This window comes from Excalfactoria chinensis, chromosome 6 (assembly GCF_039878825.1).
Source record: "Excalfactoria chinensis isolate bCotChi1 chromosome 6, bCotChi1.hap2, whole genome shotgun sequence".
Classification (NCBI taxonomy): domain Eukaryota; kingdom Metazoa; phylum Chordata; class Aves; order Galliformes; family Phasianidae; genus Excalfactoria; species Excalfactoria chinensis.
The window spans coordinates 21063232-21194828 of NC_092830.1; the positions used below are offsets into that span (position 1 = coordinate 21063232).

Here is a 131597-nt window from a genome sequence, read left to right on the forward strand (position 1 = left end):
TCAGGTAGCGACCTTGCCAGCAAAAGGAGATCCTTCAAGAGAGCCTCAACACAAGAAGATGCTATTGTCTCATCTAGGTGCTCGTGGCAGGCAATACATTCTCATCACAGCACATCACATTAACAAACCAGTGCTTATTCCCCATCAATTTATGAAGTTAATGATCAAAAATCATGTTTTCATTCAGAAAAGCAGTGATTTGCTCAGCATGGAGGACACTCTCTCCCTTCAGACCTCCCTTCTGCCCAACTCATAGTGACCAAAGCAGCTGTCCATCCCAGTATGACCCATGTTGCTCCCTACACACTGTGCTGTCCTGCATTTTAGCTAACCCTGTGCACTGAGCAGAAGCACTGCTTGGGCTTCCCCACAGAATCCAGCTATGGTGCTTGATCTGTGGCCTCTCCCTGGGGACCTCCTGCCCTTAGTTCCAAGCACTCAGCTCTGCAAGAAGCACCAGCATACAGGCACCAGGCTCAGATTTTGTACTGTGCCCCATCACAGTCTGTGTTGTGTTTTGCTTTGCCAAACATTTATCTTGATTTTTTTTTTTTTAATTTTTTTTTCCCCCCAACAAAATCACGTTACTTAAACTGTGAATGAATAGAAAGACCCTGAGTCACTATTTTTGTTTGGGAAGGACTGGTTAGAACAGCTTAGGAACTGATTCCGCTTTATTAAAGCACCTGTTCACCCGGGGAACATTTTAGCAGCAATCAATATGTAATTAAATCTTTATTGATGTTTTACAATTGTTTTGTTTCCCAGCAATTACGTTGATAGAATGAGCTTCCCTCAGAAGTTCCTCCTTTCCAGACCTACTCCCGGATCACCTGCAAGCTACCAGGTTCCTCACTCCGAACCCGCCTCCCCCCAGCTGCTGTTAACAAACGGGGACCCCGATGGCACGGAAGCAACTCCCACCCTGGCCCACGAGGGCCGGCCGAATGCTGGCCACCTCCCCCGAGGGCAACTCTCGGAGCGGAGCCAGACCCGAGCAGCAGCGCGGCCGCTCCCCGCCAGGTGGCGATGCAAGCACGACTATCTCCGCAGCCAGCAGAACCTAGGAGGTGCATTTCAGCTGCCTGCAGCTGCCGATCCTGCTCTCCTTAAGGAAGAAGGCTTAAGTGGAAACACAAAGCCCTTTCCTCCAGCATTCCGGTCCCAAGTGCTAGCGGAGGGTGCCCTAAAGCCATATGAGCAGTGCCCTTCTCCTACATAGTGGCCCAAAGACTAAATATTGTCTAGCACCTAAAATTGACCTAGCACCTAAAATCAATCAGCAACAATTAATAGCATCAGAATAGTTAACTGAACTGAGGAAAAAAACAAAAAAACTCCAAAGAAAGAAAGAAAGAAACAAACAAACAAACAAACCTGCAATATAAAACTGCCAGGAAGTTCAGAGATATTCATTGACGGCAATTTTCTCTGTCCCAAACATCTGTAAAAACAGCCCAAAACCTACTTATTCACCAGTAGCAACCAGGATGTTCATGACTCAGCCTAAGTGAATATTTTTCCAAGAAGAAAAAGAAAACAACTTTTTCCCCCTCTTCAATGTATGATATGTATTTGCATAAGACACTCCTGATGTTAGAAGGGAAGAAGAGACTTTAACAGTAAGAACACATCAGCAACCAGGCCACTGAAAATTACACGGTGAAGAAGTTTTGTACTTTGCTTGAAACTATTTATTAGAAGTCATTTTTGTTTAAGCCAAAACATCATATTTACTGAAAATAGTTTTTTCTCCCCAAACCACGAAGATATGCATCATCCCAATTTAAAAGAAAAAGTGATCCCTCTGAACACCTCCTTATTTCTCATAACAAAACTTTCCTCAGCCCAGCTTCTTTATTGACCAGCCCTAGTCAGACACCAGAGCAGCATCACACAAGGCACTGTCAGGGGGGTCATAAAAGAAATCCGTCCCTGTGCCAGAGCTGCTTGTTCAGGCAGAACATGGAGAGTGGATAAAAGATACACAAGACCAAGTGTAGCAAACCAGATATGTGCTACTTGAAAGCTTTGATTCTGCTGTGCCTCAGGATGCCTGGGTGTTACTTGAGGAGCATGCTCAGTAGCTTATGGTTGATAACTGACCTAAAGATTGCTTAAACTTCAACTTGTGTTGAGCATGTTCATCAGATTTGACAGGTGAAGGAGTCCAGGACAAAGCACCTGGAGCAGGATGCTCCTATTTGAGGGGCATTTAATTATGCATTTGACCCTCATACCCCAAAGAATAAATGAGGAAACCCTCCTTGCTATTCACAATACACTTGAAAATTAAAAACACATTTTAGTTCAGGTGAGAAATCAGGATAAATACCAGAAGGAAGCACTTAAAAAGATCCAAAACTTGTTCCCTTCACAGTGTGTTAAAAGAAAAGGGAAGCTGCACAAATTGAAATAGAAGCTGGAAACAAACAAACAAACAAACAAACAAACATAATGGGAAGTGTTTCTAGAACTGTGAGCAAAGCAAACAGATTTTAACATGTACTGAGCAACTGTGCCCTCAGGGAGCTTTGGATATCTTCATTTTGATCATTTTCTCCCTGACTTGTATCAACATAAGGATTTTCTACATGTAAATGAGGAGATGCCTGAAAACGTAATTTTCTCTTTGTATCCACTTCAGTATCTTCTTCCCAGATTTTGTCAGTCACTGCCACAGAGATTCAGCAGGGCTGTCTTGTAATCACCACTGGTGTCATTCTGGCAGGAAGAAAAAAAATAAAAAGGTGAGTATGAAAGTCCCCCTGCACAAGCTGGCTTCTGCATTCATCAGTGGATGGAATATACTCCTGACAAGAAAAACACCTTGGAAAGAGAAAACTGGACTTTCAGCCAGTTGAAACCATCAAAAGAGATCAGAGAAATGAATCCCATGGTTTCTGCCTGGGGAAAAAAAACAAACAAACAAACAAAAAAAAAACCAAAAAAAAAAAAAAAAAAAAAAAAACAGCAAATAATACTACACAATATTTGTCAGGTATCCTATTTGGAATCCTGGTGATTGATGGATGAGGGCTCCATTCCACAGATCAACAGAGATGGTCAGCATGAACAAGAGAAACCAAGACTTGCGTTCAGGGTATTCATGTAGTGTTTCCACCCTTACAGAAAGGGTAAAAGGCAATTGCCCCTGAGAAAAGGCATTTTTAAGAAAGCCACAGATACAGTCTCTTTGCTCTAAAGTACTGCTGAGCACATCCTGAAGTAAAAACTTTTCCCCCTTTGAATATTTTGTGATGACAGGTGTAAAGCCATTTCAGCTTCTCAGAAGGAATGAGTACTCCATACAGACCCTTGAAGACTGATCATTAATCAGTGTGACAGACACTGACAGTGTCAATTAGAAGACAGGACCTTCATTACAGAATGAGACTTCCCATAGGGACTGGTAAGGATAGGGCTCTTGTGCCATTTGTACTAGGGGAAAGAAACTCCCCAGAGTCCTTACCCAGCAAATGATAGAACTCCACATTTCAGCCCTAGTAGAAAACATGACTTTTTGCCAGGGAAGGGTCATTCACAAAGAACCAAACCCCAAAAGATGAGGTAAGCTTTGGCAAAGTTTATAAACCAAACTTCTCACCACAGTGTGGACCAGGTCTGCATGTGGTAGTAAATAGTCTTAAAACAAACAAACAAAAACAAAACAAACAAACAAAAAAACAAAAACAAAACAAAAACCAACCCAAAACCAACAGCCAAAAAACAACTGCTCTGACATGCATCATACTAGCTTAATGTAGCTAAGGACAGCAGAGAGGCAAAAATGGCTCAGCAGCATGGGGAAGGTATAAAGAGGAAAATTAGATGAATTTAGGATTTATTTAAGAGACAATGAAGTACACAAAATCCTAGAATAGTCTCTCCTCAGGTTTGGCTTTGCCTAAGTTACCTACAAAGCACACAGTCTGACTCACCTTTCACATATATAGATAGATATCAATGAGGTGATTTCTAACAGTCCTAATGAAGAAACGTGAACTTAGTAGAAATAATATATATATATATATATTTTTTTTACTGAAAAAACAACCATGGAAGCATCCCACAGCGCTGGGGAGGTTAGGAATGCACACAATGACTAAGAGCCATCATATCAAGATGTTGCTTACCATAATCATGTTGGAAAGAGGTTGTCCTGCAAGCCGCTTGAATTCATCCTTGATAAGATTTAAGTCAACTTCATTTCGAGAAACAATCACCCTTATAAGGGTCCCGTCATCGGTGCCAGCCCCCTGGAATAACAGGTACATCAGTCTGCAGTTAGTAAGTTCAAGGGATAAGTTCTTGCAGACAGTTCTGGAGCTTCTTCCAGCATTTTTCACATGTTACAGAAGGTAAGACTAGGATCCTCACAAACTCCTAAGCCAGAAAAGATTGATTTCCTTGGTATCTCAAGCTTGAAGTATACTTTTCCACCCAAGATACATGAAGGAATTCTGCTATAATCGCAAAGAAAATCTCTCTTAAACTTGCTGGACTCCTCCACAACATTGGCTTTTCTAAATGGCATTGGCAGGAGTCAAGTTGCAGTTGAGTCCAGCATGGAAAAAAAAAAAAAAAAAAAAAAGTTTGTTGCAATAAAAAAGTGTTACCTTTAAAGCGTGGTACAGCCTCTCTGCAAAGTATTGACGGATGTTCCTTGTGCATCTCACTAGGAACGTGAAAAGGCTCAGTAAGAATCAATGCTAACTGCAGTCCAGAGCAGCAGATTCAACACTATTTCCAGTCATTCACTCTGCCCCTAGGACAGGAACTAAGGACCCTTTATTTCCCATTAGAAAGCTTTACAAAGTATATCCATCTAATAGTTGTCAGCTGCTGCAGGAGGAAAGACAACAAACTTGGACTAAAGAAAGGAAAAGGGAGCTCTCTTACCAATAGCCAGCATAGCATCTTCTAGTGAGCCATTAGTTTCACTCTTGATACTGTCTTCTATGTTTTTACCAGCAAGTTTCTGGTATTCTTCAAACACTGAAACACAAAGCACTTTGAAATTCCACCAAACAACTGCTTGGGCATTTTTTTGCCCAATATTCAGATGTAACGCTTGTGTGGTGATATGAAAACAGAAATCCTTCCGAAATGGCCACATTTGAACCAACTTCAGTCAGCATTAGGCAAGCCCAGAAAAAAAAACCAATAGCATTGACAGAATACTCTTTCCCAAAGAAAGCAGTAAGTACTTCTGTGTACACAGAATGACTTAATTAGAGGCTTAATCCCTCGCTTTCATTTGAAAATGCAAGTTCAGTCACTTAATATTTGGAAATCTGATCTTTCATCAGTGCACTTAACCACTCCAATGAAGTAGGCAACAGAATGACAGACACCATCATTTGCCTTATTCTTCTTAATGTCATCAGTTAAAAAAAAATAAATATATATATATATATATATATATATATATATATATCAATCAGATTAAGTCTAGAACTGCACTCTTCATGGACCTGGGCTCTTAAATTACATCAACAGTCCAGAAAAACTTATTTCAACCACAATTTAAAACACTGCTCAGGAAAAACAAACAAACAAACAAAAAAAATCAAACAAAAAAAAAAAAAAACAAAACAGGTTATTATTCCAAGTTACTTAAAAGCCCATGTAAAGTATCAGCAGTGATGTATGTAAGGGAAAGAGCAACTGAATTCAAATTCTAGTTCTTAAGTACAGGCCTCTATTTTGATTCCTGGCTTTTAAGCTACCAAAGAAGGTATAGTGCTGTGTAATACAATGAATATCATACTGAAGTTTGTGTAGTGTTATAACAATGTGACCTCAAATGCTAACATTCAAATACATTGGTGAAAGACAATACTCAGTACTAAAGAACAGATTAATGGATATAAACCTTGTCAACTCAGACCTGTTCTCCATATTAAAAAAATAAGTTTCAACAAGTTCATGAATGTTTTTTAAAATAACTATTATATTCTTAGTACAGAAGAAATTAGGTTCATTTCCTTGATGACTGAATAGTCCTCAAAGATTGGCTGCATATGAACCAACTGATGCAAATCAGTTCTTAAAGGCAAGTACATTCAAAGACCAGAAGCCTATTTCTTTTTCTCAGAGCTGCTGGGAAATTAAGTTTAAAAACACAAGAGGGAGCTGGCCTCCAGGGACTAGAAGGCTGTCTCAGAAGACTTCAGCTTAAGAAAGCTCAGGCACCCTACTTCACCTACAGATGAATTTATCAATTGAGCTCTACTAAATTTAAACAGTAGTTGATATGCTTAGATTCAGCGTACATAATAAGATCCAAGTCAGAGCCTTGGACTGACACAGAAGTCTTGAGATGACAAGACCAAGTCTCTTCTGCTTGAGGCAATGGGGACCTGAGATCCCCCTCAACTGGGGCTGGCTTAGTATCTTTCCTCCTAAGCAACCTCTGATGGTCTCAGAAGAATCCAGGGGAGAGCTGCAAGAAGTGCCCTGTGGTTCTACAGCACTGTACAATAACAGGCCTTATCATTGACTTTTTTTCCCCCCCCAAAGGAACTAAAGTCCAAGCAATCATGAGAGCATGTTCCTACCTGGTGAAAAAGGGACTCTCCTTAGGGGCTTATAAGAATAACTTTATCATCTAGCCATCACTACTGTATCAGGACTCCTATATAAGCAATCTGATTATCAGTGGCACTAAGTCTTTGTAATCTCTCACAGAAGCTGCTGACAGCTTTTGGGCACTAATTAGCCAAGGATTTGTAGACAGATTAAAGTTATTATTTCTGACCACCCAAGCTTTGACATCTATAGCTCTGCCTCTTGTTTTTGGCAGATTTTTTCCTGCTTTAGAAGCTTGGCAGCATGGACTGCTTCATACCTTTCAGCAAGTGTGTAGCACTCCTCTTGCACAGAATGGTGATGAACTGTATCTCATCAGTGCCTTTTATCTTCTCCCCGGCAGAAAAGAGAGTCTGTGATTTAACACATTATCATTACTTTTTCTATGCATGCAGCTGGTAAAGGAATAGTTTGGATTAAAATATTGCTTTGGTAACACAGCTTCAAGTAACCTGAAGTATTAAATAAACTGGATTCTCCTTGAGTAGATGACTGCATACCCTTGGCTGTGTCTTCTAGTGAAGGCAGTTACTGTCCCCACCCTTCCTGCAGCAATTAAATCAGTCAACAATGCTACTGAAATTTCTTTCCTACCCTTCAGCATCCCACTCCACAATGTCCATTTTTCCACATGTCAAAAGCAACCAAGCCTGAGACCATTTCTCATCACTCCTCCTAGGAGCAGAAAGTCTCAGAAGTACAGGCAAATCTGAAGAAACCAAAGCTGCTGCTTCAAGGTAGTCCCTCCCCCAGATATTATTGCTCCAACCACATGCTAATCAGAACTCTGTCACCTCTAAGATTCAAGGCAGGTGAGATGCAAGCATATCACTGATCACTGGCATTTGATGTACCTCTGCATCCTGGCGAGCCAGTGCTGTATCCACATAGAGAGATGCATTGTCCCTCTCACCCTATGGGAAGAAAGCAGATAATTTGTGAGAGCAAGTAGTTTTCTTCCATGCAATGAAGATAGATTAAATTCTAGACAGATTCTTTTTTCTCAGCTGTTTTTGGCAGAACACTCATCCGTTAATGCTTCAGGTAATACGATTGCTAACTTCTTGATTACAAATCAGTAATATTAAGTAAAATCAAGAAGTTGTTACATTACTCCACTGCTGGGCAGGAAAATTTAGTAGGATAAGTGCATCCAAATATGCTGTCAGTATTGAGGAGCAGCCTCTGGAATAGCAATGAATCATAAGGAGAACTGAGAGCTGCTTTTCTGTAGTTGCTTTTTTCCTTTGTTTAATGTATAGATATCTAAAGTGCCTATAAAATATTGTGACTTAATGCATATGTAAAAGTGAGGTGTTTCCCTGCAGCAGGGCTGACTGTTCCATGTTCTTAGCCTTTGCTGCTAAGGGAGAGTTCCCTGCCTCAGTCACACTGAAGTTGAAAACACAGAACCAGTCCAAGTGACATGTATGCGCCCACAGTTTGTGATGGTCATGATTGCATTGTCCATTCTATTGCATGTCTTCCCCAAGAAGGCAGAGAAAAGTGCGAACATCCTTTTTTCTAACATCACCTGAAGAAGGCAAACTAGAATCTGTTTGAAGTAGCCACTTGTTTCCGACGCTATGTCTTGCTCCAGATCAGAACCATATTCTGCACAAGGAAAAGAGAAAGACAATGGAAGTGCTTATTTGTGTGCTACATAAGTACCCACAACAGCCTGACACAAGTCAAGAAAGTTGCTGGTGGAAAATGCAGACTGAGATCAGCATACACCCTCAGCAACACCCAGACATGCATTCCCAGCAGAGTATACCACTAGCTCCAGTGACAAAGACAAACTCATAACTGATGTTAGAAATATACATTAAGAGTTACAAACATGTATTTAATAGATTTCCACCTAGAGCCCATTTAAGGGAGAGAAAAAAACACAAGAGGATAGCTGTACTTTTATTCACATCCTGACAACATTGGGCTTGGCCCCACAGACAAAAATTTGTGATTTGCTCTCCTTTTCCTCTGACTGGAAGAAAGGGATTTCCAGACTCACTCAGCATAGCCACATTCTTTTTAGCAGGCTGAAGGCAGACAGGTTGTACCTTCTTGCTCTTAAAAAAATCCCATATTCCTGCTGACACTGCTAGCTGGTAACACCCCTGATTGCTGTGCAATCAGGCAGCATGTTGCTCTGACCACATAAATCAGAGCCCCAAGCACTTTACCTTCTTTGTATGCCTTGATAATCTCTTTGATCTGTGCCTTTGTTCGTGATGCCAGGATCTCTATGATAACATCTTCGCTTGTTCCCACACCCTTTAGTAGAAAACACAGTGGAGAAAAAGGTGGAGAGAGGTGGTCAAGCGAGGAGTCCGATGGCAGCAAAATGTCAGGCTGTGTACTGAGCTGTTAGAAACTGTCAGCATGAAAGGTGGAGGCACAAAGCTTATTTGGCTTGGATGCAGAACCATTTACTGAGGTGCTCTGTCTGTGAAGGATGATTTCATGCAACCACATACTTTTGTAGTGCATTTATGGATCTGGACCTTTGATGATGAGCTGTATTAGAGGGATACAGGGATACCAATGCTTATCTACTCAGTCCATCCTTACACCACTAAAAGATACTGTGCCAATAGATAGGATGCCAAGAAATCTCATTTCCTTTGAAGAAACCAATTTATTTAATTTCCTAAAGGTTTCTCTCCTCAAATGGGGGTTCCATGGCAGTAGCTTAGGCCCCAAATCATTGAGTCTGTTCACAAGAGTCACACTGCAGAAAGTGGTGAAGACATGTTTAGCTAGAATCTCATCTATGGGATATTCATCTGCTGCCGAGGAAGAATTTGGTTCCTCTGTTGTCTTAACCAGACTCTGAGACAAATATTCTCAGAAACTCACATACATCCCTAAATAAGTTCAGCAATATTTTGAATATACACTGATAGCACAACAAAGTATTTCTCAAAGGGTACTGTTGATAATGAACTTGATCACCTATCAGTTTAATTACTGTCATTTGCATTAATAAACACAGTTACAGGAAGTTAATACTCGATCTATGCTACCAAAGTACCAGAATGCAATTGTCTTACCTTCATGGCATCATACAGCTCCTTGGCTTCATATTTGTATGGGGGGTACATGAGAGCTACAATGAGCCTCTCAAAGTTGCCACACAGTTCAGATCTCAGGTTATCAATCAGATCCTGTTGAACACACTCAAGTTACATGAAGAGCCTCGAAAGGTCTCAACTGCCTAGTGCTGTTTCTCTCCCCATGACCTACATCTGTGAAGCTGAACGATATCAGTGTTGATAGTTTTTAGAGAGAAGATCTTGAGGATGGAAAGGACATCTAGGCAAAATGAATTTTGCCTAGGCCCATCCATATTTCTTGCTGCTCCAGTGCTCTAGCTTCTCCCAAATGTAATTAATTCAGCATCAGAGTAAAAAAGAAAAAGAACTTCCTCTAACCTGTTTTAGATAGTGAGAAGAGGCAACTAAAGGCCTTGAACTGAGCAGGGGACATAGGCAACATCCAAAGCCTGCACATGCACACAGGACATCTGCAGAATCTAGCATGCAGTCTGTTTAAGGACAGACTTCAAATCTTCCTGTCATTATAATATAGGTTTTTAGGGGATGACATGCTGTTTTAGTGGGTACATAGGATGCAAGCATTCTATTTGTTGCCATGTACTCAGCACTGTACATGTTTACTTCCTTCTCTTAGATCACTGCAAGACAGTTCCTTCCCCATCAAGGTCATTGGAGATTTCCATTTCTATACTGACCCAATAGCCTATATTGTTGTTTTCCAATACATTCCTTCCCCCACTCCTTTAGAAGCCTCTCTCACACAATTGGCTCCATAGTGGAAATAGTCCGAAGCACTAACATTTCCCCGAAGAATATTTTATAGCAGATAGAAAGAGCCACATAAAAACCACAGTATGTTTTCATTTTCAGAACTACCAAATAAATGCAATGAAATAAATATTTAAATCAAACTTCCTTCCTCATTTAAAAGAGCCCCAAACCAACACAATATTCTACTCAAAAGGCAATTAGAGAAGTATAAATTTTTGTTATGGGTTCAAAAACAATAAGAATTTATAGTATAAATAAAAATAGCTTGTTGTTGTTGTTTTGTTTTCTTTAAAGAATGCTCTGGTCAAAATACCCTTTACAAGGAAATTATGATCTTTGGGGAGGGGAAAGGTAAACAGTTTATCCCACCAAAAGCAAATTTCACTTATTCACCTCAGGCCTTTTAATTAAACATTAGCCTATTTGAAAAAGATTTATGTGTTGTTTACACCATGCCTGCAAGATGAACTGTACACCCATTTACTGCATCCCACACACAATGAAACAGTGACTGAATATGGCTTTGTTTTGGAAGCACCTTTCCAAACTGCGCTTTGAAGGATTTGGCAATCTCTTGCCGCTGCTTGTTGCTCCTCTTGGTTAGGACTTCAATTATAGCTTGTTCATCAGTCCCTATGGAGATCAACAATAAACCATAAACACAGTGCACAGAATAATAACAATCCCAATTCAAGTAATCACAGAGCCTTCCCTTGCTTATTGCCTTAATGATGCGAAATTTCAATAATTGTCTCATAGACAATGTTTTTAATTAGTTTTGAATTTGCCACATAGAATGTGCCATCTGTCTGCAATTCTCTTAAGAAATAGCATTCATCTAAGAAATCATAAGCCCAACATAGAATTTACACACGTGGCTGGAGTCAACTCACCAAGCCCTTTCATGGCCTTGTAGAGTGTTTGAGCATCAGGTACAGGGTCAAAGTTTGAATAAACCCCTATCACCGACTTGCCCTCCTCTTCACTCTGAAAAATAAGAAAAATAACTTTTTGTTAGTGCTTTTTAGCACCTGAAGAGAAGGTACCCTGGATTGTACACTCAAGTTTCTTGCCTCCACCTGCCTGTATCAGGCTCTGGCACCTGACAGGAAAAATGAGGTCAAGTGCTGTTGCAACCATCATTAGCTGGAGGTAGCCTGGCAGAAAAACAGAGTATCCATGCCTGCTGTAGTGCTATCCGGGACTGTGTTTTCCAGTACTTCAGTACAGAGTGGTTTAACGCATAGCTTTTTGGGCTTAGTGGAATACATATGTTCTCAGAAACCACTTTTCTAGGCAGCAGTTTTTTTCTGCAGCTCCTGCACTCAAATACAACTGGCTTTACATAAGAAAGAACCTCTGGCAGAAGGATTTGGATTAAGAGGCTGCTTTGAAGGTACAGATCTAACCAGAGAAGTGCAGTTAAAAAAAAAATCTCCTCCCCAAGCTGAGAACCAACAACACAGGAAACCTCCAGACAGAACCCTAACCCATTTCCAGGGGCAGAAACACACACTGAGAAAGTAGCGAGGCCATAAACCAGAACTTGGGATTAAGAGCTGCACTTTAACTAAAACCATTAATCAAGGAAATGAGCTTGAATATATTGACACCTCCACCAACAATGTCCTATCAACAGGGAGGCATGTGAATGGTTAGTCATAAGTCATCACCACTTTACTACAGCAATGGATGCCATTTTCTCTTCCTTGGCAGTGGAAGCTGCCCAGGAAACTGCAGTGTGCTCTGAACTTGTATGGATATGATCAATATTGAACTAATTATGTCAGGATGACTTGATGAATTTTTCTATGAGGACAGTCTCACAGACAGGTAAAAACAACACCTTCAGAACAGAACTTACAGACCAGAAGTAATTGAAAAAGTTGTTCCATTTTACTTGCATAACACTGACCTCCAAGTACCGCCTAGCAACCTCTGGCTCTGCTGCAAACCCATCCTACTCCTGATCCCTATGTGACAGAAAGGTTTGCCATTACCCTCCTGGAGTCCTTCCAGGATGTTCAAGTCCTCCCCAGAGCTAATCATCAAGCAGTCCTTGCCAGGTAGAAAAGCTTGCAGAAATTTATCTCAGGACCTGCATTCCTGACTCTGGAAGATTACTAACAGGTGCCCCAGAGCCAACAAATACCATGTACACTGTCATGCCATAGTTAAAGGCATAGCCACACCGCACTGCAAAGATGCTCAGGATAGCTCTGGCAAACCAACTCAGATGTCCTCTTCTCCAGTGCTCTACTGGCAGATATAACTGCTAAGTGTTTTCATGATGAGCTTTGAGGCAAGCAGTATGTTCAGCAGAGAGCAAGATCTGAAAGAACCCTTCAGTTTGCTGAAGTTTGCTTTTCAGGCAGTCCAGGGTCAGCCTCCTATGCCATCACACCCCACTCCTGGCAGAGAGAGCCACTAAGGAAGAGAAAGCATCAACAGGAAACTTCTAACCCAATGCAGTTCTGAGTCCCACTGGTTACTGAGCACCAAGCTTAAGGCAGTAGTGAAGCTGTTACCACAGAAAAAGCCATCGCCAAATATTTAAGCTCAGAATAGGTGGATTGATGGAGCTAGCAAGACCAGTGCAAATTCTCCTTTTCTGCTTCTCTGTGAATTCTGACAGTACCAGCCAGATCTTCCTGGAAAGCAGGTTACGCTCACCTGCTTTTGCTCTGAAAAAGCTGCACAGTCCTCTCTAGCTGCACTCAAAGGCCCATGTAAAAAATGTGCTGGATCTGCGCCTGATGACTCAGGGTGAGAAGCAGTGCAAAGCTCAACTTTCATTTGGAGGCAGCGGAAACAAATCAACAATAGTCCTTTTTTGGTATTAATTCTAAGGAACATTACAGCCCATGCTGGCTCAAGTAGCTTACTCATAACTCACTCACAGGCTGATTGTCCATGTTCCAGCACAGGTACAGTCACAATTGGTTTCCAGAGAAACCCTGTTCAGTTTGGTCTTGTTTTCCAGAAAGATTGATGTTATAATTATCTAACTGAAACTACTCAAAGCATTTGTGCCAGTCATAGATGAATAACTAGCACAAAAGCAATGTAATATGTGTATCCAACAGCTGATGCTTTGAAAAGCTTTTCATCTATAAGTGTAGAGCAGGGGGAATTAAAACTTTCCTGTCAAAATATTTTCAAATCATAGGAACAATTTATCAAAAACCAAAATGTGGATGACAAGTAGGATTACTGTTGTTTTTTTCCAGTGGAAATCTTCTGGGTTTCCTATCTTTCACTGTTTGCTTTTGAATTACATTTTTCACAAAAGACTTTAAGAACCAAAACAATTTCTATCACCCTTTTCACCCTTTCATTTCCATCCCCTCTTCTCCTCATATCTCCACCCACAACATCACAGATAAAAGACTACTAGAGCTCTCAATGGCTCTCCATTTTTCCTCACTATATACTCAAATGATTTCCAGATTGGGGGAAGTGGGGGCACAAGTAAGCAGAAAGGGAAAAACTGAAGCAAGAGAGCTTCTCAAAGCTTAAAATAATAATAATAATAATAATAATAATAATAATAATAATAATAATAATAATAATGTCTTACTAAATTAACTTCCAAAAGGAAACAGGGAAGCAGAGGTAGATCAGCAGGAAGGAAGATTACAGTTTTAAGGCTAAAATTAAACACCAAACAAACACACAACAAAACCAAAAAAGCCCCAACAGCTGAGGTCAGGAGAGCTTTCTATCCGAAGCCTTGGGAAGTAGCTTGGAATGAGCTTGGTGTTCCATGCCCTCAAGGTGTTTTCCCCTCTTCCAGCACCACACCTTTTAACTGCAAAAATATAAGAGTCTGAAAAGCGGTCACATTCATGTGAAGTCATTTCTCCTCTGTACGTTTGCTCCTCTGCACTCCCTGGCACAGGGTCCTGTCAGCCTCACCAGCTAAGGTCCCTTGGAGGCCACCAACACCAGGACTGCAAAGCCTTGGGGAAAAAAGGAGCACACCTGAGCTCTATGTACAGACTGCACCCCATCACACGTCACTCTTCATCAGCTCTCTCCTAGGCCTCAGCTCCAGATATCTGGAGTTAAGTCCCAAGGGAAACCCAGCCTTCCACAGAAGCTAGTGTGATAGCTGCCTTGATAGCTGCAGAGCTGGCACTTCACCCTAGCACTGCCTCCTGGCCTTGGCTGTGCAGGATGAGCACTCACGGGCATCCCCCAACCTACCACACCACTCCCAAAGCCTCAAGAGTTTGGAAAAGAATAAACATGGTATTTCTGGCTCCTAGCAGACTGACAGTGTGTCCAAGTCCACATTGTTGCACCAATATTCAAAAGCCATCAAAGACAGACACAATAGCTTGGCAGACCACATCTCCCTTCATGACCACAGCCTGCCAGAGCAACTGGGGACCAAACGGGGACAAGCCAGTGCCCTGAACTGATTGCAGAGGTGAAGAAGAGGATGAGGAACTCGCAGCTTTCAAACTTCATGTAGACCTCAGCTGCTCCAATCCCTAGTGCCATATTCCTGTAACACGCACATACGCAGCCATAATCCTGCACCACTCAGTTCAATGGCAGAGAGAGCTGGTCTTAAAGGCAGAAGCGTATTAGCACCTTTCTTAACCATGTTTTTGGAAGTGCTAAAGGCTATTTTATAATCAGAAAACTGATAAACAGGTTTGGATTGATTTTTAAAGGGAAACACTTCATTTCCACACAGTGTCTGGTGCAGCTGGTAAGTTACCTTATTATAGTGCCAAAGAAACCAGGGTGTCTTACTTCAGTACTTTCTTTACTTACCCAGGCCTTCCACCAAGCCATCGTGATCTCAGCAGTGATATCGGTGCCTGTTGAAGAAGGAAATCACACACATCACACCCCATGGTTAGGGAAACTGAGATTTGAAAAGGAGTGGAGAAGAGGAAGAAAGAGAAGTTCATTTCAGTAGACTTACCACAAGAAAGTTATTCTAACTGTGCTCCTCAGGAGGCTTATTCCCTCTGGAAGCTGCAGAATATAACTGGCCTCTGTGCCTGGAACTGGCAGGTATAACCTGTCCCTATCTACAAATTCCATGGGGTAACGCCCGCAGACATGGCTCAACCTGTTTTGATGTATGATCTCACAGGGAGAGATCACGTTGCCTAATAAACCAGGCTTCCCCTGTGAGGAGCCCTGCATTCAACCTCAGCTGACTAAAGCTCCCTGTAATACTTCCACCGCTTTCCCCCCACACCCTTCCCTGCCAACACTAGCCCTTGGCACTGACACAACATACAAATTACAGCCAGGTAGTTTCTCAGCATTAAACTCCTCTGAGACCCAGCAGGTTCTGCTGCAATGGAATAAGCCACTCTCATGTTACTCTGGATTCTATTACTACCAACCTGAAACACTGCAAACCAGGACTTTCAAAGTTTAAGCCTTCCCCCATATTACTCCCATCAAAAAAAAGCCTATAAAAAAAAAAAAAAATAAAGAAAAAGAAACCAACAGCCAAACACTCAAACATATCCTACAACTTGCAGTAAAGCTCAGTTAAGTAGTAGGTCATACGTTGAATAGAGAGGTCTGTCTGTGTCACACACTTGGACTTGCAAAGCACGACTAAGTAAGCATCTCTGGGCTGATGCAGGACAAGCACATTTAAGGTTAACTTCTTTCAGCAGCCTCAGCCCCAGCAATGTTACAAGGCTTGCACTAGCTGCTATTACACACTAAGGCTTTGGGGAATTTTAATTTTTTTTTTTTTTTTTTCCATTTGTGTTCTCAATACAGTACTAAGGAGAAGTGTTTTTATAAAATCAGCTGAAATATCTTACAGCCGTAGCAATATTTTCCTGTCTAGACTTTTGTCAGAACCCACAGTGCCAGAATTATTTATTTATTTTTAAATGGAAAGCTGCCCTGATAGCTGGTGGGAATGCGTCTATCTCTTTATCCTTGCTACAGAGGAACTTGGTCCCCTCTCACATGTACAGGCCCACATGGGACCCTGGATAAACATCAAACTACAGCCCTCCCTCCCTTCCTTCCCACACCATTATTTCACTTAACCCAGCTGGATCACCCCTGGTCTGGGAAGCTGCCCTGATTGTTCCCACTGGAACAAGCACTGGCAACTACTCCCTGCTCAAACCCAACCATTGCATGGGGCAGGCGAGCTGTGGAGAAGGCATCACCCTTGGTACTGAAGTATGCAACCAGGATCTGTACGGTCTTGGCTTAAGAGGCAGGGTCATCAGCAGCACACAGCAAGGAGGGCTCACAAGTGCTCCATTTTTCTTCTTTCTGGGTGGAGGGTTGTGAGAGCAGGACATATTTGCTTTTACTGGATCCTAAGGCTGTGCCTAGCTCCTTGCACAGGCCTTTACCATGTGCTGGAAATTAATTAGGTCAGCCTGCCACAGAGGTCAGGTTCTCTTGAGGACTCCAGGGACAAAGAAACCTGTCTAGACAGAAAATCAGAATTAGAGCAAAGAGCAGTAGTCACAGAGGGACCAGAGACCAAACCAGCCAGAAAATGGGAGAAAATCCAAGCAGACATTTTTGCCAGCATAAACTAAAAAAGGCTGCAGAGGAACACCGAAGGAACTTTAGCAGGAGAACTAGAATTTAATGCAAAGAAGTGGCTGCCAGACTTCAAGAAATCAACATGGATAGATGAAGTAAGGTCTGGAGAATCTGAACCACAAGGAACTCCTCTCCAAGCACTGTTCAAAACAGGTTGTTTTAAACAAGTCAGGTTATCAGACCCACCTTTGCTACATATCATGGCTCTCACTTAACACAGATGCTCTGCTAAGCTTGTTTGTGGTTCCAGCACTTTGCTATTACATATCCAAAAGACATGTACTGAAGCAGCAGAATAGCCTCACATAGTTCAGTAATTATCCTTAGGAAAGAAGCATCAGAAAGAGTTGGAATACAACACACAGGTTCCTCCAAACCTCATTATCTCATAGATGCACACAAATAATTTCCACACCTCAGGTAAAGTAAGCTCCAGCTTCACTGACAAGATTGTCAATTGAAACTTTGCCCAATAGTACATTAAGGTGGTTAACATGACTCAGTGATCCTGTTTGCTTGCACTGTGGAGTACTGCGGTACCCCCACAGAATAATTGCTCAGTTATCTGCAAGAGGGTTAACTGAGCAGTGAGTCAATCACATTGTGGGCATAGACATCCCTAGGGTGTCTCCACAATGAAGCTTTCTCAAACCTCAGCCCTTAACATCCTTTCAGAGAGCCCCTGCTCCTGCCGGTGTGTCTAGCTGAATCAGCCCTCAGCCAGTAAAAGTGGTCAGAAACCTTCCACAGCAGCACATGCACCGTAACCAGATTTGGTTTGTGTGTTTTTAGGCCATTTGGTCTAAAACAATTCTCAGCATGACACAACAAAGAAGCTGCTGCATACTTAGCTTCTATTGATTCTGCCCTTGGGACTTTCCACACTCACATCAGGGACATCAGAACTGCCTCTACTATATACTCAATCATAGTAAAGAAAGCTATGAGAATAAATCTGCTTATACCTTCATAATCATGCTAAAAAAAATAAAAAAATAAAAAATTTAGACAAAATATTCAAGCATTGAGAGCCTTCAAAAAGCATATTATAGGCATTACTTCAAGCCTTCACCACCCATTAAGCTCTGACTGCTCATTCTAAGCCAGAAAGAGAAGTTTAAAGGATGTGTCAGTTTAGACAGAGAGTAGCTAAACACTCCTTGAATGTAGAGGCTTCCTCCTACTTCCCTCTCCCATTGGTATATTAGAAAATTCTGGCCTCGTGCCTAGAAATTTCCAGGCCAAGAGCTGACTGCATTGGAACATCAGAGCTTAAGCAAAACAAAACTCTTCAGCAGTTTTACTTATTCCACATCTTTTGACTGGTACAGGAGGGTTTTTTGTTTTTTTGTTTTTTTGTTGTGTTTTTTTTTTTTTTACCAGCAAGAGAACAAGAACTTAGGATATTTTCACCCTAAAGTTTGTATTTCAATTTACTTTTAAGTCAGGAGTTCAATCATTATGCAAGCAAACTGAACACAAAGATATATGATACAAACCAATAGCCTGACAAATCATGATATGATTACCTGAATTTGAGGAAATTAAAGCACACCCCTCAGACCAAACAGGAGAGAAATATCCTGTTGCAACAAAAGAAGATGATGATTTTCTCTAATCCATTTTGTAGGTAACACTGCACAGTGTTACACAGCTCTGATAAAGATACCAGTAAAGATATAATAACAGCAACTTTTTCCTTGATACAATACTAAATTGTCTCACCCAGAACTGTGCTTTCCAGGACCAGGCATTTCCTCCTTCCTTTTGGATCTGACTCATTACTGACAACACTCTATCCTACCTTCCCCCCTACTCCCAGCTGGCTCTTGCCCCAGCAGCTGCTGTGTTTGCAGACAGCTTACATTCCCTCACTGCACAAACTCCATCAGTCTCATCCTGCAGACATTAAGCAAACATGCAAACAGCTCCACAACACAAACACTGCCTTCCACCTCCCTTCTTCCTTCCCTCACCTTATTGCTACTTACATAGATACCAGCAGCTGACTCCCATCAGATTTTTTTTTAAAAGCAAGTGTTCTAACACCAACTAATCAACTCACCAACACCTGAAATCAGATCATTATATGGCAAGACTGTGTAAATACACCAGCAGGCTAAACCAAATAAAATTTAGTGTCCCTTTATGAGAGGTGTGAGCTGGGGAAAATGAACTGATGGAGGCAGTAGTTTTTACACAGAGACAGGCAACAAAAAAATAAAATCACTGAAGCCTAAAAAAATGCACTTGCATACCTGGCAGTTCACTGCTCACCCTGCCCTTTCCTCTTGTGCCTTTGAACCATCTTTCAAAGTGAAAATGATCCCAAAATAGAATTATTTCCATTTGAAAATCACTAGCTCAGCTCATTTTCCAAGTTTCCTTTATTACCGCAAGCAGCTTTGTGCCAAATACCATAAGAGAAAATCTGTGCAAATATGTTTTGAGGGATGTTCAAGCAGCAACAGTGAAATTTCAGGGCCTGATTCCTCTTTGCAGCTCCATAGCTCAGGAGATGAACCCTGGGGCCAAGGGGGACAGCCAGTGTCAACGGGCTGCAAGGAGCCATGCAGATGCTTGCACAGGGTGTGCTGGCTTCACCTGCGCTGCACGGGGGCCCCTCGGCTGTGGGTGGGACGGGGTGAGGCACAGACACAAACAAAGCAGAGCACGTCCCCTTGGCTCAGTTCTGACTCCGGCAGAGCATTTCTCTGCTCATTCCTTTCTTGCACTAGTGCTGGCGCCAAGGAATTCTTCCCAGTCGCCCTAACAACCACTCCCCACACAAAGCAGGCAACTGTTGCTCTTGTTTAACCCCAAAGGCTAACAAAGAAAGCACCCTCCGTGTCAAAGCAAGCAACAGCAGATCAGTGGGGTCTGATGGGGACACGGCTGATGCCAGCCGTTCAGATGCCAGCAGCGGGTATGAGGCAGCATTCAGGGACCCTTTGGATGCCTGTGCAGAAATATTTTTAGCCACATCTATGGGTGTTTTTTGTTGTTTAGTCCATGTCAGAACAAGTGTAGGTGTCTGTGCACAATTAAAGACAGCCCTGCTGCTTGAATTGGCTCTGCAATGGAGAAGGATGTACACCGAGCAGCCTGAGGGTGACTGCCTAATGCCACAGTATAGGCCCTGCTGACTTGCTTCAGAGCCAAAAAGCAATCTATGGTTTAAAGAGCTCAGATTATAGGGCACTGTATTTCCATGGCATTTCTTGGTTACTTTGGTCCCCCTCCCTCTGTGCAGAATTATGGCAACTTTACTGCAGTCAGCATAGCCATGTTACACTGGTGACTGTTTTTGGTACCAGTCTTCTGTTTGTGTACATTCCAGTATCTTCATGGAAGTAGCAAAGGCATTTGTGTCCTAAAATCTTGACAAAGGAGAAGCAGGGAAACAGCAAGTATTGCTTTCCTCTCCCTTTCTTGTGATCATGGACAGGCTCAAGGCTTTGATAAATGTGACTGCCTGTGCTAATGTATAGGAAGGTTGCTGAGTTAGATCTTGGTGTGAACACTTGCCCATCCTCTCCCTCACCCAGACACCAGTTTCTGGGACCCAACAAAGAATGCACAGCAACTTGAAATGTTTTCAGCTGGGGATTGTTTTTGCATTTTATTGTGTGCTTATGCAAAGGCTGTTGCTTTCTAAGGGAAAACCAACATATTGCACAAATTGTGTTTGTTGTAACAAGAACCTAAAACAGGGTAAATGAGTTCATAATAGAGAAGATTTTTGTTTCAAGTGCACTAAAAATAGCAATGGAGCTGCTAAAACAGCCAGCTCTCCTCAAGCTGTGGGCTGTGGCCTAGCTGTACCAGTTGAACTTCTTCCAAATGTTGTATTGTTTCTTTGCAGATCTCTGCCAGATATGGGAGGGACATCCTTTGTGTGGAGTGGGGAGAATAAGACCAGCCCCTCTGTAATACAGAGGTGATCAGAGGCTGTGGGGTCAAACCAGAGCAGATGTGCTTGGGATCATGGAGAGATGAAGAAATCAAGATAAGTTTACCTGAGATGCAGAGTACCACAGCATCTCTGTTGTGACATGGTGAGAAGTATCCATTTGTGCCCCAACAGAATACTTTTGTGCCCAAACTGTGAGCTATTTTCAGCGCTAATTTTTGTCACAGATGTGATAAACGAGAGCTGGATGTTTCAGACATGGAATTGTCATTAGTTCATAGACCAGCTCAGTTAGATGCAAGAATAGAAGTAGACTGATAGTGCTTTCCCGTCTGGAGGATTTTACTCAGCACATGCTTCAGGGTTGATTTTCATCTCTTTGACAGTGATAGAGTAACCAGGTCACAGAACACCAGTGAATGTGCCTGTACAAAATGTGTAGTGCAGAAAACACAGCATGGTCTCATGTGCTGCTGCTTTACCTGCCCAGATCTGCAGGCTGCAAAAGACAAAAGCATGGCTGAGAAAGGAATGCTGAGGAAGGCAAAGAAGATGGCCAGGAAAGAGAGACTAAACCTGGCAAGGGCTCAGGAAGGAGATGAGGAATAACACAGGTCTGTGAGTGCCAGAGGGAGGTAAGGAGGCAGCCTGAGGTCTTCCACAAGTTATCTCCATGTCTCAGCCTGCAGTGAAACAGCACTGAGTAGTGGCATTACCAGGCAACAGTCACCTACCTGCAGTTCTGCTACGAAATGCCCTAGAGATGCTATACCCTTCCAGGTCCCAGTACTGAACTTCAGTGGAGCTCTTAGCCATCAGACCACTCTTATTGCAGAGATCTAGTTTGGTGAAAGCTGTGTAAAAGTTGATGCTATTGGCTTTTAGGCTTAGACTGTCATCTTCATCACTGGGCACTAGGGAAAGCACTGCACTGCTGCAGAAACTGTGAGATGTCTGGAGAATTGCTTTGGACACATCAGCCATGTCCAGCTCTGGTCATAGCTTTTGGAATGTCAGCAGAAAGCTTGAGCAATTCCTATATAGGCAACAAAAATCCTGCATTGCATCACAGGTCAATGGTAACCAGGGAACAAAGTGACAATCTTATCCCATGAGACTTTTACAACTCTTTTTTGAGTAGGTAGTCTCTCTCATGCTGTGTGCATGACCCAACCTACCTTTTAGCAACAAGCTTCTCCCTGCTTCATGTCCGCTCATGGCAGCCAGGATGGCTCAGGGCACCCAGTGCTGTTTGAGGGTAAGGAGTACTGGAGGATGACGTGGCCACCAGTTTTACAGCCTGGGAGTTGCTTCCTGGCGGGTCAGGTGCAAAGTGAGCACCTTCATTTTGTGGGTGGTGCAGGAAGTTGTTGCAGGAGCCGCTGGTTTAACCAGGACTTCCACAGGAAAACCAGCTTAACTAACATGTTTTTCTTTAAAAGCCATGCTCTGAGGATTCCCAGTAAGGCTGCTTCACTGTGGATGTGAGCTGTGGGGCCCTGCCCTCCAGCAGCAGCCTGGCCATGTCATTGCTCTCCTGGCACTGCCAAGAGCTGTGGCCTGGTGCACATTGGCTGACCTGGTGCAGTGGCAGGAGCTCCTGTGTAGAGCAGGAAGCGGGGGAAGGAGCAACCCTCAGCAGAGGGGTAGGGGAGGTGTGGGGCCAGCTAGAGGCTTCAGTGAGACTTGCAAGGACACAAAGCTGTGGTGGCATGGGTACAGCAAGCCCTGAATTGCTTGTGGTCCTTTCTCCACCTTGAGGCTTGGAATGGCTCTGCTCAGAACACGGCATCCAGAGATGTTCAACTGCCTTCCTCTTCATTTCTGAAAGATGGACAGAAACAGAGCATCTTGGGGCTCACAAGCAGCCCTACAACAACAGTCCAACACATTTCCAGGGCTGACATTTGCCCTCATCACACTGGCTGGGCAGCAGGAAACTTGCAATGGGCAGGAGCTTCTCCATAGCTTGTGCAGAAAAATCATCCTTCACATAGACCTTCCAGAGTCACTGCCTAAAGCTATTCAGTTCACATCCTGACTGCTCTTCCTGCAGTGATTCTGGGACCAGATGGGCTGGAGGCAGATTTGTTCTTACTCCTGTGTGTGCTAGGAAGGAAAATGAGCTATTTCCTATTTTGACCTGTGAGTCACTTCAGGGATGCAGAAACCATTAGAGTTGGCAAAAATAGACAGCAGGCTGGGAAGCTCCAGAGCCTGCAGGGCTGCTGTTTCTCCCTAGAAGATGAGTGCTGCAAGGCACCTACTAGATGGGGTGGGACAGACCCAACTCCCTGTGACTGTCCTGGTGGATATCCTGGAATCCAGGGTTTCTCAGACACAGGCTGTATGCATTCCTGGAGAAGGTGTCACCTGATGATACACAGTAGACCTCAGTCTTCTATCATGATGAGAATGGCTTGTAAGATTTGTTAACTATCTTCTGAAGGCATCTGTCTGCTGACGACATTACATCATTTCAAAGGTTCATTTTTACCTAAGCTACTTCTGATGTACAAGGAAATAGAGACGAAAGCAGTCACAGTTGTGTTTTTTAAGAGGGTGAGCTGTCACAGATGCTCACCACATTTTCTCATTGGTTTTGGTTAGCCAGAAATGTCTTTGATGGAAAACTCAGGATGCATGTTTTCATCTCAAAACATCTTCTTTTGTCCTGAAAAAAGGCAGACTAGAAAACACTTGAGTGCACTTAGTATTTTACTTGCACAGTGTGTGAGACATCAGCAAAGGGTAGCTCTGTTTGGTAGTCTGTCGAAATGTGTTATTACACATGCGTGTCTTGAAAGCTCTGTTCCCTCGGAGAAGATGCAGGCTGTAAATCAAAACCCTTTTGCCATCAGAGGGAAAAACACTGCTGAATGTTCAGGGTCACAAGTACAACTCCTGCATGTCTGTACCCAAAAATCACATTCTTGAGGCTCTGCAGGACACAGAGGGACACCAGCATAGATAAAGGGCTACTCAGCTGTTACACAGCAGTGATGGGCTGGCATGAGGAGAGCAAACTTTGGTGAACTTGGTGTCAGAGACACAGATGGGTTTCTCTAAATATCTTTAATGAAGTATTTATCCATGCATGCCAACACTACATCTCAGAAAGCTTAACAAAAAACATTTCTCAACCAATAGCACAGGCAAAACCTTTCAACAGAGTGTCTCTTTGTTACCTCTTGTTTCAGGGCTTATAGCTGTTTTGTCTTTGGGGTCTCCAGTTCTGAGCTGCACTCAGAAATCCGAATAGCTCTTGGCTAGGAGACTTCTAGCATACATCCCCTTAAAATAGGATGGGTGTAAGGGGGGTCCTCAGTATTGCAGGGAAGGGGAAATTTAGTTGCAGAAGCTGATGGAGCACTGAGTAAGTCCTCATCTAAAGACCAAGAGACATTTATGCAGTAAAGATCAGAAAACTTCTAGCATGGGCAGCATAGGTTGCCTGTGGTTTCTTTAGGAATGGGAGCACAAGGGGAAAGGGCAGTTTTCAGTAACCGGCGTAGTGCTGAAGCCAGTAACGTTTTTGCTGCTGACTTCCATGCAACCAGATAGGGTGTGTTGGTGTATGTTCACATGTAAATGCCACTCCTGAGACTGTGAAGTATGTTTGATGAAAGGTGCTAAATCAGCATTGGGAGCTATTTATAGACAAGCCTGTAACCAAAGCCCTGGGTCTGCACATTCCCTGTCTCTGGGGAAGCTCAGATCAAATCTGAGTTCTGTTGTCTCAGGCATGCATTAAACCTCACCAGCCACAGCTGCAGCCAGTGTTGGGTTTTGTTAATGCAGAACAAAAATGCCCAGAACCTTTGGCTCCAGGACAGCTTTTGTTTATCTGATCTCTTTCAAGAGCTCAAGCTTGCCTTTCCCGTAAGGACCAGATGGGGGAACAAAAAGGAGCGAAGGCCACAGAACTGTTCTGGGTGAGTATTGTCCTGCCTGCTTGGGGAGCACAGTGGGAGTGAGGTTTTATCAGAGCCCCCAACACCATGAGAAGGAACACAGCTCCAGGTAGAGGGTTTGAGCTTCCATTAGAGCTGTCACAGGGGGGAGGCACTTGTCTTGGCCACACACAGCTCCCACCTGGCTTTGTCACAATGGCTTCATGTGGCAACCAGGCCCCTCAAAATCAATGTCCACATTTTCTGCAGATGGCACTCCACCAGTAAATGAACTTTAGCTTGATTGACCATCCCCATTACAGCTTCTTAGTAAGGATAGGGATAACAGGCCATCCTGGTCCAGAGAGTATCACATCCCCAGCTGGCTGAAGCCGCACGCTGCTTTCACAGGATGTCAGAAGTCAGAGGTGTCTTGCTGTGTGCCCCTCTCAGCAAGGTAGAGATCACATGGGCTCAGGGGCTGCGTGTATGCAAGGACAAACTCCCTTTCCCATTGCACACAAGGCTGTGGCTGCCATGCTTTGCAAAGCTCAGCAGCTTTGCAGCATCCTTGCTTGCCCATAATTGCAGCCTACTTGGGTTGGAGATTTTTGTGGCTTACCCCTCCTGACCTCCTTGCCTGCATCATGTTTCCACCAGCCCCTCACCCCTGAAATCCTCAGTGGGGCTTGGAGAGATACAGAGGAAGCCTTACCAACAGGGAGGGAAGAAAATAAACTAGCTTCAGAGACAGTGAGGGAAAAGGGAATTTAGGATCAGATCCTGCATACTTAGGCAAGGCTCCTAAAAATCAGCAGTTGTGCTTGAGACACCCAACCCTGGTTGGAGGCGGGTGTCTACAGAGTTTTCTTGGGTGTAGGATTTGCCATAGAATTCATTGTTTGCTGAGAATTTGAGCTCCAGCATCTTACCTTGCTTTAAATCTTGTTTCTATGCACTAGATTTCTTTTTTTTGAGATAGCCCTTTCCATTGTGTCAATCACTGTTTGAGCACCAGCTTCAGTGGAATTCTTATCAGCATTTTTACCCTTCAACCTGAGATCAAGAAGAGCTTAAAAAAAAGGAATGACATATTTTTGAATTAGGCAAGGATTGCAGTTCTCAGGCTAGAAACAGGAAACTGAAACACAGAACATACCCTTGTCTCTAGTCACATAATGAATTGAGAGCAACCAGGCACAGACAAGATTAGTCCCTCTCAAAATGACCCTTACAATGAAATTCTCTGTAGTGTTTAACCAGTAAGCACTTTTATTGTTCATTTTGAATTCATTAAGACTACATTATGTTGGATTACAAGACTTTGGCTACATCTCCCACATTTGCATGCAGGCATTACATTTGCAAGGTTTTCTCAGAAAAAAAAAAATGGAGCAGGAGCATAAAATGCATAAAGGTTAAATGATTATAACATGGAAGCAGCATGTCAGTTACAGAAATTTGTACCACATGTATCAATAACAAACCCACATCCCCATTTAAAACCTCTTTGTCCATCAGAAATCCATCTGGTTCCTCTGTCCCTCATCTCCATGCCCCGGCTGTCTGTCAGCCAGCATTCCCACTGTTTCTGAAAACACACAACTTTGCTTTTTTGTTTTAGAAAAAGGTTTAGTACAGTACATTGTTTTTCCTGTAAAAGCAAAAACATTCTTCCTCCACTACCCCCGCCCCCCTTAAAAAAAGAAAAATCTATGATAATCTCTTCAAGCACTGTTAAATGTTAGGAATCTCTATTGCATTATCGAAAGTATCAGATCACTAACAAACTTCTAAACATACTATGATGACCCTAAAATTCCCCCTTCCCCAAAACTACCGAGAACTGAAAATGCTATACTGCATTATCACACTTGCATGCATGTATCCTGAGCCACCTGTATTTATTCACCTTTAGCCCCTTTAATAAATAACTGTCCAGCAGTAACATCCAGAAGTGTGCTGTCTCCTCCAAATTAAACTCTATATTTACAGAAGTAGGGCTGTCTTCTCAGTGAAATGTTGTTTTTTATAAAACAAAACAAAATAATAGCAATAAAAACAGCTAACAATTAAAGAGAGAAAGCATATTACTGATCATGTTGTCTAAAGACCAACAGAAGTAAAAAGCTTTAGGAGCACCAGGTGCACATGCATTTGAACTGGTACAGTTCATGAAATAATGTCATTCATTGTTATGCTCACTCATTCAGATGAGGAGCTGATTCTTTTTCTTTCTTTTTCTTTCTTACATTTAGGACCGTCTGCTCTGCAGGCTACTTCCACAGATGGCAATACAAGCACTAGGGTTGAAAGATGGCCATAAATATGCTTTGATCAATGTGGTTCTGTATCAGCGTTAAACATGTGGATTTTCCCTCCCCACATCTTTGCACCTTGTGTCATTTAACATCTGTGCTAAAGGCTCCCCAAATCCTCAGTTTTTCTCTTGGATGAGGGGAAGCAATAGATATTTACTTTTTGTAAGTTTCTAATGATGCAGTGAGCTGGAACACACAGGGGAATCATCCCACATGAGAACATTTCTTAGCACTGCAAATACAACTGATATATACACATACCAAAATAAACATAGTCAAATATTAAGACAATTGGAAAGATTCTGTCCCTTCCTTCATTTTAATCCAGTTCCCAGCTGGTAGACACCAATATTACTTTCTTGACTTCAGTTGGCCTACGTAGATTTACACCAGGTAAGGATCAAGCTCAACAGAATGTAAAATGGCAACCAGTCTCTCCTACTGCACTGTTATAGTGCATGAAATCACTGCTGATGGATATTTTTCTCCAAAGATAAAAGGCCTTTCCATAGCCAGTGCAGTATATTTACTGCCTCACCACTGCAAAGGCAGGTTCACTTTCTTCTTCCCAAGTTACCAGCGAACTATCACCTAAACCTGCACTGCTCCAATCAAAGAAGCTTAATTTTATATAGTGAAGATGGTGGGAACTCCATTTATGCTGAATTAAATTTTCATGGTGCTTTCTGTTTTATCGTGTACAGATCACCTAGAATACCAGATCATTCTTATTCTTCATGCACTTGCATATTATGTGAAAAAAAGCATCTTGTTTCTGCAAAACTGGCTATTGTAGCAAAGGAAGATGTTTTCCTCAACCAGAAGAGACAGACATACTGGAAGTTTGATTCTGTAGAGTCAACACTCCTGTTCTCACTGAAACTGTCAAGTTCTGCAGTAAAATTAATGCAAATCAGTAATGACTCTACTGACTTCTCTTCAAGATTTACAGAGAAGCAAGACAATAAAGAATCTGTCTTGGGGTTTTTCACATCTGACCCATTAGTCACTAGTGTGAAGAGATACAAAATCTGTAAGCAAATTTTTCCTTTCAATATTACATCATTTGTGGAATCCACTGTCATTACAATCCAGTCACCACATGCTGATAAGAGACTTGGGTCTGCCCCAATCCCACATTCAGATAAGCTTCAGAGGCCATGTTTTGCCATGGTAGGGTTGTATTATTATTATTACTATTATTATTATTATGTGCAATTTCAATTCCTAACAGCATTTGTTGACTTGTGATTCTTAAATGGACAATATGAGATGCTGTTAAGTTCAACTCAGTGTTCACATTACAACAAGATCCAGATCTAGCAAACCTGTTTCACATAGGATTCCATAGGTAAAAAGAAAAAAAAAAAAAAAAAAAAAAGAAAAAAAAAAAGTAAACTAATAATTTCTGCTTTTAAGGCATCTTCCCCACTTCCAGGTCCCCAAACCCTCACTGGAGTCATCCAGTTCCTTCCACTGGTGTCAAAAGCAGAGTTTCACCAGAAAAGCAGCAGAAAATTGGCATATCTTACTTCCACCTTTCAAGTGAAAGAAATGGAGGTAAGTGATGACTGTGTTGCCTTTCCATTCATGGGAGTGCTACTCAGAACAATTTTTGCAAAGGAATAGAAACCAAACATAAAAACCTACACAGTTCCCACACACACAGACACATACACACTTACACACACTTCTCCTCCAAAAAGAAATCCATTCTTATGGACCGCATTTTGCAAACCCTATTCAAGTGACCACAAAGAATGAGAAGAGGATTGAGTGCATCCCAATTCTCTTTTCTGATCACAATGTAGTCACAGGTCAGCAAAGTAGTGGGCATAAGAATGTTCCTCTTGACCTGCAGGACATTTTAACGCATGCAGAAGTGCTTTGCTGGCTCAGGCCTAAATGCGGAACAGCTCCAAGGCCAGCTGACAACCATGAATGTAATTCCACTACCTGCACCAATATACATGAGGTAAGGGCATAACTCAAGAGAGCAGAGCAGTGCAAGAAGAGAAAGAGGCTCTGTGGTTCTTCTGAGTTTGACAGCCTCAGCTGCATACACACGGCACGTCACAGTGATCAGCACAGACCCATGAGAGCTTGGTATGTTGTTCTGCAAGTGGGACTTCCACTGGCAATAGTAAGCCTGATTCCTGTTCGCAACAGGACAAATTTATATGCCTGTAAAATCTGCATAACAAGGCCTTAAATCTGGAGCAGCCGCATGATACAGTTAGTGCTTTAGCGTGGATTTATATGCCAATAACCAGTGTGATGTGCTACACACCCCCACCTACACACAGATAAAGAGATAGATATATGCAGAGTCATAATGCAACCTAAGCATTATTTCTACAAATATCCTAACAACATAGCCAGTGACTAAGCTAACCAGCATAGGGATCTGCAGCCACCCTTTCCAATACCATGTGATAGTTGATGGTAGAGAAAAGCAAGCTCAGGAGTTACATTGATTCACTAGGGAATGATCTGGGATCAACCCACACAGTTATAGCTGTTCATGGGCTGTCCCACAGTCCCGCGTCAAACTCCTACCTCTGTGTAGGTGCCCACATCACTTTCTGATGACACGCAGAATAGAGGTCAAGAACAAGCAGTTATTGGTTGGAAATCCTCCAGACAGACATTATAGAAGGTGGGGGGATGGAGGTGGAAAGCTAACATTAACACTTCCCACCATGCTTCTCTTGATCACAGATAGACTGCAAGGTTAGTTTATTGGGATCCAGGCCATCTAAAGAAAGCCACTTTGAAGGATTCATCTTTGAATCACAAGGACCCAGTAAGACCAAAAGGAAACTTCTCTGTGATTAAACAGCAATGGAATCAGTCCATCAATGCTCCTGATTTATGTAACATACAGTTTGCATATGGCAGCATTCATGCTCAAATTACACATTTTTGTTCAATTTTGAAGTGTTTTCTATGAATGAAAACAAAATATCTAGCCAAAAAGTTCCTTGGAATTCCTCTGAACTTTAGACAATGTTGAACCTAGGTCTTGTTCAGGGTTTGGATTTCTGGAACCAAAATCTGGCCTTCAGTAACTAACCTGAACAACCAAATCTAAACACATTCAGACATGGCAGGTTCAAAACAGATTTTGTCACGAGAAGGACACCCCTCTTCCACGCTAAATTGTCTCATTTTACCTTATTGTTGTTATAGCCTCCTTATAAAATTCCATGGAAATTCCACCAGCAGAACTAAAGGCAGAAATTATCTTTGTAATCATTGTTCCATGTTAACATCTGGATGCAGTACTGTTGGGGGAAAGAATGCAAACGCTTCAATGAACTATGTTTAACCAACTTGCAGGTGGCAGCTATCAAAACAACAGATGCACGTGTATCCAGCTAAAGTTACTAATGTATGATCTGACATACCAAGTCAGACAAATGTCGCATGTAAATAGATCTTGAAACATATACAAACAAAAGCTGCTACTGCTACTGTATTTAGCTGATCATTTTGGTTTGTTTGTGTACCCCATAGCTCTGAATCTATCCACTGAATGTTTACTCAGCACGTGTGGTATAAATATATTCATACACTAAAACTGACACTTGGTAATTTCTTTTTTTCCTTTTTTTTTTTTTTTTTTTTTTTTTTTGCTGACCAGCAACAAATTCTGTTATCTTTAATTGTAAACCAATACTCAATAAATATGCCGTGTTCAGCAAAGAGACGTGTTTTGCTACTCAGGATTTTGCTGTGCACTAAGCCATGGGCTGCGGGGGTGGCCGTGAAGGGGGAGGTCCAGGAGGGGCTCGGGACGGGGGTGGCCCAGGAGGTGGCTGCCTTGAGGGGGGCTGCAGAGACACAGGAGGAGAAGGACTCCTTGGAGCATGGTTAACATTGTCCCGTCGTGGCAGCTTTGGTGGTGGGCTGTAAGGCGCAGAGGTCCCATCTGACTTTACCCGAGTGAAGTTTATGCATCTCCCCTGGAAGTAAAGAGAAATAAATTATTCATAAGAAGCATTTGTTTTGACTAAGCAGCAGCTAGACAAAAGGGCTGTAAGCAGAGGGGCAGGATGCACTTCTTCATCCAGTGCCATTCACTGGATCCTAGACATGACATTTAGGGCATGATGTACTAAAGATCAGTACTACAGACAAATGCCTTCCTTATGTTTCGGAGTTACTGCCTATGGAAAATAGCCTGGGACTGGTTTAAATCATAAAAGAGCCCAGTGTGATTTTGCACACATGCACTCTCTTTGATAGTTCAGCCATGTAGAACATGGCTACTGTCACAGCTCCCCCACAGAGTCCTGCCTGCCTGCCGAGTTCCCTTATGATAAAACTATGCTGGAAAAAGCTCTCAGGAGAAACAGGATTATACCTGTGGAATAACATTAGCAAAGGCACCACTTGCCACCTGTAGCCCTCCTTTTCATAGAGATGCTAGCCAAGATGGTGGCCATGCTTCCAGTACTACAATGAGATAGTACACGAACTCCTGAGCTCCAAATGTAGATGTGGCTTCCCCATTGTCCTCATAAAAGCCTACTAGGTGTGGGACTCATGCAAGGGAAGCTCCGACGCTTATATAGATTTCCACCAAACAAGTTCCAGGCAAGAAGAGAGACAAGACCCCAAAGAAAACCTCACCTTTCCTGTGGGGAGAAGCCAGAACAATCTCAATCAGACACCAAGACCTCACCTGTCTGCTCTACTTGCTCCTCCCCACAGCCACCATGTTTTGTTACGAAACAGCCCACTGTCATTGTGGAAGCCTCATGAAATCCTGCAGATGCAAACTTGTGTGCAGAGATGCAATGTTTGGCATCTCCATACCCATCTCCTCACCTGGAGAGGTGGGAGGAGATGCTTACACAACAACGCCGCTGCCACAAGCTTGGCAGAAGCCTGGAATTTAGAAAGGCCTTTCATCATCACACACAAGGGCTGGAGGTGAAGGTAGTCTTAAAATGAAGGGGTGACACTGCCAACAGCCTACTTACAGGAGCCTTCCAATGCCCAATGTGATGAACTGGCTAATCCCATTACATTCAACCCCCATAATTTCAGGAGAGTAGCTCTTCATGAACAGCCCTTCAGATACTGAACAGAGGTCATTCACAGCTTCCATACAATTGTCAGAAGCACACAGAGGCTATGTTTTTTTTTCCACTCATCTTTACTGAGATGTGGTTTCCATACACATAACTGTGGGCTGGACAGTACCCAGCCATTACTGATGAACTCCATTTGCCAGCACTTTTTCTTTTGTTCAGTATGCCTGTTTTGTTCCATGAAGCAACCATCCTCATGCTAATGTCCTCTACAATTAATCACTGCCTATTTTTCTCTTTCCAGGACAAGCACTGCATGGGGAAAAGCAAAAAAGTAGTTTGATATGTCAGGAAGCATCTGTTCCAGAAGGCATCTTCCCTTCATAATTTTCAAAGACATGCAAAGCCATGGCACTGGGCAGAGGTTTAGGTTGTATGTTGGGTTCAACAGAGAACATTCAGCTTGAAGGCATACAAATACTCTTTAAATAGAACTCAGGGTTCTTTCAGAGTTAAACAGATATAGATTGTGATCCCTGCAGCTACAGATGATTGTGATAAAAAGGGGATACAAGTGTCCATAAAAGGGATAGATCACTGCTGGCACAAGGAAACACCAAAGGTGTTCAGGGAATGGGCTGATTTTCTACGGCAACTCCACAGATCATGATTTCAACTGGAATCCAGGCAGAGGGAATCACAGTTTATCAATGATCTGTTTTGTTAAGAGATTTACAATGCCTGTATCTTGGTTAGTGAAACTACTCCTTTAAAAAGAAGATAGTCTTTTTAGTATATAACTTCTCTGAATAAAAGGCAAACATCTACTTCTGCTATGCATTAAGAGATGCTTATACAAGCTTCAGGGAGCTCAGAAAATGATTCAATGAATGTACTAACACCCAAATGGTACCACCCTACCACTTACTTGGACTGGATGGCTCAGGGCTTCAGGGCTCATACGCAGCCAAGAGCTAAATGAATGGATGTGTTGTTGCCTGTACACAAGACATACTCAGTCCCAGTTTCCACCATCACAAATTCACCACTGCACTTAAACAACCACCTCAATACATGGGATAAAATCTTCTCTCTAAAAAAGCAGGCCTGTTAGAGCAGACTTTGCTTATGAACCTGGTTCAAGGCAACGCTGTGCTAGGGCCAGATGCATAGAGGCATCAATGGGCAAAAGCCTGCTTCTTGACAACTTCTGCAAAGAGAGACAACTGAATCAAGAAACTCACAAGTCAGTGCTTCACTCTACTGTCACAGAACTGAAGTCCTTCCCAGAGATGCAGCGAATAGCCATCCTTGTTAGCCTATAACTGTCATTTGTCTTCTGCTGTGCTCACTTTGAAAATCAGTAGTATTTACTGCTAGACAATGAACAATACAGATTAATTTAATAGCTGTACTGCTATACATTTAAGAAAATTCAGCCTTGATTTTATGAGTTTATGAATTTCAAACAGCAAAATAATCACTTAAGGAAAAAAACAAAAGAAGTCAGAGATATTCAGATGAGATTCAACGTATGGTAAGGGAAGAAAAATAAAACAGAACAATTTTCCAGAACAAATGCAAAAATGCAAACCCAGCACTAGTGCTTTTGCCTACCAGCCTTTGCTGCCTCTGTTGTCTTTCCCCAAAACATCAATTCCAAATATATTCATAGTCTATAATCAAAGGGGATCCCATAAATCTGTTTGCATTACTTTCACTTCAGTTAAAGTGATAGGCGACGTCAAGCTGCTGCCAGTTTCTGCCACACTCGCTGATTTGTCAGACAGATGGGTAATTTAAAGGCCATGCGCCGCATTGTGTCAGGAAAAATACGGTTGGGTTGGGAGAGTCTGACAGATAGAGGCTTCTCTGATCGATGTATGCATTGTGACACTTCCTCACAAAAGATTATTGGTGTTAGCCTACAATCTCATACATCAAAGACTTCTGGTGAATACTGGAGCAAATCCTCCCGAGCACTTCAAGCAGCCATTGATAAATTGAGGCTGAACTCTGAGCCAGGGTTAGGATTAACAGCCCAAAGGGAAAGGGGGGAACAAATGACCATAAATTGTAATTCAGTTTTAACTTCTCTGGTGTATTTCATCAAAGGACTTCCAGGTTGAAGAATTAAGCCCTGCACTCATCACACTTTCCAAACAACAAAATGCCACAGCAATTCTTCTGCCTCATGGGCACATCTCTCTGGGATTAGCTTCATAAGAAAGAATCATGATGGTTTCTTGAATAAGCAAGCTGCTTCTTAAAGTAGCCACAAAATTCTTAGTACTCTGTGTCTGTAAGGATTCGGTAATCTCCTCTCCAAAAACATTTGAAGGATCTTGAAACACAGAAATCAGGGACAGAAACATTAAGACATCATTCCAAAGGTATCCTGCCACACACTCATCTCTGCTCTCCTTGCATGAGGGATTAACAGAGATCAAAAGCTACTGCATTAGTAGCAATAACAACATTTTTTTTCCAAAAGCATGTTATATACCAAGTGCTTCAGGAAGGGCTCAGAGCTGCATGGCACAGGAATACCATGGTGATCTCTGGCACAACAGCTGTCAGTAGCTGCCTTATTGTTTTCTAGGAAGCAGATGATCTGTGTTAATCCAGTTCTGTCTGGTTTCAGCCCCTCTCCCAGCAGAGCATCCCTCAGATGGTGTGACCTGCACCACGTACTGTCATTCAGGCACCAACTGAAGGTCAGCACAGTGCCATATGGAGTTACGCCCTTGCTTCAGCTCACATCTGCACAGTCTTCCTAATGCACAATTATTTTGCCTCCCCATATGTCCATCCACTTGTTAGGCTCTTGTTATACTGCTTGCCAAACTGGCTTTTCAAAAAGTACAAATACTGAAGCAGCGGGATCCACCCTTGCCCTGACTCCAGCTTTTATCCCAGTGTAACAAACACATGTGCAATTCAGGCACATTGTACTTACAGGCAATGCCTCCTTGACCACCTAGGATGTGCTTTTGTGTGTGGTTTGTGGGGGGAAGGAAGAGAGGAACCTCTTGAAAGCTGCTGCGTCTTGCTTCTGGGCTAGTTTCTTCACAGTGCTCAGTACAACTCTCCCCAGTGCTTGTTGCCCATAAGTCCGTAGTTACTACTGCACAAATTTTCAAGAGACAGGATCCGTGTAATTCTCTGTATCATGGGCACATCTCCTCACTCATGATACAAAGAACACCCCAGAAAAAAGTAAGTCAAAAAATCCAAGCCATCTGCCCATATCTGTTGCTTTTCTCTGTTTCAAGAAAATTTTGGGTATTTATTTAACAAAAAATCAAATCCAGTTCCATCTTTGTGCACACTGGAGCATTTGAGCATGCTAAGGTCAGTCTGTTTCTTCTTTTTGTCCGAGTTAGTTGGCCCAATAGACAATATCGTTCCCATTACAAATTTTACTTGAGCTTTCATTCACCTACATTTTTGCTTATGGAGTTTCTGCACCCCATTTTTAACTGGCAGAGAAGGTACCTGACTGAAGAAGAATTAGCATCAACTAAATATTTATAGAAACTTCTAGGCCTTCAATTGTGGAAAAAACATGAATCTTGCCTTTACATTTTAGCATGAATTGAAAAATCATTCCTTCAAAGTTTAGAGGTTCTCACATTGTTGTCCTGTGAAATATATATAAATACGTATATAGACAGAAATTTGGTTTGTTAACATTTACCATCATTTCCTAAGTGCCTACCAATGCAAAAGCAGAGTTCTGAAACTCAACAGAATAGAGTTTGTATGCTTGCTGAAAATCTAAGTGAGAAAAGCATAGTAAAGCCAAAAGGAATGCTAAAACTTTGAATCTGAGGGAAAAAAAAAAAAAAAAAAGAAAGAAAGAAAAAGCTGAAAAGCTAGCAACCACAGAGAGCCAATCAGTTTAGCTAACTGAATGCTTCGACCCAAAGACTGAGAAACAGACAGACTGTGCACCTTTAAAGCCAATCACTTATGTAGAAGTTGAGTTTTGAAAAAAATTAGAGGACCAGCAACAAGGCCTTTTTACTCCATTTATGAAAGAGGCAGTTTACGGAGAGTCATTTTATAGAGTCAGAGCGCCAATGCAGGGAGATACCAAGCCCCTACTACTTAAGTCCACTGGGCAAGTATCAGGATTAGCAGCTGGTTCCTCAGCAGCCAGGACCTCTGTGAAGCAGCCTTTGCCAAAACCTCCCTTGCACTGCACTGCTTCATGCTGACTGTGCGCTGAACATGTCATGGCTCATTAAAACCTTCATGGATTTCCTGGGAATTGCACTGATTACCCTGCAGCACACAGGCTAGAAATTAGTGAGCCAATGAAACAGTTTGTCACATAAAACCCAAGCCTGCCTGGTCTTCAGGCCCAGACCAGTAACTTTTACTAAATCCTGCTCTTGCATTTGAGACTGAGATACTGTTTTTGTGTTGGAAAATGAAATATTGGAAATGCCTATTGTATTAGCAGTGTGGTGTTTGGTCATGCTTTCAGTTTCATAAATATATAATGTATAATTAATTTCTAATTATAATGGATGGCAATCATTAACATTTAATTGTTACGTAACATCAATTATTGATGTTTAATTTATTAACTTGTAATTATTTATTTTCATATGTAGCCATTTGCAGCTACAAACCAAAACAATATAATTACCATAAAATATTTGTTTGTATGGGAGTCTGGCTCTTTAAACATCTTCCAGTTGGACAGGTCCTCTCCTTTTAGTGACAGTTTTCTTGGGGTATACCTGGCAGTTCAGAATTGTTGTCAATCTACAACTATGAATCAGTCAGAGAAAATGGCATTGGCTGGATGGAAGAGGATTTTAGAAGTAAGATTCAATAGAGCAGGGGTGCCCAACAATGAAAATACAGTTTTCTTCAATATCGCTTTTAAAATAAAAGATTCATTCCCTCCTTTTCTTAATTAAGTGTATTATCTGTCAACCTTATATACGAACTGGTAACACTTCTGGAAGAGAAGAAATCAGCATGCCATGGGTTATAAATCACTCATATTTTAACAGTGAGCTCCCTATAATGGCTGTAAGTACATTCAATAAATTGAGAGTTAGAACAAGATGAATGCAAAAGCACAAAGATGATCCAAGAGGCAGCAGCAAACTGCTTACAGCCCAGCTAGATTAGCAGACACTGTGCCTCAGCTCATAGTCCCACTAGTACACGGCACCTCTTAAAGTCAGAGATGGATCCTCTGGGAACAATCTACTATGTTTAAAATTCAATGCAACGGCACATGGGAGAGAAGTGGGCCACTTCTCTCCTAGAATCAGCCACTTCTAGGAATTGGGTGTAGAAAAAGATCAGCCAGGGAAACTGGCCCTTTTCAGCTAGACTCAGGATCCATCAGCAAAATAAACTTCATGTTGAGCACATCCCTATAACCCAACTGCCATATGCCTACTACCACTTATCCAGCTTAGGCACAAAAGGAAAGGACAGCACAGGAGGTGACATGGAGAATCCATTCCAGTAATGAAGACAGGGCTATTTAAATAATTTTTATCACATCCCATTCAGCAGGGAGCTGCATGTTTTTTCTACCTCTGTCTTAGCAAGAAAATGCAGCAGTGGGCTACAGACACCCCCTGAAAGAAGGGCCAGAGTCACAAGATTTCTTGCAGGAATGCACAAAACATCACATGGCTTAGACCTTGCTGAGGTTGTGGCTGAAATAACACCAAGTGTAGACCATACAGACTGTTAGTTCTGAGGACAGAAATGATTTCTGAGACAGAAGCCGGTGACATTAAGCATAAACAAAGTAATGTGCCATCAGTCATACCTGATGCTCACTACCAGCCTCGAAGTAACGCCACGCCAGACCAAACCCCACCCAAACCTGACAAATCTCCTGCTTAAGTCAAACCTACACCTGCACTCACAATGCACAATTTACTTCTTTGCTACCAGCTTTAATGGATGAAGCAAGGAGACACTGCTAGATTGTGCCACCTACCCAAGGTCAGGCAGCAACTCAGGGAAGGAATTGGGATATACAAGTTCAGTACTCATGACTCACATCCCTTATTTCAACCACAGCACCACACATTTCCACACTTGAATGCTGACAATACAAGTATGTGGTTCAAGGGAAGAAAAAACAGTGGTTGGTTTGCAGAAGATTTTTCTTTCTTTGCTTAGCATTTTCAGGGAAAAGGAGTCTACATTTCTACACCACCAAGAGCAAAGAGGGCTTTGGAACATAGCAACTAGAGCAGCAAACATTCACTGAGTGCAACAGTCTTAAACTTGAGGTATTGGTGGGTTAGTGGGTGGAGGAAAGGAGACCACAAAGGACTATAACTGGTTTTGTTCAAACTGCATTTAAGTGTCATTGTGCTTTCCAGGGTGAATTGTTTGATTGTCTCTGCAGGAGCTAGCAGGGATTGTGGTATGCACAGAAGAAGAACATGAGTCTCTTTACGCGCCTAGTGTATAGAGTAATGCTGGAAGCTCTCAGCTTTCTGGTGAAAATGGCTATTAATTTTCCTTGGTTTAACCAGAAACATAAGATCTTGGCCCACCACAAAGAACAACCGTCTCATATGCTCTCAGGTTGGGTAGTACATTTGTACTACCCACGTATATAATAGCAGTGATTATAGATTTTCTTCTGTTACCACAGAAGGAACCACAGCAGATTATACAAGAACGGAGGCATCCACACTTACAGCTCCTCTGTAGACAGCAGAGATGCAATGTCTTTTCATCTTTAGTTAACATTTTGCACAATAAACATAGTGTGAACAGTAACATTAATATGTTATCTTACAGAGTGCTTACGCTGAGGAAAGTCATGACACTACTCATTCTCAACACGGAGAAATGTATTCCCACACAAAAAACAGAAGTACATAGGCAGAGCATTATGGAAGGCCAGTTAGATAAAGTTTTGGACTATTACCCAAATCAGAAGACAATGAATTGTGTGCATTTCCCTGAAGTCCAAAACAAAGAAGATAATGCAGGATCCGCACTGATCCAAGAGTGCTGCCAAGAAACAACTATATGCATTGGCCATGGGATATCTGTTCATGTGCACATGCCCATCTCTGGCACACTCAAACTGGCAACAGGAACAGAGTCTCACTCTCCTGGAACTTAACCTCTATCAGTGGGAAGCTGAAGTACAACAGACATGAAGTGACCTACATTAGCTACAGCTAGGATCTCTGCAGTTGCAGCTCAGTTTCTTAACCCTAAGGCCAATCCTTCTTCGCTCTGTTGTGCAGCTCATGCCAAGTAGCACCAGCACTTGGCATCTACACCCCTTCTTCAGAAAGGCCTCTTGTGGCTGTTGCTGACTCTGCCTTAGGCTTCTAAAGCCCTGGATACGCTGCTATCCCTCAGGGGACACATGGGCAGTATCTGCCCACAAAACCAATTTGCAAGCTCTTCTTCCATGTCAGAAATAATATGATCCTGGCAAAAGAGAAGTTATGCCAGTATGTGGGCTTCTTGCAGGATAGTAAACTCATTAGTCACTGATTAAGTTTCCAGCTGCAGCACTTGGCACATCCTGGGAACTGAGAATTAGGATACTGGCCAAGGAGACACTTTCCCCCATATCATGCCTGTTACAGTAGGAATAAACCTTACAAATAGTGGTCTCCTTTGCCAAAAGAGAAAGAAATTCACACAATGGCTACATGCATTTCATTTTCATCAAAAATGCCCAAGTGAGAATACCTCCCATGGCAGGCAGTGTCCCCATCTCTTTAATTTTTCTGCAGCTTATGAAGATAATTGGCTCCAGAAAGGTTAAGCAAAGGGAAAAAACTCAGAACAAGACAGAAGCCTGACACACACATTCTGAAGGTGCTCAGTGCTGCTTTTTCAGCACCTCCTACAGCTCTGGGTGATTACAGTGCAGCTCTGAGCTGCAGGTAAGCATGCTAGAGGCCACTGCTTGGTCTTGAAGGGAAGTAATTCCCGTGAGCTCCAACCAGTGCTGGCACAAGGGCAACTCATGCGGAGTGACAGCAGTGTTGCCATCCCAGTATGCTATTTGCAAACCACTGACCACCTATGCGCAGCAGCCAGAAAGTAATGAGAAATCATGAATATAGACAGCATTCTCACGACTTTACAGTTGGGAAAACTAAGTGCATAGACGTCAAGTTCAGCATTGCAAACAGTTGCTCCGTATTTGCCATTAATTGGATATTCTGAGTATCAAACACACCAACTTTAGAACAACTGTTTTAAAAGAGACCCAGAATAAAGAACCCAGAATAAAGAACCCAATTTCAAAGACCAGTGTTTAGAGTTGTAGCTACCGTGATTTATTCAAAGTCATGCAGTGAATCGTTGCAGAGAATCAATGCAGAGAACTCGAAAGGGCACAAGTTCTGTTTTCCAGCACAACCTGCAGCTCACAGTTACTGCAATTTTTGACTTAAGTACTTCCTTTTTATCTTTAGTTCTAGGGGGGGAAAAGAGCTTCAGTTTTCATACCACAGTCTGCTTCAAGTCCCTTTCCCCAAAAAAGGCTTTGCATGTGCTAACCAAAGGTTAGAACTGGTCAAGCACTGCTTTTTCTGGGTAGTCCCATGGGTGTACAAGGATAATGGTGACATCAAAACCCAGTTTATCTTCTCACTCTGCTCTAGGTAATTTTCAGTGACAAAAATGAGATTGCTTTTTAAAGCTTTAAATAAACAAGAGCAATTCTCCTGGGGAGGTTGGGGGGAATGCTATCATTTTTTAGCTGCATTTTTTGGTAAACCAAGCTTCCTGTGACAGCATATGCTGAAATGCAAAACAGAATGGATTTGCTGAAAGCAGCAACTGAAGAAGACATTTGTAAGAAGCATCTCACCTTCCTCTCCACACATCTTTGGGACTTTAATATTTACTTGCTGGCATTGGTAACAGCCTCACCTTTGACTTGTGACTACTGGTGCTCAAAGCCCCAGATTCCTGGGGGAGGAAGGGAAGGGCAGCAGCCTTGGGGTGAACAAGCCCTATGGGATGCCTCTCTGCAGCTGCAGTACAAGTGCCTGTTGGGAACTGCCAAATTCCAGCTGTACACAGGGCAAAAAGGGGGTGTTTGTACCAGGCACAGTGCAGTGGGTACCACACTTGTGTTTCTACAAGTATTTTTCAGGAAGAAGAGCTCTGAAACCTAGCTGTTCCAAAGGATGAAAACTACTTTCCAAAAGCTTTTAGAGAATGCTTTAATGTCAAAACATTCCTCGTCATACCCTGTCCCAAAAAAACACTGTGATTTTTTTCCCCTCCCTCAACTATGGATGTATTCATCATAATATTTAATGAAAACAAAACAACAAGACAATAGTTCAGCCTTACATTTCACCACTACAAAAAACTAATTTGCCCAGCTGAGCTAATACAAGTGGAAAATAATGTTTGTTTTTAATTAGGGGTACACTGAATACAGTTTGGAGAGTATTGACTTTGGTGAGTTATCTTGTTCCAGTGCTAGCTGACATTTCTGGTAATCCTTGAAAATGTAAAGATAATTTAATTGAATTTTGGATATCCAGAAATGTGAATTTTTCACTTTATGAATGCAAATGCCAGTCCCCAAAACATTGTGGTTTTTTGCCTTCTGAATGTTAAGTCTTCCTGAATAGAGAACTATACAATTTCCTTTAAGAAAAAAAAAAAGAAAAAAAAGGAAGAAAAGCACACACCTCCCTGCCACCAGAAAAAAATCCACAATCCAAACAACAAAACAGAAAAACAAACCAGAAAAAAACAAAAAACAAAAAACAAAAACCTGCAAAAGCAAAGCAATGGTGCAATCCTTCTGGCCTCTGGATGGTGTCATTTGGAAGAACACCAAGAAACAAGGCACTGTGCTACCATGGAACTACCAGCAGAAACCCAGCGCTTATTGACTGATGTCAACACATCTGGGCAGCAGTGCTCTGTTCTCTCCTGGGCTGTGAGGGCTGCTCAGCTCCTCCAGCTCCATATAGCCAGAGCTGTCCATGCGGCCAGGTCACCCGTAGCACTGATGTGCTCTAGTCAGGACTTATGCATGCAAGTATACATGAGTATGTTACATACGTTATGATTTTTGAAACGGTTTCAAGGGAAGATTTAGATTGAATGTCAGGAAGAAGTTTTTTTAGTATACGGGTGGTGAGGCACTGGCACAGGTTGCCCAGAGAGGTAACAGATGCCCCATCCCAGTGACATTCAAGAATGGGGCTCTGAGCACCTGCACAAGCTGTAGGTGTCCCTAGTCACTGCAGAGGAGTTTGACCAGATGACCTTCAAGTGTTCCTTTCAACTCAAGCGATTCTATGATTTGTTTATATATTCCTTCCTCACCAAAAGCCAAGCACAAACTCAGTTTTCCACCAACGGATTGCTACTGGAAAAGTCAACAGAACAATACATAATAACCTTGTTCTTCTCTGTGCTAGATCTCTCCATGAAACACAGGCCTGTAATATCCTTTATTTATACAACAGAGTGATGGCCAGTCATTTTCTTGTTTCCCTTTCAATATTCTTCAGCTTTAGTTAATTTCACAGACCAGGGAACAGATTATCTCATTCTTCCACTGAATCTGGCTCAATGGGATTCTTTCCACCCTATTTCCCAGATGTACATTTGATTTTCTAATGTTTGCCCTGATACAATAATCCTTCAGCTTGCTCTGTTTTACACAGCCCCTTTTGAGTTCCTCATCCTCCCCACAGCAGGGCTGAAGGGCAAGTAACTGAGCATCCCTGTTCTTAGACAGCCCCTGCATGTTTCGTGGCTGTGCAGGATAACAGAGGCTCTGTTGTGCTCTGCACCCATAGAAATGTACCCGCCAAGACAGGAAAAGGCAGGGGATAGATATGTAGCATACAATGTTAGTGCTATCAAAATACAGCTGGGACTAAAGAGCCAATTCAGGAGCTCCAGATCGTGCTTAAAAAGTAAATAAGGTGTCTCAAGCACAGCTGCCCTGAAAATGCAGCTTGGTGAAAGGAGTTAAAAGGCCATTTTACAAAGTAGCATGGGAAGCTGAGTTTGTCCCTTAGTGGTCCATACACACCAAAAGAAAAATGGAAGAGACTAAAGTATCAATACTGATAAAATGTAGAGATTCTGGCAGAGAGGGGCTGTGGGGCAGGGGAGAAAGAATCAACCATCTCTACTTGGAACTTGCATGTCAAAGCTCCTACCCAGAAAGACAAATGTGAAGGTGGAACAGACAGAGGCAGCAGCACACAACTCCCTTGAGGTTGCTCATCTAGAGTAACGGAACAGACAACAGGAAGCTCCCAGTACCACAGCGGAGCAAACCTCTGTAGCTCAGAGGCACAAACTCGTTGCTTCCTCCAACAATCAACTCCTGACCTGCATTTGAGTTTATCAAAGCAGGAAAATACCCTATGCCTCCACACAGGTCACAAGGAAGAGACACGTCTCTGCTCAGAACTCTAAAGAAATTCTATTTTTCACTAACTTTGCTAGAGCTTTTTTCTTCAGCACCTGCTAATGTGAGGAACTATGAACAGAACAATCACTTAGTGCTATTATTAAATCTGAGAAACAATTATCTCTCCTACCCAACATCAGAAAAATAAAGTTGCAACATTACTACTATATATTAAATTCAAATCTGCTAGTTTTGAGTTTACAAAGAACTTTTCCTTGGACTCATGCTCCCAAGAAAGCAAGGCTACAAGGGTAAAAGCTTGTATTGCTGAAAAAGACAGAAACACAACTGCAGCTGGCCAGCTTCTACCTCACTCTGCTGAAATAATAACAGTGGAGATGTTGTTAACCTTTTGGGGAGATACTCTTAAATAGATGCCACAGCAAATATTTTAGCTCATTTGAAGTCTCTGGTTCTCATGACAAATTTTTAGCCTCAAGGTAATGTAGAAAGGAGACAGGCTCACAAAAATAAAAAATAAAAAATAAATTAAAAAAAGAAACAAAAAAAGGAGTAAGGCAAGGGGCAGAGCAATGCTGCTGTTAACAGAGAAATAACATGACAGCGTGTTTGTGACACCTTACCTTATCCCCTGGCTGTGGTCTCATAAGAGAGACTTGATCATAGCCTCGCCGAACCAAAGCCCACAATGCATCAAGTTTGCCCTGGAATATAAAAAAAAAACAAACATCTGACGTGACCAAGAAGGCTTAGGAGAACATGACAAAATTAAGCAACAGCTGAGCAGATACAGCCTTTCTGCATCAAAGTGCATGAAAATCGCTCCTGTGCCCTTGTCCTGTTGGACAGCCAGAACAGATCTCAGAGTGGTAACGTGAACCTTATAACCAAGTAGGATAAACTCACTCTGCTCAAAACACAGTGAGAATGACTGTAGCCTAAACAGCTCCACAGAGGCACAATTAGGAGCTGTGTTAACAAAAGGCAGAACAATGAACTGGTTAAGCAGACACAAGACCTAGGCTGGCATCACTCACAGGTACATTCCAGCCAATAAAGTCAAGCACTGTTAAACCCATTTGAGAACCATACACAGCAAGATGGGGAGGGGAGGACTCATTCTGCACACACAAAACACTGGTTTAAGATTTGGCCATGGGTTTCTGGGATGAGTGTGGTATGTTGCTGCCTTCACCAGCACAAGCCCTCCAGCTTCCTTGTCTGTAAGCTGAGATAACAGTTCTGGGGTTGTGTGAGGATACATAGGTTGGAGACAGGCAGACATCAGATACTATAATGATACAGGAGAAATGAGGATGAAAAAGCATGGAGAGACTGAGGGACTAGCCCCAAATCAAACACTATGTCTTGTGGCTGAGCTAGGAGGGAATAGAGTTGAATCCCAAGCCCAAGCCTTAGCCACTCTGTAACCAAAGGAAGGACAAAGCACTTTCTTTATCTGAACTTCTTTGCAGAATGCCTCAGAATGGAGTACAGCTGGGTCCCCCAGCCAGAAGAGATAGGATACTTGCTGTTGCAACCCAAACTGTGCAAAAAGACCAACAAAGAGGTGAGATGTGGGAGGAAAGTTTTCTGCTCTTGCCCTCTAACATCCTCCACTTTCCTCAAAAAACTGAGACAACACAGGGCCTGGGGCAATATAAGTTCCAAAAAAAGGGCAAAATTAAGGGATATTGGCCATTTTTCTAAATAGGTTCCCCCAGATCCACCATAACAAAGACTACACTTAGGAGGCAGGACATAGCATCATGCAGGACAAAACGGACTTCATGAAACTGAGAGATGGGCTCATTACCTTGATTGGAGTGTACCACTTCCGCTGGGAAGGAGGTTTTCTCACATGGGGTTTTTTCGGCTTAGGTTCCCAGGGCTCATACTCCTGCTCTGGCAGCTTAATAATGGCATTTTTGGGTTTTTCCAGTTTTGCTCCTTCTTCTGTTGATCCTTTATCTCCCCATCGCACCTGAAGCCAGGAAAGCACACTAAGTACAGACACTGTGGTGGTCATCACAAGCAGGTATTTACCTAGTTCCATCAGCTAATTCAAATATCCTCAGACAGGAAACCAAATACATGAAGGCACCGTAGTCAGAAATATATATTTAAGAGCCATATATTAACTCTGAAAAGCAGCCTGAACTACCAGTGTGTACACAGCATGATGCATAGTGGGATGTTAAGGCATTCAAGGCAGATTAATCCATTTCCAAATGAAACCCCAAACACTCTGCCCTGTTCCACTAGGACACAGGTGAATTCCTATTGCCTAACCAGGCAATCAAAATTCCTATTGCCTGCCCAAAAAGTGGGCAGTAGCACTAGTTGAAGGTAGGCAGTCTATATCAATAGCTCTATGCTGCTCCAGTAGATTAGTTCCAAAATGAAAATGGGATCAGCAGGAAAGGATCTGATAGGCAGTCCATACTAAAAACAGTTCTTCTAAAGAAGACCATGTACATCCACAAAAGAGGTCAGTAACTTTATCCTTATGCACTGCACACTGCTTGTTTTGAGCTAAAAAACTGCTTTCATAGTTTGACTCAAGCAGAAATGTGAACCTGAGTTCATAAAGAGCATGTGATCCATGAAGCTATTCAGCACCAAGTATGAATATGCTTCAGAGGAAAATGGTTAAGGATATCAAAACACGGTACTTTGACTGCAGACTTTCAGGTCCTTGCTGAGAAGCCACTGCTTTCATTCTGGTTTGGACCAGAATCTCAGATGGCCCACATTAGTCCATTTCCCACAGCTGCCAATTAGATCTTGCAGTAGTGCCTGGTTTGGAATCCCTACAAGTCACCATTAGACCCTCAGCATATATGAATGAGTGATAATTCCCTGCCTTGTGCTTCTATTAGCCTTAGTAAGGTATATTACACTGATTTCACTAACTTTGCAGTAATATACAAGAGTTAACCTCTTATGACAGCATTATCAACTGCCTCTCCATAATATCTAGGCCATAGGATAACACAAAGAAAATATGTTTTACAGCAACAGCTTACATATCAAGACTGTGTCATGTCTGAATCCTGAGGTAAGATTTGATTTATTGACCAATTTCAACAGAGAACCAAGAGTGAAATTTTCCCCTGGCAAACTTTTGTGCATTAGGAGTTAATGTTCAAATGAAAGAGAAAATAATAATAATAATAAAATTACTGTTTTTAATTCCTAAAGCCAACAGCTTCCAGCCACTAAGGCACAGCATAGATGACACTCTCAAATACTCAAAACCAGGGCAACTCTACAGTACACAACCGAATCAGAGCCAACTGCGCTAACTGAAGGGTCTGATTCAGTAAATTAGAACTTTTGGTGCTTATCCCATTCTTAAACCTGAAAATTTTCCCCTACTAACAATGCTATATTCAATTAATTACTCATGCAAATGTGGCAGCTCAATGTCTGATACTTGGATGGCAGGTGCATTCAGGTAGACAAGTCTTAATTAAATCCTGGCCTGTATTCCAACAAAAATAATTGTGGGATTGTTTGTTTGTTTACACAAAAACATTAATAAAGTATATATTTGAGATTATTTGCAAGGGACTATAGAAGAAAAAGACCACAATACCTCCATCCTCTTAATTCCACCAACACCTCGGCCTCCATAATAAGATGCATCAACAGTTGGCCACTTTTTCTTTGGCAATCCATCTTCATCATCTGACTCCTGTGGGAAAGACAGGGAGATGTTACTGCTGTTCACATATAAATGGGGAAAAAAAATGAACATCCTACAGTTCAATCTTAGATATTTGGCTTTGTGCGTTACACTTACTTGCTGACAAAAAACAAAAAAGACTCTTGTCTCTGCAGCTGCAATTTTAACTGGGCAAGCCAAGGAGGACTGCCTATTCCCTTCTCCTCTTCAGGCAGCTTTTATTTAATCAAATATGCATTGAGCTTCAAAATCACATCTGACTTTTAATGGACAGCAAAGTGCAGATGAATTGTACATTATACTGTCTTGTCACTAAGCTGTGCAGAAAATGCTGCGATCAGCTAACCCAAAGGACTCATTTATTAATTGTACCTTTAGAATTTAATGTCACCTAACAGGGAAAAAGCTACCACTGTGAGATTTCTAACATGTGCATCAAGCCCTTTTCTTATGGCAGCTGTAACCAGTTGTTCTGTGCTGCTTGATTCTTTGTAGAGTCTGGCTCATGCTGTACAGTTTGGAGCTGGAACTGAGACTGGAGCATCTCCAAATTTTCAGGAAGCTCAGATCCTGTGTTTCTGACCTATAAAGACCGTGGATTTTTTTTTTCCTCTTCTGAATGTGGGAGAATCTGAATCAGGGTTTTACTTCATGTTCACTGTTCTGTTCTTGCATAACTAAAAGCTGGCAAACATTTCTGGTTCGACAACCCTGGGAACACTTTCCCAGTTCTATCATCCTGAGCTGGGAAAAGTTGCTGGGACTTCTCAGACTCCCTGTCATTACACTGAGTCAAACCAGCTGAAAGTCACACCATAAGTACAGTTCCAGAAGCTCATTTTGGAATTCATTTTTATTAAAAATATAAATAAAACAAAATAAAAAGAAATCAAGTGAAACTCAAACAGTAGAGGACAACTCATTACCAGGTTACTGAATGACATTTTCTTGAAATGGCCTTTACACATCTCTATGAATAGATAAGAGTCTAAAAGCCTGTAGGATAGGATCTCCTAAAAAGCTTGCCTTTATTTTTGTTTATTCTTACTTAACTCTTAGGTCATGCTTTGTAGGGAGCTATTTCCATCATTTGTTCAGTTACAACTGAACTCTCAGCTGTTTCATGCATCAGTTCCTCAAATTCTTTAGTATTGCCAGGCAAGACTAGAGTTGACATTACCATGGCATCTGTGAGATTTTTCAACCCCTAACTCATAGAAATACACAAGGAAATTGTTGTGTGATTGTTTTGTTGATGCTTTGGAAGATAGTAATACACAAACCCATTTTGTGCCACATCAAAGACAGTACATTAGTAGTTTAAATTCATTTGTGTTTCACTTAATGAGGTCTTGAGTTTCATATTAAAAAACCCTGCCTCTTCTCATGGGATCTAACAGATCTGAATTCTTTGCACCTAACAACCTTCAAGTGCTGGCAAACCTGATAGCAGCAGGACTGTTAATGATGGCTTATGCTTTTCAAGTTGATAAAGAATTTTGTATAAATAGCCTGTGCACCAAACACATATAGCAAAGAAACATTAAAAACCACCATGTACATTTTGAGAAGTGTTAGAAATCAAATACCTGTGGTTTCAAATAAGAATTAGATACCTATATTCAGTTTAATAGCATCAGTGCCTGACTACATTAGGTAAAGGGCAGGATGCTGTACATAGGGAAGCTAGTGTTATGTATCCTGAAACGATGATCTACAGAGGGTAGACTCAGGACCAAATAAAGAGAGGGGCAACATCTGTATTTTTTGGTATTTCAGGAAGCTTGAAGATGTGCTCTGGTCCAATCTCTCTTCTGATCAGAATAATCCCAGAGCATCTGGGAAACCTACAGCCAGGGTGCAATGCTCTCTGAAATCTCCCTCAAATGCAGCATGGCTGTGATTATGTGCCTCATGACAACACTGATCACCCCAAAACCAGAATGATTTCTGTGCCTATTCTCAAGTCAAATTGTCACAATGCTGCTGCTCAGGGCAAGCAACAGAATCACAGAGACAGCAGTGATGGCCTCTGGCAACCTCAAAACTGCAGCTGTGGTTGCCTCCTGATATTCATGCCAAGTTACAGCAAGTTAGCAGCAAGATAGATGTAAGCTTCTCTTGTGGGTTAGGTAAATAGTTTCCCACCCTTTAGCTGTCTTTGCCCAGGAAAGGAGTAAATGCAGCCATGAGTTCATTCTGGAGATACTTTTATTTATTGCTAATATTTCTATCAAAATAACAGAGTAAATCCAAAGCTGAAATCAGGGCCTCTGTGAATTACCATCTCAAAGAGAGTTAAGTACAACCCTTCCTCCAGCAGCTCACAACCTAAATACAGAAGGGCCAAGCATCCTGCCAAGGGTCAGGCTGCAGCAAAACCACAGCCAGGACCCGCCTCCTGCTCCCTTCTCCTGTAGGAAAGCCACAGGAATTCAGCCTTCACTGTCTTTTCTTTCAGCTGCCTGACTTTGTTCTGTACTCCCCTCCTGGGAACAGCAGCTCTGCTGGAAGAGGGACAGCTTTCAGCACAGTGATTTTACTTCTGGAGAAGCAAAGATTTTTCTACACACCTATGTGATGGATGCACAGTAGAAGGAACAAAGAACTGCAGGAACTGTGTTCATGAACTTCTGAGCTAGGCATCTATTTTCTCTATGGATGGAAATAACCTTGCTGTATGTACATACAGAGGCCAGAAGGCAGAAATAACTGCCCTGACCCCAGAGACTTCCTCTCTCAGCCTCCAAGGTATCATTAAAGCACCTACGGGGGTGACATTCATGGGCAGTACACTGCACTATAGCAGCTGCAGACAATGTGACAGATCAGAAATAGCATACTTACAGGCTCTGGAGGTGGCGGTGGAGGTGGCTCCTTGATCACCTGGAATATACAAATGGTGGGAGGAACCTAAATTAACAACAGGGTTTCTTCCACATCAGGGCTATGCCCTCCGTGTTTTTTGCTTATCATAGATAGGTTGCCTGGCTCTGTTTCCTCACATTCAAGCACACAGCACATAAACACTAGACTACCATTACTCACACTGATAGCAATATCTGCTCTGCAGCACCAATACCATCACATGTATGTCTCCAGCCCTGCCTGGTACCTACTGGACCCTGTGAAACACCTAAAGTTTTCAGCTCCACACACAGTCACTATGACTTACATGTTTAACAAATTACTTTTAAGCAATACTATTTTACAGATGCTTTAAAACATTTGCAGAGAAATTCATTAATGCATCTCTCAAGGTATCTAATCATCATTTCATTCAGTAAAGTCTCTGATAAAAGTTTCTGACTTTAGGTAAGGTTTAAATCTTGCCTGGGCTACTCAGTGGATCACATTACAGGAACAGTAACACCGTAAAGTCAAGCCATTTGGCTCACTACTACATGAAGAAACAAGGTCCAAATAATCATTATTATATTAGAAAGAAGTGAGTAAGAAATAGAACTTGATATCTAGTGAAAAAAGTAAATAAATCCATACTTACCACGGTGCAACAGAGGGGCCAGAACCACCAAAGAAGAGCCAGAGCCAGCAGCAAAAATAGAATCAGGAGAGCAATGAAAAGGATGGTTCCAGTCAGCTGCAAACAAGATGATTACCTTTAAGTTATCTGCATACATCACAAATGAAGTAGGAGGCCTGAAGTTACACAAGAAGACCTGGTAAACAAGCCAGGTTTTCCCCATTACATGGCTTCACTTAGGTAGTGCAGTTCATTACCATCATCATTAGGATCTCATCAGTATTTAGTGTGACAAATCTGTACCTGGAGTCATGATTCAGGAAAGTACCTCCTGTTTGTGGTATGTGTAATTCTTATATACAGTATGCTTGTAGCTCACTAGACTCAAAGGTGATAAAACTGTATACAAACTGTCCCCAAACTTGTACTGAGTGATCCCTTAGTACCGTCAGAAGGATATTTCAAACTACATCATCAAACTCAATGGTGCAGAATAATATTTCATTACTAGAGATGCATAATGTATCAGTGCAGATACTCTAAGAATGGGAATGTCACAGCTAAAAGCATACAGGTAACCATCAGCACATCAACATCATATTTAAATTTATTATTAGCTCAGCCTCATCAGCTAAGCCTGCCTCTGTTGCCTTAAGCTGCACACAACCCCAGCCTGAGCACTTAGATAACTAGTCCTTAACACTGCTGGTTCTTGGTGAGCTTCTTGGGACTGCTTTGACTTTATCATTCCTGATTCTACCTACTCTGCAGGTGGGAGTCTGGGGTCAGGGAGGATCTACATTCAAAATAGTGGTCTTTTCTTTTAATGGAGAAAACAAACAAACAAACAAACAAACAAAAAGTATTAATACTTGAAATTGGGTCTCCAGAGTAGCCAGACAACTAAGGAGACTCAGAGCTCTGATTTTCCTGTGTAAATCTTGAGAGACTTCACATTGCATTCATGACAATGCATTCAGAATATCTGCTAGCTGAATACTGCTCTGATGACTACAAGAAAGAAGGTCTTCAATGTGCTGCTTAGCTCCTGCATAACATACAGAGCATGTAGCTTTTGAAAATCCAACATCTGATGCAGATGAGAAGTGGTATGAAAGAATGAGCAGTTTCCTTGGACTGCAGTGGGCTCCAGGATGGGGTTAAAATTAGTTCTGGTGCTCCAGAGCTGTGGAAAACCTCTTCAATGGTAAGTTCTCTGAGTTTAAGAGGTTCAATTCACAAGCAACAGGAGTACCAGAGAACACGAAAAATCTGGTAACAAACTGGAGGACAGACTAGGACTGGGAAGAGGTGAAGAGAGCTTGAAGAAAGGTCTATGAGTCAGTCTGAGGGAATGGGAGATGGCTAAAAGAGAAGGCTATACAGCATTTTCAAACAAGGATAGTTGGGAGAATAAAAAGAAAGAAAGCAAGTTCCACTGTAGGATAGAGTCCATAAGATTCAATCTTGTTAAATATGAAAACTACTTCTTGAATTCCCATGACAAGACTACAAAAATCTCATACTTATCCCCTTCTCACAAAACCCAGTGGGTTTGTTTTCTTCCCAGACAGCAAAGAGGCTGAGGGTGAAAAAGAAATCACCAGCTGGGAAGAGCTTTGTGAAATCTGGATGAGCTGTTGAGTGGTACCCAGCTCTTCTTCAGGCCAAAACCTAGACCTGTTAGGATTGGCACATTCAAGATGTGCTTAACCTTTTCATGGCTCCTATGCCATTCCTAGGTACTTAGCCCAGGATCCTGTAACTCTGTAGCATCTCCACTTCTCCACTGCTTTGTCACTGACAAAACAAATTGTTCTGTTTTGGGATACACTATATAGCTCACCCCTTTTGTTAAGTCAGGCAGCAGGAAAAAGACAAGGCGTAGTGACAGGCACAGGGAGGAGTCCTCTTAGAAGACACTACCCAGCTGCAGCTCAGTGCTGCCACCCACCTCTGGTCCACTCATGGTTACATGTAGCACTAATACACCCGAAGCATAAGCTCCCACTGAAGCCAGCTTGCTGATAAAAGAATACTTAAACATCATTTTTGTAGAAGAATTCATGCACTCCTTAAAAGCAGATCCAAGCATAGCACCAGCATAGCAGTGCATGAGCCACAGATACATACATATTATAGCTACTGTTACTCTAAACACATATCACCTCCTTGCCCTGTTCTCAGGCACTGATTTTCCCATGCTAAGTGCTCATATAAATCACCGAGACATTTGCCAGCAGCAGCTCAGGAGCTGTTGGCAGCAAGAAGCTAGAGAGTCCTCTTTCAGTGATCAAACACACAAAGCATCATAGTGAAGCTGGACTTCGAAAAGGAAATAGCAGACTTCATGCAGCTGAACAGAAATGAGCACAGGGATCACACAGAGGCTTTGGGAGTAAAGTCAAGAGAAGATACTTACTGTACAGAAAGGACAGAAGCGCCAGCTGGGGAGGAGGGCTGAGCAGGCCAGCTGGCTGCTGCTCACAGAGAGGAGAGCAGGAGAGGAAAGGAAATGGAGGGAGTCTATAAAACAATAAGAGCAAAATGAGTGAGATTAGAACAAAGCTGGAAAGTGAACCACCAGCCTTCCCACTTATGGGATGCAACTGGAGTGAGATGGTCTTTCTTGTACCAGATGAGAATCAGGAGTCCTTCATGTTTAATCTGCAGGAGCTGGGCAAAAATCATGAGATTGACAGGACTGGAGATTGGAGTCCCCTCATTATCCTAAGGCTATTGAGAAGAAAGCTTTCTGCATCCACCCTCTGGCCTGTGGGGATCCTAGCTAGGGCTAAGACTTCAGTCTCCATCAGGAATAAATTACAAGTGGGTAACTAAATGCACCAGTTAATATTTGCTTTTCACTGTGGGCTCAAAAGGGGGTAGAAAACATGGGAATTTAAATCTCCACTGTAGAAAATTTTGAAGAAAATTTTGTAAAATAAAAAATAAAACAGATGAAGCCACAAAATCATCTCTTCTGGACTCTGCATCCACACACCATGGGCTGTTCCAGCAACCTGGTACAAAATTTCCCAACTGCAATGCTGAAAACATCAGAAAAATCAAATCTGCAAGCTCCAGTCGCTGTTTGTCTTCATTCCTGCCCTTCTGCTCTGCAGCTGTCAGAAAGGCCAATGATGATTACAAACCAATATGACAGCATTTGGTGTAGGCTATAAAAGCCCTTCTGACACTAGTAACAATAAAGCTCAAATTCAATACCAGCTGCTTGGTATCAGGTTCTTTGGCAACTTTTTAGACCACAAGCACAAGGCCAAATCTTTAGCTAAAGCAAACTGTTGTTTACTTGCACCAAATATTGGTATCAGTTGGTTTAGCTGTTTGGGTTTTTTTTTTGTTTTGTTTTTGTGTTTTTGTTTTTTTTTTTTGTTTGGTTTGGTTTTTTTTTTTTTTTGTTGTTGTTGTTGTTGTTTTTTTATTCTAAAATCAAGTTTTGATTAAAGATCACTTAGATCCCTTATCCTGGGGATAAGTGGTCTACCTGACATCAGCCAGGAGATACGAATCCCAGCCGCTGCTGGATAGTAACACATCCTTCCGTGGTTGGGCAGCAGCCCAGTACCAGGAATTTCACTCCAAAATGAGAGGCTATTATCTCTTTTCAACCATCCCCCATGACATTTCACATGACACCAAGAGAAAAGCAATAACTTCACTGGAAGTGAAAAATGTCTGAACTAGAGGTAAACTGTGGAGGTCTAAGAACAAATGTAGTAAGTTCCAAACAGAGAGTACCCCTTAAACTTTAGAGGATGTTCTATGCTGTGACCCTTCTAGATGAAGGTCCTGACTGCTACACATTTCACTCCAGATCCCATAGGTAACCCAATACTCAACAGGGTATTGCTTCAGGATACTCATTCACCCCTTTTTCTGGGTTTCCTTCTAGGTACGTTCCCTTATAGGTAGGATCCTACCTATAAGGACTTCTCTTTTTCCTGGAATAGGAATGGACAGGAAGTGTTGGTGTCTTTGTTGCAACTGTTCAACCTGTAAATCTACCATGATTTAGCCACCACCAATAATGGTTTAGTCTTAACTAGCCTGGCGATTTTTAAAGAACTGCTGGGATTCAGTCAACAGCTATGGTGCTGCAGCTGCAGGGAACCAATGCTCAGTCAGACCCGTGCTTGCCTGAAGAGCCATCACCACTTCCCAAGATCTCATAGTTTCTCTGTCAAGCCCCATTGCAATTACTTACACACTGTGTGCTGGTGATGCTGACAGAGCTGGAGATGAACGTTAGCCCATTGTTCATGCTGACTTGTAGGAAAACCACCCTAAAGCACAAACAGATACACTTATTTTTAGTGTCATATCTATACCCATTGTTCCTTTTATTCTGGCTGCATTTTAGCCATTGGCTCATGAACATGCATGGGTAACATTCCCTGCTGAGTCAAGGCATTCTGTGGCTGCAGGTGCTTACCTGCCACTATCTCTCTGCTTGCCCAGGAGTCATCCCTTTTACACTGGTTTAATTGATTTTGGTCTTATGTTTTTCATTATAAAACCTTCATCTCACCTGGGGAAAAGGGCACTAGGATAGAGCTAAAACAAAATCTCAGATGCTTGCAATACTATCCTAGATAGCTCAAGAAGCATTTGCTTTTATCTTAAACCACTTCTGCAGCTTAAAGAGCCAGACGGGTTTTGTTTGTTTTAAAATATATCCAAGTCAAGTCAGGGTCTTGCACGAGGTCAAAAGAAAAAGATTTAAATGACAGTGAAATTAAAGCAAAATCTGGCCTTAATCATTCCCCAGTATCAGAGAAAAGGTATGAAGAAAAAAATAGCAGCCCCCACAGGTAGGGAAGGGGAGGGAAGCTTTCCCCTCAGTCTCCCTGTAAGATATTTAAGGATCCAGATCACCAAGAAGGAAGGTACAGTCTTGTGCCACACCTTCCTGGAGTCTGTAAAACAGCCAAAAAATACCAGTGCTAGCCAAAGTAGAGCAGGGTCCAAACACAGGATGCAATAACAACAACAGCAGTGTAGGAATTCAAACTGAGCATCAATATTCTACCAAAATGAAAAGATTGGTTGTAATTCAATTAACTTTTGGTCTGGAAAAAAGGGAATAGAAGCAGAGATGAGGAGAAATGGCATAGGCATACTCAAAAATCCTCTGTCCACACTCTTCTCATTAATTCTATTTTTTTCCAAGTCATCTCACAGCTGACAGCCTTTCAGCTGCATTGGGTTCATGCAGGGAAACTAACATGAAGTCCTGTTAGCCCCTCTCAATCAGAACCCTCAAGTTCTGGAGCTGCAGTGCAGAAACACCTGCTAGTATTTGCTATATCAGCATCCTGGGCAGGATCTTAACACCCACCAGCATGCACTAAAACAGAGTGAGGCCTAACATGGGCATGCTGAGTCACCGTAATCACTAGCACCTCTGGAGATAGCATGCATAGTGTTGGTCCAATGAAGCAAGAAGTCTGTAGCACAGCTGATGTGGAAGTTTTTAATCACCAGCCCTACTTTTTACCTCCTGTTGGATACAACAGTACGTATGGCTGCTGTACTCCATACAAAACTGCTGACTCTCCCCACCAGTACCAGACTGGCAAAGAGCATCAATGAACTCAAAAACAAAGACAATGCTACTGTTCATGCCAGCTTCATCTCCAGCACTGCAAGACCTCTGTAGGGGACCATAGTCTAACAAAGCATTTGGTTAAGCTGTGCTAGAGACCCAGTGTTGAATGGAGCTATGCTGGCTCATATTAGGAGATGATTTTGTACATATGAGATGGCCCTATTCACATTACAAAGCCAAATCTTTTTAGCTTGGCACTTTAGGCAAAATTCTGAGCCCTTAGCTCAGGAATGATGCCCTCATAAAGAAGCTCCCTCTCCCCTCATGTACTGCAAGTGCAATACTTACTGTCCAGCATCTTCAATCACTGGAGCAGGACAGAGCAGATAAGTATCATGAACAAGAGTCGGCTTTTCATCTGAAAAGGAATTAATGTATTGTTAGAGATTTAAAAATATAGATTGTCCCGTGGAGATCATTCCCTGGAGGAGCACAACCCTAACAGTGAGTGACTGAGGCATGAAAGCAAACAAGCTGCTACTGTGATTTCACTCCAAATGGCCCAACAAAGCACTAAGGTGCCTGGCCAGAGAAAGACACTGAGGAGTCATCCCAGGCAACCTGTTCACCCCAAGTAAGCTTGGGTCTGGTAAAAGCTATCAGCTTATTTTATAATTTTAGAGTCTTGAGCATTCCTTGTATCTAAGAAAAAAGAAAAAGACTCCAGCAACAACAGATATGAGAGATGATCCTTCCTGCTTCACCCATGCCAGTACACCTGAAAACATAGCTTATTTCTGAGGCCTCATCTCTGTTGAAGAAGGGAAGCTGCTGTGGTATGTTTTATGGCCAGCCTGAGAAAGGGGGGAAAAAAAACACCAAGGATAGCATCGATCAGTGTCTCATGATATCAGCTAACCTAAGCAAAACAAATCATGGAGATTTAGAATTAAGGCTGCTTTCCTCCTCAGTACTTTCAGGTCAGTCCTAGCATTTGCTGTGTGAAATCTAGTCAAGGTGCCAGTGGATGAGGGGCAAAGCAGAAAAAGCCAGAAGTCTGGCTACCTGCTAAACCACAAGAAACAAATCCCCAGCAAAGAGCATCTGTAAGACTGATGGGAATGAGACCACCACAGTTTATTTAACACAGCCTTCACTGAGGCGACTGGGATGAGAAATGAAGGAGCGATTCATACCACCCTCTTGTAAGTGAACTCACTGCTAGGGAAGGCACCAGTCTGGCTGTGGTAGAGAATGAAAGCCCCTACTGTGTCCATCCAACAAGGGCAATACAAACAGAAAGAGCAAAACTCCCCCTTCATGCCATGCTCCACCTCACCAGACACCCTGCTTCTCAGGGAAAAGATTGCTGAGAAACTGTACCCTTGATCTTTTTTGGCCATTCAGTCCTTTGCCTGGCTGCTGAGACAGCTAACCAAAACCCCACTGAGCACAGCAATTACAGGGATTTTCCACCTTCAGCATTCTCTGCCATGAGACTGGCAACTTGTACCAGAGAGGAGCAAAGCAGGGCTCAAGGGTCCTGCTTTCAATCAAGCATCTTCTAAATCAGCGAATAAATAGCCTGAACACATCTTCAGGGCATCAAGGTAACATTATATATTTTTACTGAAGGTGAAATAGAAAATAGGAAGAAGCTTTATTTCTTCCTGTTCAAACTTGATATCCAGTCCTCACTGGTTGTATGCATGCCCCATGTGAATCACTACAGCAATGCTGAAATTCACCATACAGCAGCATCTCCTGCATAATGCCTCACAACACAGTTCCCAAAGGTTTTAAGATTAAACAAAGATGAGTTTCAATCTCCTGCCAGATAAAGGTCCCCACCCACTTCCCCCCACAGCCACTACATAGCTCCCTGATGTGGATGGGAGGGGGGCTGCATCCTATGTGGTGACAGCCACAGGAGATATGGAACTCCTCCCTTCAGACTTACTGATAGTAAGGCTGTCATTGAGCTTGAAGCTGCAGAGTACCTGGTCAATATTTCTTGCATGATAAAAGCCATTGCCTCTTACCACGACTTGAAAGGGTTCTGTAAATAAAAGTACAGAAATGTTATGAAAAATGGCTCAAATACAGCATTCCCTTCCAGAGTGGTTTGAAGTACATGATGACAGCTGTCTTGTGCCCTATGTTTGAATCCAGACTTTCACACTGATGTAGTTTACAGCCAGCCCACCTAGTGACAGAAATGCCCAGATAAGAAAGTTTATTTTTGTTTCTCAATTTTACAGGAAAGCAGCTTGCTGAAATAAAATTGCAGTTAGATTTAGCCCTCCCTCCCCAATCCCAAAAGGCAGCAACCATAAAGATTTAACTGAAACATTCAACACAAAACATCAAAAGGTAAAACCTACATTTAGAGGTCTACTGTTGTCAGGGCAGGTTACCCCTTTTACCCTTCTTTTCCCATCACAGCCATTCTGCACAGTCACTTGTGAGAACTGCCTTCAGAGAAACCTGGCCACCAACACAAGCTGGCAATTGAGATACAATGTCAGACTCATGTGGAAATGCAGGCAGCTAGTACTGGATTTGCTCATTGCCAATGAGAAGTCTGCCCCTTCGAACGTTCCCAAACATTAGCATGTCCTGGGTGATGGTCTGTTGAAATGGCTAATTCCATTTAATTTTGCGCCCTGGCTCTGGCTGCGTCCTTTTCTTCCTTAGTTACCGTCAGCTCACAGATTGCAGCTTTTGACAAGACAGCAAAGGGAAAAAGGTCAGCACTGAAATAACCGGGCAGCGCTGGCAGCGAGATGGTAGGTTGGAGCTGGTGTGCACTGGCTGCGCTGTCGGCTCCGCTTCTGTGACTCTGATGAGAAGCTGACGGCTTGCATCCACACCTGGGAGTTGATGTGGCCAGTAGGATGCCACATCCAACAAAACCTTTCAATCACATCCTCATACCGTAAGCATAATCAAAGCAATGATGCTGTCAAACAGAGTAGGAGGCACCTCTGCTGCTGCACTGATAGCCTGTTTACAGGCTGCATGTCTTGGTCACTTTAAATCAGAGGGAACAGAAAGGACCAAACTACATTTCTCTACAGTGGGGATGACAAATTTGCAGGGTCAGAAAGCATTAAGCATCAGATAGCTGTCATAACACGACTGGATCAATTTGTAAATGGACTTGCTGGATATCTTTGTCATGGGGAGTCAGAGACCCAACAGAAGTTGTCATAATTCAGCTGCAACCACATGGAAACCATACCATCAGCAATTTACTAAATCTCTCACAAATAAAAAATGAAGCTGAAAACCCCAGTGATTACCAGCACAGTGGTAATAATGAGTTGTAATAAGAGCTGCGAGGAGTGGGTCAGTCTGCTCTAATCCCTGGTCAAGAACAGCTTCCAGTAACCAACCCCAAAGGCCCTCCTGCTCTCCTATCAGATTCTAGACATTACAAAAAGCACTGAACAAAATCCCAACTGTTTTTCACCTTACTCAGACAAGTGAGAATAAATGCATGGATAGCTCTGCGTTTCAAGGCTACAACCACGCGAGCTTCCTTGTTGGAGAATGTCACAATGGATGGCACTTCTGAAAAACTGAGTGCTTTATTTATTTTTTTTTTTAAATCAAAATTCTGAAACACAAATTTAAATTACATTTAAAAAATAAATAAATAAAGTTCCTATCTAGAAAGAAAGGAGACCAACCTTAAATTTCTAGAAAATACCATGTTCTAAATTTTAGGCATCTCTAAAGGTACAGGATATGTATTTTCATAGAGAAATTAACAGCTACATGATCTTACTTCTTACATATACATTACCAGCAAATTCCACTAAGTGATTACCAAAATTTAAAAGGTCTTAAAAAACTGTTAAGACTTCAGTGCCCCGGGACTTTCCTGTGCTTAAGTCTAAATAAGTCACATTACACACAGAGCTATTATCCGACTGTCCAGTGAACTGAATTCAAAACCTGGATTCACACTATTGTGAAAAAAGTTGCTCAACCCAAGGAGATTCCCTCCAGGAGACAGTAGTGCAAACAAAGATCTATGAAAAGGAGCCTCTGGCTCTGTTGAAGTAAATAATAAAGTAAATAAATTGAATAATCCTAATTCAAGATGATAAAGCCAACCTGGAACGTAGCTTTGTGCTCTAAAAACTCTTTCAGGTTCATTCCAGGTAAGGCTTGCAGGACTTACTTAGCTTGTAGAAAAACCTATTATGTGCTCAGTTCTTGGTGTCAAAGACAATTTAACCTATGCTGACGGCCTGCATCACATTAAGCTGTGCATGTGGCTCCTTCCTACTTTTAAGCTCCCTGCTGCGACAAAGCAAGCCATCACACGAGTTCCTCATCTTCATGCACTAGTGGGTCATCAACATGCTTTACTTTGATCCCACCTTTGCTGGATGGCTGTCAGAGACAGAACAAGCTCCTGAATTTATGCATGTATGAAGAATGCTTGAAAACCAAGCTACTGCTCTTTCAAAACAGTTTTGCTGGCTTTGAGGAAACACGTCCACTTTCAAGAAGTGGGATCTTCTCCGGAAAATATATTTTTCCAGAGTTCTTTTGGAAAATATTTTCAAACTTCTGATATGAAAAGATCTTTTCAGATGCAACCCTTCAATATTCTTACATTGTGCCAAATCCCTACTGGAGCTCTCACTTCTCTTTAGCTAAAAGTAATATTTAACAAGCAAGAAAACTTGCAATAATTTATTATCCAAAAATTGCCTGGAACACCAGAAATAAAAACAATTAATTACTATGAAATTAAAAAAAAAAAAAGTTGAGTCAAAGCTTTTAAGTTTTTTGATAAATTCTGCAGTCTGCAAAGGAAATTCTTAAAAGCAAAATATTTCCTTCTTGAGATTTTCCAAAGATAATATTACGAGAAACATCTGCCCCACAACCACCTGTTTAGAAATAATTGGAAAGATACAAGGATATTTCATTTGAAGTTTAAATATTCTGGATACAACCATGCTGTGATAAATATGTGGAAATGGAGAGTGAACATTTTCTCTTCTTTGTGCTCTTTAATAGGTTTTTCCCAAGTCTCCCTTTTGTTCCATGTTTTCAAGGTCAGCTTTCAGGCAACCTGCATTTGTATGCACTCATTCTTCAGCACACAAGGAAGTGAACACAAGACAGCAAAAGATCTAAATAACCACTCTATAAACAACACCTTCCAGCAAGCTTAAGCTGTCACTCTCATTAGTCTGCAATAGTCTCTTAAGTAGAAATAATATAGCAGATTGCTAACATAAACAAGAATAAATGCAAGTTAAATATCCTAAACAGGAAAGGCATGAAGTTACCAGCAGCTCCCCTGGGGATTCTTCACATTTGCTTGTACCCTAGTCGTTCTTTCACTACAATTAAGTTAAACACTAACGATTTGGAAAGCAGGTCAGGTATCTCTGTCTTCGCACTTCATTACATCTGATTCAATAAATCTGAAGTATTTGTGAATGTTCTGCAAAGCCTTGTTTTAATGGCTGACAAGCCCTAACAGATCCCATGAATGCAGTCTTCCCAGTAATCTGTGAGATGTTGCATTAGACATCAAAATAGCCCCTGGTAGCCCAATTTTATACCACTCATATCCTCTTTCTTTTGGGTATCTGAAAGAGCAGCATCTCCAGTTGCCCCAGTGTGCTCTCAGCCATTTCTCCAAGCTTGCATTCTGAGGATACAAGTGTACCAGCACCAGCTCCCTCCTGAGCTCAGAAGGGACACGTGTGCACACATGTGCCACAGCCTTGGGAGATGCTTTCCAACTCATCAATGGGCTTCAGCTCTGACACAATGTTAGTTACCAACATTTCATCAATGTTATTTACTTGCATTACCACCCCAATCTTTCAAAAGCTTACCTCCTGCACAAACACTGGATGGCTCAGCTGCTAGGATTTCAATGCAAGATTTCTTGAGAATCTGGAAGATTTAAGGTAAAGGCATTTTTGATGATCATTTTTAATCTTCATTAACACAGGAAAGGGTCTCCATTTCTAGGTTTCAGAATAGCCAACTTACTGAATCAATGGTTCCTCTTAGGGCATAAAAGCCTCCCGTAACTGGAAAAACATGATCGATGCTGTCAGCTATTGTTGACAGCTGCAAAGAAAGACAATCATAAATCATGAGGAAAATAAAATTACAGTGAATACAACTGGGCCCCTTCATACTTGCTGAAAGACATCATACTGACATGAAATGATTTATGCCTCAAGTAATTAAATAAATGCCTTCAACTAATGCTGTTACTCCTCTACTAGTATAAAAAGAAAAAAAACAAAATAAAAGCAAGCAAGCTTACCTGAGTTTCATTGAAATCTTTCACTCCAACACAATAAACAATAGCTCCAAAACTTCTGGCCCTGTTGGCCTAAAGAAAAAAATAATAATAATAATAATAATTGCCATGAATTGCAAAACCATATAAGAAATTGGAGCCAACAGTAAACACCTACAGGTTTAACTTGAGCCAGTTTGGGTAAATGTGAAGGTGACTTACTTCTTGTTCTGCATAATAGAACTGAACGTCTTGCAATTCTCCATCCGTCAGAGCAATAATCACACTAGCAGTCCGAACTCCTACATGGACAATAGTTAACAGATTGCATATGGATGACACAAGATTTGACAGTGAAAATAAGTTTGAAGTGACACATGTCTTTTTGTTGACAAAAACTCAAAATCACAAGGCCAGAATCTCAGCCTGATTTGTGCAGACTTTGTTGGAAGTGCACTCATCTACCACAGCTGAAAATCAGATGTATGACAGCATATGGCAGGCAGAAAACTGTGCACCTTCAATACACAAGCAGCACTTGAAGGAGAAGTGCTGCTCCAGCAAGGCTCATGCACAAACTTCTCTGTCCTGTATAGCATCTATACCCTACATGTGAAAAATGGTAAAATTTGTTCTTAGTGACAGATAAGTTTTTCCTCTTCTCTTGACAAACACCCATCTGCATGGACACTATCCAGAGACTGCCAGTGCAAGACCTTTCTTCCCAAGAAGAGCTCTCCTGAAACTCTAAGTTCACCCTCCACCAGGTTTTCAAGGAGAATCCCTACTGAACACAGCATGAAAAGGGCTTCAGTCCTATGCTTTTCATGCAACAAGAATTGTTGGTGAAGTTCACAGGAATTTTAAGCCTGAAAAAATGGAAGACCAGATCCACTGAAGCAAATTCATGTCTTGGGATAAGCAAGTTCACGTCTCACATTAGCTTATGTGAAAAGATTGTGTGAAAGCTTTGGATAGCAAGATAAGCAACATGATACAGAGTACAGTATTACCTAGAAAAATGCAAACTACTAAAAAAAAGAAAGTCCCAATTAATATACAAACGATGGTTCAACTAACCATCCTGCTTCAGTAATCAAACATACTAATGTGTACACATTACTTTCAGAGATCTATTTGTTATTTTTTCAAAGTAATCTGGTACTATTTCAATTGTCTTTCCCCATACTCTCTGAAGCTGAAGACTGATTATTTCTGACAGATTTCTTATGCCATGCAGTCCTTCCCATGTCATGTCAACACAGATACAAAACCTTTTAAAAAAATGACCTGCAACTTAGGGGGGAAAAGCACGATTTCCTGTATTACCTTTTTTTTTTTTTTTTTTGCTGAGGATGTTTGAAAAAGGACAGAGATAAATCAAACTTCGTTTTCTTCTCATTTTTTGTTTCTTTCCCAATAGTTTATTTTATAAATCCAGACATCATCTACTCCATTTTCCTTACCAATCAACTTAGCTAAGAACTAATAAACTGCTCTCAATCTCTTAGGAAGAGGAAAATAATTTTCAGTTGGGCTCATCAAACTCTTATATTTGTCATGTAGGAGAATCTGGGGAGCCACATAACAGCGTTGCTGCTGAAGACTCCACGCTTGCACCCTGTTTTATTAGAAGGGACTGACCTTTTTCTGGGCCTCCCAAAGAGGCCATCAGCTCACAAACAAGAAAAATGTAACACCAGCACACAAACCAGGCAGAAAGTGCTCAGTTCAACAAACTAGGCCTTCTCTTTGGCACAAATACATTTCCCTCTTGAAATTTAATGAAAACATACAGTACATTTACTGAGAATCTGATCCTAAATTATTCACAAAAATCTCCCACTAATCACACTCATACCTACACTGTTAAGAAAGAGAAGCTGGGAGCAGGAGGCAGATGGGTCTAAGTGCATCAGAACAGAGAAGGGCAGGTACATATGTGTGTTCTTGTCCCTGGGTGCAGTACAAACCATTCTGTCTGCAATGCTCTGGTCTGAATTCTGCCCTGGGTCAGATCTGGGATCATACTGGTCTACTCTGGTCTTAATAAACCATGAATCACACATCTGAAATCAGGACTGTAGTCAAAATGGAATGCAATGATTGTGTAACACCAATCCCTTCTCCAAAACTTCTTCCAATAAGTTTACTGCAGGTCACGTAAATCTATCATTCCTATCTCTTCCACACAGACCCATAACAAGAAATACACAGCACCTACCTCCATAGGTCTCATGGTAAATCTGCTCATTTGCCTGCAGTGAAGCATAGAACATAATTTGCAATTAAGTGCAGAAGCAGCAAGGAAAGCAAAGTTTACATGTATAAATCAAAGAAAAGAGATTCTGGAGTGTGTACCCTTTTAAATCCTTCATGCATGAATGTGTCTCCTCCAGGCACTTCATACTGAAGAATTTCAAGCCCTCTTCTTATGGCTTCCCTTTAGACAAAAAGAAATAAATAAAGAATTTTATTAGATGTATTATTGTGGCTGCTTTATCAAATAACACAGATGAATTACACATCCTGTGCATTCACAAGAACTAACACCAGCAAAACCAAGATTATTTTTTTTTCAGAAGCATGGAGCACAAAACCAGGCATGTCACCATGTTAGGGTTAATCCATTTTTAAGGCTGCAATCCTGTCCCTGGTACACTGTCTGCTGACAAACTGCAGATGGACTGAGAATCCAAAAGCTTATGACCCTGTCATGAAAATGGGATGGATAAAAGCTCATTATTCAATCAATCATCAGGACAGCAGGGATTAAGACTTTTCCATTATAAAGATAGAGACCAGATGAAAATAGGGTGGGAATGAGGAGAATTTCCTGTCCTACACCAGTAGACCATCAACCTTTCTCAGGCACATAATGTTCCCTGGTACAACTTGGATACCATGCCTCCTGATACACAGCTCATTGCCTCACAAAGAAACACATGGAGACCAAGAGCACCACTCAGAGAAATTAATATTAACTGTCCCAATTTCTGAAAGAACAATTGTAGGGGAAGCAGATGAAGGTAAAGTAAGGTGCTGGAATGAGGAAGAATGAGGAATGTCCTAAGGGCAAGAAGTGCAACTTTACTCTTTTTCAGTATAAAATGAGGTGAAAAAGCACAGATGGAGATCCAACAGTAAACGGGACAGGAAGTATTTTTATATCACATTTGACATTCTGCTACTGGGCTCTTGTTTACTTCCCAACTTGCAAAGCATGAATTTCCCTGGGAATAGTAAAAAACAAAAACAAAACAAACAAAAAACCCCAAACCCTTGAGCTCTGCCTTCCTAGACAGAAAAACAGAAGCCTAAGGACACAGTTGTGAAAGTGCTAACAAGAATTTTGCTCTGGCAAAGACTCCCTTTAAAAGCCTACTGCCCAGGTACACAGTAACAAAGCACTTCTGGCACAGCTGCTGTACAAAGGCAGGGGTACAACAGTCTGGCAGGTAGTGCTCCAGGACCACCTGGTGTGATTACTGCTGATGTCAAGCTCAGAGTTTTGAGCTATTTCAGAAAACACTGTGGGACTTTCACACAGTCTTCTGCTCCTTAGCTCAGGGTCTGAGTGGTCTTGCACAAAAGCTGCCTTATTTGGGTAGCTAGGGACACTAAGGGCAATGTATAAAAACTCTGGACTGGAAGTGTATTTCCTTTCTGAAATATTTTAAGAATGGGAACCCCAGTGCTGCATTTTTCTTATAAGGCTGAAAATGTTAAGAGGAGGGCAGTAGACCTTCTGGGTCTCCTGGCACCTGAAAACAGTGGAAGGATTTCAGTGGATACCATACCAAGGGCAGAGACAAAGTTCTGCATTCTGGTTTTGCAGGACACTTCACTGCTTGAGGGATGGGAGGTGCTTTTGGTTGAAAGCTGGGAAGTACTTGCCTGTTTTCTGTTAATTTCATGATTGTAGTGCCTCGTGAAGAAAAAACAATGAAAGACATGCGCAGCATTGGACTGAAACAGAAGAACAAGTCAGATTTATATCTCATACACACTGCTTCATCAGATTAAGTAGGGAATGGGAGATAAGACACACAAATGTATGTATACACACATATATATAACAAAATTAAAATACCATCTAAAAAAAAATAAAAATTACCTTATGAACTTCTCAGCCAGGCTTTCCACAAAAGAGTAAATCTCTGTCCAATGATTTCTGACGCTACCAGACCTGTGTACAAAACAGAATGGATTGCATTCATTTTGCTTCATGGGGAAATTCCATGTATCAGTTTTAAGAGTGGGACACTCCAGAGGTAGTGAGGGACAATCTGGGCAGAGGTGCATTGGAGATGAGGCTGCTGGGGCTTCTACAGCAGCTGTGCTGGAAGCCGTAACCAAGCTGTTATGACAATACCCATGGACCCAAAGACAAGTAGAAGTGCAATTTCAAGACAAGCTCACTAAATGTTCTTCCTTCTGCTTCTTTTATTACATATTTTCTTTTAGTTGAATTCATTTTGTTGATGTTGCTAAATCATCTAATATACTGTTTACTTTCCTAGAGCATAGCTGTGCTGTTGCAGACACAAGGAAAGTTTGTACTGATCATCCACCCTCCCAGAACACGTGAGAGAATGTTTCCATGAATTACTGTTTGTTTCAAAAGAGAAAGCGTTTGAAGTAATTCAGTGGGGAAAGGCAATGCTAATAGCTAACACTGGACTAGAATTTTAGAGAGTCAGTCCCTGGCTCTGTTACAGACTTCCCATGAAATGCTGGGCAATTAGTTATGTTTGTGCTTCTATTCCCAATCTACAAAATTCCATTATTCACTCCCTGGCTTTTCTCAGTTTAGTCTTAGCTTCTCAGGGACCACAGCAGTCTTGTGGGACTCAGACCCCAAACAGAGCCCAGCATGCTTCAAATCTACTGTAAATGATAGCTGATTTGCTGCATGTGATCTAGGTCATACACTTCGAAGCCATTTAAAAGGCTAAAAAAAGCATAAGAAGTCTGGTTTGAAAAACAGTCCTAGGACTGAACAAATAGTTAATTCACCTTGCTGGCCAGGCAAATACCTGTATTTGTCTTGAACAAAGGTTGAGAAGGGCAGAGATAAAGTAGAAGCATATCAAGAAGGACCACAGGAGTTTAGAAACAAGAACTAAAATACTTCTGAAACATAACTACTGAAGAAGCAAAAAGCCTTAGGCTTCCTCTGATGGCCATTAGACATGTTTCTGCATAAATGTACAAAAGTGAAAACTGCTGCAGTTGTGCTATGGGCTTTCCAAGCAACACTGTGTCAGGCATTTCTACCTACTTTCACCAGGTTCAGATCAGTGGACAAGTCCATGTGTTCAGTGAAGTGTGCAGCAGTGCTGGTGGGCTGGAGGAAAGCAAAGAATGGGACAAGAGCCACTGAAGTGCTGACACTGGAATAAGCCTGCTAGCATGCCTTGACACTGCTCTCCTGGAGAATGGCAAGCCATTCACAAAACAATGTGGTTAACAAAGAACGAAGAAATTAAGCTGCCTGCAAGTAGATAAGAGCCAACAATGCTCCAAGGACTGCTCAAACCAAGGACTGATCTTCATACTCCCATTTATAGGTGCTGTGCAATGGATGAGCCATGTTCCCATATTGGTGAAAAGTGCCAGGAAAGGAAGATTGCACTACTAGCGAACAAGACTATTTTTCTCAAAACAGAAAAATAATCCAAAAGCCCACGTGAGACACATGCTTAAAGAACTGCTTTTTCTGAAGGGAGTCAAAGCTGTCCAGTACCAGCAGCCCCCTAGGGTTCTTCTGCAAGTCCCAGATTAAATCTCTAATTTGGCCGAATTTTAACAAATTTCCCTTGCACCTATGCAAGATTCAAAGCAGCAAAATCTGTACATTCATAGATCTCAGTTTGCATTATTATTTTAAATTCTGTCCTCACACCCCAAGTTGACCCTTTCCAGTTACATTCTGAGCCAGGCCTCCCAGTTAAGCCCCACTCCTGCAAATTCCAGTGTGGTCACATCTTTACAGAGTAGTCAGTCTCTTACTCATAAAACACAATTTTGAGGTATCAGCTTTCTACTGCCAGTTGCAAAAGCAGTGCTACAATCCAAGGGAAAAAAAAAAAAAAAAAAAAAAAGTAGCAGCATATTTTCTTCATAATAGCAACAAACTGTCATTTCTAGTACCTTCTTAAGACTTTCTGAAGTGTCTATATTTATTTTGGTGCTTTTTTTTTTTTTTTTTTTTTTTTTTCCCCTCTAAGAAATACCTAATCCTCAGGCAAAAAACAGTTCAGTAAAACAGCACCATAAATACTGAATACTTAGGAAAGTCATAAAGTACTGATGGTAGAAAAAACACAAAGATCTGAAGTGCAAAAGCTCAGATAACCATAATACTATGCATTTCCATGCAAATGAAACACCTATTCTTGGAAAAGGGACAACCAGAGGCACTAAGAGTAACCAAAAGTGGCTGTAATAATTCTACAGGTGCCCATCTCTGAAAATGTAGTGATGTCCTTATCACAGGCTAGTCCTCATTGGAAGCATTCCATCACTGATTTAAAACAACACTACATTTGTTAAGCTACATACTAAGCTCCTCACAACCATCAAATAGTACTCACCGACAGAAGCAGAAACAACTTGACACTGTTGAAAATACAAAGTCATTTCACTGTTTTTTGGATTTTAGCTTTAAAATAGTAAAATTGTGATGGCAGCACAAATTAACACCCTGTGCTGCATAACTGGATGGCACTAGGTACTTTTTGCCATGGTTCTCCATGGCAAGACAGAACTTGTGAAACAATTCAAGCACATCCACTTTATTTATTTATTTTTAAACCACATCCAATACTTAAAAAGTTGTATTCATTTTCAGCTCCACAGTTCATAGAATCACAAAGGCTGGAAAAGACCACCAGTATCTTCCAGCTCAACCAACCCACCTCCACCATGCCCACTAACCATGTCCCTCAGTGCCACATCTCCACATTTCTTTAACACCCCCAGAGACAGTGACTTCACCACCTCCCCAGGCAGCTCATGCCTATACCTCACCAAGATCCTAAGCCCTGAGAAAGTATAAGGTTTTTCCAGTGATATTCTACACCACAGTTTATTCCTGGACACCCTCACAGCCTTTTACAGTAGTTTCAGTGCCTTTGTTGTTTCCCTTAGAACCCTATGATAACTGAGGAAAAAAAGAAACTCCTGTTAATCAGCATACTGATGCCAATAAGAGCCTGAAATGAAAGTGACATGTCTTTAAGTGCAATCAGTAAAAAAGCATAAACAAATTCACTGCCTGGCCTGATTGGCCACTGAGTGATATGCACTGTGTATAAGATTTCAGAGAAACTATGAAGACTTCTGAATAACAAGGAAAGAATAAGCAAAGCATGGGCCAACATCGTGCAAAGGGTATAGGGCAGTGATGAGCCAGGTGCCCCACACAGCCCACTGCTCTGCAGAGCACTGAGACCTCCACGGACACCAGCCTACAGCTTACAGGAACCTTGTGGGCCCTCCAGAACCAGGAAGGAAGATGGAGCCTCAGGCCTCTGGTTCTGGTGGCAAAGGCAAACACAGAACAACAAACAGCTGCTGAGCATAAAACATGTCAGGGACTGCTCCCACTGGTGGCTCACTAGGCAGAGCCTGGAGCAAGGCCAGCAAAAAAAAAACAGAATCCCCCAGGGTTCATGCCTACAGAACTGGCCCAAACAAAGCAGAAAATCCACAGGAGTAATTTCTGGGAGTGCGCTCCCCGAGCTCAGTTCCCATTACACAAGAGACAAAGAGAGGAGTCAGCAAACCACAACATAGGAAAGAATGCACTCTCTGCCTCACAGCCCCAAGGAGCAGCTGCTGCTCCTGCTGCCGTTTTCCTAAATTTCACATTGCTACTGCTGGATGGGAGGGGTAAAGGAGGCCAGCAAGTATTTCTGGGGGTGGAAGGAAGTGATGCGATTGCAGGGCTCGATTCAGCTCCTGCTTGTTTTGGAGAGACTCTTTGCAGCTTAGCAGAGCTCTGTGTCAGTATGAAAAACACAGAAAGCGTGTCAAAGTCAGGCCTTCCCCTTGCTACTGGTTAAGGCATCATAGCATGTGCTGGCTGCAGTCGCAGCCCCCTACCCTAGCAGACTCCAAGGCCTGATTAACTGGTAACAGCTTTTTCAGATCCTGGAGCAGTCCATTATTACTGACTCTGGGTTCAGTTTGAACATGGCATCAAGGGAACACAACAGCAATTCAGTCTGCTTGTCCCTAAGTATCCCCTTGAGCTAGCAGGGGCCCTGTGTATGGCCCACTGCTCAAAAACAAGGCAGTTTGCTGTTATTTGGAGAGAGATCTTCATAGCTGCAACCACATCACAGACAGCAGGAAAATTCTTGCACATGGCTAATAATGGCTCTGCAATAAAAGCAGACCCCGGGGCATCTAGTTTTTTGTGGCTTCAGACATGCATACTCATGTTCATCCATTCCTCAGCTCCCTTCCTGAGAGCTAGCAAAGCATTCAAAGTGGCAAGAACCTTCCTCTCTCAAACAGTGCTTCCTGCAAGCATGGAAAGGACCTTCACTGAGTGACTCATCCAGGCTAGGAAGGACTAGTTTATATTATCTGCTCCAAAGGCAATTAGGAACACTGGCAGAGACAGTCTCTCCAAGACAGTCCACACTGCAAAGTACTTACAGCAGTAATGAACAAGACAAGCACTGTAGCAGGGAGGGAAAAGAGATGAAACAACTGGGAAACAGATTTCTTAGTCCTCAGCCAGAACACCCAACACAGGACTCAAAGCATTTGAATCCAATAGTTTTTTATGACCAAAACTATTAATTATATACATAGCTTTTCCCCTATAAAACTACTGACAATCCACAGCAGTATTGCTGACTTGTGTAAACCGTCCCTCATAATCTACTCATAACCCACTGCTCCGACAGTAATCTACCTGATCCACAAGCTCCGTCCACTGGTGTTATAGCTCTCATGCCACCAGAAAAGCAGGCCCCAATGTGCAGCTCACAGGCCAGGTATCTGACCACGTCAGATCTCCCAGTAAAGCTCCAGCACTGCTCTCAGCAGCTCCAGCCCTTGAAGAGCTGCTCTCTGAATCCCAGTCCTACTAACACAGCCTGGGGAGTGAAGCATAGACCTCAAACCCAGTCAAGATACAGCCCTCACAGCAAGATTCAAGAGATAACAGAAGGCATGGAAACACAGTGCCGGTGCTGCAAGAACTCTCTCAGTGTCTATTTGAGATTAAGAGGTTTGGTGCTACGACACATTGTAACAACTCAGAACAGATCGCATGCCAGCATTTGGTCTGCAAGCTTCATTACAAAAGTAATGAAATTCTCCATCAGTGACCACACACAAACTGAAACCCCAGGTCAGGGGGAATGTTACGGTTTGTTTCCTTGGCTTGAGCCCCAAATAAATCAGATTTAGTTACATGCATAAATAGACTGCAAATGACAAGCTGCCATGGTTTTTTCTTCCTGTAAACCATACACGTTTTATGTCAAATAACCACTACCCATTAGCTTTGTTTGGGGATTTATGAAGATTTTTTTTTTCCTTGGGGCAGTGGGAAGGAAATTGGGTTCCCTAAATTTTTCTTTCTCTCCAAAAGGCAAATCTGGCAAAATGACATCAGACAAAATGCAAACAAATAAAACCTGGTTCCAATAACATAGGTATGTCTGTAGCTGGATAAAAAGTTCCTTTGGAACATTCCACACAATTACACCTTGTTGTAAGGAAATCCCAGCACTGCCTGCAACATAACCACAACAAAGGAAGATGCAAAGGCAAAATACCAACAGATTATGTTTTGAGAACTATAAAGAATATTGCTTGCAGGCAATTGGAAGCCACAAGAGGTACCATGTAGATGATGAGGATTTGTTATAAAGGGGAAAATTCAGACAGAAAAGGAAAAGAGACAGACACTAGACACAGCCATTTTAAAATACATTTGTATAGCAATGAATGAAGTCTAAGGAACAAAGCTAATGCTTCTATTCAGCATGTGCTCTCAGTCTCGTTTACCTGCATCAGGTCCCAGACCACAAGATAAGCTGAAGTCTGGTTGCAATAGGCAGATGTCCTTGCTTACCAAAAGCAGGCAGTGACTAAAGCCAGAACTACCCACTCTCACCAGTACTCATAATTCATTACTTTCATGAGTGCTAAATTCATTCAAAAAATTTGGCAAGGAAACCGTGCTTTCTTGGGAGCATAGGAGAAGGGAAACAGAATGTGTTTACCAAACCCCTTTCTTTGTTTGCTTTAAATAAAACACATTTAAAGAAAGAAAAATATAGAAAGATTACCTGGAGATTATCAACGCAGTGTGCTTGCCTTAAAACAACTAAAAAACAGGTCCAGAATAGCAGCTTCCGAAATGCTTTTTGTTCTGATGATGCTTTCTGGCTTGCCTCAAATTTTGTGAGGTATCAACTCCTTTCCCTCCTGACAGACCTCATGAAATGGCCAGAGTGTTGAGATGATTACATATATATATATAATGTAATAATGTAATATATGTATATATCCCTAAACAAATCACACAGAATGAGATGAGACAGAGCTGCTAGTTTCCCATCTATCTGGCAGAGGTTGTGCTCTTCCACACCATTTCCACACCAGCAGGGGCTCACCTCTCTAGAGCGGATCAGCAAGGGTAAAGAGAGGCAGCTGCAAAACAGATTACAAGGGAGAAGAAGGCTCGAGTGGCTGCGCTGCACTGATGTGTTTAGCAAAGCTTCTGCCAAGCACAGGAGAAGTAACAAAACTGATGTGAAAAGCAATATTGTTGTGGACCCAAGAGACAGGAATGCCATGAAGCAGGACTATCCTTAAGTTCAGGGGAAAGAGGAAAAAGGATAGCTAGGTCAGCTCCCAAAAAGGTTAGAATCGCTGCTCTGAAAGAAAAGCAGCCAGGGCCCCAATACATTTGCACTTCCACGGTCCATGTTGTGGGGGAAAAAAAGAAAAATATTTTCCTCAAGGCAGCACAGCTCAGTCTTCCTCTAAATTCAAACAATATTTTCACAAACATAGCAGGAAAGAAAAGAATGAGAAAACGCTTTTGAGAATCTCACACTCTCCTTTGCCCATTCCCCTCCATTTCCCATCCTGTCCTATGGTCAAAAACTAACCAAATACATTTATTTGTATTTGATAAATATAGATCACAGAGAGCTCTGCTACTCACATCTGTCATGTCAGGCACTGCCAAGAGAAGGCATTTACAGGAGAGTTGGAAATTCTTTTAATATAGGACTTAGATTTGTTGCACTAATAAACAATCTTAGTGATGTCGCCAGGCACTAAAAACACTAGAGGTCAGTCATCCTTTTTGCGGTGCAAATGTGTTTCAGTATGACTACAAACAACAGCTGGATGTTACCAGCAAGGCAGGGATGAAAGGAAAGTGTGTTTACATACTCAAGCACGAGGATATCTCTACAAGACCAGAGCAGTTGAGCAGCATGTCCTCAGCAGTTTGGGACTAGACTGAAAGTAAGGTCTTCATGCACTTGGACAGCCTAAGAAAGTGGAGCAACAAAAGCAAGTGAAGAGTACTCACCCATGTATCTGTTTTAGCTTATCAGCTATGCTTGTTTAAAGACAAACATGAGATCTGTGGTACCACACAACTCGATCTTACCACATGCCATAGGAACAGCGAGCACACCAATGGTGTGGTAGATCGCTGTGCCTCATGCAGAGGAATCAACTCTCTGCAAACAGGAAAATTTCTGCTACTTCTGTTCAGTACTTCAAAGACTTCCACTGCACCTCCAAGTAAGATCAGGCCTGCATAACTCATGGTGTACAGCATACAGACTGCACAAGACTGCAGCCAACAAATGTCCAGTTCTTGCAGCTTCAAGACGTTTGCTCATTCAGGCATTTGCAGAGACAAAGCCAATCTAATGTGGCTCTGACATGGTCAGACAACTCTAAGGAGGATGGTAGCAGGTCTCCCTCCCACACACGATGCTTTTTCTTTTCACCATGCCAGTTTCTCTGACACCAGAGGTTTAGTTCTACTGCTCTAATCATGCCTATCCCATACAGTTAATATAAAGGGCTGTAATCAACTTCAGGAAGGGAAAAACTGCAAGAGCTCAGCGAGTTGTTGGTTTTTCTCCTCTCTAATTGGCACCACGTACATTATACCAATAACTTCACCAGCAGATGATCTTTTTCCACTGAAGGTTATTGCCTGCAGGATTATTAGATCCTCACAGACTCTGCCTGGCAGAATGGAAAAGAAAATCATGACCCAATAAAGTCATTGCAGTAAAACACAGAGCTTACATGCTTGAGGAGAAAGGTTTGTTGCCTTCCCCATTTTATCTCCTACAGATGTGAGATTGCATCTTTCCATGAGGAAGCAAAGCAAAACAGACTTAAAGTCATTTTGGTTCATTGGAACTGACTTCACAGACAAGATCTGTCATTCAGCTAAAGAGTGTGCCACAGGGTCACAGAATTAAATCCTGGAGTCTTCAGAGTCAGTGCTTCAACCCCATTGTTACACAGCTAATTAAGACTGAACGCACCTAGTTCTAGAAGGTGTACAGTGCTCAGGACATGGGGGATTCCCACTAGTCAACATACATTGGCTTTTCTGGGGATTCTCTCATTAGAAATCAGAGCCAGGATTCTTTGCCAATATGCATCAATGTGGATCCAGATTTCTGTCTACTGCATTTCCAGATTTGGCCAGCTGCTTACAGTTGGCATCCTGCCTCCTCCCTACCAGAAACACCCCAGCTCTTCTCAGCACTGATCAATTACTAGTTCCTTTCTAAAGAACTTTCCCAAGGTCCAGGATCTGCCCATGCAAACAACCCTCCCTGACTTCAAAAATGTTCTTCATAGAAACACAGAATATCCTAAGTTGGAAGGGACCCATAAGGGTCACCGAGTCCAACCCAAGTCCTTATGTTGTGCCAGATGCCACAGGATACATCTGGGATTAAACACACCCCCAGCCAGTATGTACACTCCCTCTCAGCACCACATGTATTCTGTTAAAGCAGGAAAGCCACAAGGGACCTATGGCTCCAAAGATCTGGCACTCCAGTATTACCCTTATGGATTGTAACGCAATCTCATTAAGGCCAGAAGCAGCTTTACTGCTGCCTTTGCCACTAGCTCACAGGATTGAGAATATTTTCTAAAACCAAGGGTCCAAAAAAGCTTTCACTGCAGTTTTATGCCAATGGGTTTTTCTTTCAAACTCTTGAAGGTTATAAAGACTCAATCTGCAACTGAAGCCAAAGACAATTTTCCCACTGGAATGTAAGTGCATGACTTTTACTCCAGCCACCATTGGGTCCCATCTGCAGTGGAGCATAGTATACAGCACCTGAGCCAACATGAAAGACCTGTAGTCTGCTAAAAGAAAATGCATGCTTTTGTGTCTACAACATGGAGGAGGAGCTTGCTTACACAACCAGCTTTCTACTGCTAGACATATCAGTAGCTGCAAGCAAATCCCTTTGTCCTCTGGCATGATTTCCCCAAGTAGAGGGAAATCTGATAACAGCAATCACCTCAGTAAAGCACTAAAGTGCTCTCTGATCATCTGAAGAGAAACAGCAACACACCGATAAACTGGGAGCATGCAAGGACAGTTTAGACAAGGAAAGATATGTCATGCCACCAAGAGAACACATACAACAAACAAACAAAACACCAAAACCACCAGACAGCATGCTAGAGCATCATCCAGAAAGGCAGAATGCCTCTGGTAGTCTTCAGACAGTTTAGCTCTGAAAACTGAATCCTGAATAATGATACCTTTTTCTTCTTGAAGACGGGGACTGGCATTTGTCCCATGCAGGCAGAGCAGGAGGCCTGCTGGGTCAGTTCTCCCAGCTAGGAACTGGCACAGTGTAAACCTTGCTTATGGGCAAGAGTCACAAAGAAAAGGCTTCAGGACTTCAAAGCACCACACCCCACCTATAGCCCAGGAGGCACTGGTTAGCACAACCATTGTCCTCACTACATGCATAAGACCAACAGTTACCTCCTGGATTCTAACCCCTAGCTGCTCAGCTAAAGTAGTGCACTGAACAAATCAGTTCATGCTATTTGAGAACCACCTGTGGGTGCACCTATACACACAGGCTTTGTTCTACTTGTCATAGCGTGTTCACGGATGCGAGCTTACTCAGACCCTCGGGCTATATCTAAATTAGAATCGCATGGTATTAAAGCGTTTGCCAGCATATTTTAATATATATAACAACTCAAACACAGGTTTAGACAGCTCCAAAGAAGCTGGCCAGAAGGAAGTTCCATAAAATCTTACGGTGATCGAGTTAAAAAGGCAATCACTTCATACAAGCTCGAACACCTTAGCTGTAGGCAGATCTGCACGGACAGCCCCGTTGTGGCCGAATCCCGCAGGTGCCATCCCCGCGCTTCTCTGCAGCCTCAGCACCGGGGGATGCGGGGAGCACAGTCCTCTGCCCGCTCAGCCCCAGCGCTCATCCGCGCACCGCAACCAGAGGGTGCCCCGATCCCCCGGGTCTGCCTGTGCCTAACCCAGGGTGAAGCGCGAGTCTCCCCTAAAGGCTCCGCCTGGGAAAAGCGTACGTCTGGGGGAACAAAGGCAAAGACCCTGCCCCGCACGCGATGCTTGGCACTGCGGGAGACGGGAGGGAGGCACTGAGAGGAGGAGGGGAAGCAGCACAGAGGCAGCGAAGGGTGAATAACCATTTTCAAACGTGACTGTCACTTACTTATCCAGAATGAAGTAGAGATCAAAGGCGCCGTGACAGGAGCGCTGCTCTTCATGTTCTTCCTCCTCCTCCGGCCGGGCGCAGCAGCTCAGGCTCCCGCTCGCCAACAAGAAGCAGCACAGAAGTGCCGCTCTCTCCACGCCGCTCCTTCCACTCGCCATTTTTTCCCTTCCTTAATTCTTCCTCCTCCCTCCCCTTCCCCCCCGTCTGTCTCTTCGGAAGAGCCGAGGGAGGAGAGAAAACAAAAACAAACAAAAAAAAGAACACATAAAAAACAAAACCCAAACACAGAAATACCACCCACACCACCAAGCCACTAACTTCAGTATCCCGGCTCAAGGCTGCGGAGAACCCTCGGGCACCGGGCTGAGGCTCAGGGCCGGGGGCGGGCTGGGGGCTGAGCCCGGCCGCAGGGTCCCCGGAACCCCGTCCCCGTGCCCCGTCACCCGCCCCAAGCTCGGCTACGTCCTCGGTCCCGCACGGAGCGGAGTGGCTCCCTCTGCAAGGCCAGAGGCAGGAAGGGGCAGAGGGAGGGGAGCAGCGGGGGGAGACAGGATCTTATGGGGGAAAGCTGAACCGGGACTTTCCTGTTCCGGGATGCGGAGCGGGGAAAGGTTGCGGCGAGCGAGGCAACGAGGGGAGGGAGGAATAGCTGCGCCCCGACCCCGCTGCTCTTACCACCGCCTCCTACGGTCATGGGGTGGGGGTCTGCTCCTAGGGTGCACCCCAAACGAGCGGCAGAGGGGCTGTGTAGGCGGAGCGGGGTGAAATAGGCGGCAGCGGGTGTGATGAGCATCATTGCAAAAAGCTGTGAGAAACCGAGGAGGAGGAGGACGCGGATGGGGCAGCTGTGCAAAATTGAGTTGTGGAGTGCAATTGTAGAAGTGATTGCCTGGAGGCAGGGGTAAGGACAAGTTTTCACGACTCTCGTGTCACTGCACATTGCTTCGTCCCTGTAGTAAAAAGTTTGACTTAGTCGTAACCGTGCCTTGCAGGCAATGAGCGGTGATGAGATGAAAATTTCTTAATGGAGCTTCTTACGGCATCATAACCCCAGCCCGCCCGCTTACAAAGCGCTGCCCCCGAGAGCCGCCCTGGCCCTTTTGGATGCTGGCTCCAAACTTTGCATAACCGCTGCCTTCCAGCCGCTCCTCCCTCCCCCACTGCTGCTGCAGCTCTAATTAATGGAAAGAGCCACGGGGAGGGATGAGCACAGAGTCACTTTGCATGATGGACCCGGGACTATGACATTCTCCCTATGCCTTTGAACGCGATTCAAGGTCGAGGGAATCCATCCCCCGTGGGGTAATGGCACGCTGCCCCTCCGGTTCTGCCCCAAACCACCCATCACTTCACTGGGGACGACTGGGGAGGGGTCTTCGACTGCGCCTCGCACCGTACAGCTTTTCTTAGGAGCAAAAAGTGCCCCTTCCTCCCCGCGGGCAGCCGGCACCCGGGGGGATGCGCGGTTCGGGGCGCTGAGGGAGCGTGATGTGTTGGCACAAAGTGGTCCCTTTCCAGACCGTGCCCCCCACCCTGCACGGGCACGCGTGGACGTGGAGCCCCAAACCCGCCGCAAGTCCCCCTCAGCACCCGCGTGCTTTGTGCACCGTGGGCCGTTTCCCAAGGGTCCAAAATAAAGACTGCTCAGTGGGGAGAGGGAATCTCACTTTCAGTTCCCCGTTCCTACTCTGTGTTGACACATCCTACCACTGCGGCGGTGGGGGACTTATAGAGAGAAGAGGAGGGGTCCTCAGGGTTTCAGCCTCTTGTCCTCTTGGGACTATGCACAGCTGCCAGCTGGACGCAATGGCTCGAGCTTACCGCTTTAAAACTTTTGTGCACTGGCCAGCCCAGCTCCAGCGATTACTTAGATCACGGAGAAATACTAGAAACCCACATCCTCTCTGGTGACATTCACCAAAAATGAGCAAGCAGCCTCTGGGCAGCAGGAATCTTTCCCCCTTCCCCCCCTCCCCAACTTCAACGCTCTCCGGTTGTGCCGCAGTTTGGTCCCAGTGCACCTCCTGCCCCTCTGTGCTCCCCACATCCCCTTACAGGGCACCGTGCTTCCAGATCCCATTTCAGATTCTGGTTGTTTCATAAAATACCATGGCAGTCTTCCAAGCAGGTTACAAAGAAAAATATGACTGTGTCTGTTTTCCGATAATGACCCTCATCTCTGGCTACCACCGACCCACCCCACTGCAGGGCCCAACCCTGGATCATAGAATGATAGAATAACAGAATATCTCGAATTGGAAGGGACCCACGAGGATCATCAGGTCCAATTCCCTGCCCCACACCGGACCACACAAAAATCAGAGCGTACGACTGAGACTGTTGTCTGGTCGTCCCCTCAACTCCAGCACTTGGGGCCGTGACCGCTGCCCTGGACAGCCTGTTCCGTGCCCACAGCCTTCTGGTGAAGAACCTTTTTCCCAGCACACTCCCGATGCTCCCCTTGGAGGATGCGTACCCGCAGAGCATCGCTCTGCCGGGTGAGGGATCCTTTCCGCCCCTTCCTGAGCCTCCGGTAGCTGTTGGTTCAATAAAGGCTGCAAAAATAGGAGCGCCGGAGACAGGGTCCGCAGCGGCTCAGCTCGGTTCCCTGCCGGCTGACCACAGCCACAAGGTGTTTGTTCTTTTGGTGTCGGGAGCAGCCCGTGGAGCTCAGCCCCCCTTCCAGTCCCAGCGCGGCGCGTGGAGTGTGACTCAGGATCGGTGTGAGATTACTCGTTAATTGTAGCGCAAATCCGTTCTTTCAAAAGCATTACGGGGCTGACGTTTCTTTTGTCGATACAGGCCAGTATTCAGATTACACGGACACTAATCAAATAAGCCGGGTTATTGCCTTTGTCAACATGTTCATAAGGATTTTCTGCCAGGCGTTAAAGGCATTTATATGGAACGACATCTTTCAAAAGCAATGTTGCTGTCCGGATTTGGGGAATATTTGCTTCTGACAAGACGTGTGATGGCTGTATTTGCCATACCAGCTGTGCTTCAAACCTCGAATTCCTCATTTTGCATTCCCTCATTTTGCATCCCGCCGGTGCCCTCCGTGAAGCACCAGTTTTCGAGTTTATATTGTTCACACCGATACGCACGGCGCCCCAAACGGCACCGCAAACAGCAGCGCTATCGGGCGCTGTGAAGGAACACAGAGATGGATGCATCCGGATACTTTGATCTTTTTTCCCCCCAACTTTAAAAGAAAGTCCTCTTCCCAGCGCACCGTTACACCGGGGAACCCATCCCATCTCCCGTTCACGGCCCCGCTGCTGCCCGGGGGGGCTCCGCGGGCGGGGGGCGGCGAGACCCGGGAGAGGGGGGGGCCGCTCTGGGCGGGGAGCGGAGGTGGTGTCGGGGAGGGGGACGCGGCCGCGCCGGGGCGGTGCGTGGGGTGGGGGTGGTGGGGTGGCCCTGGAGTGGGATGCGGGCTCCGCAGGGAGGCGGCCGCAGCCGTCTGATGGGGTGAGGGCTGCGCGGAGCCCGTGAGCGCGGAGAGGTGAGAGGAGCTGCAGTGGAGGGGGGCCCGGGGGCGGGCCGGCAGGGGGGGGAGGTCAGAGGCGGCCGTGTTGCCGGCGGCAGAGACCGGACGGCACGGGGCGAAGCGGGCGGCTGCCGTCGGGCTGCTCTCCGGGGCGGTAAGAAGAGGGCGACGGGGGGGAAGCGGCGCGCAGATGAGAGCGGGCGGGCCGGGCGGGCGGTTCCGAAGGACCTCGTCCCCGGAGGAGCTGTCCGGGCAGGGGTTCGGAAGCGAGAGCCTCAGTCTTCACGGCAGCCCCGCGGGGTTCCGCTCCCTCCCGGCTCCTCGCCCCAGCCCGGACCGCTCGGGCGACCGCTGCCCCTTTGATCTCTCTCTCTCCTTTCTTCTGACTGCGACGGGTCGGTACCGTCGTGGCTTCGGGGTGATTGGTCTGATCGCTTTAAGAAACGGATGAACTTGCTTTGGAATATCTCTTCAAGCCAATCCGTATTTCTACCCAGTGTAAAGATATCCGCGCTCCTTAGCAGGATATTTCTTACTGGTTTCGCTAAGTTAGAAACTACTCTCGTCATCACTTGGAAATGTCACTTTGGTCTTCACGTTTATAAATCCTTTGTGGAAAGGTTTCTGTAGGAACAGAGTCGGGTACAAAGAGGGGAGTCATCGTCTTCACTTTGCGGTCGGAGGGGTACTGCTGCTGGAGATGGCAGTGGAAACGTCACGGGAGCATGCGAGTTTTCACTTATTCTGTATTTTCCTTGTAGTTGCTCTTGAATAAGCAGCGGTTGCATTCGTGCATTGAATTGAGGAACTCACAGACTCTTGCTGAGGAGCTGTCCCTTCTTTGTGGCTTTCAAAAAAGCCAAACGTAGCACTCGTAGCTCCCGATTCCATTCATTAGGTATAATTGTGGATAGAAAGAGGGATTCATTTAGGCAGTAGAAAAACCGGGAGGTTGAACTTAAGGTTTATTTTTTAGGAAGTGTCCAAAGTGACACCAAATGGTTGTACGCTGTTGATGAGAAAGCGCATGAATGTGGAATTTAGGAATGTTCTGGTGTGTAAAGCAGGGCAGTGCTCTGCAGAACTCAATAGAAAAATCATCTTATTGAAAGAAAGAAAAGCTCCAGGGCCATAGAAATACTGATATAAAGTCAAAGTCAAAATATTACTTTAGCTTCTATTAACTGTGAGAGAAAATAATAATAATAATAATCATCATCATCATAATGAAAACATATTTGGTATAAGGAATTATAGAGTGTATGGAAGATTTAGCAGAAGAAATGACTTATCTAAATCCCAACGTATCATGTGTTTTTCCATGTCTGTAATGCTATGAATCTTTTAATATTGTTCTTTTACAGCACTTGTTACCTGTATTTGATGTTAATAAACATCAGCTGTAACAACAAAGCAGCTTATTGGGAAACAAATTGGTTTAGGTCAGAATTCACTTTCCCTTACAAGATTCCTTAGCTTCACTGCATGATAAAATAAGTGGCTGGTGTTGTTCCCCAAGATTTCACATTATGTGGGGCTGTTCAGTTTGGTTACTGTCGTTAGCAGAGGTGACATTGGGCAACAAGCCTAGCACCTACATAAATAACATGGATGCAGTTTGCTGTTACTTCATGAAGCTGAAGAAATCTCCAGCATGAACCATGTGAAAGTGACTACTCGTTCAAATGCAAATGACAAGTATATAAAATTGCAAAATATCTTATAGCTGTGTGTATCCATACTTACAGCTGTGAGTGCATGGTTGTGTATATGTGTAGATGCATGTGAGCACAGAAATAAAGGTATTAGTTTCTTGTTGAGCAAATATCATATTTTATTATTTTATTTTAAATTGAGAGCTACCGAAAATGAATAGCAGGACTGTGAAACGAAAATGAACCATGTGTGTCTTGCACAGCAATCAGATAATGTCATTTCTTGTAATTTGTGAAAAGGATACATGAATATGAACTGTATGGAGAGAGCAGGTGGTGACCCTTTTCCCAAGTTACAGATGCTGTGGCATCAGTATGGCTGCACTGGGTTGTGCTGGCTGCTCGCTTGGCAGTGCTCTCTGCCTGCAAGTGGGGAGTGGGGTTTTGTTTGTATGGATGCCCATGTAAAGAGGAAATGTTCAGTCTCTGTGGGAACAGATGTATCAATATGCACTGTCACAGCCTGGGTCTCCCCAGTGGACATGACAGCAGAGGAAAGTTTGCATCATTACTTTCTCTGTTCTACTTCCCATTAAATGCTTTTGTTGCTTTAACATACATGTGTGCTATATGCTCTTTCTGGTGGAGTGTGGGAAATAGAGACATTTTAGGATTTGTTTTCTCTCCCTTCCTGGTTGTGCCCCGTAAAATTCAAAATACCTGTGACATTTTTGGAGTGTTGTGTCTATTGCAGAACACAGAGCAGTGCCAGAATAGCAGGGGCAGGAGGCAGACCCAGTCTCTGAATTGACCACCGGCACAGTGCAGATTAGGAATACAAAACATACCGTGCACTAAAATGAGGCTAATTCATAAGATTTACAGGCCAACAATCCTGACTGGAGAGCTACAACATGCTCCTGTTTTCCAACAGGAACCCTGTTTTTTACATTCTAGGCCTTGAAAATGCAGTATCAAAAGTAGTAGATAAGGATAACATGGTATGTGGGTATTGTGTAGGCTGGTGAGGCGTCAGCCCTACAGCATAGTGCCTTGCACCAAAAAATGAAGTATTTAAAAGGCATCAGACCACTGAGCCATAGTCATCTCCCTTTGCCTACTTGTGAATGACTTGCACATGCCAGCACCATACACCAAGACCCATTAGATCTGATGCAGTGACAGGTAGAGGGATGTGGAAATTGACAAAGAGCAAAGCTTGCTGTGGAGCTTCCTCATGAAATTCACTGTGTGCACAAACCTCTCCTGGAACTTGTTCCAGTCTTAATTATGTTTTCATCAGCCTAGATCTGACACTGAACTTTGGACATTTCTTTCCTTAACTTTAAGAGTGGAAATTGCATCCATGTGGTCCTGGGAAAAAAGTTCTGCCTCTTTTTCAGAGGCATCTCTGCATATCTTCAGGGCAGCTGCTGTGCATCAGGTGAGAGCCCTCTTCAGCTTTCCTTGTCTCCAGAGGAAACAGCAAAGGAAATGGGAATCTTACCTTTTAATCTTTGCTTCCAAGAGGCTCCTGATCTCACAAGACTTGCTGAAGGCAGATGTGGAACTTGAAGTATTTACTCATTTCTAAGCAGGGGTTTTAGCTCTGTCTTCTTCATTATTCCCACTGAAGTCTGAGAAATACTTCACAATAAAAAGATTTGGCAGCTTCATGATTCACTAGGCTGGGTATCCAGCCAAGATATAATGATGGCTCATCAGGAGCTGTCAGCTTGTATTGCCTGTACTGTGTGTTTCAGGTGATGGAAGACAATCTGAAGACCACAGAGCCTTAAAATAGTAAGGGCTGGAGAGCTGCTCCCTGAAGGTACCGTGAAAATAGAACAGCAAAATTGTGAGCATTCAGTGAGCTTGGAGGTCTCTGATTCAGATGAAAAAATTCCAGATAGGACTTGCACTCCACAAGGAGCCAATTTCTGGAATCTCAGTGTGTGTATCAGGCTCTCTACTCAGAGATGCCTCAATTATTTTCTCAGGGAATGTGCAATTTCCTTGCTTGTACCCACTATTTTGGGTGCTTGTCAAGGCAGAGTTCTGCAGCTGCTGTGCAGAAAGGTGGGTTGTTTAGCTGGGGTCAGCTAAATGCTAAGCAAAACCATTTGTGTGCACCAGGCTAGTTCAGAGCCAGTTTTATTCCATTATTTTTAGACTCAGTTCACCACTGCAGCCAGCAAATTCCTCCCTGATACAAAACTGCTTTTCCTGCTGCTTCCCCCAAATGCCTGGTACAGGCAAACTGAGTTGCCCCAGAAGCGCAGAGGATATGGTCAGAGCAGCAGCACTAGAGTTGCTCACAGGATGGCCCACTGTAGCCCTGGGTAAGAAAAATCATAGGTCTTACTGGCATTTAGTTTATCATTGCTAATTGAATTCTTCTTTTTACTCTTTGTGGATTGGAAGTGGCACATTGGCAGGAGTGGGCCTTCCTTGAATCAGATGATCCTGATCTCTGTGCAGAATTGTTGGAATTCCAAGTTGTCATTAGTGAAACTGGAAGGATGAAAGAGGACACTTAGAGCTCAGGAATTCAATGAGTACCATCTATGTGCTATTTCTTGAAGATAAACAGGATATCAAGCTCAAGATTCAGAATGTGACACATGCTTAGTTTTCTCTTACAGCCAGCAGCACCTCATCCCTTTCCAAGCTCATCCTAGACTTTGATGTACTCCACTTGGGCTGTAACACCTCCTTGAGGGGCATCTCCCTCTTGCACCTGCAGCTTGGTGCAGCCCAGTCAGGCTGGGAATGGCAGCACATGGCAGCAGCTGCTGCCTCATATCTCCATATCCATTTGTATGGCTTCATGCATACAGGCTTCTCAGCAGCAAAGGTATGAAGGAAAGGCTCTGGGCCCCAAAGGAGAGATTCCCAGACCCGGCCAGGTCTGACGCACAGAATAGTTTGCTGCAGCAGTGAGCTAATGGAAACAGCTTGCTTAGATTTTTTTGTGCTTTAAGAGGACCTCCTCAGTTTCTGGTTTTATGGATTTAAGAAGCAGGTTGCAGATTGTTTCAGCATTTGTTTGGGGGTATTTGGAATTATTTATCATATCTTTCAGAACAAGAATTCTCCTTTTCTTTCTTTGATTTCCTGCCAGCTTTTTTTCCAGTTCTAGCTTTGATTCTTCTTTAAAGTTCACAGCATACGTAAAAGAGAAGGAAACTCTGTGCAGAAGGAAACCAAATGTATGAAACCCAATAAGCAGATTTTCTCACTTTTTCATCTCTGATTCCCCTGGAATTCCCCTCACATGTTAAGAATCCTCAGTTCCTTACAACAACAGAGAATGATAAATGCTGCAGACAGAAGCACTCTGTCTGCATCAGCTCAGTTCTGCAATAGTTGTAGTTTATTGCGCATGACAATGCATGTCTGATCACGGATTCCTCAGGCCGACAGACCTTCTGAAATCAAAAGGAGTTTGGGCAGTGGCCACAGGAGTGCCAGGTTATGTGCTCCAGGGAGAACACTGTCAGTCCTGTGAGTAGAGAGGAGTAAGTTAAAAGGAGAAGGGAATGATGGTTCCAACGTTTGATTGTTTATTTCCTTTCTGCCAACATGGCAAGTGCAGGGCTCTGCAACTCAAATTAATCCCTGCTTGGGAGGCTGGTCAGAGTAGATGAAAAAATGGCTTTGGAGGGTGGGGTAGTGCTGCTGTGGGTCAGATCCTCCCAATTGCTTTTATGAATATCTTTGTGGTGTGTTTTTTTGTTTGTTTGTTTTGTTGTTGTTGTTGTTTGTTTGTTTCTTTCTTTTTCCATAATAGGATGACTGATTTGAAAGGGTTGTTGCTATGTGCATATTACACCATACTGAAATAAAATGTGAAGGTGAAATTAAAGAAGCTGTTGGCAGGTATATCTATCAAATTCATTTCAGAGAATCAATCATTATGAATCCTTTCCATTTATGATTATGAAGGGCTGAACTCACTAAGCAAGTTCTGGTTGAAAATTTTCCCTTCTTGCAAAGATATCTTTGTTGTATCATCCATACCTGTGCACTGATGGCAACATTATGCAAGGCTACCAGCTCTTTGTGATCACCACCAAGAAAAGAATGATGCTGCAGTTCAGTGTTGTCACTGTGGCAAGGAGAATTGGGCCCAGTCCTATGACAATAGTTAGCCAGGGAGTCTGTGTTCCAAGCAGTTTCTATGCTTGGGATTTTCCAGGCATTCCTTAGAAGAGCTTGCAGTGACACCTGAAGGCCGTGTGGTAGAAAATCAGGAATCTGAAAATCTGCTCATAGCAATTCATAGGCCCTTCTCTCACTTTTCGCTAGAAGTGTGTTCTTGTCACGAGCTGTGGAAAATGCTTTAGTGTTTCTCAGGAGTTACTGTTTCTTTGGGCTCTGCTGTCAGTTCTGTTGTTGCCCTTCTGCAGAAGCTTGAGAATGCAACTCTGGTGGTCCAGAAGTGGTCCAAACGTGATCATCACAGCTGTGTGAGAGCTTTGTTGCACTCCTCCATACTGAGCACAAACTTGCCGGCAAGCTAAGTCACATCTTACAGAGCAAGTTCCAAATGGTTCCTTTAAAGAAGGAAAACAACTGGAATGGGTCTTAGTAAGGGAGAAAGGGATTGTGTTTTAATCAGGCTGCTCTGCTAACTGGGTTAATTGAGCATGGGTTTGCAGAAGTCTTTTGTGGACATTAAGAGGAGAAAGGCAAAATGTTGCAACTGTATCTTCAAAGCAAACTGCTGGAAACACCTGCTAAATCACACTGAAATTTGGCAGGAGGAAGGGGGTGCAAATACTTCCAATAAATCCAGGCAAAGCAAGCCTACAGCATCATCACTGACTTTGCAGAGCCATAGATTTGATATAGACTGTCCCCAAACCACCAGGCTGAACCTTTTTTGCTGGCAATTTGTGTGCTGCTTCTGGACGCAAGCAGGCTGGGAGCAGTTGCCATAAGCACCATCTATTTCACGCGCTTTTTGATGAAGCATCCACAACTGCATAGTTCATAGGGAGCTGCCTGCCCATAGGTACTTGTTGTTTGACAGTTCTGTCATGCTTCTTGGAAATAAAGATGTAAAATTCATCACTCAGGGACATGGTATATGTGTATCAGATACTCTCTGGGGGATGAAAAGTCCATTAAACTGCAAGTCACTAAACTCATCCATATGAAAATTCGCATCTGTGACAGATAGAATATGGAGAGTACTCCATGTCTAACAGGTGATCTGACTTTAATGTCCTACTAATGCACTATAAATATTCAATTTATGTCACCATTTCAGACGTGTGTGTGGGTGAGCCCAGGGGAACAGGAACTGCTTATGCAGAACATGATCAAGAGCAGCAGGATTATGTTGTGTGAGGGGGATTGTATCTCTAGGAGGCAATGGCAGTTTCAGCGTTGCCTGTTTGAGGCAAGGGTGTCATTGCTTGCACAATACAGAGATGAAGATGTGACCTTCACAAGGAGATTTATGACAGAGTTCTGCCAACTTTGCCATGCAGCAGAGGAGTTTGTCAGATGCACAAGACAGTGAACAAATTTGTGAGAAATGAGAGTGCAGAAGAATGGCTTCTCCTTAGAGCAGTCAGCCAAAATGTGGAAACTGGTAACACAAAACAAACATGATTTTAATGCAGTGTGTCTTCACCTGTATGTAATACTTGTCCTGATGCACAGGACAACGTTGATGGGGGTTTTTAGGTCATTGAAGAAGAGTTGTGTGCAGCTGCTATTCCTTAAGTACTGGAGTGAGGTGAGAAGAGGATATCTCTCAAGGTAAGGGCCAAAGACGGTGGTGTCTGAGGAGCATAGAAGGATGAAAGATGGACTGTATGGCCAGCTTGGGAAGATAAGTGGTGAAACCATCAGTAGGAGTCCCATCATTTCAAGTGGTTGCAGATGTATGCGCATCAAGCAGAAAAGGGAGTAGTGACTGTACTGCAGAGGTGTAGGCAGCAATGACAGGAAGCTGACTGAAGAAAATGAAGGCCTGATGCCAACCTCAAGAGTTCCTCGTATATTAGGAAAAAAAAAAAAAAAAATCCATTATGTGAAATCTGGAAGAATTCTCAGTTGTGATCATTTTCTCTATCCTTTGCAGAATGTGAGCAATTCACCTACTTCAGTCTGCCAAAGCTAGCCAGCCAGTCTGTGAACCATCACCACTTCTCACTGCAGCTCCCGTTGTAGGTTCTTAATAATCATAACTTCATTTAGACCATTGGCAAAGATGTGAAACACATTGGGTCAGGATTTGGAATTAAGCAAGAGCTCCTGTGCTGCCGCCCCTTTGTCTGAAGCCTCGGTGTAATGCTGAGATGTTTCACTAGGTGGTGCGGTCAACAAATTATTTGATCTCCCCGCACAGAAAGCTGCCACAGGGCAGCTCAGATTGCTTTGTATCCATGATATTTCCTTTTTGCAGCTTTTCCTGCTGTGGGGGAGAGGAATGTGACCGTCTCTGTCACTTAGGGGATTTTTTTGTCCATCAGGTCTATGACTAATTCACAAGTCACTTAGAAAACAAGCAAAGCACAAAGGCTTGTTCAATTTGATATATGCTTGACTTTGGATGGAAGAAAGATATGTTAGGGATCTGATACACCTTACTGGCTTCTATTTCCTGCATCCTTTCAATTCAGAAGAATTTAATGGTACAGAAGGTGTACATATTTCTATTTATTTGCTCCCTGAAGGGCGGATTATCTGCAAGCAGCTCAGTGAGACAGCAAGGGCAGGCAGAGGCTGCTACACCTGGGAATGATTTCTACCCTTCCCTTAGGATATGTGGAAGCCCTTCAGCACTCAAGACTGGGGGCAAGACCAGGGGCATCAGACAGGTGGCACGCACTGTACTGCCAATGACTGCACTGGCACCAAGGAGTGTAGAGCAGTCATACTGGAGTTTCACATCCATCCTGTGGGCAGCAAAACCCAAGTGGAGAGCAGTGCTGAGGCCTGCCCTACCACTCTGTCAGTTGCTCTTTGGACATCTGTTCTGGCAGAAATCACTAGGTGGTGGTGTTGCACGCAAATCCTAGACTTGATATGCACACACTGTCAGTTTTTGGAGAAATGGTTCTTGTCATGCTGGGGCTTGTGGTCACAATTTAACACCTGCTGAAATAGTGAATGGTACCAGGCAGCAGGAGCTGGCTGGAAGCAGGTCTAGAGTCCTTCAAGCCCAGCATCCATGCTTCTGTGAGGATTTCTGGAAGAGGTCAGGACAGCACACAGCCAGTGACTCATCCCCTTCTGACATGGAGGTGATCACGTGTGACATCCTCAGCAATGTCCTCACTGCAAACTCAGCCTTGAGAGACTCAAAGAAAAAAGAAAATTCCTTTTCCTCTGATGGGACACCAAGGTAGCCAATGCACAATGCTCTCCTATTTGCATATGTAGAATTTTGAATGAATTAGAAGGGGGAACCTTAGTGAGAAGATTTGCCTTCTGAGGTTATATGCGAATAAGTAAAATAACGCTGAATTAAGAATTCCCCAAATGCAGACTATTAGAAAAGGGATTGTTTCAGCTTGTAAGTTGTTTCTAAATGCTTTCTTATGCAGAGGTACATTGAAGCATTTTAGATCTCAAATTTATTTTTTCTGATAGTTTGGAGCTTTTATTTTTTGCATTATTATTATTTTTAAAATATGGCCTCACCCCATTTGTTAATAAACAACACAGCTTAAATGGAAACATACAAACATAGATACAAACATAGGAATGCATTGTTTTGGCTTAGGCAGATCCTGTGCTGTACTAATGTGCACAAAGAAGATACCATTTTGTTCTCACACCAGTAGTGACATCAGCAGGTTATTGGGAAACCACACAATAAAACTCATCAGTAAGTGAAAGCAGAGTCCTGTTCCATCCTCCTCTTAAGGCATAACCTCTGTCAAGTCAGCTGACATTTTTTTTTACCCTTTTACCTCCTACTCTTTGTCTTGCTTGTCTGTTTTAGACCTTCGTCCTTCAGAGATTCTCTACTTTCTGCATATGTGAGCATGCATTTACATATTTCCAGAGTGGGGGCTTAGACTTTGCCTATGAGGTGGAAATTATTCTGAATTAACGATACTGATTTAGAAACTGATTTAGTTAAATCAGTGTGACTCTCCTGAGCATTTATATCACTTCAATTTAAGTCATGAGTCATTGAGTAACAAATCAATTCTGCTGGCAGAGAGTGAGAAAGATTAGACTGGATCTTCAGCCCTTCTATCTCGGTATTTATTAGGCTAAGGCCTCTTCAGGGCTTCTTGCTGTTCTCTTTAATTTTCTGTGCCTAATGGACCTGATCCAGCTCTTGATGACATAAATTAGGGTTTTTCCATGACATCCAGCAGGGAGCAGGAGGTGGCAATATCTTTATTAAAAACCTAGAGAAGCTCAGAATGGCAAAGAACACAGAACTACCTCCTTGCTTCATACACAGATCTTGGATTGAGAAGTGTAATGCAGAAATAGCCTCTGCACTGAAAAGATTTAATATTTGACATTCCAGGCAAGAAAATTCAGTCTCTGAACACACCAATCTCTTCTAATCTTATGCTAAGGGTATAATCACAGCAAGAGTCATAATCCGATTTGATTTTCTTAACAACAGCTAATAAATATTATCTTAAGTACATTCTGGGAGGGGAAGGATATAACCCTTGTGTCAGTCTACACAGATTTTGTGCATTCAGTTTGAACAGACACTCATTTTATTCTTGGTTGTGTACCTGAGTACCTAAGCTGATGTCACACTTCCAAATTAAAGAACGTGGCTTTTTCAAAACCAATCTCAGATACCATCTGCTTTTTTTTTTTTTTTTTTTTTTTTTTTTTTAATTGTTGCTGTCCTTCTCATCTTTCTTCACAGTTCCGTGAACTACTGATAGTAAGTAAGAAGGTTATTTGAGAATTTACTGAAGAAGAGTATACAAAATTCCACTGGATGAAAACTTAGCCTACTGTTTCCAAATGTTTCTTAATCCTGGCCATCAGGAGTAGCAGTACCGAGCAGCTGGGCTCCTGGACAGTGTGATTATTCCAGAAAAACATAATCAACTTGTTTACAAATCTCATATTCTGGTTTACTACAAAGTTGTTTTCCCTTTCTGAAAAAGATGTTAACAAAGCTGTAAACTCTAACCAAAATGTTTTGGCATGCTCTCACAATTCACCTGTAGTTCCTGAAAGCCTTTATATTTGAAGTAGTGATGCCTCCTTCCATTAACATCTGCATTCCAAGTGTGACTTCTTGTTATTTTACAGGTTTATGATGGAACTCACATCTTTGCCTAAATTCCTTTGGACAAGTGACAACAAAATTCTGCATCATCATTTTCCGGATATACTGGCTACTGTTCACACCACACAGGACATTCCTGAAGAAGCTGTTTTTGGCCCCTGCTTGCTGCAGAACACCCTGCTGGACACTGTAGCTTTTATTGCCCTCAAGTGTTCTGATACACGGACCATCCACTATGTGTTTAAGGTGGGGGAAAAGCAGTGCTCGGTGCTAGACAGTGTTACACTGTCCTTCAGTGTTACACTGTCCTTCAGTGTTACACCATCCTGACTTTGTAAGGGGTAGATTTTTGCTCTGTTCAGAACAACTAACAGCTCCTCCAAAAGGCAGCCAACACATTGCTGATTTATGGGCTGTAGACTCAGGGGACCTCAGTGAAAACTGTTGCCTCTGCAGGAAGAATCATAGAATCACAAGGTTGGAAAGGACCTATAAAATCATCTAGTCCAACCGTCCTCCCTTTACCGTACCTACAGAAAACCCCTAAATCATATCTCCTAGCTCCCTATACAAATACAAAATTCCATTTCTGTGCTTGAGACTGCTGACCTGCTTCAGTACTGACTGCAAGCAGGAGGGAAGAGGGATGAATAGTTTTGCATCTTCACTTAGCCCACTTGGATTTTCCCCATGCAAAGAACACAGGATATTTACTAGGAGGCACCATAAATCTGATTTTTCTCAGTTACCCATGAAAGTAAAATCACAATTGGCAGTGACTTTAGCATGATCAGTAGAAGATGGCAATCAGGCAGCCAGCTCACACATTCTTCAGGTAGCCACATCCTACTGCTATTAGTACATGGATCTACTGAACTTACCTTAGATATGCCTGTATTGCATCTGCTCTTTGCAGTCACTGCAGGAAAGCCACAGAGTTGGAGCTGTGAAACAAAAGAAACCACCATGCTGGAGAGGACAGGAGCCCCAGAACAGTGATGGAGTGAATTCAGGCAGCGTAATCTCAAGCTCTAGTTCCCAAATAATTGGTTCTGTAGCCAATGTTCATTATAACATTTTCATTTGGATGTTTGTTTCTCCTCTTGACATTTCATCTCCGCCTTCAGGGTCTTGGAGTGCATTTCAGTCACCATCAGTCTAGATGAAGACAGGGACATAATGTTTTACATCATGAAGAAAGAACAGTTTCTATGTTCTCCATAGTTCAGAGAGAAATTTCAGGCAGAATGTGCAGTATGGAAGATGCATCTATTGGGAGATATCTGTTTGATGTTTTTTGTTTAAACTAATCAAGAAATAGACAAAGAGGCTTCAGGCTTTTGCTGCTTGTTCATTTGAGTCCCTGGCACAAATTAGCCTGCTCAGGCTGGGTTACCAATGCCCCAAGAGAACTATCAGCTCTCTGGAGAATGAACCCTCCTGAAATGAGACTCTATAGAATAATTTTATACTCCTCCTAGGAATTTTAGGAATGTCTGTAGAGTCAAGGAAGGGCCTCAATGGGTTTCTACATTGGAACAGCCCTCCAGTGGGAGGCCTTTAGTGTTTTGCAGCATATGAGTTAGGAGTTGTTATGAAGCTGTATAGGTGGAATAATACAAGTGTATAGTTGTAATTACAGAGTAAATTGATAGCCAGAGAATATCTAAGAAAAGACTCACCAGTGCTGTGGCTTTCAGTTGAGATGGATGCTCACCAGTGTTGAGACTCACAGCAAAAACCCCACAAAGGAGCAATCTCCAGAAAGAGATGCTGCCTTAGTGGTGGTCAGTTCTTAAATGGGATCTAGGAGAGGTGGAGTCAGGCTCCACTCCTTCCGGGAGCACAACTGAATTACCTTCACCTGTGCTCCCACAGCCGACCTGTCAGTTGCCTCAGATGGTTAATCAGAGGTTCAGGCTGTGATCAACAGTTTCCCTTGCAGAAGCCATGACATTGAATATCTGAATTGTCTCTGATCTCTGTCTTTGTCAGTAAATGCATCAAACTTTGTGCAAGTAGATTTTTCAGAAGCAGTCCTTGGCCTCATATCATATTTGCTACTCAAAATTAAAACTAAACCTTCCAGAAATCAGGAACTATTGTTTAGCTTGCAACTCTGTGTGCAGACAGTTAATTAATGATACAATCATGATGACACAACATTGTCGTGGCACTGAGGGGAAAACAATAATTTAGGCTTGATATGCTGGCTACAGTAAAAACACAGGGATAAAGGATAAGCTGGATTCTCTGCAGATGGATTTCATGCTCATCCTAGTTCAGCAGCAATTCAGAAAGGCTTTGGAGAATATAATTTACAAAAAGATTTTCCTCTTCTTAGGCTTTTATGTTTAGATCAAAAGGGAGCTCTGTTTTTTCTCTCATCTACTTGGAGGCCCTAATTTGAGCTCCTTGGGCCAATTTGTATGCTTGGGCAACCATTGGCACAGGTGGTTCTTTCCAGCAAATGCTTTACTCCAGCAAAGAAATTAGACCTTTATAAAATCTATCCTTTCTGCTGACTTCCTCTGTCCCTTGTAGTTTTTCATGCTTTTGCCTCCTGCATCCAAGGAGCAGGCTTATTCTTACCTTTCTCCTTCAGTGTGTGTCAGGGAAGTCAGACTACCTTCATAGCACTCTGGTTTAGTCTGTTGGGCTGTAAAGCCCTTCCCTCATGTGTGGATGCAAAGGATTCATCTGAGGGATTGCCATCCCAGGGAGAGATAAAGCTGAAGTGGGCCCACACTTGAAGTTGAGTGCACCCAGGTCTACTGTTCTGCCCTTGATTCCTCCTGTGAGCTCTTTCCGATTCTGCCCTGGAGGTCTGGTTCCTGGAGGAGCTGTGTTCTCTTTGACTTTGGTTAGAGCTCCGGGTGGGTTCTTGGTATTTCTGAAATACAGAAACTAATAAATGACAGCCTCTGTCATAGCTATTAATCGCAACCACTCTGTCTGTGGGTGGGTGTGCTCGTGTTACTGTCAGACTTCAGGATTTCTCAATCATTGTTAATTATCATGGTGTTCAGAGAGAACCAGTTACAGGGCATTAAATTTATTTTCTCCCTCATACTAATTAGCTTTTATACTAATGGTCTCTAAATGTTTCCTTCCATATCCAAGAGACTACTATAGTCATACTTTTCTTGGTAGGTAACAGATTGAGTTAAAAACAGAAAAATAAATAACCTAAATACTGTTTCTGATACAAAACACCAATGAATGGCTATCCTGCAATTAGTGGAAAACAAAGAGCTATACATTGCTTGGGGTGAAACTTGGATCATACTTGTCATTAGACATTTTTCATTTCCAAACTTCTTCCTTTCAAAACAATGACTTAGTGCTTCAAAAATTAGTTGAGGCTTTTTATGTGTGTAAATGTTGCCCTTGATCACCCTGTGTTTCAGCCTCCCAGCTATGAAAATCTTCCCCATCTTTCAAACACTGCAGAGGACATAGTTCTGCTGTGGTAAACACCAAGGAAAAACCTATAAAGAAATAAATCATTCCCCATTCAAAGCAAATGCAATCAATTAAATAAGATGGGAGCCACACACTGAACAAGGAAGGCAAAAACAAATGTTTTACAGTTACATTATTTCCAGAGAATGGTCAACCTGCCACTAAAGGACTCAGTAGTCCTGTGGAGAAAAGCCTTGTTGCAACTGAGCGCTGTGTTGTAACATGTACACGGAAGGAAAATTTAATTTGAGCAATAGACTTAATATTGGGTTGTTAACTCCTGATCTTTCTCCCCACCATGACTTTGGTCATAGGTGTATTTGGATATGGACTGGGGCTTTGGCACAGACAGACTCTGTGTGAGGCAGAAAAAAAATACTTTTTTCCTCTCTCTTTTTATTTTTATTTTTTGAATTTGTTGGACGTCTATTTTGGTTCCCAGAACTTGAAACTTCCCTCTTCTTCTGTTCTGTCCCACAGGTAGATGTTGCATCTGTGCACAGTCCTACAGGGCTGCCTTGGATGAGGCTCGTACAAGCAGCTGCCAATAGCAAGGAGCAGAACTTGGAAGCTTACTTAGAAAACAGTCAGTTATATTATCGCTCTACCAGGAAAATCAACAAAAATGAGGAGCTGCTTGTCTGGTATGATGAAGAGCTTTCCAGACTCTTGGGTTTCAATGAGATAAAAGCTCAGAGTCCCCAGAATGGTAAGTACCAGACTCTGGCTGTGCAGAGGTCACTCAGGACTGGAGTGAGCCTGGAACTTATTTAGTATGTGCTGATCCTGTAATACAGGAAATAAAAGCTGTCTAAACCCTCAGCAGTTAAGAGGCCAGACCTTCTGCTTTGGGGCTTGAGCTGCAGGCAGAGAGCATGAAGAAATTTGCTTCAAAATTTGATCTAGTCAAAGTGGAAAAAACATTTTTCTACATTCCCTTTGCTGGAATTAAACACAAATTATATAGCTTTGTTTTTATAGTTATAGGTTTGTTATTTTATATGATATACAAACGAATACTTGTTTGTATTTGAGTATTAAATTAACATAGATACATTCATAGCAGATACCCACTAAATCGTTTTAACTAATTTCAGCATATTCTGTTAGCTTCTATGTAGACAGACAGTACCAGCCCTGTGAATTTACCAGGGCAAAGTGCTATCTGCACAAGAAGCACTGTATTTAGATGCAAGACTTGAAATCAGCAGTGGTAATGCTATCATACAATAAGTTCAGCTTCTGTTGTTTGGGAAGTTGTCTATACCATACTAAACCTACAGCTCAGGTTTTTGCAATTCTCCCCAGCCAATCTGTGAACTTTTCTTCATACCCCAGACCTTAGGAGCTCTCTGCCATTGTTTGCATTTATAAACCGCTGCATGTTGTGGAATACTAGAGTGCAGATGCTGTTCACAATGGTTAAGATGCTTGATACATTTCTTGGTCACTGAGTTACATCCTATCAAAGGCCAGAAAGATGGTATCATGCCAATGCATGTTCTCATTCCTCCTGTTCATGATTGACATTGTTTCACATTGAATATTTTCTATGCCACAGGCATCTATGCCTTGAGACATTGAGCAGTTTGCCAAATGAGCATGAATAAGAGCTGCAGGTATTAGCATCAAATGATTTGTAAAAAGTACTAAACTCTCAGAGTACCCCCTGCAGAAATTAGAGGCTTGTGCCAAAGTCTTTTAGGCCAGCTCTAGTCCATCTCATTTCATGAGTGTAGAGAAAAAAACATTTGGCCTGTTTTAAAAATGGTGAGTGCAGTGGTATGGTCCCTAAGTTTGTATGGTTTTATCTAGACTATTGCATACTGGCAATTTTACCAAATTCAAACATGGCTGGAGGGGCTGAATGGAAGCATTTCTGCAAGTAGCACATGGAGGCAAACAGACCTGAACCATTTTCCATAACAGCAAGGCATCTCACTCTGGCTTTAGCTTAACCACGTATCACCTTGTATGGCGTAAGAGATGTTTTTGCGTTTTTGTGTTAATGGCATGGTCAGGATCTGCATCCATCCACAATTCTAACTTTGCAAAACTCATAATCTGTTGTCTATTTCTGCAGAGATGAGATGCCAAGAATGCAATCGAGTCTTTAAATGTGAGCATTCCTATCTGTCCCACGTCCGCTTCCTGTGTGTCCCAGAGAAGAGTGCCCTGCTATGGAGGAACTTCCAGGCTGAGAAAAGCACCTTAGTAGAGCAGACCACAAATTTTCACAGTCTGGCAAAGGATCTAGAGGTCAGAATGACAGCTCGCAAAGATGATGCCCATGGTCTCACTGGAGAAAAGAGAGCAAAATCAGAAGAGGCTGAGAACAACAGGAGCAGGAAAACAGTGCTGTTGGAGAAAACAAACAATCTGAGTGAGGAACATAACTGTGGAAGCAAGGAAGAGGCTGGAGGAGATAACACACCAGCTGATTCTTTCTGGAAACCCAGTTCAGGGAGGCAGTCAGCTAGAAAGGAGGCTTTCGAGCAGAAGCAGAGTGCTTTCACTGAGGTCAGGAGGATGAAGGAGAAGCTGAGGAGTGAGAGACCCAAAGAGTCAGACCAGGAGGATGGCACAGCTCTTGCTGGTAAGGAGCAGGTATCAAAGGAAGTGTTGTTGAACTCCTCTGGTAGTGCATTCTCCTTTGTGTGGCCCACCAGAGGCCATGGAGAGCAGAAGAGTGCTTTCAGCAAGCCCAGTAAGTGTCTTGCAGAAAGAGCGTCAATAAATTCTTCTCATCCCACGAGTGAGTCACCAAAGAGCCTGGGGGAGCTGTCTGGCTTCATCACCACCACAGACATCATGTGCTGCAGCACTCTTCTCAGTTCCAAGTTCTTTGTCAGTGATTTGTGTAATGCTCAGATGCTGCAGACTAGCATCATTCGGGGAAATGTTTTCCCATATACCTCAGAACCGTGGCACAAGCAAGCAGGACAGTTACAGAATACCACTACTACTTCATCCTCCACCTCCACCTCCTCCTCCTTGACTCTTCTTCCCCCCACCTTCACGTCCTTTGGAGTGGCTGCCCAGAACTGGTGTGCCAAATGTAATCTGTCCTTTCGCATGACTTCCGACTTAGTCTTCCACATGCGGTCACACCACAAAAAAGAATACTCCTCAACTGAATCCCAGAGCAAGAGGAGACGGGAGGAGAAGCTCACATGTCCCATTTGTCATGAGTACTTCCGAGAACGCCATCATTTATCCCGGCACATGACTTCTCACAATTAGACCTGTGCAGATGGATCTCACCAAGGGACTGGGCAGGTTGGGTACAGTAGGGGGACATCATTCACTTGCATCCATTTCACCTTTGCGTTTACATTAATTTCTTACAGAAAATTGCTGTTTACAGTAATTTATAATAGATGCTTTGGAAAAATATAAAATGTTTACAAAAGTCTGAGTGGGTTGTAAGTTTTGGAAACTCAGCCTGGCCCTTGTCAATTTATTTTTGAGGAAATAAAATTGTGAAATGAATGCGCATGCAGTATTAATTTGCAAACAAAGTTTGGGGACAAAGGTATCATTTTGCAGACAAAATTTGCTTTGCTTTTATTTGATGTGCCGGTGTCTGTGCTGTACAATGTAAACACAAAAACAGCAGCCTCTTCACTGAATGTGGAATCTTTAAATCTATATGCTTGTTTGCAAAAAGAAACAAAATTACTGTTTGTATCAGCTATGGAGGTCTCTCTCTCTCTCTCTCAGTCTGAGCTGAGTTTTAAGCTCTGCCACAGTTGAAACAATGTATACAAAATCAGATCAGTCTGTATTTGCTACAGATTCTTCCCAGAGGTGGGCTTGCAAGATCTATGTGACTCCTGTAGGCAAGATAGGAGTAGGGTTTCACTCGTGGATTTCAATTTACGGATATGATAAAGAAGGCAGCTGGGGTGTCTGAGATACTGCTAGCACATGTTAGATAGAACCTGTGTTCTGCATTCTGGCTGGTAGTTTCTGTTCTGCTGACAGCTAGAAGAGGAATGTCCTTCACAAAACAACACAGATGTTCATGAATTGTACTGGATGAAACAATTTCTACCATCTGGTTTCTACACTGGCTGGTTCCAGATGTTTTAAAGAAGATGCCAAAGCCTCTCTGTAGCCAGTCCATATGAGTCATTTTTCTGTTGTCTCCTTTGGTTTGTGTTCTGCTTAGACTCAGATGCAGATGAGTTTATATTACTCAGGAGGTTTTTTTTTTTGTTTGTTTGTTTGTTGTTTGTGTTTTTGTTTTTTTTTTTTTTTTTTTTGGGGGGGGGGGGGGGGGGTAGGGGGGAGATGTGTGGAAGAAAGCAGCAGCCCTGCCTGTTGTTACTGCAGCTCATCTAATTAGGCTTTCATTACTTCTTAAATCCACTTAGGGACATCCACTTAGGGACTTGCTCTTTATAGTCTATGACAAGATGTTCTTCAAGTTAGCATTTGTCTCTTTCATATGATAGGTTTTTTTTAGATTGTCTCCTGGTTTTGTGGCCTGTCTCTGTGCCTCATGTGCTATTATTCCCTTTCAGATAACGATCAGAAACTGTTCATCTCACAGCTAAGAGTACCTCTGGGATTTGTATAGGAGACTGAAATATGTTCCTTACTACTCTTCATGTCAATGATGTGGTCCAGTGTTTGCAGCACACTGGACAGAAGTTTTCATTGAGTTCCTATGATGATGCCTAGGTTGATAATGCAAGTATCAGAAAGTAAAGACATCTGAGTGACAAAAGACAGCCCTAAAGTCTTAGGCTGTCAGTTGGGATCAACATATTATCCTTACTGTCACCTCTTGAGAGATTTCTTTAAGCCAGGAAACTATTCTTCCCAATATACTGCTGTTCAACATTAATACATGTCTGTTCCCTATTAGCATAAACATTTTATGTATTGTAGGCCAACCACTAGCTGTGCACCCCAGCTATATTTCCCAACATAAAGAGATTAAATATTTACACTATGTCTTTGAATTCAGAAGACATGAATTGAGACTGGAGGTCTGGCTGGATTGTAATACAGCTTTCTATGTCAGTGGTGGAAGCTCTTTCACCGGAGTCATTAAAAGCCAAAGGGAACAAAAGCTTCAAAATCTGTAGCACAGGGAACAACCTTGCACTAAGAAGGAGATGATGTGGTTTCCTCCTAATCTTTCAATCTCTTATTTTGTGTCCAGTAACATTTACTGTGTAAAGGATGCATTTATGGCAAGGTTTCACAGGCCAAATTTCACTCCATCTCATTTTGTCTGGGTGCCAGCCAGTTTACTGTGAAGTCAGTGTCCATAAAGCGTAAGAAAGGACTCCATGTTGTAATTGCATTCATATGTGGTTAGGGTTGTAGTTCCCATTAGTAGTTAGGCCAGATTGTGATCTCACTTAGTTCAGTGCAAATCTAGAATAATTCTGTGTTGCTACTCCTGATTTACATCAACGACTTCCAGATCAGTCTTGCCATGCATAAATGAGACTGAATGTTGTTTGGTACTACTACTGCCAAACGTTCTCTCTGCTTACTGAAAGATATTATGTTTTATTAACAGTTGTATGTAAAAAAAATCAGAATTCTTCTAGAAAAAGACAGGATCAGCTGTGTAATGCTTTTTGGTCTTATGTTGGTGCATTGCTTCAGCACTGTCTACTCCAAGGGCCTGTTTTTTTCCAGTGTGCTGCACCTAGGTCAGAAAAAAGCTGTACCAAATCTAACAGTTTGCATGCTTTCATTGACTTTTGGTTGATATAAATCATCTTGAGAAAATATGGAAAATTGGCCCCTGATAAAAAGCTGCCAAGTCTTCAAACCTCATCCAATGGTGTTAGACCTGCATCATCAGAGCTCTCAGCAGTAATCGATCATCTTCATTCTGCTTATGGTATAAAGCTTATGCAAGCAGCAAGACTACCAAGAGAGAGCCTGTCTGCATCTCATGAAGCTTATTTCTTTGCTGAAAAAATAAATGAAAAAAAGAAAACTCCTACCCAGCTTCTCTGTAGACTCAGCCACATCATATACTGATGACAAGTACCTAAATAAATGCCTTCTGTATATAAAAAAGCAAGTGAAACAGTAATGAAGCATGCCAAAGCTGATTTTAAATTAAAAAAAATAAAAAAATGAAGAGAATAGGTTTTAAAATCAGCTTTCCTTTTGATACTGTCCTCACCTCCTCCAGTTGCAGGAACAGAACAGTTTGGTACTAGCATGTTAAAATAGGGATTTTCTCCTTGCATACCAGAAACCCCACTGCAGGGAAGTGTTTGCTATTCTGCCTTGTCCTTTTCAGGTTGGCACAAAGACTGAGTGAAAACGAATTGCTTTTTACACTGCAAACTAAAGCATTTAGTGAAGTAAGATCCATTTACACACACGACTGTCCAATATCACATTCTGTTCCAAGCAACACCTCTGCCAACATCAGAGCAAAGTAGCATGGATGTCAACAGAACCAGAACTTGATTTCCTATGTGTAAAATACAATACTGCAAAGCCCCTCAATGCAGTTGGGGGGATGTCTTTTATTTGTTTCACATTTAACTGATTGTCTCATTTAAGTTGGATTACATAAACCATTGGACTTATTCAAGAATTTTGAATATTTTATTTCTTTATATGAAAATATTCATATTAAAGCTGAGTGAACCAAGGCAGCACAGGCAGAAGGAAGCCTATTGACACAAAGAAAAAGCAGCATCCTGTGATCAGACAATGCTGGATGGTATTTTCTTATGCCTAGAAGCCTGAACATTCAAATTGGTACTGATGAAAGTAAATCCTGCTGAAGGAAAGGCACTCCACTAGAACAGGTAGTCCTTGAATAAAAGCAGGGACTTGAGGAATTCATGAAGTCAATCCTCTAGTCTCAGTTCAATGCTATGATTTGACTGCAGGGATCTGTATGTTTTCTACAACTAGAGATATTTTGAGGAAAAAAAAATATAACATTTTTCACTGATTTCTTATATGTAGTCTATGAATTCCCTATAGTCTACTCTTTGAAAACTGGGCTAAAGAAGTTTTGTGGTGTGATCACTGGGGTCTGCATTACAAGCATTGTCTAGAGAGCAAGAACACACCATTCCACAGTGCAAAAATGAATAGTCTGCTTGTCAATTCTTGGCCAGAGCCCTCTGAGCTCTAAAATGAGGTAGATCATACAGCTATGAGGCCTGATATACTCATTTATTTCTTACTTACTTTGAAAGGAACATTAGCAGAATTAACCATTATAAAGCTGTTCTAGATTAGATGGTAGGAAATGGTGCTACAAACTCTTGAACTTCCATCTCAGCTCTGGAACCAGAAAAGTGGTGGTTTCAGTGTATTTCCTGTTGTACAAAAAGCTGGAAGAGCACTTCAGAATTCATTCAGTCCATTTCTAAGACAACTTCTGACTAACTTCCTAACTTAAACCACAAACCATCTATTTTCTATAACTGATTTCATTCACAGTTTGATGATGTTCAAATTTTCAGTGCAGTGTAATTTTCTATAGTTACTTACTATTGAGGGAGTATTACAGCATTATTGATATCAAATGGAGTCACCAGCAAATGCATTTTCTTTTCTCGTTTTCCCAACTAGATTCCAATCATTATACTTCTACTGTTCATAAGTATTTATCACGTTATTTGGCAAAGAAATGATTTGCTATTTGTGCCTGTATGGTGTAGTATTTGGTCTCTGAATGGATGACTACAGTTTATAAATGTTGCATTTGAGAACCAATATTGTGTGTATACAACAACACAACAGATTATGTTGAGGAAAAAGAAGAATATCTGGATCATTTAGATTATTAAAGAAGCTTAAAAGACATTAGAAGGAATACACCAGTGTTTACTCATTCATCGACTACCCCAGTCTTTTTCTTATTAAGTATCTTTAATATTCTTCATATAGATATTGCTTCACACAAAATGCTGTATGAGTTTTAATCCATTTAAATGGTTCTACAGCACAGAGAAATTCAACCACTGGCTACTGAATAAAAATCAGAGTATGAAAATAACTCAAAAGAGTCCAGGTTAGTGATTGCACGAAGTGTAACTGGAAAGAAAAACAAGCAGCAAAAAAGATGGAAAGTCTACTTTGTTGTTAAAATTATTCTAGTGATTACTAAAAGATCTCTACAGTTAGATGTTTAAATGTGATTGATTAAAAATAGGTAATCACAAATGAGCAAGCAAAGAGCAATATATAACCACTACTGCTTCTAAATGGTGACATTTAGGGGCACCATTTTTCTAAGTTAACTGACTTAGAGCTGGTATTTTGCAGAGATGAGGAATCTTGAGATCTATATTAGAATTATACACATTTCTAAATCACTACAAAGGGAGATGGTTAGATAGGAATCATAAGAATGTAGGGCTTGGAGTAGGTTTGTTCCAATAATCCTGTTAATTGCCCTGAAATACACTATCACTTAATAACTAGTTTATTAGCAGTGCACAAAGGATATCTCTTTGTTTTCTTCTTGTCTTTGGGGCAGAGCACACAATAATCTGATTTTAGCCTTAAATCCATACAATTATTTTCCCTGAGTGTTGATCTGAGAACTGGGTGAAAGAGCCAATGCACTGCCCTTCTGCTCATTCTCCATCCCTCTGCCAAAATCTAAGGGAAAAGCATTAGGAGTATGGGCAATCCTGGCAGACTGGGAAAGGTTATTTCTGATTGTATAGTTGAAATAATACAAGTGTATAGTTGTAATTACAGAGTAAATAGCCAGAGGGTATCTAAAAGACTCACCAGGGCCAAGGCTTTCAGCTAAGATGGGTGCTCACCAATGTTGAGGCTCACCACAAAAACTCCATGGAGAAGCAATCTCCAGAAAGAGATACTACCTTAGTTGTGGTCAGCCCTAAAATGGGATCTAAGAGAGGTGGAGTCAGGCTCCACCCCCTCCAGGAGCACAGCTGAATTACTTTCACCTGTGCTCCTGCAGCTAACCTGTCAGTTGCCTCAGATGGTTAATCAGAGGTTCAGACAGTGATCAACAGTTTCTCTTACACTGGTACATCTAATGAAGAAATGGAGATGACACTTAGGTCTTGAAGTTTGGAAAACAAACCCTCAAAACTACTGTTAATTCTTCATTCAGATGTATAAATAAGAATGTGCACGTTTTCCATAAGGAGCCGGCACATCTTTTCTACCTTTGTGTAAATGCTTTAAGGTGGTTCACATGCCCTCAATACTGACAGCTCAAAGGAAATCTCTGTTATTTGGAGCTGAATCTTAGGAAAAACCGGACAGTGCAAAAACTAACATTTATATTTGACCACAGGAAAGGAATCCACCGATATATCCAATTATCTTAACCATGCCCAGAAAGAGCTGAGTTTCTCAGAATGGGGTAAAAAACTAGCATGTTAAAAGCGGAGTCACTTAGAACTACATACAAGGAAAAACTCACTACTGAAATTGAACTGAAGTTCCCACTCCTTTCTAGGAGCGATGGCTTTCTTCCCCAAGGAAACAAACTACCAAAAAGCTCATTCAAGAAATGAGATTCCATTGTGAAGTCTCCCACTCCTGCTAGGAACTCAGATCCACTTCTGCTGCCTATAACAGCAAAATTCCTGAGGCTTGTGAATTGTTTTGGGTAGCATAAATGATTTCTCATAATAGAACAGAGTTCTTGGGCAGTAAAAAAATAGGTAACATATAGAGAAACACCTATACCTTTCTCATCCTCTCACATACATGCGCATACACATTTACAGCCTGTTAGTTATTTGTCATCTCAATTTTGCACTAGTTACTGAAATTAGAACTGTCTTGCTCTGAGCTCCAAAACTCAATATTGGGTCAGTTTATGAGAATGCAAGTCCCTCAGGCTCCTTTGAAAATTACAGCTACCTACTTTTTTGACATGACCCTGTTGAGCTATCTTGAGCTATGCAGGTGAGCACCAAGCACCTCCTTTGCTTTGATGAGGGCTGTTACTGCTGGTGTTTCCATGTGAGGGGACACCCCTTTCCCTTCCCAAGAGGTGCTCTCTGCAGAGATGACTGATCTTGCTGTGGGGATGATGATGTAGAAGTTGGTACCATCTACTTGGTATGTCTTCGGGGAATGGGACCCACCACTGGTCTGTTCCCCAATGATGAGAGCTCTGCCCAGCCTCTTCATTATGAAGACAAACTCCTCAGCAGCCCCAGCTGTCACAGCACTGGTGAGGATTATAAGTCCTTTCTGGGAGCCATACCTCTCTCCTGCCAGAAAGGACAAAAAGCATCACAAAATTTGGCCATTTTCAGAGATTTATTTGTGTAACTAAGCCAATATTTACCTAACTTCCTACTTGCTATTAATTAACAAAGAAGTTTGAAAACCTACTTTGCATCTATGATGTTATCAAATCACTTTTTCCCCCCTATTCTAGTCTCTACAGTATTAAAAAGACTGTCACTCTGTGTGGTGAGTGTATGATCTCCAACAGCTGGGAGGCCAGCTCATGGTTATCACTGCTGATTCTCCAGTGGCTTGGACTTCCACTAGAGCTTCTGAAGCAGTGCAATATGCAGGTGAGGAAAACAGACTTTTTCACTGCTTTCACAGAAGGACTCAAAACTCAGCCAGCAGCATCTTCAATTACATTCTCATCTCTGCTCTAGGAATATGGCTGTCATCATGCTTAGCCTCCAAACTATGCAGGCGGCATTTTATGAAACTATAATTACAGTGGTTTCCCACAGGCTTTTTATAGTCTATAAATGGAAGCTGTTACACAGCCTTTGTCCCAGGCCCTTCAACAAATACCCCCTTATTTTTTATGTCAGCCAAGTTGTTTCATTCTCTTACATAAACCAGCTGACAGGAGTAGCTTTCTTGCATCATATTTTCAATATATCGGAGTACACTGAGTACTTTTTGAAGGCTTAGATCATTGTAAATATGACCAGTGTGTCATAACTGGAACTTGATAACGTGAAAGTTACTTAAAACTGCTTTAAAAATATCATTCTTTAAGTTATAGTATGACATCTAGCTCTCATACTAAGCTATAAGAGAGAAGCCAGTAGCATGGTACTTAATTTTCACACCATTTCTTGTCTTCTCATTTCACTGTAGACTTAATACCCATTAGAAGACCTTTTTCACAGTAGATACGTATGATACAGGACCAGATCCAGCTCCTTCGAAGTTAATATGAGTTGGCCTGATCTCTTTGATGGGAACTGGAATGTGTCTATAGTAATCATACCCCTTAGCACAGCCCACCTCTAACTGTCTGAGAGAATAGATGGACCCTGCAGCCTGCCACAAAGTTTAACCATTTCAGTATGCTTAAAGACAGTAACTGCAGATACCATGTGACACCTCTATCAGAAGTGTCTCAGCTTTAAAGGGGAAAAGAATTAAAGCCAGTATTTAAGGCTGTTTTGTTCTCTAACTACCCTTTATGAACACTGAAGATCTCTCTCCCTGCATGTTGCAGCACCCCTTCAACTTCTGTGGACAATGTGGTGGGGTGTGACACATCACCAAGTGGTCCAAATGCACTCAGGTGTGCGGAATTTAATGCCTCTCTTCCATCTCTAGACAATCTGCCCATGTTCTCATCTTCTGAAATAGTATCTGATGGATCACAAAGGGAGAAACTGAAATGCTACATGTAAAACTTAAGTGAGTTTTGGAAGAAGCATTACTAGAAGTTTAAGCAGCATTTTTTGTCAGCTTCATAGCAGTAAGTCATAACTGCTGTCTACTGTATTCAGCTAGAATTCTGGGAACCATTTAATAAACTTATCCATCAAACATGTTACACTCCTAAGAATTATTTAGGGTAACATTAGAGACAGGGCTGAGATGCACATTTCTGTTTTTACAGCTTGAGCTAATTGTAGCAGGTGCTTTCACCTAATGAGTTATGGTATCTAATAGCCCCCTTTAAAACACGAGGAACACCTGAAATGTGAAACTACTCTGAAAAGAAATCATCATTCTCACCTCTGAGCTGTTGCTGGGTCCATATTTCCTTTACTGAGTTACTAGTTCTGTCATAAACTTTGTCCAGTAGAACTTGATGTCCTCCATCGAAGAAATACGAGCATAAGATTGGTATGGAATTGGTGTAACCTCCAATATTGTACCTTTTCAGAAATTCAGAATATTAAGAAAACAAGTGAAAATTTGTTGCAGACATCAAATCTCTCTTCCAAGTACATAATTACTGGGGATACTTAAGGCTACATTTTGATGTGTTTACATTTATTTTCCCCCATTGGCAGAAACAAAGTTGCATCTAGCAGTCTGGGATTGTTACTGCCTACAATTGGCTACAAATGTAAGCAAAACACAGAAAAATCTGTATTTCTCTTGATTCTACCTGGAAAAAAAAAAAATGAAAAAAAAAAATCAGAAAGTACACAATGGCTTTTAATTTGTAAAGAAATATCAGACTTGTTATTCTTCTGCTTTGACTAACCCACAGTGTCACTGACCTAATCTTAAGGAGAACACAGCTGTCACTGCACAGCATTAGGAGGCAGTGATCTGCTGAGTTATTGCTGAAACAGCCCAGTCTTGCCATCTCTACTGGTGGTAACAGACTGGCCAAGGTGGAGGAGCACTGATATATGTTGTCTTCTTGCTGCAGTCATCCCTCTCCAAGAGGATTAATTTGACTGTCAGATGTAGCCAAGAAGTCAACATGTCATCATGCACTTTGAAGAAAGGAAAGAGGTGTTTAAGGTATGTTTTTCTATGTAACCTTATATATATATATATACTGCAGTGCTAACCTTGTGCAGCTGGATGGGCAGCAGACAGAAAGAAGTATGCACCCAGAGAGAAGTCAGGCAGCAAGATGACAGAGCAGCTGCCTGCCCTGCAGTGCATGCCTTACAGACTTGAGCTGGTGAAGTCGGGAAGATTTTGAAGGAAAAGCAAATGTCAGACATCTCCCTCCTCTGAAAACATCGGTTTAGAGGCTTCTCCAATTATCAAACTTCTTGTCAAGAAAAAGAGACATGGCTGATGATGAACACAAGAAACATTTTGACAAGACAATAGAAATAAAGCCATGCTGGAGAGCTCTTCCTGGGACTCTCCAGGGCAGAAAAACTGCAGAAACTTCAGTCAGTGATAATAACTGAGCAGCTGTGAGAATTTTAGCTCAACTCTTTCAGGCAAGTTCTCCATTCACTATAGAATTCTTGTGTGACACTAGGAAAGCTATCTAGTTTACCAGTGTCTTTGTTCTCTATGCTGTAATAATTAAAAATATGGAGTTGGTGAGTAGCCAGGGAGGGGAACTTTTAAGGTGAGAGACACTTTGTATTACAGTTGATCCAATGCAAAATTGGAATTATCAGTTTTGCCTTAAAATAATCGTGCTGATCCAGGTAGAGTCTCAAAATACAAAATGCTTGGGGTTCTTTTTATATGATTTCAGAGGCTAAGTCTTCTTGGTGCTCTCAGATGTGCTTTCTCAAAGGCTGGAAATAAGATAAAAATAAAAAACAAGGCAAGCCAAAAAAAAAAAAAAAAAAAAAAAAAAAAGACTATACTAAGACCATTTAGTATCTGGGACATGGCATCATCTTTGATGTTTTATTGGCCCTGGCACGAGCACTGAATTGAGAGGAACCAGGGCAAGAAAAGGGAAAGTTCTGGTCCTATTTCTTGTCTTCTTAAAAATAGTGATATCTTTGCTTGAACTGATTTCAGTATCAGGCAGACTGTTATGCTGCCTCATCTGGGAGCCATGCTCATCTTTTCCTGCATATGCTGAAAACCCCAGAAGAAAATTAAGAAAACTGACAACTTTTGAAAGACTCATTATAGCAATAAAAAGAAATTGTTCCAGCATTAAAAACTGGCTCTTACAAACGCCTTCTTTTTAATTGTTATTTATAATGTTTTGGGCTTACAAACTTTAGCTTGAAACCAAAGCAAGTGAGTAAACTACAGAAATATTTTACAGGAAATGTACCCTTCTGGTGTTTATCTGCACTGATAGCTGACAACAAATGGATGTAGTCTTCTGGCTTATTAAACTTGGAGCACTGTTGTCACACTGGAGTGCCCAACACAATCCCAAAAGAGAAGGCACAGGACTGCTGCACAGCAGGGTCTAGGAGTGCCACAGCATCTTTCAGGCAAGACAACGCCCTTAGGCCACCTTTGTGCTCTGTGCACAAGGGTCATTCTGTACAAGGCTGACTGCACGACATAATTTGGCACTGCAGATATGGCAGTCTAGATGCTGCAACAGACTTATTCATGGTCTGTTTGTTTGACCATTTGACTTGACCACTGCCTGCAGTGAAACATTTAATTAGACCGTACATATATAATTAATACAAGGCACATGCAGAGTTAGATTAGAAAGAAATCAGAGAAAGAAAACAGATGTGAAGTCCAGGATTGTGTCCTGCAGCATATCCCCTAAATTTGCATATTTTGTTTTAAACATCTCAAGTGATAGTACAATTTCTCTTGAGATATACTTCCAGACGGTTATTGTTGTCTTTGGCTGACTTCCTTTTTTCATTTAATTCCAGTAATGTTACTCCGTAAGCAGGACAGTAAGCCATGTAAAGCTAATTCACTGTTACAAATAAAATGCTGTTTTAAAAGAGGTTTGGTTATTTGCCACTCAAAGGCTTACCTCATGTCTATGATTAATGCATCCGTGTGAACAATTTTCTTCCAAACGTGCTCTACCAGTAGATCAGACACCTGGGTTAGAAGTTCACAGTCTCCAAACATATCAAATCTCAGATAGCCGATGTTGTTTTCAAATACGTTTGTGTGGAATGAAAATTTAATCAGATCTTCAAAAACTTCTGGGGAAGGGATCTGAAAGAGTTTGGAAAAACAAAACAAATCATTTGCTGGCACTGATATCTTGGCACAAGGTTCAAAAGGAATTTTGCAAGTCAGGATTAGTCCAGGTGGGACACATCTAAGAAACTGACCAAGTCTGAAGAACAATAATGTAACAATATTAAAACTTCTGCATGTTTAACTTAGTTTAGAATTGGCAGCTTTTTGCCCAGCATAGAATGCCTCAGTAGTGTGTCAAGAAACTGGATCAGGCCTTCATTTGTCAAGTCTCAGTTCACCTTTCAAAAATACAGGAATTTCCTTGGGCCAAAGAGAAGGAGAAAGCCACAAAAACCACCCCAGGCCTGCAGCCTAAGTCCTTATAACAGATCTGCCACCCAAGTCCTTCTGTTTCCTCTAACAGTTCTTTCTAAGGAAGGAATTTAGGGGTTTTTTTTAGTCTCTTGATTGGGCTTAGCTGACAAACAGCTGCTGGCTACAGGTGAAACTGGTTCCAGCCACTGATAACAGGCCATTCCCTGTGACAGTGAGGGACTTCATGTTTTGGGCATGTGCTGGCATGATAATGAGGTAGACATGTGTTAAGTCTTTTTATATGATGGCCTTGTGCCTGGAAGTTCACATGCTAAGCTGTGATTTATTTTGTTTTGTTTATCTGGATGTTATTAAATAGCAGACATTTTTTTCATAGCAATGCATAGCCAACTAATAAAGTTGTTCTAGTAACCCTATATTATTGGGAGACAAAGTCTGTTGCTATTGCCAAACTTATGTTTTGCGTGCATATTTCTGAAAACTGAAGACTCTCTAGCTTAAGGAGATAAGACTTTGGTAAATACATTACTTACGTGACCTTCTGCAATGTGGGCTCTTCTCCTCAGGGTCTTTGTGAAAATGATTGTATACTTGCTTTCTAATCAGTTTCTTTTTCTGCTATAGCTCAGCCCCAGGCAATAAATAGCTTTACAAGTGACAAGAACAAAGAATCAGCAGTACCACATGGAAGGTGCTCTCCCAACCTGCAACTTGGGAGACATTTGTACCTGATGCAACTTAAGCACATTACCTTTAACTTGGGGAGTATTACCTACTGTATCACACTTCTAGCTGCCCTTAGCTTCTTTAACGTTAATTATATATCCCAAAATCCCAAATACTAATTCAAAAGTTTTTCTAGCCAATAGTTGTTGATCTAATGCTGAGAGCAAACTCAGTTGAGACCTCTTCTGTACTTTCTCACTGTACCTTGTAAAAATAACCACTGAATCTTGACTGTAAACATATAAGTCTGAGCTGCTGAGTTTGTCATTTCCAATTCAGTTCCCAGTGACAGCAATGCTACTTGATCTGCCCACTGTACTTTGATTAACAAATCACAGTTTTGAGGAATATATCCAGCATGCCCTGCATTGTTCTGACAGAGCTTATTTCTAGTTCAGAGGTACTGGTCCCCTCAGGAGAGAAAAAAAATCGCTTGTTGGTAACACACAAATAAAACTGATGTGGTACTGTCAGCCATTTACTAATGATATTTTACTTGAAAACTCACATTTCTTACTTCTCTTGTAAAATAATTGCAAGATGCTCAACCAGAAGCACGTTGATCAAGAATAACCATTCTGTCTATACCTGGAAATATTTTTTTCTACTTGTTCTTCATGGCTGTAGAAAAATGTTTCAAAATACATCTATTCCAAAAGCTCTAAAAGGAAGCCGGACCAAAAGCACTTGGAATGCTCTTTCTTAAAACAAGAAAAACTGCCCTAATTTTTAAGGAGGGGATAAGGCTGGGACTGACATTACGGAGTTACTATCTTGGAAAACTGCAAGTTCATGACACTGGCACACAGGCTGCATGCAGCTGGTATCTCAGGACATGAGCCTACTTTCACAGACCAACAGTGTAATTTTCTTTGGAAGGCAGAGCTATATTTGCAGGTCAAGGACAAGCCAGGACAGGATGCAGCTGAGACTAAGATCCTGCTGCTCAGTTAGGCAGTATTTACACACAAATGACTTGGTGGTTAAATATAAACCCTCAGGTGCCTTAAGAACAGTATAAGCAATGTGGCTAGACTAAAGGACCTCCAAGCTAACATCGCTTAAGCCAAGAAGAAATTCTTCTGGTTAACTATACAGGGTGTCCAGTTCTATTCTGCAGTTGTCTTCTGCATGTATGTGGCCTAAATAAAACATGTAGTGTGACACAAAGTAAGACCTGAATTGCTACCCTGGAAAATAAGCATGGATTTTCCTCACTGGCTCATACACCAACTATAGGCAAATTGCTTTAACAGTTGCACCTCTCTTCCCTTCTTTCTCCCCTTTCATCTCTCCCCTAAGCTGTTTTATTTCTGTAAAAGGAAACTGCATTTTCATAGTAAATTTCATGCTGGCCATGGTAGTGTAACTCTTATCTCTATTAAGGCTGCTAGTGCTGTCAGCCTCCAGATCAAAATACTATCAGTTAACCTTGTGCTGCTGCAAACCCAAAGACTGGTTTAAGAACCATGAGATCTTGAGGCAGGGTGGGAATGTTACTTATCTCTTTTTCAGAATAACATTGGACACCTTTGTGCACCCTTGCAGTCTGAAAGGAAACCACCTAGCCTAGTGGGTTCCTCAGCTCAAGAACAAAGGAAGATCAGCAGTCTCCCTGAAAGCTGATCGTCACTTGCTCTCTAAAACTTCCAGTAACAGAGATACACATTCTTCTTCAGGCAATCCAGTCCAGTATGTCATTAGCTTTACAAGATGTTCCTATCATCTCGTGTAAACACTCTAAATTTACTTCTTTTTGCAGTTTAAGTGCATTACATCTTGGCCCATTCAACACAGACAAGGAAACAGATTATTCCCTTAATATTTAAAAATCATCTCTTATCTATCTGAAAACTGTTTTTGTGTATCCTGTTTTCCTTTCTTTTGAATAAAGATCTCAAAACCTTTAAGCTTTTCTAAGATAACTCTTGCCCACTCTTCTCTTTACTTACGTTCCTGTTCCCAGGGCTCTCCTCACTTGAGTCACAACTTTACAGAAAAGCATTCCACAAGAATGGGTACTGTGCACTCCAGCTGAGGCTTCATTAGAGCTGAATGTAGCAGAAGGCTTTGCATGTTTTACTGATTAGATTTGTGCTTATCCATACCATTTTCATGATGATTATTTTTACTGCAGCAACTTCAGACTACAAAATTGTGCTCAGATCATGAACTCCAAAGGACCCATACACTTTTGCACAGGACTCCTTCCAAACAACCCATTTTCCTCCCAGAGCAATGAAGTCAATTACCTCTAGAAACTGTAAAAATCCTGCATATGATCTTACTTAACCCCCCATCCATCCTTTCACAGATAATTTTTGCAAGTTTTCTGGAACTGTGGCTTTGAATCCTTATTCTGTCCTTCATTGAGCCAGTGCAGCCAGAATGGAGAGGTTACCATAAGCAAGAGCTGAAATACACTGGAACAGCTTTCTGAGAAGGATTAAAAGAGGTTACTTAAGGCTGTCAGTCCACACTGGGAAAGCATAGGACAGAGTGAGAGGCTGTACTTTCACCCTGCAGAGGGCTGCTCAGCACAGCAGCACACTAGCCTGCTGTGAAAACATGTAACTTGTAACATATTCATTTCAAGACAGCCAGCAAAAGCTTAAAGCACAGTTATTTTCTTGCCTGGATTACCCTGGAAGATTACATTGGAAAACATGATTCTCAGCTAAGTTTTGAGTTTTCATCTGGCACCCATTGAAAAAAAATCCATAAAATGAATGGGCATTCACTCATATATATACATATATAAATACTTCAACATTGATGAGAACTCATTAGAGAAACATGGGTCCCTTTTGAGGCTAGAATAGCTACCAAAGGAGTATTCATCCCCTCTAAGAGCTCTGCTTTACACACAAAAGACTCTTCTCACAAACCATATATGCAACATTTGCCTCTAGGAAGTCTGACTTGGGAAAGCGGCATTTATGCAGCAGAGATCTCCAGCTAGCACTGACCTTGGTATTGTCATGGAGGAGACGTATTCACTACCCACTATTATGCTTCAGCAGCTCTTCTAGTGTAGCAGATGTAAAGGTCTACATGCATTTCACTTGTCTGTCTCCCATGTCCCATCCCATCCCTTCTGCAGTTATTCATCATCACTTCCATTTAATTGAGTTGGATCTGCTTCACTGTCAAGGTCATTATCAAGAAATCCCTCTATTAGGGGGAAGGGTGGCTGGAAGGCTGGTAGCACAAGAGAAAAGGCAGCTCTTCAATTTTTAAGGAATGAGCATAAAACAGATTAAAGGGCCACTGTGTTCCTGTTTAAAACTGTCCAAAAAAGATGAATTTATAATTGCATTTAATGCTATTATGTAAACCTCACAGTAGTCTCAAGTGTTTTGCTCTCTGGGATACTGGAATGGATGATTTCTGAAATGATCCACAGAAAGCATTCCTTCTGGCTCTGCAAAAGCAAGGAAGAATCAATCATTGTGTAAGGGGAGTCAAGAAGGGACAGGAACACTGTGGGGGGGAAAAAAAACAAAAACAAAAACAATAAGGTGAGGAAGTGAAGGTACCTCTGCTTCCCAAAGGTCTGTGTATTCTTTTTCTACCTCAATCATAAGGAACAAAGCTTACTTTAAATTTTAGTTCACTCACATTCTTTTGCCCAAAAACATCTCAATGGTACTTTCTGGTCTCTTGTCATCCCAGACTCATCAATTTCAGCAAGCTGGGAATACCTCCTCCTTTGGCTGCTATTCTAGCCTCATAAGAGACCTGTGCTTCTCTGTTTTGAATATGTTATTCCCCTTGAAGAAATCTCACTTTTGTTCAGATTTTCATGCATACTGCTAGGATTTCCTTCATATGAATATACCCGCCTGACCTTTTCTAACCATTTTGCTTGATGGAGTTGAGGTAAATGGTGGTATTAATTAGTATAGTTGCATTTTCTCATTAGCTCTATCAGGATTAGAATTTCACATCATGTGAAAAACAAAATTTTTCTATATTCTGTTCTCAACGTTCAAGGCATGAATAAAATAATTTTTAATCAGTGATAATAGATGACAATATCTATTAGAAAGCTTCAGAGAATATGGTGACTAAGTTGCAGGATGGGGATGCATACCCACAATTTGTTAACAGTTTAGCAGGAAGCACTGTCAAAAATCCCTTTAGAGAGAAGTGTAGGAGATAAATGTAGGAGAGGGAAAGAATGATGGAATAGAAACTGCAATCCTTTAATTAATGATTTCCATTAAGCATTCTTTTTTTGTTGTTGTTGCTTGTTTGTTTTTATGAATTTGCTTAGAGGTAAAAATGGAGCCAGCACTTTTTGGTTAACAAACCTGAAAAAAATGCCCTCCTCTGAAAATGCTTAGATTTTATCCCTGACCTTTGTTTTGGAGATAATACCACAAAGATCACACTCACCTTAATTCATGCATGCCTAAAACTTCAGAGGGTGGAAGCTCACAGATTTCCTCCCCCAGGAAACATTTAATAGTTACCTGACACTTGGTATACTCTGGTTCACTGCAAAAGCAAATGCATTCCCTTCAAAAATGTAATTTTATGGGCCCCTGGGGAAACGAAGTCTCTGTTAGCCACACTGGAGCAGTAGCCAAAAAGATGCAAACTCCATCCAAGAAAGGTATCAGGTTATCCTAACCCTCCCTTTAATTTGAACATGGAATTATAACTAGTGCTCCTGGGAGCTTCCTCTAGCACAACAATTAACAAGAAAGATCGCCAAGGCAGACCAGTGTATAAATAGGCAGGCTCAGAACAAAGTACAAACTGTTACGCAAACCAAGCAGCAAGAACAAAAGGAGATTATTAAAAATCAATTTCCCCCCAGGGTCACCTAATTTCCACCCAGATACTTCTTCCAAAGTATTTCTAGCTCTCTTGGAGACTACCTTGTGCTGTGCATGAGATACAATCAGAGCAACTTTTCACCACTAGTACAAAAGGAGCGGCTTATTCTGGTATAACAGAGTTAGAAGACAGTATGGGAATTTTTTATATAAAAATTCACTAAAAGATATGTAATTGCATGTTTTGAAAGAATATGCACTTACTATGGACCAACTTTGTTTTTCCTCAGGCTGCAAATTCACTTTCTAATCAGTAGTTTTCTGTGTTAGTTTATTATAGCTTGAAAAGCCATAGTACTTTTCTGTGACTGGAAATGATGAGGTATTTTCTCTCCAATATAGAGGCCCTGCATTAGAATCTTTACTTGTGGTAGATGGCTGCTGATGGAAGTTCACAGTCTGAAGGCTCCAGAATGCATGGAACCAGAACTACCATCTACTACCACAAGCTGCTACCCTGGCTTGTCTTAGAGTTAGAGGGAGTTCAGTGCTCACTCAGACACTGACTTCTAGCTGGCATAAATATAGCTGAGTACAAAAGAAACAGTACCTGTTTTGGTACAATCCCTGGAATGCTGTCTTTGGCATGTTCAGGAATGTAGAGTATTTTCAGGTGTTCATCATCAGAAAGAGCTTGCAAGATTGCAGTCAGCTTCCTGGCCAGCTCCTTTTCTGAATTAATCCTTTTGTAATTTTCATTGTTGATACTCTTGGTGAGGTTGGATGCTATATCAGTCCCAATGTCTACAAAAGCATAGTTTTCTGCCACAAGTCTACCCACAGTTTGCACCATCTGGGGCACCTGGGCACGCAGGTTGGCAATGTGCTGAGCTACAGCCAAGGCTTCGCTTGCTTGAATGGTGATATGTGGCTCTGCTCCAGACACACTCCACACTTTGCCAGTGACTGGGCTGAGCACCACTTGGCTAGGGATGGAGGCATATAAGGAGCTGTTGCCAACTCGGTAAATACCCACTGAGAGGGAACCACCTACTGTGGGCTCACCAATAACTGTGGCCCGATGTAGATCCTTCATAGAGCGAGTGAAAGCTTCAGCTGCTGAGCCACTCATATGGCTTGTTAGGATGTAAATGTCCTTCAGGGATCCATATCTCTTGCCAGTAACCTTGGGGAGAGTCCACACCTCTGTGCTATGGGAGGTGCTACGATCAAAGACAGTATAGAGGTGTTGACGAGGTTCAGGCTCAAAGAAATAGGAACACAGTATTGGGACAGCAGTGGAGTAGCCGCCTGTATTGTATCTCATGTCAATAATCATGGCATCTGTGTCAACCAGCTTGTTCCAGACCATCTGCACCAGCTGAGGTCCAATTGCTTTTACAGTTTCTGCCTCAGCCATCATATCAAAGCGGAGGTATCCCAGGTTGCCTGGCAATACCTCAATTTTGAAGAGTGCCTCAATGATATAGCTGAGTTCCTCTGGGCTGGGAATCATGTTGGGAAGCTGTTCTTCTGGTGTTGGTTCCACATGGCTGTGGAAAACATGAAGGCGATGATCCCCTGATGCCTCCTGCAAGTCACTGGTAAGCTGGGAAGCCAACGTCTCAAAGTCCACAGCTGATCGATAACCTCCTTGAACTCGTTTGGTGTTGAGCATAACACTGGCCTTTTCAGCCACTTCTGGGATGGCATAGTGAGCCTCTAGAAGTTGCCCAGTACTCTCCAGAAGCATCCCCATTTTCCTGTGAAAAGCTAGCACCTCTTCCGCTTTCTCCAGTGCATCCTCAGCCAACACTATGGCATCAGGCACAACACCTCCACCCATCCAGCTTTCGCCATGGTTGTCAATGAAGGTGATAACTGGTACTGTGATTGTTAGGCCACGAGTTATTCCTTGCTCAGGCTGCAACAGAGGGAAGGTACGGGTATGTGAGAGGCTACCTGCTGTGATCTCACCAATAAGTGTGGCACGGCCAAGTGACTGCATGAGGTAAGCAAACTCCTCAGCAGCTGTAGCAGTGTGGCGGCTGGTGAGCACATAGACACCACGCTGAGCTCCGTAGGGCTGGGCCAGTAGTTCTGCCTGGCTGTTATGCTCTTGTGTATGGTTGGTGCGCCTGTCATAGGTTGTGAAGAGACGGACAGGGCCAGTAGTAGGATCTTGGAAGTAAGAGATTAATACAGGCACAGCAGAGGAGGAAGGGCCACCAGGGTTGTAACGTAGATCCATGATCAGGTTCTCTGTATTTTGGAGGGGCTCCCAGACTTTCTTTACAATGTAAGGTCCCAGCTTAATAAGAACAGAGGCATCAGCAAACTCATCAAAGCGCATATAGCCCACGTTGCCTGGCAACACTGACACCTTGAAGACAGTATCCACCAAGGCATGCAGCAATTGCTCATTATCAGGCAAATTGGCTGCCATTGCAATCGGCATCTCAACAGGAGGGGCAGCAGCTTCACCAGGCATCATGGCTCGGACCAACAGACGAGGGTCCTCAGATAAGGTCTGCATTTCAGTGTTGAGCTTGGTGGCCAGGTCCTCTGCTGACTGCACAGAAGAGAAGTCAGAGGTAGCAAGGTGCCGCAGCAGCACTGGCACTCGCTCCACTAAGCTGTAATTGTCCTTTAATATGTCTGTGAGACGACTTAAGGCGCCAGGCACAGCTCTGCGCACTGCCAGGATGTCCAAAGATTTCTGCAAGGCTTGCTCTGCATCAGAAGCCACACATGGCATCACCCCACTCACCTCCCAGCTCTGTCCACCCCCACTCAAGGGGCTGACAGATCGCGACACAGGAACCATCATATAGAAATTAGAAGGACCAATACGTAGCTTCTGGATGTCCAGCGAGCCCCCAGCTGTCTTCTCCCCAACAGTGATAGCTCTGTTCATGTGCTTCAGGATGTAAGCCACATCTTCAGCCACTCCTGTGGTGTGATGACTGATCAAAACAATGACATCCTTGTCTTTGCTGTATCTCTCTCCCAACACTTTTGGCAATGTCCATATCTCTGCAGTGGTGTTGGAGGGCCGATTGTATACAGTTTCAACATGTAGCATCTTGTCTGCTTCATGCAAGTATGAAATAATGAAGGGAATTCCAGAGATCTGTCCTCCAGTGCTGTAACGAAGATCTATCACCAAGGCAGATGTATTTATCAGTGTCTTCCATACCTTGTCCACTAGAAAAGCTCCAACTTTCTCCACAGCTTCCTGTCCTATGACATAATCAATCCTCAGGTAGCCAACATTTCCCTCCAGCTTATCATATATGACTACATGTTCAATAAGACTGAGGAGTTGTTCCCGAGTGGGGTAAGTTTCAGTTTCTTGTTTAGGAGCTGCATGAGCTGATGGCTCATAGGAAATTACCAGTCTTGGATCATTCAGAGCACCCTGCACTCCAGCTGTCAAGACGCTGGCCAGCATTTTTGGATCAGAAATGTCCAGGATCTCACCACTCTTGATGGCTCGCTCAATGGCTTCTTGCATTCCCACCAGGTTTTCAGGATAGCAGTAGTTATCCAGCAGGACTTTAGCCATGTCCAGCACAAGGGTTGGCTGAAATATTTCCTCAGCAGATATGCTGAACATGATCAGAATAGAAAACAGAAAGAAACGTTCTCCAATCATTTTGTATGGGATATAAAAAGAAAATGTACTTAAAAGAAGTCAAAAGCTCTTTTCTGTCAGACAGATCATAGCTCTCTCTCCTCTGTCCCTCTGTTTGTGAATCAAACTGAAACCTCTGTATAGAATGCAGGTGCACCAAACAGATACAAATCTTTTATCTGCATTAAACCTTTAATCTCATTAAAACAGAATGCATCATCCAAAGCGCACCAATAGATGAAGTTCAGCTTCTAGCTACTGTACAGACATCTTACAAAACTGTAGCAAACTTCGATCATCAAGGAATATCTTTCTGGCAGTTAATTGTTTTCAAAAATTAACACATTGTTTGTTATAAGCAGGGCCTGACTTACTCTAGCAGTGGATTGCTAAAATCCAGATCTTTGATCTTAACCACAATTAGAGCAGCAGTCATACAGTCTTTCACCATTATTTATAAAAAGCTTATAACCAGGAGATTTTTCTGTGACTTAGCTGTATCAATATTTAATGTTATTTCAGAAGTTGTTGACGATACATTGTCTTTGGTGTTTTTTGCTCTGTGCTGCTAAGAACTGTTCTTCCCTTCTAAAAGCTCCAAACAAGAAACTCCAGACATTTGAAACAGCTCATAAAATCCAAGGTAATGACAGCCTGTTAATTTTTATGCTGAGAATTGCCAGCATTTTAAATAAGACTTTGAACTACACTTGCTTCAGTATAATGCAGCTAAATGTGAGGTGACTTTAATCTTCATAATTTGCACTCAATTAGGATTTACTTGTAATACTATTGAGTAACATATGGTCATGTCTGATGACAGCTCCCAGCCAATGGACTTTAGGCTCAACTTACTAAAATAGAATGTGGGGGGTTGTTTTCCTCTGTTCACAATGTATTTGGGACCCTATTGTATTAAGCATTTGAAAGAGGATCAGAATATGCAGTATGCAGCTTCAGGCTGTACCCAAGTAAATTGTCAGCACCCAGAGTTGCAGTATGACATGCCAAAAACATACAAGAGCAGATCCCTGGATTTTAAATCTGAAATAAATTGCTACTTCAGTTGACCTGCTTGCAGGAGGTAGCTTCAGTTATATACCAAGAAAATGTGGGAAAAGCATGCTTTTGCACTGCTTTAAAAATGTTACTTATTGCCACACACAGAAATAAGCAGAGAGTCTAAAAGTGATCTATCCCAGCCAGGAACACTGTTGGTATCATGAATAAGGGCTGCCTGAAACACAGATCAACCACTCATATTAAGTTTAGTGCAGAACTCTTTCTGGACTATTCAGTAATAGTAAAGAACATATTTTGTGAAGCTCCTTCCTTTGACATGTCTGTATACCTTTTATATATGTGCAGATACTAGCCCATTCACACAGATACTATACAATTCCATGCTTGATTAATGCTTACTATGTGAGCTAACTATAACTATTTTGAATCTATTACTTTGTGAATAGAGAATTTATACTTTTCTTCTAAATAAATCAAAGGGGCATCAAGAAGAAATTATGACCATAAATCAGGCAGAGAAGTTATACAGAGAAAAATTCCCTTCTTTTTTTCACCTAAACTCTCTCTCCTTGAGAGCACAAGGACTAGAGGAACTTACTGAAACATAATAGGTTTAAAGAATATAAGAGGAAAAGAATTTCATGCAATGCATAAATATATTTTCAAAACTCATTGCTAGAGGATTTGTGAGCACCTGAAGTATGTGAGCTAAGAATTTGGACAAATTAACAGAGAATAAACTAATTTATCTTCAGTCTAGTTGCACTCATGTTTAGAAAGTTCCTAAATGAATATGTGCAGAAGCCAGAATGTTGTACTACAAAAAAATGCCAATTTACACTTCTGCTCATACTCTTAAGCATCCCTGTAGGGTTACTGTCAGAAATAAAGCCTATTTTACAGAAAAATCTAACTCAAATTCTTATCTGAAACATAGACTTTTTTCCAAGAAGTTACTGTCATTTCCATTTGCAAGAGATCCTACTGAATGTTTGATCGTGTTCAGAAAATGAATGTTTGATCAGTATTCTAGATAAAAATTCTAAAACAATATTGATGACATCATTTTGATAGGTTTTTCAATTTAGGTCTTAGATCCTACCATAAAAATATTGAATGCAAGCTTAGAGTACCATGACAGTGAGATTCCAGGGTGTGCCAGCCTTAATCATAGATAATCTGTACAGTGGTGAATGTAGGTGCTGGAGCCCTCAGAAACAGATTAAGCAGTTTAGCCTGTTGTGCTCTTTCCAGCCTGCTTACAAATTTCAAGACCTATAGTATTTATCTAAACTGACAGGATTCTGTGGGGTTTTTGTTTGTTTGTTTTTTGTTTGTTTTTGTTTGTTTTTTGTTTTTTTTAATGAAGAATAAGAAAGTACAACATTTAAACGTTATGAAGATTGTCATGGCTATTCACAATTGTTTTATTGGTATTATGTTAAAGAAAAAAAGTGAAATAAATCCAACAAAGGGAACAATTACATGCTCCAGAAGTCCATTAGAGAAAGGACAGGTCTATGGCAAAAGCTGTAAAACACAATGATATATTCAGCAAACAAGCAGTGCTATTATCCATAAAAATTAAATCTTCATTTAAAAGAATTGTAGCCACTTCCCTTGTCAAACAAGAGTACTGGGATATGGTTGAAAATGTTGCTGGTAACACAAAAACATGTAATTAACCTCCACATATGCCACGTTAGTGTTGTGTGTGTCTGACTGGTTACATCTTAGTCCAGAGGAATGGTGGGGTGAGAGAGCTGGCTGCTCTATATTATCACAGTGTGCGATACCCACCACAGAGCTTAATCCAGGACATTATCACCAGCTTGAACTGCCCTTCTTTCCTTCTTTCAGCAAAGGAAAATCCAGCATTCTAAGACAAAGTAGCCTGAATAAAAATGCCCTAGCAAAACCACATTTTGTACAGAAGTTGACATTTGAGCTCAAGGATTTATTGCCAGAGCTGCATTTATTCCTCATGTGGACAATGCAGTGGCTAAGGCCTCAGAAAAATGGGCTTCTGTTTCTAGCTCTGCCACTACCCTACTGAAATGACTTTGGGTAAATTGAGTACTATTGCTTTCCTAACCCGAGGCTCTTCTAGCTGTCAGCTTGTAAAGTCCTGAGGACAAAGAATATCTCTTGCTAGATTAATGTCCACCACATACCTTATGCTTCCTTCCAAACTCAGTGAGCATCTCTAAATGCTATTAACATATGAATAATCTGATGTACTGCAGCATACCAGTTCAATAGATTAAATACATCTTGAACTTCATAAACCCATACTTTAATTCTGAAGCACCATACACTCCACACACTGACTAAGGCAGTGGATTTTTGAAATAAGAGCACTAGCAACTGTGATTGTATGGATACACTAACAGTCTTAACTCCAGTGTCCTGTACTCCAAAGTGCTTAATGTTTTAACTTTATTTCCACCATCTTTCAATTAATTTGAAAAAGAAGATATTAGTTAACTAATCTTATATTGATGGAAAATGAAGCAGAACAAGATAAAAGTGAGAAGAAAACAATGAAATAAAAAGTGCAAATGTGAGGGGGATAGAAATTCTTCCTGCTGGTCTAGAGGGTTAGGTTGTTTCACGAGTCCCCTTTTCTACTTTTGTATTTGCACTTTCTGCTTTGCACTGGATGAGGGCATGCCCAGGAGCCAGGGAGCAAGGTTACAAAATGGATCAATTGTGACAGGAATTGGGAAAAAAAATACAACAATCCATGTCCCTGAGAATGTCAGGATGGATCTCTATTTCTGTCTGTTTGTACAATGGCTTTAAGCATACAGCTTTCTATCCCACACAGACACACACACACACACACACACCAAAAAAAATGACATTGCATGTTTATGGAACATGCATAGTATTTTCTTTTTCAAGTCTTCAGCACATAGTAAATAAAGGACAACTATAACTACATAAAAATATTTATGAAGCATGGAACAGTGGTGGAAATAAAGTATTTACCATTAGAGCTGGAAAATCTTAAAGTCTCTGAATTTCATGAAATTAACTTCATTTTACAATACAGACCACAGTAGATCTTCAAAAATATTTTCTTTTTGAGAAGAGCCTTCTTTCTCACTGTATTCTGTGACTTCTGTTAGAATACGGATTAATGCAACTTGAAATGAGAAGGGATTATTCAAACTACTTCACTGTAACTTTCTATGAAAGGCACACCATAGAATATTGTAGGTATAACATATGAGATGGTAGTATTCACCTCACCTCATCCTGAATATAACAGACATAGAGGAACAGTAGTGAAGATCATCCTGAGAAAGGAGGTGTCAACAAACACCATGCATTTTCTAAGCATGGTATTTGTCAGATAATCATCTTCCATAGTTAAATGTGCTTATATCCTCCATTAAACTCAATGCATGCACTTTCTGTCTAGCATTTCAGGAATAATTTCTCAATATTTGCAATATTCTTTTCCAGTATGGTCTTACCCAGAGATGAGAAGTGAGGAAATAACCCTTTCCTACATGTAAAATCATAAGACTTAAACAGAAAGATTATCTGATTTCCAACCCAAACTAGGAATTTAAGAAATACACTATAACGTGGAAGAGTAACAAGATAGAGCAGCAAGGTCTTAAGCCAAAGCAAACGAGGATCTGCTTAAATGCAAGAGAGTAGACACAGAAATAATAATAATAAAAACTACCTTCCAAAGACCCAGAAGGCCCTCAGGTAGGCAAGGATCTCCAGAAAAGATGTTCTCACCTCCACTGCCTCCCTTTGAATGAGGTCTGGGAAGAGGTGGATCCTGGCTCTGCCTGACTCTTCTCATCCTGGTCTTTCAGGTGCACTGCTTGCACCTGAGCTCAACTGGGTTGGCTCAGCCTTCCTACCAGGTGCTCAGTAGCTGGTTCAAGCTGTGACTTAGCATTTCCACTACATGCATATAAAGAATTATAGTTTGCTTTCCCTAATAAATGCTAAGGTATGGTAAGACTCTATAGCTTAATGCATTTCTTTAATTTGATATGTATTTTCCCTTGTGCTTTTTTTGCTTTTGCCCTTTACTTGTGCTAGTAGCACTCTGAAACAAACCAAGTTTCATACTGCAACTGTAAAATAAATGCTTTAACTAACATGCCTAACTTAAAAGTGGAGTAGGATTTTCTTCTTCACTGCAGTTATGTTTGGGTTCTCTTGCACTGAACTGACATGCATCGTTCACCGCTGCCTTTGTAATTTTGTTATGCAATGTTATTAGATATGTTATGATAGTCCTTTCTTGTGTGGTGTAGATACTTCTGGCTTTGGATAGTAACAATTTACTTCTTGCTTGATAGAAGGAACTTATTTTTATTAAATATGCTGGGTAATACAGTTCTGTTCACTGAACTCTTGTTATCTGGTTCCAAAATATAATTCTACCATCACATCTAATTTCTAGTATTACTCAAGCTAAATTACTTTTTTGATCTTGCTTTGAGCCAAGCTCAACAGCTCAGGCCTAGTTCTAGCATTTACAGCTCATAAAATTTTATAATCTTTTAACATCTGCTCACAGGTATTTCATTTTCTGACTTCAGTGGCTATGGACTTCCCACATACTCAAAGATGACACATTTTCTTTTATCTAACTAGTCTGCATGCCAGGTCTGCATCACTCTGCGCACTAAAAATTTTCCACAAGAAATACTGTAAACATTTTTCTACTCCTCCTGTATTCTCTGGTGGTCATCTGCAGCTCACCATTCCCTCAGCAGGGTTCTTATGGATAATTTGGACACTCAAACTGCAGTAGCAGGAGGCTTATCTGAAGGTGGCAGCAAGAGCAGCTTTCTCACTGGGAGAAACTATTTGTTCAAACTAGAAGCTATGCAAACAGGACTTGGAAACAAACTAATTTTGGTTTTAATAGAGACTCCTAATACAGCTGTATTTTAATGTAACAGAGATATTGGGCCTCCTACATACTGAGAGGCAGAGTTTACTAGCCCAAGCATAGGACTGTGCTAATGAAAATTTTAATGCTTCCAGGACTCTGGTAAGTATTTCTAGACAAACCTCCCCTGCCTTTTATAGATGCACAAGTCTGGGTCAGTACAACTTCATGGCTGTCTGCGCCAGGCATTACTGGATTGCATAGGCATGGTCTATGACTGTCTTTTCTGTTCTGGTCTCGTTATATTTGGTACAAAGAAAACCTTGTCCCTGAGTAGGCTTTCTAGGCACCTTGGTAGTGCAAGTAATGAATAATATCACCTTAAGTTTCCTTTATAACTCTCAGGCTAAAAGAAGTAATGTTAGGTTTTTCCACCTAAGTTTTTCAGACCTTACAGTGTACAAATTTTTAGAAATTGAAATTAAAGCTGATGAAGTTGTTTTTAATATCAAAAGATTCACATTTTAAACACTTCAATTTAGCATTTTAGCACTTCAGATGATCAATGATTGTATATGTATATTTTAATTTTCTTCTGCTAATACACCTTTCCCTTCCTAGAAGTGACACTAAAAAAGTAACCAAGAAAGAGAACAGCAAAGGAAAAAAAATGGGAGAAGACAGGTAATGATTCAATTGAAAGATTGAGGAATGGTTAGCAATGTATATTTTCATTATCTCTGTTTTCAGCCAAGATTCATGATGCAACCAGAAACAGGTGGAGAGTCATCACACTCATAGTGCAACTGTAATAAACTGACATTGTGCAGCTCCCCTAAACTGCCATATTCAGGATAAGCAGAAGGTTCAGGAGTTCTTGAGAAAAATGCCTTGCTGCTACCCAGACTCAGCTAGTTTAGTCTCATAGTTTTGCATTTTGGTAATAGTTTTTCAACAAATTTAGGGAATTGATCTTCAGTCTTTAGAGAATTAATGTACTGTGTGCTTATACTATATGGTGTGTAACCTGCAGATTTATTTCTATTGGATTTTTTTTTTTTTTCCTGAATGTTGCACCAAAACAGTGTTAGCCAATACTAAGAAGTGAATATTAAATATTTCATCAGCATCAGACCTCCTATACTTATTATTTGAAAAGGTGAGAACTCCAGTAACACACAGAAGCCTTTGTTAAGCTGCCAGGTACTGCAAACAGCTGTCACCAAGCTAAATCCTAGACATTGTGTTGCTGATGCTGCGCCAGATCAAACACATCCTGTCCATGCTATCCACTGTGCTGACGTACGATGCAAGTGCTCAGTATGTCCAGCCAGGCTAACTATTGCCATTTTAAGCTAACTAGCTTGCTGTAAAGTGTTGCTCTCCACCACTATTTGCTCAAAAGCTTTGGTTACCAGACTGGTACCAAGCCCTGGGCTGCCAGGCTGTTGCTTGCTCAATGCTTCTGGTGTACTGGGCCAGCATCAAGGCTTGTGAGGGCCACCGGAAGGCCTGCAGGACTCCAGCCAAAGCTCACACCTCAGGAAGGGGCTGACTCACAGCACCTAATTTTCTACGCCTACACTAAGGCTTCATCTGATTTATGACTGATGATCTAGAAGAGGCTAGAAAGCAAGGTACAAGAAAGAAACAGGGCCATCTTGGCAGCAGTTAACCACAACTGTGAGGCAGCAGCTTGGCAGGATAACAGTGCTGAAGCAACCCAGCAGCTGCAACCAGTGTGGAGACAGAGAACAGAACAGTCTGTGGGCAGCCCAAAGGGAAACTGACATACAACTGCTATTATATTTAAGACACCATGGTGGTGGGGCAGGGGAGGTAAGAAAGGCTCCTGACAGCCCAGAGAAGGTGCTGAGGCAATGCAAGACAAGATTTAGAGAAAACACTGTTGAGTGAAGAAAAGCCCACAAGATGTTTTATAGGTCCCAGACAGACCTAGAGCAACACAGAGGAAATCTCTGGCTCAGGCACCTCCAGCTTGATCTTCCTGCTCTGCAATGAGACAAGCAGAGCTCTTCAAGTGCCCTACAGTCCAGAGACTGCTGCAGGACCTGCCCTGGTTTTACCCATGCTAGAAATGTAAGAAATGGTAAGTTGGGGAGTTCAAAAGTGTTAGAGGGAGGTAGTTGCTCTGAGTTGCAGCCAGAGGGGAAGTAGAGCTCATTTTAAGATGTTTGAGGGTAAGGTCTTGCTTCACAGACATTGTTTATTTGCTATTTATTTGTTTTCTTAAGTTGTTCTATTCCCTTCTGTTCCGTTCTTTGCAATAAGGGACTTAATTCAGTACTGCTTATGGGCAGCTACAGTGGGACATTAATACCTCCTGCAGCTAACAGTGCAGCCCTATGTAGAACTCTGTGTTGCGTGATAGTTGTGGCCAGGCTCTGAGAAGGTTGGAGTAGATTCTGCTGTGACCTGAGAGCAGTGTTTGTTCTGCTAGAGCACAATTGTGTCTGAAATGATAAGCTGATTTGAGAGAGTCTAAAAGCTGTTATTAAAATTTCAACAATCAGCAACTCTGGATTATCATTTCTGTATTGTCAGGTTATTTTCAGCACAAAGGTATCTAAACAGAGGTTAAGTGAATACCTCCAGAATCTCATGAGACTACTGGCTCTTGACCCATATGTACAATAGATAAACATACAGAGTGGTATGATAAACGCCTACCTGTGCGACGTGGTGTAGGGAGCCTGCTTTGGCAGAGGGGTTGGACTCGATGATCTCTAGAGGTCCCTTCCAACCCCTACAATTCTGTGATTCTGTGATTAAGCTGCTATCAGTAGATCATATAGCTAGAAATATTATGACAGAGGGAAGAAACAATCAAAAATATATGAAAGCACTCATCCATGCCCTAGGCTAACAAAAAAAATACTCCAAAAGAAGCCATCTCCAGAAAGAAATCCTTCCCCAGTGGCAGTCAGCCCTTAAATAAGGTCTAGGAGAGGTGCAGCTAGGCTCCCCACATTCTGGTCACACAGCTGAATTACCTTCACCTGTGCTCCCACAGCTGACTCAGTGATTGCCTCAGGTGAACAATCAGAGGTTCAAGCCATGGTTCAACAGTCCCCATACACCCATAGTAAGAAATAGTGCAAATGGAGATCTTTTTGGCTTTTAGCGATCATTGTTGCAGTATTGTTCTTAAGCGGTATCAGCTATTGTTCTATGTTAAGACATAACAGGACATTGTGTGTGCCATATACACAGGCAAGGTAGGAATCTATGTAAAAATAGCAACCATTTTGTCTCCAAAACAGCTTCCATCAGATAATCATAGTATCTTTTAAGAACGAAGTGCAGCAGGGTAGACTTGAAATTGTCTATGACATCTGCTGATGTAAGTGAAACTGTTGATCACAGCCTGAACCTCTGATTAACCATCTGAGGCAAGTGAAGGGTCAGCTGCAGGAGCACAGGTGAAGGTAATTTTTTAAAATTTATTTTTATTTTATTTTATTTTATTTTATTTTATTTTATTTTATTTTATTTTATTTTTTGGTGTGTGTGTGATACTCAACATTGGTGAGTGCATATCTTGACCAAAGGCCTCAGTGTTGGTTATTTGTTTGCTCTGTAATTCCAGCTATACTTTTATTATTCCAACAGTACTGCTGATGACTGTAACATTAAAGGACTATTATTAAACAGCTAATGATCTTGAATAGTTTAGTGTACTTTAGTCATGTGTTTATGTTAAACAAACAAGCTTTATTTTTAACTGTATGTCTGCTGGATGTTGTACAAGCACTGATATGCTCTGCAATAGCAGCAAGCTATTGGTTAATGTTCATATTCTGGTAGTGAGATGTTTTTCAGTGTCTAATGGGGCCTGGCTTCACGCAGTTAAGAAGGTGCTTTGCCTGCACTTTGTAACTTGTATATTTTCTAATGCTTTTTGTTCACCTCACTGATGCTTTGTGTTCCAAAGCAGCTGAAAAGATAAGGACCGTGACCAATTATTTAACATGAAATGTTCAAAATATAGGCAGCTAAATTTACAATGTAAAACCAAACATCAATTTGACACATACTTCTGCTGTCTTGTAGGTAGCATTTGTAGTTGCTATCAGGTTCTCATTTTCTTTTGACCCTGCTCATTGCACTGTGGAAAGATTCATGTTTTGATTTATTGCTGTACCATCCATAGTAGTATGGCCTATGGGAGTGTGATTGTTAGAGCTGGCTAGGGACGGAATTGATTATTTGTTTTGGTTGAAGTACAAAAGGGACTTGTAGTACAGTTTTGGGAGAGAGTCTTCAGAGCGTTACTGAAACTCTGATAGAATAGCTGAGATCTGAATTGAGCTAAAAGTGACTTCTTATGTTCCCCTTCTTCCCCCTTACCCCCCTTTATTTCTCTGAGAAAATAATAGATTTTTGAACAAATACCCCTGTGAACATGTAAAGACTAGTCTTTCTCCTTTTCCACTTTTTAATTTGATAACTGACAAAGTCCTGTGCTCAGTGAAGTCAGAATTACAGCTTAGAACCTTGTGATGAGATGACTTTAGTGCAAAGAGCTACAATTACCTTAACACACGGGTGCAAAAGAATTCTAATGTGATCACACCAGGTGCTTGTTTAGTAGCATGTTTTATGTGAAGAAGAGAAGTTGTGCAAAATACTGTAAATCTCAGAGATATCAATACAAAAGAGAGAAAATAGATTTCCAAAAGGAGGAAGACATAACTATAAGATGACATAAGCCAGTGGGGAGTAGCAAAATGAGAGGATGTCACATGAAACCTAAGAGGTTAATGACACGCAGCTATGATAGAATTCTCATGGATCCAGACCTCAGATCTGATCCAATTGCAGCCGTTTTCTAATGGAAAAGGCTGTAAATCATCCACAGGATTCTGGTGAATCATGCTTTGTACTCGTGGGTTGTGATGTAACCAGCAGTTCTTGAATTACAAAATCTCTGCTCACACTCACCTGCTATTTGCTCTGTATTAAGTTAACAATAGTAAATAAATTGCATATTAGATTTCAAGCTGAGCTGTTCATAGCAAATGAATTCGTCTTGCCCACAAGCTGTCCTAATTTAAAACATCTGTATCCATTTAAATCATGTTGCTTCTGTGTATTAATCTTCTTTTCATATTTTTGCTTCATTAATATTTAATATTTTGAATATATATGTACTTCGCTGTGGATTTGAATCAAAAGTGGTAGATTCTTTTTGGTGGAAGGTGGAATAGTAGAAATGGTGTGGACTAGGTTGGCATTTTATGGCACTTACAATTTGCACCTGAAACCAATGCAAAGCACTGTCTCTTCTTGTACAGGCAAAACCTTCTTTACAATCAAAGAAAGTTTTCCCTAGTTGGAGGAAACATGGAGTTGTTTAGTGAAAATAGAAGTAAAGATGGGAGGACTGTTGTATGGCAGTGAATTTCCCATAAAGTTGTGTAAGTATGTAAGTAAGTATTGTGTAAGAGTTATCTATTGTTCCCAGACTTCTAAAGGGTGAAAGAATTTTGTATGCAAAATAGTGTTTATCCTCAGAAAAGAAAGAAGTAGAGACTGGTGTTAGACTTCAAGGAACTTAGTCAGGTCTCTAAAAATTAGCTTATTTCTTTTCACAAGTGCTGAGCACTGCCAACCCCCACAGTTGTCAGGGTACAGATCCTAAGACTGGATGTCATTTGACTGCATGTTCTTGCAAAGAAATACTAAGAATATGCAGTAGGTCAAAGTGGCTCCTTATCTTTGTGAGGAGATAAGGCCTGCTGCTCCTCCTAGGAAACAGTGTCTTAGAAGCGGAAGGCTGTACTTATCATTCAAGTATGTGCCATAAAAGGGTAAAAATAGGGACACTGAGGATAAGAAAGCTGAAACCAAGGCACCTGCTACCCACAGAAGGAAACCTGGGAATCAAATGAGATGGAAAGTGTCATCTATTAGGGAAATTAAAAAACACTTCACTCATGAGTAAGTACTTTGCATTAAAATGATTTTAAATGTCTCTGAGATTACTGATGTGATTTGCAGGATTTAGACTCCCTGCTTTGTCATGCAAACTGACTGCAATTCAGTTACTTCACAGAAGTTGGAAATGTAAGAACTGGCTGAGAGAGTTAAATTTCTAAGAGGCATAGAAACCTAGAGGACATCCTCAATCCCAAAGGCTGCATGTGATCTGAAAAGAACTGGTTTAACAGAAAAATTCAAGTAAGTTTTCT

At 42.0% G+C, this 131597-nt stretch overlaps 4 protein-coding genes and 1 long non-coding RNA gene across 9 annotated transcripts; 1 reads left to right on the top strand and 4 right to left on the bottom strand.

Moving 5' to 3' along the window:
* Positions 1-1677: 1677 nt before the first annotated feature.
* Positions 1678-18937, bottom strand: LOC140253965 (annexin A8-like). The gene is made up of 15 exons (XM_072340110.1): positions 18714-18937; positions 18518-18571; positions 15370-16863; positions 15216-15262; positions 11321-11414; positions 10966-11060; positions 9651-9764; positions 8781-8871; positions 8129-8208; positions 7449-7508; positions 6854-6947; positions 4903-4998; positions 4620-4678; positions 4137-4259; positions 1678-2724 (listed from the first exon to the last, which is right to left on the bottom strand). The coding sequence occupies exons 4-15, from the start codon at positions 15234-15236 to the stop codon at positions 2668-2670; spliced, it is 984 nt and encodes a 327-aa protein (XP_072196211.1). The 5' UTR covers positions 15237-15262; positions 15370-16863; positions 18518-18571; positions 18714-18937; the 3' UTR covers positions 1678-2667.
* An 11784-nt stretch (positions 18938-30721) lies between these two features.
* On the bottom strand, positions 30722-78104 carry ANTXRL (ANTXR like). 4 transcript variants are annotated; one of them, XM_072340557.1, is made up of 19 exons: positions 78035-78104; positions 77357-77569; positions 66718-66789; positions 66498-66569; positions 64962-65043; positions 64825-64858; positions 62823-62902; positions 62625-62693; positions 62342-62422; positions 62182-62242; positions 58266-58364; positions 56654-56723; positions 54962-55040; positions 50755-50850; positions 50097-50135; positions 47160-47258; positions 45375-45542; positions 44182-44262; positions 30722-31083 (listed from the first exon to the last, which is right to left on the bottom strand). In XM_072340557.1, the coding sequence occupies exons 2-19, from the start codon at positions 77515-77517 to the stop codon at positions 30859-30861; spliced, it is 1668 nt and encodes a 555-aa protein (XP_072196658.1). In that variant the 5' UTR covers positions 77518-77569; positions 78035-78104; the 3' UTR covers positions 30722-30858. The 4 variants fall into 4 exon arrangements, with proteins under 4 accessions (XP_072196658.1, XP_072196660.1, XP_072196657.1 ...); XM_072340559.1 differs by having other exon boundaries at positions 77357-77563; positions 78035-78056; XM_072340556.1 differs by lacking the exon at positions 78035-78104 and adding an exon at positions 77678-77817.
* A 2687-nt stretch (positions 78105-80791) lies between these two features.
* On the top strand, positions 80792-98811 carry ZNF488 (zinc finger protein 488). Of its 2 annotated transcripts, none has more exons than XM_072340248.1 (4): positions 80792-80867; positions 91775-91997; positions 95697-95925; positions 97300-98811. In XM_072340248.1, the coding sequence occupies exons 2-4, from the start codon at positions 91779-91781 to the stop codon at positions 98457-98459; spliced, it is 1608 nt and encodes a 535-aa protein (XP_072196349.1). In that variant the 5' UTR covers positions 80792-80867; positions 91775-91778; the 3' UTR covers positions 98460-98811. The 2 variants fall into 2 exon arrangements, with proteins under 2 accessions (XP_072196349.1, XP_072196350.1); XM_072340249.1 differs by lacking the exon at positions 80792-80867 and adding an exon at positions 80947-81006.
* LOC140254056 (uncharacterized) lies at positions 92051-93513 on the bottom strand. Its single transcript, XR_011904046.1, has 3 exons — positions 93434-93513; positions 92633-92909; positions 92051-92201 (listed from the first exon to the last, which is right to left on the bottom strand). It is a non-coding gene; the product is annotated as an uncharacterized lncRNA (long non-coding RNA).
* A 6296-nt stretch (positions 98812-105107) lies between the features above and the next one.
* Positions 105108-119504, bottom strand: RBP3 (retinol binding protein 3). Its single transcript, XM_072340256.1, has 4 exons — positions 116457-119504; positions 109840-110030; positions 107175-107317; positions 105108-105436 (listed from the first exon to the last, which is right to left on the bottom strand). Exons 1-4 carry the CDS (start codon positions 119502-119504, stop codon positions 105108-105110), a joined length of 3711 nt encoding a protein of 1236 aa, XP_072196357.1.
* Between the last annotated feature and the right edge of the window lie 12093 nt (positions 119505-131597).

What these genes read in the sequence shown, in the direction of transcription:
- LOC140253965 (XM_072340110.1), bottom strand. Translation starts at nt 15,236, where the DNA reads ATGGCTTGGTGGAAGGCCTGG. An exon ending in TCAAAGCGCAGTTTGGAAAG is followed by an intron (nt 9,765 to 10,965) that starts GTGCTTCCAAAA and finishes TGTGTTCAACAG; the next exon opens with GATCTGATTGATAACCTGAG. An exon ending in TGGCTCGCCAGGATGCAGAG is followed by an intron (nt 6,948 to 7,448) that starts GTACATCAAATG and finishes GTTAAATCACAG; the next exon opens with ACTCTCTTTTCTGCCGGGGA.
- ANTXRL (XM_072340557.1), bottom strand. Translation starts at nt 77,517, where the DNA reads ATGGCGAGTGGAAGGAGCGGCGTGGAGAGAGCGGCACTTCTGTGCTGC. An exon ending in AAGATTTCAATGAAACTCAG is followed by an intron (nt 62,423 to 62,624) that starts GTAAGCTTGCTT and finishes CTTTCTTTGCAG; the next exon opens with CTGTCAACAATAGCTGACAG. An exon ending in GACCACAGCCAGGGGATAAG is followed by an intron (nt 31,084 to 44,181) that starts GTAAGGTGTCAC and finishes CTTTACTTCCAG; the next exon opens with GGGAGATGCATAAACTTCAC.
- ZNF488 (XM_072340248.1), top strand. Translation starts at nt 91,779, where the DNA reads ATGATGGAACTCACATCTTTGCCTAAATTCCTTTGGACAAGTGACAAC. An exon ending in CCATCCACTATGTGTTTAAG is followed by an intron (nt 91,998 to 95,696) that starts GTGGGGGAAAAG and finishes TCTGTCCCACAG; the next exon opens with GTAGATGTTGCATCTGTGCA. An exon ending in AGCTCAGAGTCCCCAGAATG is followed by an intron (nt 95,926 to 97,299) that starts GTAAGTACCAGA and finishes CTATTTCTGCAG; the next exon opens with AGATGAGATGCCAAGAATGC.
- RBP3 (XM_072340256.1), bottom strand. Translation starts at nt 119,504, where the DNA reads ATGATTGGAGAACGTTTCTTTCTGTTTTCTATTCTGATCATGTTCAGC. An exon ending in CAGGGATTGTACCAAAACAG is followed by an intron (nt 110,031 to 116,456) that starts GTACTGTTTCTT and finishes AAACTCTTTCAG; the next exon opens with ATCCCTTCCCCAGAAGTTTT. An exon ending in GACCCAGCAACAGCTCAGAG is followed by an intron (nt 105,437 to 107,174) that starts GTGAGAATGATG and finishes CCTTTCTGGCAG; the next exon opens with GAGAGAGGTATGGCTCCCAG.